Raw genomic sequence first — 144,179 nt, 5'->3', positions numbered from 1 at the left:
AAAAGGTATTTGCATTTAACATTGGGACAGATATTGTCAAATTACCCTTTGCAAAGGTTGTACCATTTTTACTTCTACTAACAGTGTATGAGAATGCTGTTTTCTATACCCTTATAAAAACTCAATATTATCAAACTTTTAAATTCTTGCTGATCTGATAGATAAAAAATGTCTCACTTTTAAAAATTCTATTTTCTTTATTCTTACTGATGTCAAGAATCTTTATATATATATATTAGAGGCCCGGTGCACGAATTTGTGCATGGGTGGGGTCCCTTAGCCTGGCCAGTGATCGGGGCTGATTGGGGCCATCTTGTCCAGTCCTGATCGGGGCCGGCTGGCTGCGGGAGGTTGGCTGTGGGAGCACACTGACCACCAGGGGGCAGTTCCTGTGTTGAGCGCCTGCACCCTGGTGGTCAGTGCACATCATAGCAACTGGTTGACCAGTCATTGCTGTCGCTTAGGCTTTTATATATATAGATTTGAAATTTGTATTGTTGAAATTATTACAGATGTTCCTCTTTTTTCCCCCTATAGCCCCCCTCCACCTGGGTCCCACCCTGCCCCAAGCCTTTGCCACCCTATTGTCTGTGTCCATAGGTAATGCATATATGCATATAAGATCTTTGTTTAATTTCTTCCCACCCCAACTCCCCCACTTCCCTCTGAGAATCGTTAGTTTGTTCCATTTCCATGCCTCTGATTCTATTTTATTTACCAGTTTATTCTGTTTATTAGATTTCTTAATCTTTTATTTAGATTTTTAGATTCAATTGTTGATAGATATGTTGCCATTTGTTGTTCATATTTTTGATCTTTTCTTTTTATTCTTCTTCCTCTTCTTAAAGAATACCCTTCAACATTTCATATAATACTGATTTGGTGGTGATGAGCTCCTTTAGCTTTTTCTTGTCTGTGAAGCTCTTTATCTGACCTTCAATTCTAAATGATAGTTTTGCTGGGTAATCTTGGTTGTAAGTCCTTGCTATTCATCACTTTGAATATTTCTTGCCACTCCCTTCTGGCCTGCATAGTTTCTGTTGAGAAATCAGCTGACAGTCATATGGGCACCCCCTTGTAGGTAACTAACTGCTTTTATCTTGCTGCTTCTAAGATTCTCTCTTTGTCTTTAGCTTTTGGCATTTTAATTATGTTGTATCTTGGTGTGGTCTTCTTTGGGTTCCTTTTGTTTTGGACTCTGTGCTTCCTAGACTTGTAAGTCTATTTCTTTCACCAGGTAGGGAAAGTTTTCTGTCATTATTTCTTCAAATAGGTTTTTAATATTTTGCTCTCTCTCTTCTTCTGGCACCCCCATAATTCAGATGTTGATACACTTGAAGTTGTCCCAGAGGCTCCTTACACTATCTTCATATTTTTGGATTCTTTTTTCTTTTTGCTCTTCTTGTTGGGTGTTTTTGCTTCCTCATATTTCAAATCGTTGATTTGATTCTCTGGATCCTCTATTCTACTGTTGAATCCCTGTATATTATTCTTTATTTCAGTCAGTGTATGCTTAATTTCTGACTGGTTCTTTTCCATTTTTTTTTTTTTTGGCATTCTCACTAAGGTCCTTGAAAGTCTCACTAAGTCCCTTTGAGATTTCTAGAAGATTTGTGAGTAATCTTATAACTGTGACTTTGAACTCTATATCCAGTAGTTTGTTTTCGTCCATTTCTTTCATTTGTGACATGTTTCTTTGTCTCAACATTTTGGCTGCTTCACTGTGTTTGTTTCTATGTATTGGGTAGAGCTGCTCTGTCTTCTTGAGTTGATAGAGTGGCCTTGTGTAGTAGGTGTTCTATAGGGCCCAATGGCTCAGCCTCCCCAGTCACCTGAGGTGGACACTTTAGGTGCACCCCTTTGTGGGCTATGTGCACAGTTCCACAGTCTTGTTGTAGCTGAGATTTGATTGCTGGTGTCACTGGGAGGAATTGACCTCCACGCCAATTGGCTGTGAGGACCACCTGCAAGTACAGTGGGAGAGCTGCTGTGCAGGAGATACCTCTATGGAGCAGGACTTGTTTCAGTGGGGCTTTCTTTGGTGCTCACTAAGTCTGCCCATTGAGTGTGTTGCTTATGGATGTGTAGAGTTGTAACCTGGTATGGTCTGACACTGACCACTGGGTATATTGGCTCTTGGGTCTCCAGGGAGAAGTAAAGTCAGCCACTGCCTAGAGCCACCCAGCAGCAGCTACAGAGAGATCTGCAGATTCCTACTCTTTGTATTGGGGTTGGAAGTGCCCAGATTAGGCCCAGCTATGAAGTAAGGCCAGCTGGTGCTTGTGCTGGGTCTTGGGCCTCTTATTGATAAGTTTGGGGCTCCCTGACCCAGCTGCAGCTTGTTTGACAGATTTTAGCCTGAGCAAGCACAGGCCATTCATATGCAAAATCTGCGTTACAAAGGTTGGGTGGGTTGGGTGGGACTGCAAATTGGATGGGGTGAGGTCTCAGGGAATCACCAGAGGGGAGCAAAGAGAAATGGCTGCCATTCAGCCCTGCAATCCCAGCCTAGGAACAATGACCCCTGCAAGCACCTCCATCTGGGAGAAAGCCGCCCCCAAGTTCCTGCTCTGATTGCAGACAATCCAGTTCCTCCTCATATGTGTCTGTGTTCCCCCGAGCTTCACCCTGGTGCTAGAGCTCAGAGGAAGTTGGACCTTGTAATTTTAGTTTGTGTGCCAGCATTTTAAGAGGAGCAGCTGGGTCTCCAGCAGCCTCTGTGTCACTGAGCTCCAGTTTGCACTGGTTTTTACAGCTTGTAGTTACAGGGACTTCTTTTCCCAGCTCTTGGACCCTGGGCTGGGCGTCTGGTGTGGGGCTAAGACCCCTTGCTCCTCTGGATAGCCTCCACCGAGATGATCTCCCTCCCGACTAAAAAAGTGGCACCCATGGGTGCCAGCCCAGCCCATTCTGTGCCTCTGCATCTCCTACCAGTCTCTGCGTGCTTTCTTCTTTACTTCACTAATTGTAGGACTTCCATTCAGCCAGATTTCCAATGGTTCTGGATGATGGTTGTTCTGTATTGTAGTTGTAATTTTGATGTGGTTGTGGGAGGCAGCGAGTACCAGCACTTGCCTACACTGCCATCTTGGTCTCCTCTAATTTTTTCATATATTTTTAAATATTTAAATATGTCTTTCTGTGAATTTCCTACTCATTATCCTTTTGTTCTTTTGTTATTAATTTGTAGGAGCTTTCCTTAATCGTTTCTCTGTTTTATGTGTTGCAAAATTTCCACCCAGTCTGTCACTTGTCTTTTATCTCTATTTAGAAATTTCATATTTTTATTTTAGACAAATTAAAAAGATTTTACTTTGTGTCTTCTGGGGGTGTTGTATCTTGCTTTGGATGCCTCCACTGGCAGATTAGAAGTATATCCTTTGTACATTTGATTAAATTCCTATCAGAATTTGACATAAGAAAAAAATGATTTCTCTCAAACAACATCTATGCCTTATCAGGAAACAGCTAAATCTATGGTTCAAATGTAGTAACTAGCATACTTTGTAGGCTATGCAGTAGTTCCTTTGAGCTGTTAGTGCTAAAATGGTAGGTATAAACCTGAAAACAAGGTCAGGGGATAAGCTGGGCAAGTATGAAAATCTAGTCCCTGAACTGGAATCGAAGACTTCAAAAGTCATTAGGAGGTAGCTCTGACAATTGGAACTTGTGGGATACATTTGATCAACAGTATGAGGGAGTTGCAAGGAATCGGGGATATATGCACATAATCTAGGGGAATCTATCCTGTGAATTTGCAAGAGGCTGACAATCCCTTCCCCACAATTCCAAAAGCCAAAAGTCTCTAAAGACTCAGACTTTAAAAAACGTCGTTGTTAAAGCCTGACCTAAATAGATAAGAGACTATATAAAGTCTTTATTCCACTCAGTTTGAAAATTCATAGATTTTGCTGCATATATAACAGTGTGGTTGATTTTGGGTTGTTGCTCACATAGCACCGGAGGGCATGTGTCATATCTGGTGTATGAACCTTCTTACCTTTCTAAAATAAAAAAATTAGGATTCTGAAACATATCTGGGTTTCTGCTAAGGCAGCGGTTCTCAACCTGTGGGTCGCGACCCCTTTGGCGGTCAAACGACCCTTTCACAGGAGTCGCCTAAGACCATCCTGCATATCAGATATTTACATTATGATTCATAACCGTAGCAACATTACAGTTATGAAGTAGCAACGAAAATAATTTTATGGTTGGGTCACAACATGAGGAACTGTATTTAAAGGGCCAGAAGGTTGAGAACCACTGTGGGATTGTGGACTTGTATTAAATATCTTACCCAAAGGCTTAAACAGAATTAGCTTCCTTTTTGCTTCTGTATGGGTTCTGGTTTCACTTTCTAACATTATTTTTCATAAACTTATTGCACATGTATTTTTAGTATAAGCTCTCATTTCTTTTGGCAATACGGTTGTGGATGCCAGCCTCCAAAAGAATTCATAATAATCCTTGCCTTTGTGTAATCTCCACCTATATTAAATCAGAGCTGCTTTGCTCTGTTGTTCTTTTAACCACTAAGCTTTTGGGTGATTTGGTATGCAGAAATAGATAACTAATGCAATGAGTGAAAGCTAATGAGTAATTAATTATATAAAAGCATTTACTGTTTGGAAACTTTTCTGCAGGGCCCAAATCAATAAATAGATTTAATGTAGTATTTGATCTCTGCTTTGCATTTCTTGCATAATTTCCATATTGACGAAATTTAGGATTTTATCACTTATAATACATAATATTTACATATTCTTCCTCTCTTCTTTCCCTTTCTCCCTCTGATAGAATTGCTGACATAATCTTATTTCCATGAATAATATGTTCATTCCAATTAGGAGTTTTATGAAGCTGTTTATTGTGTGACTATTCTGATTCTGGTCCGAAAATAATTTTCTATCAATTATATATTGCTGTGTAACAAGCCACCCCAAAACTCAGTGTTTTAAAACAATGACAATTGACTCTTTCTCATCATTCTATGGGTTGGCTGGGCAGTTCTGCTGGTCTTGCCTAGACTACTCATGGTAGGTCTGTTGCAACTGGAGAGTCGAGCTAATCTCATCCTCATGTTTCAGACCTTGGCAGAGATAGAAAGCTAGAATCTCTTTCTCCATATTGTCTCTCATCAGTATTCAAACCCAAGCTCTTTTACATGGTGGCAGAGTTCTAAGAGAGCAAAGGTGTAAGCCCCAAGAAAATCTTGAGGTCTAAGCTCTGGAACTTTCAAAATGTCACTTCTGTCACATTCTAAAGGTCAAGACAAGTCATGAGACCAGCCCGAATTCAAAAGGTGAAAAAAGAGCCCCCACCTTTATATTGGAGAAGCAACAATATCATATTGCAAAAGAGGCATAGGCAAAGGGAGAAGTGACTCCTTGAGGGGGAGGGCATTGTTATACTGATTTACCACATTAGGAGAAATTATGAATATTAATTTATAAGATTCCAGCATGTCCCTCCCTGGCCCCAATCATGCACTGGTGGGGTCCCTTAGCCTGGCCTGTGCCCTTTCACAATCTGGGACCCCTCAAGGGATGTTGGAGAGCCAGTTTCGTCCTGATCCCGCAGGCCAGGCCGAGGGACCTCACTGGTGCACAAATTTGTGCACCAGGCCTCTAGTTAATTTATAAGATTCCAGCAGCCTGCATTCCTAAACTACAGAACTAGATGATCCAGAATGAATTATTCATCAAACATACATATATTGAGAATCTACGTGCTGGCCCCAGGGAATCAAAACATATAATCCCTTATTGAAGCAAGAAACATACTTTATTATTTTTGTCTTCAGATTTAGTCCTTTAGGATTATGAAATGAATGTTCTACATAAGTAAACAAAGTAATAGATATTTCTTGACTGCCTTTTGTGCTAGGAATTCTGCTATTTATCCCTGAGGTGCTTTGGTAGGAGATAAATGTGATAGTCTCTGTTATTGATGTTCTCTGCAGATGTGCCTATGGATCCCACACTCTTGGCCATAACATCTGCTCTCAGAGTGTTTGATAGGGCATCTGAGTCCTGTTTGGCTCCACCTGCCTTTCCTGTTACACACTTTACCATATGGCAGAGATGCCAGGAGTGAACTCTTATGTCTTAAAATAATTGGATTAGGTGTCAGAGGGAATTTATGGAATTGTCTGTCTGTTCTTTATGTGCACAACAAAGTATTGAGTATTAGGTTACAGAAATCTGAATAAGATATGAGACATGGAATCATAGAGTAGGAAGGGAAAATACAAATCATCTGGCCATCCCTCTCATTTGAAAGATAAGAAAATTGAGACTCACTGATGTTAAGAGACATGCTCATGTTAAAATATCTAATTAGGAAAGAACTGCACCTACAATCTAGGAATTCTGACTTGTTGTCGCATGTTTTTTCCACTGGTGCCTGCCATTTTAACACCTTATATCCTTAAGGAAAGAAATAAAAATATCTAAATTTTATTGAGATTTAATTTAGTGTGTGCCAAGCAGTGTTTTAAATGTGGAATTTCCTCAATGAATCCCAATAACAACTAGTGGAATGGGTATTGTTAGGACTCCTGTTTACAGAGAATGAGAACTTAAATATCTTTCCCAAACTCCCAAAATTAAAAATTTCAGAGACAGTTTCTCACCCAGGAGTTTCTGCTCCAGAGAATGTGCTCTTAATCATTGTGCTAGTCCTACTCTGTGAATGAGGGTGACAGGGCTGAAACAGCAAGAGGAGGACCTGCTGAGGTTTCGTGGATAATCTTCAGGTCCTGAGTGAGGAACTATGCTGGAGACAGAGGATATGCGCCTCTTGGGGTAGAACAGAGAGCTTGGCTCATGGTAGAAGCCTAGGCTGTGTTTATTGAATTAATGTCCAAATATTCCATCTTGGTGAACAGACAAGTCAGTAGAGTCTACAGTATTATTAGACTTTTTCTCTTGCATTGCAGACATTGCTAATAACAGTCTGGCCATGAATGAATTAAATCTAGCCATTCTATGGCATGGGTAATAGATTCTCTTTTCACATACCACTTTAGAAATGATTAGATTTGTGGAACATTCATTCATTCATTCATTCATTCATTCATTCATTCATTGTTTCATTCAGGAAATTGAACATCAGCTATGGGCAAAAAAAGATATTGTATTAGGCACTGAGCCATTTCAGGGCTGCCTTTGAAGGTGGTCTCTACCTTCCTTTTAGCTATGATATGTCATCCTATTTATCATGGCTCATGGTGTTTCCTTTCCCTTCCCTTCCCTTCCCTTCCCTTCCCTTCCCTTCCCTTCCCTTCCCTTCCCTTCCCTTCCCTTCCCTTCCCTTCCCTTCCCTTCCCTTCCCTTCCCTTCCCTTCCTCTCTCTCTCTCTCTCTCTCTCTCTCTCTCTCTCTCTCTCTCTCTCTCTCTCTCTCTCATTAACAACCAAGGTTTGCACATTCTTCTTTAAGTTCACAGCACAAGTAAAATTAGAAAGTTATCTATCTCACATGATTTTTGATCTAGTATTTTTTAAGGGATCTCAAAAGAATAAACACCAATCTGATCCTGGTCAATTTGAATGAATTGTGTTAGGTAAATTATAGTGAAGTAGTAAAAAACTCAATGATATATAATAGCTAAACATGAAATAAGTTTTTTCCTTGATCACATAAAAGCCCAAATCAGTGTTTCTGGGAAACAAGTGGTTCTACTTTGAGTAGTAATTCAGACACTTAGTTCCTCTCAACATTGTCATGCATGTCCACATCAAGCTGGCAGAGGAGCATTGTTCACACACACTAATTTTTATAGGCTAGCAATGGAAGTGGCAGCCATCTTTCTGCTAACAGTCATTTGACTAGAACTCAGTTACGTAGTCAAAATCTATGTGGGAACCTGGAAAATGCATACTTCTGTATACCCAGAAAAAAGAGGAATAGTTGAAATCCTCTGACATATTTAACTTCCCTCTTAATTCACTAACCCTTTTTTAAATCTACTCATTTTCTTAAATTTCATGTGATTATTTATAAAGTTTTCCAGTTCATAAAAAGTTATATTGTTAAGTTTTTTTGAAATCATGTTCAACCCTTCTGTTTATAGATGAGAAATATGAGGTCCAGAGAGCTTAAATAACTTACCTAAGGTCTCATAGCTTGTTGGCAGTAGAGCTGAGCCAAGATCCCAGAGGTTTCTTGATTTTATCCTTTATTTTAATTAGAAATAATATCATTAATATCTGCCCATTATCATCCCATTATTATCTGTTTTGTATTTTAGCCTCACACAGAACAGTGTTGTTGAATTCATTTTGTAGAGAGCCTGATATGAATATTATTTATTAAATTTTTATTTTTTATTTTTTGGTCAAAGAGGTTCTCATTATAGCCTTTAGAGGGCACAAGTTAGCTAATCCAAGGCTGCTTTGTAGCTACAGTAATTATAGGAGGTTCAAGAAAAGTTTATGGAAAATGGGAGCATTGAATAATAATTTAAACAAAGTAGACATGTTATCAGCAAAGTCTCCCTGCATTTATAATCAGTCTTTTGAATGAGTCTTTATGAACAAGAGGCAAATGTTTGGAAGTTTTTCCAGGGGTTCTCTAATTTTGTTAATGTTAGGAGTCACTAGGTATAAATGACTCCTGGGATAGATTTTGGGTAAGAATTGGAATTGGAGAAGGTTTTCTGAAGTGGATAGACTATAAATCTGGGATATAGGAGTCCTAAAATATTTAGCATAAGTTTTCTCTTTATTAGCTTTGCTACTTGCTGTGGATCCTCATGGCTTTTGCTAATTATTTACCTTACCAGAGTGTCCTGAAGATCTGATGATGATGTCTAGAAAGCATTTTATCACCACTGTAGGATGGTACTACAAAAAGGTGCTATAGCACGATGCTTTTCCCTTGTTTGGTTTACAGCAATTGTTTGTGGAATTCAATTTTCCCTTTAGTTTTCTTTTCCTCATTCTTATTCCTGAAGAAGTTGTAAACTCTTTTCCTAAGGTGTCAAGGAAAAGTGGTCTTTACCCTGTGCTTCTTATGTTGACTAGTACTCCTGCAGCTAGTTGTGAGGCATCTAAGGCAAATCTGCTTTCTCCAGATCTCTAATTCAGTTCTGAAGACAATAGCTAAAAAAAAAAAAAAAATCATATACGGAAGAAGCAATATAAAACCAAAACACTGAGTGATTATGTGAGTAATTAGTACTCCCATTGTGAGCATGTACAAACAACTGTTATATATACAGAATAGATGAAAATGTGTTGAATTGAGGAAGGGGATGGTAAAAATGCCTCTCTGGCATTCACGTAGAGTATACTCTTTGGCTTCACAGTCTCTAATTTTCAAAATTCAATTATTTTGGAAAGAGTATTGGAATCTGAATTAGAGTTTGAATATGCTCACTTCATTTTTTTCTGACAATGTCAGTCTCCAGGCTTACATAGTAATATGATATTGTCAAGGCTAATCGTTGGTGTTCCTGGACTCAGCATGGCAGGTCCTTTTTCATTTTGGGTGGTATTTTCATCCTCAACTCACTCCCAGTAGCCAAAGTCTTCTTGTTCACTGACAAAACCTATTCTTTCAACCTTTACAATAAAGCACATGTGACTAATGCTGACCTCACAATGTTCCTGACCTCCACCAGGTTTTCTTCAAATAGTCTCAACCGCCTCCTAAGCCAAAGATACAAGTTAAAGAGATGCACTATCTTTGTAAAAATGTATACACAATCATTATAAAAATTCAAATGGTATAGATAAGTACATCCCCAATTCCATTTCCCAAAGATAACCACTACAAACACTTTGATGAAATTTCTTTCCTATGCACATCCTATATAATAAAGAGGTAATATGCAAATTAACCCTCACACCCTCACAAAGATGGCTGCCTATGACCAGGGAGGTTAGTGAGGGATGACCAAACGACTGAACAGCAGGCTGCATGGGGCGACCAGGCCGGCAGGGGAGGCAGTTAGGGGAAACCAGGTCAGCAGAGGGGGACATTTGGGAGCAACCAGGCCGGCGGGGGAGGGGGGCAGTTAGGAGCGACCAGGCCAGCAGGGAGGGGGCAGTTGGGGGTGACCAGGCAGGCAGGCAGGTAAGCAATTAGGAGCCAGTGGTCCAGGATATTGAGAGGGATGTCTGACTGCAGGTTTAGGCCCAATTCCTGGGATCGGGCTTAAACTGGCAGTTGGACACCCCCCAAGGGGTCCCTGATTGGAAAGGGTGCAGGCTGGGCTGAGGGGACCCCCCCAAGCCCCCGTACACAAATTTTGTGCACTGGGCCTCTAGTATACATATAAATATCTGTACAAAAATGGGATATGAGTTGTTTTAATGAAATTGAACCCCTCCACCAAGAAGCCTATTCCAACAACTTTGTAATTTGCTTTGCTTACCAGTAAAACACCTTGCATAACAGGTTCACTAACTTTAAATACTTTATGTCCAATAATCCTCTGTGATTTAATGATATATTTGTCTTATAAATATTTTGAAAAGCAAAGGGTTATTTCTGATAATTCTCATATAGGAAAATAATTTAAGATATAACCAGAAATCCATTTCTATTTTGCTACATCTTACTGCACCAATTTTGGTAGGAGAGAAAAGACACCTACGTTTTTGCCCTCAGTTCCCCATTAGGAGAGATAGTAAGTATGGTTCCTATTGACTACATGAAGGAAAAGGGTTAGAAAACATTGGTATGACTCAGTGAAGTGACTAGAAACTTCTATGATTCTAGTTTATTGGTTCAATCACTATTATGTCTCCTAAAACAGAGTTCCATAGCATGAAACTATATTATGGCTTCACCATCTCCTATTATATTTCAAAACTTTATTTAAAATTTTATATGAAAATGTCTCTTTGGAACATAGAATTCTGTACACCTGATCTCTTGAATACTTTTTTTCTCACTTGAAATAGCTGCCAGTCACTTTTTGTCTCTTAGGCTTAGATTCGTCTTCTCTCTTCTTATAATCTGGACCTACATTTCTTCTTCTTTTTATTCTGAATAATAGAGATTTTCATCCAAGCTAATGAATTAATTAAACAATTAAGCAAACTAATAATGTACATCACAGTACATTGCCGGGCACTGTGAGATTATGAGAAGAGGTAGTATAGCTTACTGGTCTAGCACTTGGATTTTGGACTTAGGATGCCTGAGTTTGTATACCTGAGTTACTAGCTGTGTGTACATGGGTAAGTTCACCTCTGTAAAGTAAAGATGACACTAAAAGTATTGTTAATATAATTAATTGAGATAATCTATGTAAACTACTAAGCATAGTGCTTGGTACACAATAAATAGTCAGTTATTATTTATTTATAATTCTTATTCTTCATTATTTTTTTAAAAATATATTTTATTGATTTTTTACAGAGAGGAAGGGAGAGAGATAGAGAGTTAGAAACATCGATGAGAGAGAAACATCGATCAGCTGCCTCCTGCACATCTCCTACTGGGGATGTGCCCGCAACCCAGGTACATGCCCCTGACCGGAATCGAACCCAGGACCTTTCAGTCTGCAGGCCGATGCTCTATCCACCGAGCCAAACTGGTTTTGGCATTCTTCATTATTATTTAAGAGTATTAAACATGTAGCCTGTCCCAAGGAAATTAACAATTCAGCTGAATCAATATTCATATACAAAACCACAAAGAACAGAATAACAAAATTGAATAATGTAGATTGTGATATTGGCAATGAAAGCTATAACTAAGGAGGAATTCATGGTGGATGGGTGAATTTAGCTGAATCTTGAAAGGTGGGTAAGTTTTAGGTCTGCAAAAAACAAAGAGGAACAAGATTCCCTTAACATATTGTGTTAAGGTTAGGTTTTTTGTTGTTGTTATTGTTTTTTGTTTTGTTTTTTAGTATCAAGAGACTTGGGATCCTTCCATCTTTTATGGATAAACTGCTTTTAGGGCTAGGTTCTGGCAAGGCCAGGAACACCCTGGCTTCAGGGTCTCAGGGTTTGATGAATTTGTTCTGTGGGGATTAATAGAGTCGATGAATGAGTAACAGAAATGGTAATTAAGCAATATGATAGGACAGACTGTGGCATAACAATGATTAATAGGATGCCTCAGGTGAGCACCAAGGCACAAGGCAGAACTGAGAGCTCTTGGTGTACCAGAGAAGTGTCATTAATCAGCATTACATCATGCTTGAGAGTAGTTTATTGAAATTATAAAATAGGTACTTAAAATAACATTAAAAGCACAATTTTAAACATGCACAACTGATTGTAGTGAAGTACTATGCCAGAAATAAATTCCAACCTTCCAGAGGACTTTACCTCAAGAAAAAGAAAGAAGTTGTGCTCCTCAAAGCTGAAAGTAGCCATTGACACAGTGTGGCCCTGCCAACTTTACCTTCTTAAAACTGTTCTTTTCATTGGAAACCACAGTAGAGACCAGCAAAAACAGAAATGAAATCTTGGCACTGCTTCTTCCTGCCTCATGTGCCTTGTAATGTCGACCAAACTGTCAGCCAAGGCTGGCTGTTTCTTCTACACTAGATTGCCAGGGAGTGTGTAAAGGAAGGGGTTCTGGACAATGCACAAGCATCTACTAAATTTGGGACGATCTATTGCAGCTTCATATCAAAGAGAAAAGATGGGTCGGGGGATTGATAGTCAGGGAGAGAGATCAGGTCTTTCATCTTGAGTTTCTATAGTGGGTTCATCAGTGGGAGTACAGTTCAGCATCAAGCACTGAACATCAAGTGGTCAACATCTAGAGCAGATTTTCATTGCTATTTGGGTATCTTAGGATCTAGAGCAAAGCTCATGGTTTGGAGAAGGCTTTTCCAAACTGTGTTTGAGAATATGAAGGCAGGAGAAGTAATGTAGTACAGAACTCATGCATCCAAGAGGCCTCAAAAAGCTGCCTAGAATACCTGGGAAGGCCTCCTCTGATACCTACCCACTTCCATGGAAGGCCTCCTCCCTATAACTTTGAATTTGATATTGATTCATCAGAATTAATGAAATATTTGGCACTTACTATTTTCTCTTTACTTTTTCTATTCAGAAAAAAAAAACTAGAGCTGTGACCTCATGCTAAAACAAAACAAAACAACTTTCCCTGCTTCCCCTAGGTACACAACTGTAATGCCAGTCCCCACGAAGTTTCAGACTAGTGAAGTCAGGAGAAGACTGGGAGGGAGCAAGGCTCAAACAAATAAATATATTTTTCCAATCTATGATAGATTTCTGTCATAAAGAGTAACAGGAGAGACCCACTTAAAGGGAAAGGAGTGAAAAGTATTACAGGTAGAGGAAGCTGCACCTGTATAGGCAAATATTTGTTGAATGGATTTTAAAAAAAGAAATGTACTAGTGAATGAACTCTAAACTTTTAATAAATCAATCCATTGCAAAGATTACATTGCTTAAATTGTTTTTCTATTAAACTGTATTGCTTTGTACATTCATTATTTTCCTATACTGTTGTAGGCCCACAAAGGGGAAAGTTTACTGGAGTTAGGGGATTCATTGCCTTCAGAAATACTTTTGTATTCCTTCCTAACACCAATATGCTGGTTAATAAATAGTAGATAGCTATCTAATCAATATGACTGGCTGTTGACTATGTGTACCACTAATACAATAGGAGATGCTGAGATCATTCTTCAACACATTCTAGTAAACAGTTCTCCAATTTGTTATGCAGTCTACCAGTGATCTTTACGCACTGAAGATTTCTGTTCCCAGATAGTTTCATCTTCCTTTCAGTATGGAAATTTTGGGTGCTCTTAGTGCTACTTGAGGGAGGACTTGCCCACAAAGCCAGTTCCTTCCAAGTCAAAGTTGGAAATAATCATTGCTTCAGTGTCCAATATGTGCCAGTGCTGGTGATTCAGAAATATCTGGCAAAGTCCCTGCCTCCTAGAAGGAGCCTAGCCTCAGGTGTCTTGGTGTCATAGCTCTACCCAAGCTATAGTTCAGCTCCATTATACATTAAGTAGGACTTTGTTGGCTGATCTGGAAACCTAATAACCCTTCATGACATTGTTTTAAAGGAGGAATGCAATCAGAATGCCAGATAATAAACCTTCAAGGAAAACTTCAGAACTTAATTCACCCACAACAAGATGGAACTTCACTTTTCTTTATTCTCTGGAGAGAATAGGAAAACAAGTTTTTGGAATTACTGGGCCAATTTCTAATACTTAGCTAAAAACATTTGATTTTTATATTTTCTGAATTTTTTATAATGAAAAAATTATTCTTAGAAGAAAGACATACAGGGAATACAATGGCATAAGTATAATAATTGACATAAGGCCCCATTGTGGTGAAGGTGAGGGTAGGGAATGTGCACACTGCTGGGAATCACCCACAGTGACTCTGGCAATCTTTGGAGGAGCTCTCAGCCTCAGCCTGAGGAGGAATGGACCTGAGTGGGCAGATTTAAAACCAGGGCTTGCAATGATGTGATCTCTTTACCCTCAACTTTGGTCTTTCCCTTTGGAAGATGGTTCTAACCCTTGAAAACATATTCTATTCTTAGTTGGACAGTGCAGAGGTTGGCCAGAGGATGCATTTGCAGCCAGGCTTGGAACCTTCAGATTGTTATGTAAAAACCAACCTTGACCCACTTTTTCTCTTTTCTATTCTGCCATTGGGGCTGCTGAAGTACAGATACTGCCATTTTGCATGAGGCTTCCCTTCTTTCCATAATTTTTTCTAGATATTCAGAAGAGGATTAAGTAAGTCACATAAAATCCTCTTCTGGGGAACCCACTGCTTTATACACAAAAAATAATTAAAAGCATCATTAATAGTTTGCATATATGTGGCACTTTATAATCTACCAAGTAATTTCATTTTTTAAAACTAAAAAATATTACACAGAACATAAGCCTTACCATCTTAATCATTTTAGGTGTATCGTTTAGTAATAATAAGAATATTTACATTGTTGTGCAACCAGCACCATAATCCATCTCTATAACTCTTCTCATTGTGCAACACTAAAACTCTGTACCCATTAACAATGATGTACTGTGCTTCTCATACATTATTTCATTATTCAGGCTCTTGTCTATAGTTCTAAAAGTGGGAGGAAAGGTACTAGAGCACAATAGTTAATGATGTAGGCTCTGGAATAAGGCTATCCGGTTTAAATTTTACTCATCAGGTATTAATTGTTAATAATAGAACCTTCTTTATGAAGTTGTTGTGAGGATTACATGAGGTCATTCATAAAGTGTTTAGAACACAAAATATTGGCTGTAATAATGCCCATTTTGCAGATAAGAAAAGTAAGACAGACAGAACTTAAGCCTCAAATCCAAGAATTCCTAAATGGCAAGTGCAAACCTGAGCTGCGGTTGACTCAGTGTTTTTTTACTTTAGACCAGTCAAGAATTAATCAAGTCTCAACTCATTACCAACACAGACAGAATGTAATAATCCCAATTTTAGGCTAACAAAAGAAGGTGACTTCACTTGAGCCTTATATTACACTAGAAGATTTGTGCAAGAATGGGCCTTCCTTCCCCTGGCTGCCGGCACCACCTTCGCTCTGGCTTGGAGCTGCCTTTCTGCCTTCCTATGCTGCCCAGAGGCCCTGAGTGGCTGGGGCGGTGCGGAATGCCTGCGGTGACCACGCAATCGTCCCACCCCACCCCTGGTCGCTTGGCACCTGCACATGCAAATTAACACACCATCTTTGTTGGGTTAATTTGCATACTAACTCCTGATTGGCTGGTGGGCGCCATGAAGGTATGGTCATTTGCATCTTTCTCTTTTATTAGTGTAGATTTTGACTTTAGAATCAAGGCCTTGCCACCTTCCTTATCAATCCTGGAATCCCATTGGAGGTGCCACAGAGCCTGACCTGAAGGCATGCTGGGAACCCAGGAGAGCAAGAGCTGGGATGAATAAGATAGAGGACAGGTGAATGAATGTGAATAGGAGTAAGGTAAATGTAGTCAAGTTCTATGCTGGTACTGGAGGCCCAAAGTAAGCTTCTTGTAGGGGGACTGGCATAGGAGATGACTTTAAATTGTAGAATAGCAGTAGGGAAGGAACCAGGCAAAGCAGTGTTATGCTAGGAAACCTGTCTCAAAATAAGGCAAGGAACGATACATTCCAGACCCAATTCACAAGTGTGTGTGTGTGTGTGTGTGTGTGTGTGTGTGTGTGTGCCTAAATAAGGTACCTGGGATATAAGGGAGGGTTCTCTCCTCACCTTTCTGCCCCATTCTTTTTACTAGTGCCCTTGGAATATGAGAAAAATAGAGGAACCTTTTGTTGAGCCCCAAGAGAGGGTAGGCAACAGGGGGTAGACCAGGCTAGGCAACATCTGGTCAATTTATAGTTTAGGGATTGGTGAGGATGGGCAAGGGGGTCTGCTATTGATGGCACCATGAAGTGCCTGAGTCTTTGGCTCTGAGGCATAAGAGCTCTACCAATTATTTCCAAATTTTACTGGTTTAGGGATTTAAATCTCTTGGTCAGTGATTCTAGAAGTGAAGTGGGGCAGTCTTTATATTACTGAATACTCCCTTCAGAGCTGACATGGGCTAGAGCAGGACAGGACTGGAATATGGTGAAGACTTGCAAAGATAGGCTCCATACTCCCTTATCCCGTTTCCCATTTTTCTCCCAGGAGTCAACTTCATCAACCCCTTTCCCATTTTTTCCTGTACTATTACCCTCTTCTTTTCCATGGCACACTCTTTTTGCATATAAGCATGTTCAAGTGTTCATATAATTTAAAACAAAACCAGAAATATGACTCCTCAACCTCAACTCTCTGTCCCTTTGGTTACTATTCTTTATTCTTATTTTTAAAAAAATCCTCACCCAAAGATGTGCTTACTGATTTTTAGAGAGGGGTGGGGGAGAGAGAGAGACAGAGAGAGAGAGAGAGAGAGAGAGAAAGAAAGAAAGAAAGAAAGAAAGAAAGAAAGAAAGAAAGAAGAAGAAGGAGAAGAAGAAGAAGAAGAAGAAGAAGAAGAAGAAGAAGAAGAAGAAGAAGAAGAAGAAGAAGAAGAAGAAGAAAAGAGGAAACATGGATGTGAGAGAGAAACCAGTTGCTTCCTGTATGTGCCCCGACCAGGGATCAAACACACAAACTTAAATATGTGTCCTGATCAGGTATCAAACCCTCAACCTTTCAGTGTAGGGGATGATGCTCCAACCAATTGAGCCACACTGGCCAGGGCATGTTCTTTATTCTTGCCTCTCTTCATGGTCATGCTAGTCTCCATTTGCCAGTTACACCTCCTCACCTCTCAGTCTCTCCTCAATGCACTATAACCCTGCTTTTCATCTCTCTCTCCACTGAAACTGCTGTTGCAAAATGATAGTTTTTTACAATCCCAAATCCCATGGCCACTTTTTCTCCTTTTCATGATAATGACTGAGTTGGTGTTTTTCACTGCTCTATCCTTATTACTCAGTAGTACATAGTAGATGCTCAATTGGTATTTATTGGATTAAATTGACCTCTCTGTAGCATCTGATACTTTATAATTCTCTTCTTTTTGTTTCTCCTCAGGCTTCTTTCTTGCTCTCCTTCCTAGTCTAATTCCCTAAATGTCAATAGGCCTCAGGGGCCTGTCCTTTGGCCCCTACTTTTTCCACCCCATAGACTTTCTCTGGATGATCTAATCTAAACCTGTGGCTTCAAGTGTCTGCTCTAAGATAATGACTTCCAAATCTATATCTGCAGCACAGACACTATATTCTAACTATCTACTAGAAATTTCTAAATAATTATCTGCCATATACCTCAAAACCAACATTTTCAGAACTGAATTCATTATCTCTTTCCTCAAATTGCCTTTTCTGTGTGCCTTTAGCTCAGTAAATGGTACCCACCATGCACTCAGTTGTCCAAGCCAGAAGCCTGGAGTGGTGTTTCATTCCTTGTTCCTCCTCCTCTCCCACCTCTAATAAGTCATGAAATCCTACCAATTCCACCTCATGAATAGCTCCAAGGTCCATCTCTTTTTCTCTGACTCCACTGTCATCACCCAAGTCCAGGCCACCATCATCTCGCCCTCCATTATGGCTGTGGCCTCCTCATTGCTGTCTTTGTCTGCTGGGCTTCCTCAGCCTTTTTGCCTCATCTTCATCCTGCTTGGCATGGATAACTTCTAGTCATCCCGCAAGTTCCACTCAATGTCACTTCCTTTAGGAAACTTTCCTGACTAAGCCCTCCCCACCCTTGAGCCCAAGGATATATTGCTTCTATTATATGTATTCCAAGCATTTAAACAATCCTATTATAATTGCTTATTTAATTGCTTAATTATCTAACTAATTCACTAGATTGTAAATTTTGTTTTGCACATAAGTAGCACATAGCACATAGTGAGTAGATACTAAAAAATTATTCATTGAATAAATCAGTGAAAAGATTCTATAAACTGAAGAAGCACCATTTTGTAGTTGATCTAAAAATAAACAAGATCAGTAGCTTAGCAAATAAATCTATGGTGTGTGTGTGTAAACCTCCCACTCTCAGTTCATGTGGTCGATGAACCTCAACTATGTAAGTGAAACCTTATTTTCCAAATACAAATATTCAGTGTGAATTGCAGTGTCATAACTTTTGGTGCTCATGGCAACAAGTAGCTGCAACAAACAAAATTAGCAAAGAAGCAAAGGTAACAAAACCTCATTTATCCATCCAAATCTTTTCTGTTTAACTCTGCTGTTTTAACAGTTCAGTAATTCAACTGCAAATTTGTTAAGATTCATTGCTTTCCAAGTTCATCACATGCTCAGGCCTATTTGCTTGTCTTTTTCTGCTGGGAAACTATTTGTTGAGTGGCCCGGAAAACAACTTCTTCAATGTTAATTACTCAAAGATTAAGAAAGGTAAAATGAGTTATGTAACAATGGTTTGTTTTGTTTCTGGATTACTGGGGAGTGTGCATGCATACTTACCCCTGGGAATGCTTATGATGATATTTTATGAATGATAGCTTTTCTTCTTGTATCCCTATGAATAAGATACTATACTAATTTTCACCCTCCTACCCTCATCAATTAAATAGCTTTGTTTAAACCCTCCTGTCCCTATAATTAAAATTTTGGTTTATTTACTATGTACACTGCAATGTGAGAATTGCCAAAGCAGTGGAAGATGTGTCCTAGGTCTTCAATCCCTTTGGGAACATGTGATTGAATCATATGAGATAGTATGAGAGGAAGTAATTGTAACCAAAGCCTCATTGACCAGGGTTTCTTCCTACTAACCATCAACCAGTGTTTTTGGACTTAATGTGACCACTTAGATTAAACTTGACCTTGAAAACCTTAACGATGGGGGTGAGTTTTTTTTATTAACTGAAAAGCTGGGAGCAGAGCAGTTGCTTTCTAGAGTTGCAGTACCTAGAACAGTTGCTGTATAAATATTTTTATAATATTACAGTATGTATATATATCTATTTTAAGTGTAATAACTTCATTCTTTTCTCTCTCTGTCCTATCTTTTGTTTTATAAAAAAATAATATTTTCCTTTTTTCATCAGAGTGATCTGAGTACACACCTTTAAAGTCAAGTAATGGTAAAAGGCTTAAACAAAAACCAGTATTCTCTTAATTTCTCCACCCTACAGTGCCTCTCATTCTTCTGGCTCCCCCTGACTTTCTGAGGTAACCATTTACAAAATCTTCAGCTGTTTATCCAGTATTGACTTCTCATCTCAAAATACTATGCATATGCTACTATTGTTTGATTCAACATTTTTAGACATTATTTATTTTGACTTACTTACAACTCCTTTCCCCACTCCATTCCTTCCAGAATAGTGGAATCACAATTTTTGGTTGAATCCTTATAAGTGATTTATTGTATTTGTTATGTAGTTATATATGTATATAATTTGCATATATATATGATATACACTAAGTGGCCAGATTATTATGACCACCTGACGTTTGTAGGCAAATTAGCCGCACACTGCATTGTATGGGATATGGAAGCCAAAGGCCTGTTCGAACACCTTTGCTGTCGTCTGCAGTTACCAAGATAAAATGTCTCCAGTTGGCACAGGAACACAAGGATTGGACAGTCGAGCATTGGAAAAAAGTTATGTGGTCTGATGAATCACGTTTCTAGTTGCATCATGCAGATGGCAGAGTGAGAATTTGGCAGAAACAGCATGAAAGCATGCACCCCACATGCATGAGTACAGCCCTTCAAGCTGGTGGGGGCAGTGTTATGGTTTGGAGCAAGTTTTCCTGGCATGATTTGGGCCCTTTAATTCGTGTGGAATAACGTCTGAATAGCACAACATACCTAAGTATCATTGCTGATCAAGTTCATCCTATCATGTTGGTGGCGTATTCCAATGGAGATGGCTTCTTCCAACAAGACAATGTGCCATGCCACAGTTCTTGTACTGTGTAGGAGTGGTTTCAAGAACATGAGGGAGACTTTACCTTCCTTATGTGGCCCCCACAATCACCAGATCTCAGTCCAATTGAGCATTTGTGGGACGAAGTTAAAAGAGCCATGAGGCAGCTGGTTCCACAACCATCAAATCTCACAGAACTGGACAGTGCTATTCGTCAGGCATGGTGTCAGATTCCTCGCATCACCTTTTAACATCTCGTGGAGTCAATGCCAAGAAGAATCGCCGCAGTATTGAAGGCAAAAGGTGGCCTAAAGAAGTACTGGTGGGGTGGTCATAATAATCTGGCCTCTCAGTATATATAGTTTATACTATGTATGTATAATCATAGAGGTACAGTATATGTGCTATGTATATATCTTATATTACATTCTAGTGGCCCAGAGCACAAAATTTGTGCATGAGGGGGGGTTCCCTCAGCCCAGCCTGCACCCTCGGGGGACCCCTTGGGGGATGTCCGACTGCCAGTTTAGGCTAACTGCCACTACCTGCCGGCCTGATCACCCTTCCCTTGCCTCTCTGCTGGCCTGATTGCCCCTAACCTGCCCCCCTGCCAGCCCGATCGACCCTAACTTGTTCCCCTGCCTGCCTGATCGCCCCTAACCACCTCTGCCTCCGCCCTTGGCCTAAGCTGTAGTCTGGCCTCCTTCTGTGGGAGGCGACCTGGCGGATCAGGGGAAGGCGTTGCCCCCATTACCCTGCTGCTGCTGCCACTGCCGGCCTGAACTTGGGCCCTTCGCAGCAACACCTCAGCCCTCACAGACGCTGTGGCTTTGTCTGGAAAGATGTCCACAAGGTCATCTGGAAGATGTCCACTCTAATTAACATGTTACCCTTTTTATTAGTATAGATGTTATATATATAGTTTATACTATATGTACTATATTATTTAGTCAAATACAAATATATAGTTTATACCATATAGATTATATATAAACTATATTATATGTAAAATATACAGTGTACATATACTATATAAAGTTTAAACATACTGAAGTGTGTCTATATGTAGTTTATACTATAATTTCATTTCTTACATATTTTCTAAGTATCTTTGGAGCTAGTAATTATTTTATATTTTAATTTGCTTTTTATATATTTAGAATTGTGACTGAGTCTTTTCTATGAAGTGGCTCTCAATACAGCATTCCACATGATATAATCTGCAATATTATATTATTTCTTTCTTAGAGAAATCTATCCTGTCACCTTTTATCTTCCCTTTCCATGTAGGACTGGTTGCTTAAAAAAGTGTTTTTATTGATTTCAGAGACAGGAAGGGAGAGGGAGAGGGAGAGGAATGGAAACATCAATGATGAGAGAGAATCATTGATCAACTGCCTCCTGCACACCCCCACTGGGGATTGAGCCTGCAACCTGAGCATGTGCCCTGATTGGGAATTGAACCATGACCTCTCGGTTCATTGGTCGATGCTCAACCACTGAGCAATACAGGCCAGACAATTTATGGAAAGTTTTAACTGAGCCTCACTGCAATATATAAAATATTCTAGAAAAATATTCATGTTCACTTAAGTTCCAAAAGGTCTTAAGAAAGGCTGTATTACTTGAGTTAAGGCCCAGAAAATTCATTTTCTTTTCAAAGAATTAGCTAAAATTTTGAAGTGTTATGAATTTAAGTGTTATGACAGGCCTTGGTTGCTTTTTATTTATTTATTAGAGGCCCGGTGCACGAATTTGTGCATGGGTGGGGTCCCTTGGCCTGGCTGGCGATCGGAGCTGATTGGGGCTGGCTGGCTGGGGGAGGGACCATAGGAGGTTGGCTATGGGAGCACACTGACCACCAGGGGGCAGCTCCCGCTTTGAGCATCTGCCCCCTGTTGGTCAGTGCACATCATAGCTACTGGCCGGTTGTCTGGTTGTCCAGTCTTAACAGTCGCTTAGGCTTTTATATATATACTAGTGGCCCAGTGCATGAAATTCGTGCACAGAGGAGGGCTTCCCTCAGCCCAGCCTGCACCTTCTCCAATTGGACATCCCTCTTGCAATCTGGGACCACTGGCTCCTAACCACTCACCTGCCTGCCTGCCTGCCTGATCGCCCCTAACTGCCTCTGCCTGCCTGCTTGATTGCTCCTAACCCAGGGGTGGGCAAACTTTTTGACTCGAGGGCCACAATGGGTTCTTAAACTGGACCGGAGGGCCGGAACAAAAGCATGGATGGAGTGTTTGTGTGAACTAATATAAATTCAAAGTAAACATCGTTACATAAAAGGGTACGGCCTTTTTTTTTTTTTAGTTTTATTCATTTCAAATGGGCCAGATCCGGCCCGCGGGCCATAGTTTGCCCACGGCTGTCCTAACCCCTCTGCTTGCCTGCCTGATCACCCCTAACTATCTCTGCCTGCCTGCCTGATTGCCCCTAACTGCTCTCCCCTGCCAGCCTGATCTTGCCCCCAACTGCCTCTGCCAGCCTGATCTCACCCTCAACTGCCCTCCCCTGCCGGCCTGATCTTGCCCCCAACTGCCCTCCTCTGCCGGCCAATATGGTTCTGATTGGTCGGTTTCTATGCCAGTCAGCATCAAAAGCTCCACCCCCTAGGCAGCCATTGACTCCTCACAGTTGACCCAGATTTGACTCTGATTGGTCAGTTTCTAAGCTAGTCAGTGTCAAAAGCTCTGCCTCCTAGGCAGCCATTGGTTCCTCACACTTCATTCAGATTTTGTTCTGATTGGTCGGTTTCTATGCCAGTCAGCGTCTCTGGGCCTATCAACAGGGCCTGATCAGAAAGGCAGGGCTGATCAGCAGCCCTGGTGGAGGCCTGGAGAGAAATGGAAGCATGGCTGCTAGCCACATAGAGAGAAAGAGAGAGGCAAATGCTGATCAAAAGCTGCCACAGAGGCAACGGATCAGTCCCTGCTTCTCTCTTCAGGCCTCTCTCTGGCCCTGATTCGCAGCCCCCTCAGCAGTCTGTGCTGGGGCACCACACCTGCAGGATTGACTTCCGGTTGGTTGAGCCTTGGTTGTGACAGGTTGTTATGACTCAGGGTTTCTATATATTAGGAGATATATATATATATTTAGGTCAATGCTCAATCACTGAGCAACACTGGCCAGGTCCTTGGTTGCTTTTTAAAGGCATTATACTGTTTGCTAGGATTAAATTTGACACCATCTTGAGAATTCCTGGAATTCTCTCTCAGTGGTGCTGAATCTTCCCTTTCCTTGGTTTGCATCAGCATTTTAGTGGAGCATATTCTTCAGTAGCTTCCAGAGAAAGGGTGCCTAGGAGTTTGCATGAGACTTTGTATGTCTGGAAATGACTTTATTTTACCCTCACATAGTTTGATATTGAAAATTATTTTTCCTCAGAATTTGTCTTGGTCTCTTTTTTATTAGAACTTTTCTTAAAATATCTGGCAATTTTTGGCTATCTATTATCTTTAAGAGTGAGGCATTAAAAAGAGTTCAGTATTTGTGGTACATTGTTTTGATTGGGTCAAGAGACAATGAGGCTGATGAGGTGACTGGAGAGGGATCAGGAAAGGCTGTTTTCAAGCAGCCAACTATTGGCCTTTTTAATTCTGTTCTTTTCCAATTTTGTTTAGTTGCATCTTTGAGATTTAAAAATTTTCATTTTAAAATTTATTTGTGTTTCTCCTCTAAATCTCTTGGAAGTACACAAACCTGAACTAATGTTTAATTTTCAAAAATGACTGATATCTCACATTTATTACCATTCCCTTGATCATTTATTTCTTAACTTTCTTTAAAAAATAATTTATGTGACTTTTCTGGTAGCTATGATTTTATTTCAATTTCTTCTTGTTCTTTTTGTGGTCAAAATGTCTTTCTTTTTATAAATTTAAATTTTTTTTTTTTATTTCAGAGAGGAGGGGAGAGGGAGATAGAAACATCAATAATGAGAATCATTGATTGGCTGCCTTCTGCACTCCCCCTATTAGGGATCAAGACTACAGCCCAGGCATGTGCCCTGATCAGGAATTGAAATGTGACCTCCTGGTTCATAGATTGGTGCTCAACCATTGAGCCACACTGGTCAGGCCAAAATTTTTTTCATGTATGCTTTTGCTATGCAGTGTTACTAGGTCTCACTGTTAGTCTATTTTTTCACTATATAGTAATCATATTTATTTCTACTAATAATGTGTACTAAGAAATCACCTTTATTAACTACCAGGGTAATAACCCATGTTTCTCTTACAGACATGACAGGCTTTGACCATTTGGTAAGTTATAGTTGAAAGGTTTTTATTCCAACCTAGAAGATATCTGGAATTGTATTCCAAATATTTCTGAGTATGCCTTAATGTATTTCCCACGTTAACTCAAAGGATCCTTAATCTAACTCCCAAATACATAAGGACCATAATGAATGTAACTTGGATGTGTTTTTCTTGTAGACAACATTACAAATAAAACAACAGAATTGATTAATTATGCCTGGGGAACTAGGAAAAGCTGAAGGAAGAGGAGGCACCTCAACTTAGCCTTGAAGGGTGGAGGTTGGGTGAGATTTTCATGGTTGGGATGGGAAGGGCCTTCCAGGCTGAGAAAGCAGCAAGCTAAGACTATGGGGAGGGCAGTTCACTATCTCAGAAGCTTTGGAGAAAGGTAGAGGCTAGAGATGTGGTTTCAGTAGTTCTCCGGGAAAGGATTATACTCTCCAGAGAAAGCAAAGCACAAGAATGGAGCTATGAAGTGTTCCACCTTGTAGAGCATCCTATCTAATAAAGAGGGAATATGCTAATTGACCCGCACACTGTTGCAAAGATGGCAGCACCCACAGCCAATAAGGAGGGAATATGCTAATTGACTGCCCTGCCCTCAAAGATGGTGGTGCCCACAGTCACAAGATGGCGATGCCCAGTCCCCTCAGCCCTGCTGGGGCGGCAGGCATGTGGCAAGGCCAGGCCCGCCCCACGCAGGCCTGGCCACTCCGCATGCCTGCCTCCGGAGTCCTCCAGTTCCCTCAGCCCCCCAGCCACCCAGGACTGGCCCAAGGCACAAGCAAGTCTCAGATGGTGGTTGCCCAGCTGCCTAGGGTCGGCCCGAGGCACAGGCAAGCCTCGGATGGCAGCTGCCCAGCCGCCCAGGGCCGCCTGAGGCTCAGGTAACCAGGCCAGCCAAGGCCTGCGTTGCCGGCAGTGGCAGCAACAGAGGTGTGATGGGGCATCGCCGTACCCTGATCACCAGGTCACCTCCTGCCCCTGAGGACTCCTGGACTGTGAGAGGGGGCAGGCTGGGATTAGGGACTCCCCGTCCAGTGCATGAATTTCCATGCACTGGGTCTCTAGTTAACTAAATAAAAACAAATACTTTATAGAAGAGATAAGACATTAGATGTTATTTAGCCATAAGTTTAAGAAATACTGGTTTAGATGATTTATAAAATTTAGGGTAGTCACTTTCTTTAGGTGAGTAATATTTCTAGCATTAGATAGCTCACATAGATCTTATCAGAGATTCATTTCGAAGCCTCCCTTTCAGTTTCCCCTAGACTCTCCAAAATTACAACTGACACTTTTTTTATTTGATAGAAAATAAAATACAGCAGCCTCCTTCATAGTTGCAGGTGTTTACTTTGGCACCTAAAACATGGCTCTTGCTTGAAGTATTTTCAATAGTACATTATTTATAAATTTTAATATCATTCCCCACCCTGTTTACTCAAGAGACTTCATAAATCAGTGAATAAAGAAAGGTGATTGAATTTGTAAGGCTAACATAATAAGCCTTCATTTTAACTTAGATTTCCCCCCAAAATGTTATTGAATAAAAACTATATTCTTAGCAAAGTCTTTTTAAGATGTGAGCATTTTAAAGTGATTCTCAGCAGGAACACACCATGGCATTGTGTGCTGAGAACTCTCATGTTGAGAAGCTGAACTAGATCAATTTTTTCATTCTTTCTGATTGGACTTCAAGTACTAATAAGCACTATAGCATGGAAACATGAAGATATTTTGGGTTTGGAGCTTGGTCTATAGTCTTGGTGAAAGGTAGTTTGCTTTGTTCTTTTATTTGTTACCAGAGGCCTGGTGCATGAAATTTGTGCATGGGGGTGGGGGGTTCCCTCAGCCAGACCTGCACCCTCTTCAATCTGGGATCCCTCGGGGGATGTCTGACTGCCAGTTTAGGCCCTCTTGCAATCCGGGACTGCTGGCTCCTAACCACTCGCCTGCCTGCCTGATCACCCCTAACTGCCTCTGCTTGTCTGCCTGATTGCCTCTAACCACCCCTGCTTGCTGGCCTGATGCCCCTAACTGCTCCCCTGCTGGCCTGATGCCCCTAATTGCTCCCCTGCCAGCCAGATCGCCCCTTAACTGCCCTCACCTGCTGGCCTGATCGCTCTCAAACTGCCCTCCCCTGCCAGCCTGATCACTCACTAACAGCCCTCCCCTGCTTGCCTGATTGCCCCCTAAATGCCTTCCCCTGCTGGCCTGGGTGCCCCCTAACTGCCCTCCCCTGTTGGCCTGGTCGCCCTCTAACTGCCCTCCCCTGCCAGCCTGATCGCCCCCTAGCTGCTCTCCCCTGCTGGCCTGATTGCCCCCTAGCTGCTCTCCCCTGCTGGCCTGATTGCCCCCTAACTGCTCTCCCCTGCTGGCCTGATCACCCCTAACTGCCTCGGCCCCCGCCACTGTGGCTTTGTCCGGAAGGACGTCCAGAAGATGTCTGGTCTAATTAGCATATTACCCTTTTATTAGTATAGATTATTTTTGTGCTTAGAGTTTGCACTAAGATACAAAAGGAAGGAGGAGAGTTGATGCTTTGCTCTGAAGTTTTAAAAAGAGAAAAGGGAGGATTTGTGTTTGCTCTGCACTTGCTGATTAGTGCATCTTAAACCCAAACCAGGCAGATGACTTCCAGACTTCCTGAAAAAAATGGAGTTGCTGTAACCTTCTCATAGTTTCCTATGCACATGGTCTTCAGAACACGAGAGCACATTATTTTTATTATTTAAATCAAATATTTATTGTCTACATAATTTGCTTGGTGTGGGTAATACAGAAAGTTATAGGATGTAGTGTTTACATTTAAGGGATGCATGCATTAAAACATTAACAGCTTTTCCAAATTAGAATCTGCTAACTGTAGAAAGAATGACACAGGCAGTTCCCTCTCCCTCTCCCTTCTCATGCAGCCAGCCCTATCTTGAACTAGCAATAAGGCAAAGTCGACTTTCCCAGGGATTTGCTTCTAGTATGCTGAGTCCAGCACATCTGGCTGTTGGATATCCAACATGGACACTGCATTTTCTGTCTGTGGGTAGGCCTCCTTGGCTTGGTGATTGACTCTCAGACAACCTTTTCTGTATTACTGACCTCAGTGCTCTGCAGCCTGTCTTGATTTTGCTCCTTAGCAGCTTCTGGGAGGTGACAGCTTGCACTGGCCCTCCAGCACTCCTACAGCGTTGAGCAGCTGTCACCTCCTGCCACTCCTTTCTCCCATCCTAGTCATGTTACCCTTCCTGCTGGGGAAGATATCAACTTCATGGAGGAAGTGGGACTTCAACTGAAACTTGGGCAAAACCGGGTTTTGAAAAGATTAATCTGAGGAGGACATGCATATGTACATCTTCATGGAAGTTTTACAGTAGTCCAGGAACAGGGGATAAAGTCCAAGCTTGTGGCAATAAAAAAAGAGGAGATTGATGATAGGGATGCTACGAACAAAGAATTATCTAGATTGCCTGGGCAGCAGGAATCTTTGAATTCTTGGAAATGCTAAATCTAAAAAGTTTTGTTTAGAAAATAAAGGTGACCATCTGGAGGAAAACATGAGAAACCATTGAGGGATCATCTCCCACTAGGGTGACCAAATGTCCCAATTTACATAGGATTGAGAAGGTTCCCTGGATGTGGAAGTTTGGGTTTCAAAACAAAGATGGTCCTCAGCAAACCGAAAAGTGCCAACCTCATGTAGTGTGGTGTTGAATAAGAGCTTTTATCTTCCTTGTTTTTTTTTTTTTTTAAATATATCTTTATTGATTTCAGAGAGGAAGGGAGAGGGAGAGAGCGATAGAACATCCACGATGAGAGAGAATCACTGGTCAGCTGCCTCCTGCACACCCCACACTGGGGATCTAGCCCACAACCCAGGCATGTGCCCTTGACCGGAATCAAACCCGGGACGCTTGCGGTCTGCAGGCTGACGCTTTATCCACTGAGCCAAACCAGCTAGGGCCTTCTATCTTCCTTGTTGGCGGGGGTTCTTTTAACACTCTGAATCAGTTTTGGTTGGGTCATCTTGGACAGGCATTTTAAATACTTTGTTGGAGGTTTTGTTAAAGAGGCTGAGATTTTATAACTGGGGGAGGTTGCTTCATATAACAGTGGCAGGTGCTTATATGAGTCTAGCCTAAGTTCATACTTCCATTTTGATGAGAGGCAAATTTAAAAAGTAAAATCTTTCATTTTGATGTATTTTTATTCTTCTCTCACCAACCCCTACCCTCTGCCCTCTGAAATCAGAGTTCAATTTGAATAGATTAAAAGACTTGTCAGGGGATCACTTCATAAGTTATATAAATGTCTAACCACTATGCTAAACTAATATAATATTGAATGTCAACTGTAATCAAAAAAGAAAAAAAGTCTTGCTCTTTCTGTTATGATTTCTTTCCTTATGGTGGATGATTTAATGCTTCCTGAAATGGCTTAAAGCAGGAATCAGAAGGATGAAGAAAGACAGGAACAAGAAGGAAAGAGAACTCTTAGAGTGAGCAAATTGATTGCTGATTGCTTTACTTCACTGTACAGCACCCAAGAACAAGTGTCTAGTAATCCCTTTTCTGTGAGAGATAAACAAAGAGCTGATGAAGAGCTCAAAGGGCTTTAAGCAACCAGAATAGGTGCCACACATTCATGTATGGATGCTTATGCATTCAGATCAGATGGGTAAGCTTTAGAACTGTTTTAGGTTTAATGTAGATGTTACAACAAACTTATTTGGATTTGTAGCCAGCTGAAAGCTGAAAGCAATAAACTTAAAGTTTGCTTCTAGGGGCTGACATGAAAATCAGTGCAAAGTGACCACTGATACTTTGATCATTTGGAAAGAGACAGAAATAAAATTTAAAGTTTGCCAAAGTAACTAAGAAAAGATAGTGGCCTATTTAATGTAGTGGCAAATAATCCCATGCATCTGTTATTGTTTTATACCCCAAACTGATAGTTTAAAGAGGATCCTAAATCATCAAGAAAAAGTCAAATACATTTAGCCAAATACAAAAGTCAAATATGTAATTTGTTTGAGACCCAAAAGAACTAATGAACATTTTAGAAAGTTTTTTTTTTTTTTAATCAAAACTCTGGCATTAAAAACTTTTCAGTTATCTGAAAGAAAAAAATGACTGCTATGGAATACTTTGTCCCAGGAATCAACAATTATGGAAATGTTCCAGCATATTTAAAACAAAAAAACGGAGGAACCCATGTGAGCTTCAGGCTTCTAGTTACAATACTAGGGACCCTGCATTTCTGAGAAAATGGCCTTGCAATTTCCCTATTCAGCTGGGGCTGCACAGTGGATGCTTACTGTAGGACAAAGCCTGATCTTGTAGACATTCTGTTGCCCTGACTGCCGGCAGAGAGCCATCACAAGCTTTCGTGCAGTCCCAAGGGGCGCATATATTAAAGAAAAAACAAGAGCCATGCTCCAAAATGGCTTATTTAAAATGCAAAGGGTAACAAGAGAGTTACATTTGGGGAAAGCCCAGCTCTCAGAAACAGGAAAGTAATACGGAATCTTGGTTAAAGTTGCTTGCTCTTGAACTAATTAGCTGGGGATTGAATTCAGCATGAGAAGTCAGAATGTGGGTTAAGAGTGAAGGAAAATGTTATTTTTCCTCTTAGGTACCAGCCTGGCCCTTCAGAATGTAGTAGCAGGCAGCGCATGAGAGTCAGCCAGTTTGGCGAAATCACAGAATTATGAAAAACACTACGGCTGATTATAAAGGGTTTCCAGAGATATAATTTGGGGCAGATGCATGATAAAAGGCATTTTTATCTTCTTAGGTGGTAGCCTCTTTGTAATAAGATATGGGAAGATTTGTCAGTAAAGAAAAGAAGAGGAATGAATAATACACAATTCAGTGGAACAGCAAATAATACATCCCCACTGCTTTTGAAATACTATTCCTACCTAGCATTGATCTGCTATTGTTTTCTTTCAAATCTCTTTTCTTGTTTTTCTAAGATGGGAGATTTGTGGGAAAAGCATACATAAAAGAAAAAAGCCAAGATCTTTTGCTTTTGTTTTACTTGTGAACCTTTAAAAACAGGGTAGAACTTAAAATAAAGTCATATGACCCATAAATGGCATCCCTGGCTGGATACATGCCCTTGACGGAACATGTCTGCATTTAATAAGATTTTCTTAACAGGCCTGTGCTAGAATCAAAATTTTCATGCCTAATTAACTGTGTAAACAAATTTGGAATTTAGGGAATTTTCTATGTCACAAGGGAGTGAAGGTTTAGTATCTATTTTGAAGATGGGTTCCCTTCCCCCACCCCCAATTTGTAGTGTCTCATTATCTGAAATTCATGCTATTCTCTGTGGGCTCCCTTTGATTCTTACATTGTGTATTCAATGCTAATTTGGTTGTGGCCTCTGCATTCAGAAGTGTTCAGAGCCAGAACCAAGGATAGACCACCTCAGGGAGAGTTAAACTGCCCACAAAGTGCAGGGCACATTTCAGTAGAGGGCACCCAGCCTTCAAGTCCTGCCCTGCCAAAGCCCAACAGTTATGTAAGGTTCCTGTGCCCAGATCTCTGCCAAAATTGGGGTTTCTGTGAATTTCTTGTTAGTCCATTGCAGGGTGAAAGGAGAGGCAGGTAGAAACTGTGCCAAATCAAGAGTTAGGAGAGAAGTGGACTAATTGGGTGTGGCCATCTATAGGCAGAGAGTACCCACCTTAGCATTGGCCAGTCAGGAATCCATTGTGAAGCCAGGGGGCATAGTACAGGTCACCTGCAGGTGGCTTTATCTTACATGACCGACATTTGAAGGTGTTCCAGGCTTGCTGCTGGGTGTTTCTAATCGTGTGTTTTAATTAATGTTTTTATTGTACATGGTCCCAGAGGCTGTTTCAACAGACCAGCATATATTTAGAAGTCTCTGAATAAATAAATTCAAAGTAAGGGTAAAATGATTCTGCTGGAATAATGAGAGTGATTCTCAAAAGATAGATTAAGGCTTCAGATTTTTTTTTTTGCTTGAGATTAACTCCTCTGCAGTGGTCTGTCACCTAAATACACATTTTGAGTGTAACAGAGCGTATCTTTGGGATTTTATCAGGATCTGGCTTTAGAAATGTATACTCTAGATCTTGAGGCAGTTAGGGACACTAGAATTTATTGTCAATTTTGACTTTAAGAAAAAATTAACAAAAAATATAGGGATGTTAGGTTGGCAGTAGCAAACCTGTGAAGCAACATTTACTGGGACCAGTGTAGACCACTTCCCACTGCTGGAGAGAAGAGGTAATTGGAATGGGCAAGTTCCTTTGTCTCCCATTACTGTTGTCTCGAATTTTTGCTCTTCCTTTTAAAAGATCCAGAGACAGAGAAGCATCAATCAGACCATCAAACCTCAGAGAGAAGGCAGGGAGGGTGAGGGGAAAGGGGAGAGATCAACCAAGGACTTGTATGCATGTATATAAGCATAACCAATGAACATAGACACTAGGGGAGTGAGGGCATGAGCGGGGGGTGGGGGGGTGAGGGGGGGTTGGCGGTGTAGGGTGGGCATTGGGGGGATAAGGACACATATGTAATACCTTAATCAATAAAGAAAAAAAAGAATATCTAAAAAAAAGGGGAAAAAATAAAAAAATAAAAGGGGCTTATTTTTTTCCCCTATACTTTTTAAGTTAGTAGTACTTTTAGGCAATGGGCTTAATTCAATTTAGCCAATATTTCCTGAGCACCTCTTCATTCAAGGCAGGAGCTAGACTTTATAGGGGAATGAGATGTTCATAAGTTAAAGGAAATGTATTTGTAAGATACATCTTTCTTGTAAATATGTGCTAAATTTTGGAGAAGATGAAAGCATCTTCTATTTCTTTTTGTCAGGATCCATTACTAGTTAAATTCTCTGGTTGTGATTTTCTTTGAGTCCCAGAGAGCTTGTGAAAGTTACTCAAGAACTATAATGCTGGAGTGTTAGCAAATTGTTTGGCAATAGTAATGAGGTCTGGTGCTGGGCAGAAGAGTGAGGTTTTGAAGTTTGTCTGGTTATCTGCCATCACTGTTTTGCATATCTATTCTAATAGTGACACTTCTTTTATCCCCTTTCCTCCATCTTCAGGGGTCCAAATTCTTAAAGGTGCCCTAAATTAGTAATTTTTGAAACTGGTACAAAGAGCATTAAAAATATTCATTTTAAAATTTTCTTTTATTTTTTTAGAAAGTGCTTCCAATTATTTCCACTTCCCATGTTCCTTTTCTTTCTAACTCTTTATTTATGGCTGAACTTGGCCTTCTGTGGTTTCCTTGGACCACAGAGGCACTTTTTATTTTGTCAGAAGATGTGGTGCCCAAATCAATGGAAAGCCCTGCGGTGATTCTGTTGTACAGTTAGGGTCGAGACTATGGTGCTCCCTACACACATCAGCCATTCTCCTCCATGTGCAGTTTGGTAAGTTTGCCCTCAGGAAAATACTTGCTTAAACTATCCTAGTTCCTTGATTGCAGATGATATCAGTTCTAAGATAGGCTATAGACTTAATAACAGATTTTTTATTAACAAACAAACAAACAAACAAACAAACAAACAAACAACAGTCCTAGCTGGTTTGGCTCAGTACACAGAGCGTTGGCCCGTGGACTGAAGTGTCCCAAGTTTGATTCTGGCCAAGGGCACATTTTGGATTGTGGGCTTGATCCCCAGTAGGGGGCGTGCAGGAGGTAGCTGATCAATGATTCTCATCATTGATGTTTCTATATCTCTCTCCCTCTCTAAAAGAAATAAAAATATATTTAAAACAAACAACAAAATAAAAACAACAAGAAAAACATCCCCACATGAAAAGTACACCTTAATTTTAGGTCATGACATGGTTTCAGAAATATTAAAATTATGTAAATCTTAGAATAAAGAGATATGGTTCTCAATGCAATATTGGCTGAGAGCAAAACTTTACCTGTATTTTTTGAGAAGTTTTTGCATTGTGAAAGAGCGTACTTTCTAAACCAAAATATTGCATGTTTAATGATAAATTTTCACATTGGATTCTGGGTTAGGGAAGGGTTTCTCAATCTTGGAATTATTGACATTTTGGAATAGATAGGTCTCTGTGGTAGTGGGGGGCTGTCCTGTGCATTATAGAATGTTTAACAGCATCTCTGACCTCTGTCCACTAAATGCTAGTAGTACCTCCCATTCCAGTGTGACAATCAAAAATGCCTCCAGACATTGCCATGTGTCTTCTGGGTGGAAGGCTGGGGGGATTATCCCCAGTTGAGAACCATTAGGCTAGTGAAATATATATATTTTGGGAGGCACAGCTTGTATCAGTTAGTGTTCAGTTGCAGAGAACAAACCCCATTTTTTATATTGAGTTTCTTAAGCTGAAATGTGTTAACGACAGGGTATTCACTGGTCTACAAAACTGGTTTGTGGCTGAAGAAGCAGACTCTAGGCTGGTGAGCTTCCAAAAATGAATCCTGAAGCCATACCACAACTGAGCCATCAAAGGAACTGTGTACTTGCCTTGATCTGTACACTGTCAAATGGAGAAGCTGTGGTCAGGAAGACACTTCTGCTGAACTGGGGAGTCAACACTCCATCTACAGCAGCAGCATGATGCCTCATGTCTAGCCTTCCTCCTTTTTTCACTCAGTCTGAATTCATGTTCTGAAAGGGAATGTGATGACGGAGCCTACATTGGAGCCTACATCATACCCGGAACCCCATTTAGAAAAAGCAATTTTTAGTTTTTAGTTTACCAGCCTCTGTAGTATACAGGCAGGCATTCCAGAAGGAGGTTGGAACAGGTGTTGAATAAGCTCATCTTTAGTATCTTCCACAGTTTCTTCCCAGAGATTCTTGACTCACATCCGCTGGGCAACCACCTATTCTAGGCAGCTGGGGTTGGTCCAAATGTCCTCTTTGCTCTCCGTTTACATTTTTATATCAAATTTCTTTGCTCCCATTTACATTTTTTATATTGAGTTTCTTTTACTCCACTCTGCTCCCTATTTCCTTATAGGTAACCATTATTTTCACACTTCTTCCCTTTCCCTGACACTAACTGTAGGTTTTCTGTGAGCTTGAAGGTTTTATATATCATACCTGGCCATGTCAATAGACATCACATGTGAAAAGTCTGTGTTGATGGGATGTGAGCTGAGGCCTAGGACACTCAACTAACACCACTTGTATCTCTAGCCACTCAAGATACTGTGGGAATAGATATTCTGGGGCAGAGAATTGCATTTTTGAATCATATTTTCTCCATCTAGAAAAATTGAACACTAATTCATATGAACAAACATATTGCCTGATTTAAAGTAAATGTTGATCAATAGCCTTAAGTCCAAGTAGGTAAGACTCAAGCTATGATTTCTGTCTCTGAGTTATAGTCTTTTAGAATTTTTTAAAAATTATTATCTATTGATTTTATGTTAGATAGTCTTTTGCAATTAAAAAAAGGGGGCCTGACTTGATTGCAGTGTCATCCTGTACAGCAAAAATAAAACTTGCAGGTTCAATTCTTGGTCAGGGCAACTTATACCTAAGTTGCTGGTTCTATCCCCAGTCAGGGTGCATTCAGGAAGCAACCAATTGATGTTTATCTCCCACAATGATGTTTCTCTCTCTCCCCCTCTCCCTCTCTCAAATCAATAAAAACATATCCTCTGGTACATAATAAGTGATTGCTTACTTGATATAATATATTTTTCTTCTAGTTTGTTACTAAAATTTCCTAATTATTAATTTGTGTTAAGCTATGGGGACTTTGATCCTAAGTTAAATACGTTAGGAGAGGTAAAAATATCACAAGTCGTTTACTCTTTACTATAGGATTGCCACATAAAATATAAGGCAAATGGTTAAATTTGAATTTCAAATAAAGAATTACTTATTTTAGTATTAGTATGTCCAAAATGTTGCACAGGACATATTTATACTAAAAAGTAACTTGTTGTTTATCTGAAATTCAAATTTAAGTGGATGTCCTGTATTTTTATTTGCTAAGTCTGGTGTGAATGAACTGATCAAGTTATTTCTTGAGAATCCATTTGTTGAGAGGGACAAGGGATTAAAAAATATGAGCGTAATGGACTCTTAAGAAAAATAAAGGTGAGCAAGTTGGGTTATCTACAGAAATGAAGAAGAAAACCTGAAAACAAACAGGCACCAAACTGGTCCTGGTTTTCATCGACCACTTCCTGGACATGCATGCAAATAAAGCCCTGATGTGAAGTTCAATCTCTGTTCCTTCTCTGCAAATGTAGCCACTTTCCTCAAATATTTGGATCTGTTCCCAATGCAGCATTCGGTTGCCCAGGCTGGACAAGCCAAGCTTCGAGGTAAGCGGAAGAGATGAGCAGTACAGGCACTGGATACCTTGGAGCCTTGTAATCTTGCTTGCACAACTTCCAGATTGCATGGTTCTTGGCTTCAGTGTAGCTGGGCACAATTTCAAAGCACATCTATGGAGACCATGTCACAACAACAAAACAAACCAACGTAGCTGCGAGTTACATTAACAGCTTGAAAAAAAAACAAGTCAACAGACTTGAAGACTGCTCTGGGAGCCCCTCCCAGAGAGTCAGACTTTGGCAGAAAGGGAGTTACTGTGCCTCCTATTTGACATTTTTAAAACTAAGATTATTCTATATGATCTGCAGTTTGTCCATTCCAAAGAGTTTTTGTTTGTTTGTTTGTTTGTTTGTTTGCAGAGAGCCCTTATTTTCTTTATTGTTGATCAGCACTACATTTGCCTGAGGTGTGAAGGGTCTTGTATGGCATGCACATTTCTTGTCCTGAGAGATGGTTTCTCTGGTACAGATGTCATATCCATACGATGGCGCATCCTTTCCTCAGCTCTTACATTGCTGTTGGTCACAAATACATGAGCCAGATTTCCTAAATCTGATACTTCAGTCACAATCTGGTGGCAAATTGGAAGTCAGGAAGAGTTTACACATTTTGCACAATATCTCATATGACAATTCTGAAGTAATTTGTTAGAGACATCTTGCTCCCTATAGAGAGTACATTAGCAATTGTAAATGTAGGTGGGTAGCAGCTTCCCCATTACTGAACTAAGAACAAACTGGCTTCTTAATGTTAGTGGATCAGCAGATGATGTATTATAGAATTGTATACCTGAAACCTATATAATTTTATTAACCAATGTCACCCCAGTAAATTCAATTTAAAAAAAGTGTTAGTGAATTAGGCCCAGTAGTATATGTGGATGGGAGTCTTGCCAATATCAGGAACCTCCTTTACTCACACATTTTTTATTTCTGATTTTTATGGAAGGTTGATTTATGAGCCACTAACATCAGGATGTGTGGGTAAGTTACACTGTGAGGAAGCTGGTGAAGAGAAGGAAAATTAAACATTTTGGAGGAGTTCTTCTTAGCTGCTGAATGTGATTTCTTTAAAAACAAATGTAAGGTATTATTTTGTATGTTGAATATTTTCATCTGATTTGCATATATCTTGGACTACCACATTTTATCTCAAAAGTTTCATTCCCTGAACATACAGTACATTATAACAATTCCAACTTTTGCCTTATTTAGTAACTGTAAGAGAATAACAATGACAAAAATAGCAAAGCTATCCTAATTTCCTAATTTTCCCATTTTTTCTTTGGTTGTCTTTAAATTATATATATATATATATATATATATATATATATATATATATATATAAAATTTATTTTTACTATGCCTCTTCTGACTCATATCCTGGGCTATCTCAATTTGTGCATGTTTTCAGATTTTTTGTTGTTTTTTTTGTTTTTTTGTTTTGTTTTTACTGTTCATCAGATTATTTATTCCCTTGATTTTTAGATTCACTTGTTGATAGATGTGTATTTGTTGTTCATAATTTGTATCTTTACCTTTTTCTTCTTCTTCCTCTTCTTAAAGGATACCTTTCAGCATTTCATATAATACTGGTTTGGTGGTGATGAACTCCTTTAGCTTTTTCTTATCTGTGAAGCTCTTTATCTGGCCTTCACTTCTGAATGATAGCTTTGCTGGATAAAGTAGTCTTGGTTGTAGGTTCTTGGTATTCATCACTTTGAATATTTCTTGCCACTCCCTTCTGGCCTGCAAAGTTTCTGTTGAGAAATCAGCTGACAGTCGTATGGGTATTCCCTTGTAGGTAACTGACTTTCTTTCTCTTGCTGCTTTTAAGATCCTCTCTTTGTCTTTTGCTCTTGGCATTTTAATTATGATGTGTCTTGGTGTGGTCCTCTTTGGATTCCTTTTGTTTGGGGTTCTCTGTGCTTCCTGGACTTGTAAATCTATTTCTTTCACCAGGTGGGGGAAGTTTTCTCTCATTATTTCTTCAAAGAGGTTTTCAATATTTTGCTCTCTCTCTTCTTCTGGCACCCCCATAATTTGATGTTGGTACGCTTGAAGCTGTCCCAGAGGCTCCTTACACTATCTTCGTATTTTTGGATTCTTTTTTCATTTTGCTTTTCTGGTTGGGTGTTTTTGCTTCTTCGTATTTCAAATCTTTGACTTGATTCTTGCGATCCTCTGGTCTGCTGTTGGGAGTCTGTATAATGTTCTTTATTTCAGTCAGTGTATGCTTAATTTCTAGTTGGTCCTTTATCACAACATCGAGGGTCTGACTAGATTTCTTGAAGATCTCACTACATTTATCAGCGGTCTCACCAGTCTTTTCGAGGGCCTTATTAAGTTTATCAGCGGCTTCTAGACAGTTCTTTAAAGACCTTAAAAGTGTGGTTTTGAACTCTATATCCAGCAGTTTGCTTTCCTCCCATTCGGTCGTTTGTGTCCTGTTTCTTTGTCTCGGCATTTTTTATGCTTCGCTGTGTCAATAGAGTGCCTTTCTGTGCTAAGTGTCCCAATTACCTGAGGTAGACACTCTTGGTGCACCCCCTTGTGGGCTTTGTACACAGTCTTGTTGTAATTAAGCCTTGATTGTTGTAGTTATCACTGTGAGGAATTTACCTCCAGGCCAATTGGCTGTGAGAATCAGCTGTGTCTGCAGTGGGAGAACTTCTGTGCTGGAGACACCCTCTGGGGGTAGACTTGCTTCAATGGGGCTTTGGTGCTCACTGCGTCTGCCCCCTGAGTGTGTCTTTTATGGTTCCACGGAGCTGCAAACTGGATGGTCCCACTCTGACCTTTGGGCTTCCTGGCTCCTGGATCTCTAGGGAGGTGCTAATCTAGCCTTTGCCTGAGGCTATCCAGCAAAAGTCTCCCTGCAGGGCTTGGGTGGGGTGGGTCCCACAGGATCAACAGGGCGGGGTTAGCAATTATGGCTGCTCTCAGTCTTGCCCTCAGAGGCTCTGCTTCTCAGTGTCCCAGTAATCGCTGCAAGCCCCATGGAGAGAAAGCTGCCCTAGGGTTCTGAGCGATGCCAGACAGTCCCGCTTCTCCCGTATGAGTCTGGGTCCCCAGAGACTCGCCCGGAGCTGGAGCTCAGAGCCGGAGACTCCCTCCTGATTGAAAACAACACCACACCCTCAGCTGCCAGCCCGCTCTGCATGCACTCCACAACTTAGTATTTTACTTCAGCACTGCGCCTCCTCTGAGTCTCGGTATGTTTTTCTCTTTCCTCCTAGTTGTAGAACTTCCACTCAGCCAGCCTTCCTGTGGTTCTGGATGATGTCCGTTCCGTCTTTTAGTTGTATTTTTGAAGTGGTTGTTCGAGGCAGCAAACTCCGGTGTTTACCTATGCCGCCATCTTGGTTTCTCCATGTTTTCAGATTTTTTGTTTATTTTCAGTATTTTACCTATTTCTTCTCTTTTCATGTTATTCATCTCCCAATTCCCGTTTCCATATATGCCCCCTTTTCTCCACCACCATTTCCTGTTTCTCTAGACCTTGGAGATATACAACCTTCTTTATCACAGAACTTCCATGAGGTTTTGTTCCAAGAACTATGTGGAACAAACTGCGCTAGCTCAAAGAAACACTCCATTGAGAAGGGAATGACTTGGAATAGTGGGTGGGGTGTGAAGAGAACGGGCTATGCTTTCTTAGGTCCATTCCACTCTAAGGATGTCATGATTCCATGAAAAGATACTCTTGGGATTGGTGGATCAGATAAACATTTTTGGGCATTAAGAGTTACCAACTCAAACATTATAGTTTGAAGTTAAGTTATGCTGAGCTGAAAAATACAAAGACAAAAACTTTCCAAGACATAAAAATTTTTGTTTTTTTTCTTTGGCCAAAAGATCAACATTGTCAGATAGACAGAAATCTTTATAATATCTCAGAGGAGATTTATTTTCAGAAAGGAGAGTAGCTATGGAGTGATTAATTCTTTTTTTTTTTTTAAGTGAGAGTGGAAGGGAAGGGGAGAGACAGAGAGAAACATCACTGTGAGAGACATCTATTGCTTGCCTCCTGGGAATCGAGCTTGCCACCGAGTTATGCCTTCATCAGAATCGAACCCATGACCCTTCAGTCTGCAGGCTGACACTCTATCCACTGAGTCAAAGCAACCAGGGCTGGAGTGATTAATTTTTAATGAAGGTAACAGGTGGGCTCTCCCTACCTGTGTGGTAACTTTAAATTTTCTCAGGGCAACTAGAAGTAATTGATATCTGTAGAATTCCATGCCCTCCTTTGTATTTCTGTGTTGATGGCTTTATTTGGTGTGAAAAAGCTTCTGCTTTTTGAAACTATCCCCAATCTAGGAGCCATTGAAAAGGAAGACTGCAAAGTTGTATGTCACAAGTGATAAGTATAAATTCAAATCTACTTATTTTGTTGGGGCAAAATCGTATTTGTTCATTTGTTTCATAGTGCACCTACCCTATTCCAGCACACTGTTAAACTGAATAATGGTTAGTAAAGCCAGATATAGGGCTCTTGCCATCATGGAGTATAGAGTCCAGTGGGGAGACAGACAGTAACCACATAATCACACAAATATATTTAAATGGTTTAGCAATAAGAGCTAAAAACGGGAAGTACATGGAGCTAGTAGAGTACAAAACGGGTGGGTTTGACATAGTTTTGAAGAAGAATATTTACTCAGTTGGTGAGTGCGGTGAGCAGTTCCCTAGAAAAGTTGCCAAGTGCCAAAGCTCCATGATAGGAAGGATGGAGAGAGAGGGCCAGTGCAGCTGGAATAAGGGAGAATGAGGCAGCATCAGGGGGCAACGTGAGGATGGACAGCAGGAGAAGATCATCCAGGGACTCAAAGGCTATGTTGTGGGCAATTTCCCATGTTGTGGAAGCCATCAAAAATATTTTATTTAGATATTATAATAAGCATCTTATGAATTATGAGTACTAAAACATTTTCAACTAAGATATATTTTCTTTTAAAACATTTATTGTGATTGGAACACACTATTAGATCTCCTCAACAAATTTTAAGTGTACAATATATTATTGTTGACCATAGGCACAATATTATAGACCAGAATTCTCAAGCTTATTCAGTTAACTGAAACTTTATGATTGCTGATCAATACCTTATTTTCCAGCAGCCTCTGGTAACCACAATTCAGTGTTTGATTTGATGAATTTGTCTATTTTAGTTACCTCATAGTAGAATCATGCAGTATTTGTCTTTCTGTGGCTAGCTTAGTTCACTTAGCATATATCCTCAAGGTCTATCCATGTTACTAAATATTACAGAATTTACAGAATTTCCTTTCTTAAAAAAAGACTGAAATGCATTCCATTGTATTTGTATACCACATATCCACCCCCACCATTCTTCTTCAATGGACATTTAGGCATTTTTCTACCTCTTAACTATTGCGAATAGTGCTGCAATAAGTATGGGAGTGCTAATAGCTCTTTGAGATTCTAATTTCAAAATTTTTGGCATATATACATGGAAGTGGAATTGGTGAATAATTTGGTAGTTTTATTTTTAATTTTTAAAAGAACCTCCATACTATTTTCTATAATGATTATACTATTTTGCATTCTCACAAATAGTGTTCAAGTGTTCCAGTTTCTCTATATCCTTACCAACACTTGCTGCCTTTAAAAAAAAAATAAAAGCTAGTCTGACAAGTATGAGATGACATCTCATTATGGTTTTGATTTACATTTGTCTGATTATTAGTGACAAGGAGCATTTCCCCCACATCTTTGTTGGCTACTTGTATGTTTTTAAAGAAATGTCTATTCAAGTCCTTAGCCCATTTTTGAAATCAGATTATTAGTTTTTTTTTATTATTCAATTGTAGGAGTTCCTTATATATTTTGGAGATGAAGTCTTTTCAGATATAGAGTTTGTAAATATTTTCTCCCATTCAATAGGTTGCCTTTTTACTCTGTTGATTGTTTCCTTTACTCTGCAGAAGTGTTCTTTTTTATGTAGTCCCAGTTGTTTATTTTTGGTTTTGTTGCCAGTGCCTTTTGTGTCATAGCCATAAAATCATTGCCAAGACCACTTACAGTTTCAAGTTTTATGTTTGAACTTACTTTTCTTTATGGTATAAGAGATAAAGGCCTGATTTCATTCTTTTGCATATAGATGTTCAGTTTTCCCAGCACCACTTATTGAAGACTATTTTTTCCACATGTGTATTCTTGGCAACTTTGTCAAAGATCAATTGACTGTACGTGTGTGGATTTATTTTGGGGCTCTATTCTCTTCCATTGGTCTACACCTGCCTTTATACTAGTATAATGATTATTGTAGCTTCATAATATATTTTGAAATCAGGAAATGTGAAGCCTTCAGCTTTGTTCTTTTTTTCAGGATTTGTTTGGATATTTGTGGTATTTTGTAATATACAACTCATATAAAATATGAGTTGTAGAATTGTTTTTCTAAAGAGATGTCTTTGGGATTCTTATAGGGATTGCATTGAATCTGTTGATCACTTTTACTAGTAACTAAATTTTAACAATATTATCTTCCAATTGATGAACATGGGATGTATTTCCATTTATTTGTGCCTTGTTTAATTTATTTTATCAATGTGTTGTAGTTTTCAGTATATACATTTTTCCTAATTTCCTTTCCAGATAGTTCATTGTTAGGATATAAAAATGCAACTGATTTTTGTATGTTGATATTGGATCCTGAAACTTTACTGAAATCCTTTATTAGTTCTAGTAGTTTTTAAAGGAATCTTCAGAGTTTTCTATATTATGTCATCTGCAAACAGGGATAATTGAATAATTTTACTTCTTCCTTTTCACTTTGTATGCCTTTTACTTTATATTTTTCCATTGTCTAATTGCTCTGGCTGGGACTTCCAGTACTATGTTTAAGATATGTGGTGAGAGTTGGTGTCCTTGCCTTGTTCTCAATTTTAGAGGAAACATTTTCAGTTTTTTATCATAGTACATGATATTAACCTTGGGATTTTCATATATGGTTTTTATTATGTTGAGTTATTTTTCTTCTATTCCTATTTCATTGAGAGTTTTTTGCAAGGGTGTTTAATTTTATCAATCCTTTTTATTCATTTATTAAGATATTCATGTGATTTTTATTTTTTATTCTGTTGATGTAGGGTATCAAATTAATTGATTTTCATATATTGAACCATCCTTGCATCCCAGAGATAAATTCCACTTGGATGTGTCGCATCATTTTTTTACTATGGTGTTGGATTTGGTTTGCTAGTATTTTATTGAAGATTTTTGAACCTATATTCATCAGGGATGTTGGCCTGTAGTTTTCTGTTCTTGTGATGTGTTTTTCTGGCTTTGGTATCCAAGTAATGCTTGAGATATATTTTCAAAGGGTTAATTTATAGTTCTGGCCCACCTTCTAGGTAGTTGTGTAGCTTGGACAAATCTTTTATTCTCTTGGTGGCCCAGTTATCATATCTGTATAATGCCCTAATAGACTTTCCAGAGTGGTTATGAGTCTTAATTGAAGCAATGGTTGTGAAAACATATTGAGAAGGGCAGATTGATAAGCCAGTTACCATAAATATTTTAATTTTTAGGAACAGTAGTTAGTCATTACAGCAAAAAAAAAAAAAGAAAAAGATATAAAGAGATAGCAGTTTTGTTATGAATTACATGGTGTTGTATTATATCTTTACCTAAATGAACTTAATATAGAGTTGTTCCTGAAATAGCAAATGGGTTGCTAAATTATAATAGAAAATGTAATAATAAAATTTCTTCTTTCTCTCTTTCAGGGTAAATGAGTTGATCCTATGTATAAATAAAACAAGGTATTTTGGTCTCATCTTTTGATCTTCCTATTTTGATCTTGTCATTTGACTTCATACTGACATCAGGCACGTTTTGACACTTCTAGCTACTCTTTTCTCTATCACTAAAAAGCAGTTTATGGTGGGTAGTCATGTCCTAGGCTGGTATCTTCCATGACAAAGGTCAATCTTTACCTTAGCTGACCTTTCTATTGTCTTTTTGCTTCTAACATAACATATTAGAATGTCAAAGTAATTTTCCTTTTTCTAGACCTCTCAAAGCACAAGCACCACTCTACAGAGACCACAAAATCCCTCATTGTTTTGAGTTACTTGTTGACCATTAATGATGCTATACCCACCTAAGTAAAAGAAGCATGTGTCTTTATTTCACTTTTTATCCAACCCCAGAAGGTCCCCACCCTCTTTGCTTTCTCCTGACTCCCTAATCTATCACCAATGGATTTCATGTAACCCACTATGTCTCCTCCTTTGATTGTAATGTTTAAAACAAGGTGCAAAACTGCCATTCTCCGGAGCATTATCTCAATCCGTTGAGATCTGTTTCCTGGCATTTGTTGACAGTTTGGCTCAAATAAACTCACAAAAATTCTTCACAGGTTTGAATGTTTCTTACATTAACAGCACTTATAACTATACTAGAGGCCTGATGCACAAATTCATGCAAAGGCCTTGGCCCCGGCCCCCGCCCACTGCCACTGTGGTCGGGGGGCCTTTGCTGCCTCTGCCATGGCCCCTGCCCACTGCGGCTTTGTCTGGAAGGAAGGATGTTCAGAAGGACATCCAGTCTAATTAGCATATTATGCTTTTATTATTATAGATGACCTTGATAAAGTATTTTCCCTCATGTCTCAACTTGTTTTAAAAGTTTTTTAAATCATATAAAATGTTGGCATTGAAATAAATCCCTAATTTTCTTTCTAAGCTTCAGATTTATTGTATTCTTCCTCCTGGCTGAAATGTTCTCCTTATATACAGCTGGTCTCAATTTAATGAGGCTGTGCATTCTTGGACACCTGTATGAGGATCAGTGTAAGGTGGATTATCTGTTTTTAATCCACTCAGGTTGTCAGTGGGAACCACAGTATAAGGGGTAAGGGCATCCAGGAGTGAAGTATGCAATACTCTATGCAATCCTATCTAATAAAAGAGAAACATGGTAATTAGTGTACGACTGCTACCCTTCCCATTGGCTAATCAGGGCAATATGCAAATTAACTGCCAGCCAAGATGGCGGCCGGCAGCCAGGCAGCTTGAAACTAATGTGAGGCTTGCTTGCTTCAGTGACGGAGGACTCCAACGTTCCCCGCCTGCTGCTGCAGGCCTCTGAGCTGCAACTCTAAGCAACTCTGTAACAAATATAGAAGCTAAACAAAACCCCAGAAACCTGCTTTAGTCCGCCGGGCTTCAGCCAGCAGGATCGCAACATTGTAAGCAAAGGCCGGAAGCCTACTTTCAGCAGTGGAGGCCTAAGAGCTGGAGCCTTAGGCTCCAAGCCTCAAAGCTAAAGCTGGCCCAGAATAAAAAAAGAAAAAAAAGAAAAAAAGGAGCGGTTGGGAGCTTCAGTCACCCCCAGCCTGAAAACAGCCCTCAGCCCCTCACCCAGACTGGCCAGGAACCCCAGTGGGAACCCCCACCCTGAAGGGTGTGTGACCAGCTGCAAACAGCCATCATCCCCTCACCCAGGCTGGCCAGGCACCCCAGTGGGGACTCCCACCCTGAAGGATGTGTGACCAGCTGCAAACAGCCATCATCCCCTCACCCAGGCTGGCCAGGCACCCCCATGGGGACCCCCACCCTGATCCAGGACACCCTTCAGGGCAAACCAGCTGGCACCCACCCGTGCACCAGGCCTCTACCCTATATAGTAAAAGGGTAATATGCCTCTCAGCACTGGGATCAGCGGAGCTGCGAGGCCTCCCGGCACCGGGATCAGCGTGACAGGGGGCAGCGCCCAAACCCCCTGATCGCCCTGCGGCTCTGTGTGTGACAGGGGGTGGGGCCACAACCTCCCTATCCACCCTGCTCTGTTTGTGACACCCCCCAACCCCCTGATCAGCCCTGCTCTGTGCCTGATAGGGGGGAGCTCCCCACCCCCCTGATTGCCCTGCGGTTCTGTGTGTGACAGGGTGCGGCGCCCCAACCCCCTGATCGGTCCTGCTCTGTGTGTGACAGGGTACAGAGCCCCAACCCCCCTGATGGGCCCTGCTCTGTGAGTGACAGGGGGTGGCGCCACAACCTCCCCATCGACCCTGCCTTGAGTGTGACAGGGGGCGGTGCCCCAACCCCCCAATCGGCCCTACCCTGAGCATTACTGAGGGTGGCATCACAACCTCCCGATCGCCCTGCTCTGTGCATGACAGGGGGCAGCGCCCCAACTCCCCAGTCGGCCCTGCTCTGAGCCCGACCAGGGGCTGCACCTAGGGATTGGGCCTGCCCTCTGCCACCCGGGAGCAGGACTAAGCCAGCAGGGCATTATCTCCCGAGGGGTCCCAGACTGCGAGAGAGCACAGGCTGGGCTGAGGGACCCCCCTCCCCCCCGAGTGCACAAATTTTTGTGCACCGGGCCTCTAGTCCTATATAATAAAAGGCTAATATGCAAATCGACCAAACGGAACAACCAGTTGCTATGACGTACACTGACCACCAGGGGGCACACGCTGAATGCAGGAGCTACCCCCTAGTAGTCAGTGCGCTCCCATAGGGGGAGCACCGCTCAGCCGGAAGCCAGGCTCATGGCTGGCGAGCATAGCAGTGGTGGCGGGAGCCTCTCCCACCTCCGCAGCAGTGCTAAGGATGTCCAACTACCAGCTTAGGAGGGGAGCGGGTCTAAGCCATCGGTTGGACATGCCCTGAGGGCTCCCGGACTGTGAGAGGGCACAGACCAGGCTGAGGGACCCCCCACCTCCCTGAGTGCACAAATTTCGTGCACCTGGCCTCTAGTATTTGTCAGTCTAGTCTAGTGCTGACTGACAAAATGACTTGATGAAAAGAAGGGTCACCTGCAGTGTTTAATGTTATAGGCACTTACTAACATCTTATTGAGCTGAAATTTCTTTAGGCAACATATTCCAGATAGAAGCTGCTGCAAAGTTTTATCTTTAACTTTCAACTTCATTATTCTGTCCTTTTATTGGTTATAAAAAGCTACCTCTTACAGGGCTATTTGTTACCAGTATTGAGTGTCACCATATCAAGGACCCACCGTTTTTAAGGTACTCTTCTGGGCATTGAGTAAATATTTGCAAATGTTCTAAATGCCAGGACCTCTTGAGAACTTAAGAGGAATGTTGCTTAGGGAGGGATAGGGGTAGGGCAGAATAATTTCTGGCTCTGCAGTTGTGCAGTGAATTTTGGAAGTCTGGGCTGAATGTCTCCAAAAAAATTTTACCACATTTCTACTGCTTTAACTGTTACTGTGTTGGTGGCTGCATCTCCCTCAAACTGCCTGGAAATATTCTTTCATGTTGACACTTTGGAGAGCAGGAATTTTCCTCTTCTCTTTTAAGTTTTGATCTGTGTTTGAAAAGGGAATTATGGAAATGTCGGTCTGCAAAGGCATGACAAGGCAAGCCATCAACCTCAGCAAGTTGCTTCATGTTTTCCATTTATAGCCACCTCTTCTCTGTCAGTTCTTTTGAAGCACCCATAAAACAAAATAGGCTCATTAAATATAAAGGGATAAGTGAAGTTGGCAGTTGCACCTATTCAAATAGGCTTTTTAAAAAAAGATGTTCACACTCTAGAAGAAAGAACAGTCAGAAGATGAATCCCTCTTCATCAGTGGCTGCTCATGACCTTCCTTTTGGGGTGAGTGAGATCAGTCAGGGTCCAGAACATGTGGGCATTTTGCTCTAGATCTAGCACTAAATTGGTCATTGAGGTTAATGTCACAGTGTAATGGCAGGATGATTTCATCACTGTTATTTCATTCACCAAATTTGTATATAATGTTGAGGACTAACTGTCTCAGTGTTCATTCCTAAACAATCAAGGGCATATTTTCATGACTCTTTCCCACAAAGACACGGGCTCGACTTAGTGTGGCATCTTGTTGATAGGCACAAATAATAGTTCTGGTCTATCCTACCTGTAGATTTTCTTCTCTTATGAATCATTTTCTGCAAACTTGGCTTCTTTTCTGAACCTACAGCATCCACATTTTAATGAGCTGGGGAGGATGCCAAGATACAAAAGAGATGTTTTTAACTCTCAAAATCTATAGTCAGTAAATGAGATGACATGTGATGGTGTTTAGTAAATCACTATGCAAATGTGAGGCAATTGAGTGGATCCTTGAAGATGGAAAAGTGTCTATGGTTTCTGGTTATAGAATAGTTTGCACAAAGGCATAACAGTGTTTATAATCAGTGGACACTCTTTTTGGTCTTTATTGTACTTGGTCTGGGCAATGTATTCCTCCTTTTTTTTTGAAAACTTTTTTTTTCTAATCTTATCCCCAGGTTTCTATGATCAGGTACATATTGATGATGCCTGGCCTGTTGCTCTCTAGCCAGGCTGCTCTCTTAAAGGTCAGACCTATATATCTAACTATCTGCTGTTCACACTCACGTACCCAATTCTAACTTAGGTACCTTAAGTCCAGCATGTCTGAAACTGAACTCATTATCGTTCCTCCCAGTTCTGCAGCTTCATCAGTGTTTCTTAAATATTTTTACATGTTTTTATTTATTTTTTAGAAAGAGAGGAAGGGAGAGGGGGAGAGAGAAAGAAACATCGAGGAGAGAGAAACATCAATCCAACATCAATGGGCTGCCTCCTGCACACCCCTGGCTGTAGATGGAGCCTGAAACCCAGGCATGTACCCGGACTTGGAATTGAACTGGTGACCTCCTGGTACATGGGTTTACCCTCAAGCACTGAGCCACTGCATCAGGGCCTTGGCTTTCTTATCTCAGTGAATAATGTACATCTGGTTATTCAAGTCAGAAATGTGGCATAATCTTTGATTCCTCCTTCTCTCCCTCCCTCCATATGAGAAATCATCATGCCCTTTATATTATAGTTTATTAATATCTCCTGAATCTGTCCAGGTCTCTCCATTATCATTACCACCTTCTTGGGCCATTACTCCATCATTTTTTGCTTGGATGATAGCAGTAGCCACCTACCTTAATTCTTTCCTCCAGCTAATTCTTTCTTTACATTGTAGTCAAATGAATCTAAAACACAAATATGAGCATTGTGTTGTTTCTTTCCTTAAAGCGCTCTAATAAATTTGCCTTTGCCCTAAGGATAGTATCCAGATCCATAATTAAGTCTATTTGCCTTTCTTGTTTTGGCCCTGCTGACCTCTCACATCTCATCTCTTGCCACCACCTCTCAAACGCCCTGAACTTCAGCCTTCTGAAGTGCATTTGCAGCCCACTGATTCACCAGGTGAGTTTTCAGATTTTTAGGACTTGGTGCATGCCATTACCTATCTAGCACACTCTTTTCCTTGCTCTTTTTGTGCAGCTGGGAAATCACAATTCATACTGTATTTGAATAGTCTGTTTAATTGTCTATATCTCTTTAGGCCAGTCAATACTTCTTATACAGTCAGGAACATTTTAGATATTCAGTAGATTTTTTTTTTGATGTATGAGTTAGTGGTAATGCATGAGGTCTCTTTAAGGAATGGCAGATAAACTAGTTTAACTGGAATTTAAGATATATGAAGAATGGGAGTGAAAGATATGAAAGAAAGATGGTTAGGTGTCAGGTTGGGTTCCTTGAACACAAATTCTGAGATAAAGATTCTAGTGCAGAAAGTTAATTGGGGAATGCTCTTGGGGTCCTCTCTTGTAAGGGATTTAGGAAGGCAAGATGTGGCAGACAGAGAAGTTGGACTGAAACAAAGCTGCAGTGGAGCTCTCAGCTAATCCCACATTGCATACAGAAGCTAGCATAACCCTACAAAGTTGTCCTGAATCAAGATAATGGGGCTGGGCCATTATATACCCATAGCAATTAGTTATTGGATGAGGGCTGCCTCTGGAGAGGGAGCAAAATTTGGGCCAAATAGCTCCTGTTAGCCAGAGCAATTTCTGGGGAGGAATTTAACGATGACCTGTTGGAAGCTAACTGTGGCATTTGGTGAATGAATACCCAAGGGGGATCTGGGTGGCACACCACAGTATCCATGATAGTAGGCATACTTCATGTCAGATTGAGGAATTTATGATATAATTAACTGAAGGTGTTTATATAGAGAAGTATTGGGATTCAGAGATGTATTTAGGAAGATTAATCTGGCTGAGGTGTTTAGTTTGAATTGGAGGTAGAAAAACTGGAGATAGAGAGGACTGTGGGAAACTTGAAATATTTCAGGTAAGGACATAAAGACCTGAGCAAAGGCATTGGTAGTGGAAATGGAAAGGACAGGTGGTAGGTTTCAAGAGATATGACAATTCTAGAATTCACAGGCCCTAGGCACTGATCAAATATGGGGGAATATGAAAGAGGAAGGAGACTCAAAGGTGATCTCAGGGTTTTGAGCCTGGCTGAAATATAAGAATGGCAGTGTTGATAATAGAATTTTTAAAAGAATATAGGTTTGTTGGTAGATGTTAAATTTGCAGGATGGCAGCCACTCAAGTAGAAGTGACCTATAGATGGCTGGAAAGTTTTTCAGGAGGGAAAATACACATAAATAAAGTTATATAATGATACTAGAGGTCCGGTGCACAAAAATTTGTGCACTCTGGGAGGGGGGGGTGGTCCCTCAGCCCGGCCTGTGCCCTCTCGCGGTCTGGGACCCCTCGGGGGATGACCACCTGCTGGCTTAGGCCTGCTTCCCGGAGGATTGGGCCTAAGATGGCAATCAGACATCTCTCTGGCAGCCCGGCAGCCCTCGGGGATGTCCATTTGCCAGCGGGGAGCAGACCTAAGCTGCAGTTGGACATCCTTAGTGCTGCTGAGGAGGCAGGAGAGGCTCCCACCACCACCACTGTACTGGCAGCCATCAGCCTGGCTTGTGACTGAGCAGAGCTCCTCCCATGTGAGAGCGCCCTGACCACCAGAGGGCAGCTTCTGCATTGAGCGTCTGCCCCTTGGTGGTCAGTGTGCGTCATAGTGACCAGTCATTCCCAGTCTTTCTGCTGTTAGGGTCAGTTTGCATATTACCCTTTTACTATATAGGATAGAGGCCTGGTGCACGGGTGGGAGCTGGCTGGTTTTCCTTGAAGGGTGTCCTGGATCAGGGTGGGGGTCCTGCTTGAGTGCCTGGCCAGCCTGGGTGAGGGGGTGATGGCTGTTTGCAGCTGGTCACACCCCCTTCAGGGTGGGGGTCCCCACTGGGGTGCCTGGCCAGTCTGGGTGAGGGGCTGAGGGCCGTTTTCAGGCTGGCCGGCGACTGAAGCTCCCAGCCTCTCCTTTTTATCTTATTTTTTTTTTTTTAATTCTGGGATTTATTTACCTTCTATAATTTAAACTTTGTTGCTGTCACTGGAGCTGAGAGCTGCTTGCTCCAGCTCTGAGGCCACGGCCTGCTGAAAGCAGGTATCTGGGGTTTGTTTAGCTTCTATAATTGAAACTTTGTTGCTTTCGGAGCTGTTGCTTTTGGAGCTCAGAGCCAGGCCGCGGCAGGCAGGGAACCTTGGCTTCCTCCATCACTGGAGCAAGCAAGCCTCCTGCTTGCTTCAGCTGCGTGGCTGCTGGCCGCCATCTTGGTTGGTGGTTAATTTGCATATCGCCCTGATTAGCCAATGGGAAGTGTAGCGAAGGTACGGTCAATTACCCCTTTTTATCTTTTATTAGATAGGATGAAGTTGGTCCTGCAGCAGTATAAGTATTAAGTGGATATACAAACAGTTAATGCTAAGAGAGGTCATAGGAGAGAGAAATCACTGTGCCAAGAAGTCTTTATTTAAGAAGGGGCTTTTGAGTGGGATCTATGTTTAGATGGAGGTGAGGGATCTATGTTTGGGAAGGAGAGATAGGGAGGAAGGAATGATGACTTTCTAAGGGGCAATACTTTGAGCAGAGGCAGGGAAATAGGAATACATACTATATGTTTAGGGGACCACGAGAAGAACAATTTGGCTAGGAGAGAGGATTCATTGAAGGATTTTGGTTTTAAAAGTTGGAAAATTGATTGTGGAGGGATTTGAATGACAGGGTGAATGACAGGAAGGTTAGAAGAATTCAAGAGATTTCTGGTCACTGTTTCTGAAGTTTGATTCTATCTACTGCCTGAATGTGTGTCTATGGCTCTGATGTAGAAGACCACTGGTCATTGGAATTCTTTTTCATAGAGATTATATGAAGACATTAAAGGAAAGTTCAGTCTGCATGTGTTTCTGAGGCTTTTATATTCACAGTTTTTGCTTAGGTTTCATGAGGCATGAGAAATCTGCAGCCTAATTGGTCAGCTGGTTTATAGGCTCACCCTGAAAAGCAAATATTGTGTATCTGTAAGTGGAAAGTCACTATGTGCAATCTAGCTGCCTAGTCACACCTGCCCCAATGCTGTTGAAACCTTTGACCAAAGGCTATAAAACTGTCAAGAGCTGGGGCCCAAGCAAGCTTCCACATTAAATACTAGTAGCTCATTATTGAAGCTATTGGGAAGATAACAGGGTATGCATTTGACTTGCTGGGATCCCTGTTTCCTACAGAAGCATCTGGCAGAGCTAAATAGCTTTGTATTACATCATCTTTCATGTCTTGTTTTTTATTAATACTCTATTTAGATTTATTTGATATCAAAGCTTGCCCACCCTCTTCTAAATACTACACTCATAGGATAGAGAGGGTATCTTGCTATCAATGAAATAACTTGAAAATGGAATCTTCAGATTGGTACTCAGACTGTTTAAAAACAAACAAACAAACAAACAAACAAAACACACACACACACAAATTACTGTTGTGTCTTTGAGCAGATGTTTCATTTCACCCTCCTTTAAAGTGATCATGGGTTGTTTTGAGACTAACCCACTGCCAATTTTTAACATTCACAGCATCAGTTACTTTCTATTTTTTTTACATAATAATTACATCACAGAGGGTTTGAAACATCTCATGGGAAAGGATTAGAACTCCTGCTGAAGTGACTTAAAAACAAAACAAAACAGGAGGAGGTGAATGATATGTGCTGAAGCTCCATAGTTACTTTTGGAATTGCCTGCTAGATTTAGGACCAGTGATGGAGTATGCAATTGATGACCTGTGACTAGTTACTTCTGTCAAGGTAAAGTGACCTAAATGTGTCTGTAGCTTTCCACACAGCTAATTGCATGAGCTTTCACTGAACAGAAGAAAACATGTCAATTCTTGAACCATTAAAAAAAAGCACCTGAGCCCTAACTGATTTGGCTCAATGGACAGAGCGTTGGCCTGCAGACTCAAGGGTCCCGGGTTCGATTCTGGTCAAGGGCATGTACCTTGGTTGCAGGCACATACCCAGTAGGGAGTGTGCAGGAGGCAGCTGATCGATGTGTCTCTCTCATCAATGTTTCTAACTCTCTATTCCTCTCCCTTCTTCTCTGTAAGAAATCAATAAAATATATTTTAAAAAAAAAAAGCACCTGAGCATGTGATTAAGTTGCAACTGATATTCAATAGTTTCACATTAATCTCTAAAAAAGCAAACAAAGGAGTAATTACTCTTTTTAGCCATTGTTCAAATTTGCACAATTGATTTTATGTTTTAGTCCATAAACATGTTTCCAGCACTATAACTTAAAGTGTCCTTTAGATGTTTGGCCCAAAGTGGATATGTTTCAGTGATCCAAAGAAGATCACAAGGGTTGTAATTTGTGTTTTCAGTGTTAATTAGAAATATTAATTGCTTAATGCATTACTTACTCCACTTGGATCCTCCCTGAATTTAGTCTAATTTTTGCTGCTGCCTTAAACATTCCTACTATAAACTTTTCATTTTCAACATCATTATTTTCGCTAGAGAGGAAGAAGAGTCAGATCCAGACCCCATGGTGTGATGTTAAGGGTGCTGAGAAGACCTCATTTTTTCCAAATTAACTCTCATAAATAGTTTTTTATATTGAAGTATAATTGACATATAACGTTATATTAGTTTCAGGTATGTAGCACAAGGATTCCATGTTTGTACATATTGTAAAATGATCACCATAATAGGTCTAGTTAACATCCATCACTACACATAGTTACAAATTTTTTTTCTTGTGATGAGAACTTTTAAGATCTATTCTCTTAGCAACTTTCAAATATGCAATAATGTTTTATTAGTAATACTGGAAGCCTGGTGCATGAATTTGTGCATGTGATGGGACCTGATAGGGGCCAGCCTGCCAGGGGGAGGGACTGCAGGAGGTTGGCTGGCCACAGGAGGTTGGCTGTGGGAGCACACTGACCATCAGGGGGCAGCTCCTGTATTGAGTGTCTGACCCCTGGTGGACAGTGCACATCATTGCGACCACTCAACTGGTTGTAATGGTCACTTAGGCTTTTATATATATAGATTTCTTTAACAGACATCAAAGATATTAATGTGATTTACTTACCCTTGGTAACCAATAGCCTTACCCTGTAGATTGTTTTTGTTTTTTTAATGACATGCTTTTAAAAAGAAGCACAGATAAAATCAATGGACACAGAATTAGTCACTGATGAGAAATGAGGTGATTAGGATATGGACTTTGGAGTCAAACTGACCTGGGTTACAGACCTGGATCCACCACTTCCAATCTGTGTGACTAAGGCAGTATATTTCTGAGTCTCGGTCTCTTCATCTTTCAGATGGAATGAAAATGCCTATGCCATAAAGTGAAATAATCTTTGTAAAGCTCATCAAGTGTTCAGCACAGTATGAGGCCACCGAGCATGGAATATAATAAGGGCTTAGTAAATGTTAGCTCTCATTATTATTATTTAAATACCTAGGCATTAAAAATGCCTTTCTTGGAAAAGGCTACCATAAGCTATACTTTTAAGATGCTTGAAAGCATACCTTAGATTTTCAACAGAGGCAATAGTCTAAATTCTACTTCAGGAGATTAATGTGAACTGCCCAACATGTGAATTCTTGCTCTAGAACCTCACTTAATACATCCGAACCCAACATCCTCTTGCAGCTTTTGCCTCTTGCATCTACTGTTTGATGTCTGGTGCCTCTTGCTTCTGCTGCTGTGGCAGCCAAAATCTGGCCTCTCCCCCTGATTCTCTATCACTAGGAAGTTTGGCTTTGTTATGCTACCTCATCTACTCACGTTGACCCTATGGATCCAGTTCTGTGTTTTGGCTTGGCTCTACTAGGTCAGCGATGATAGACCCATTCTATGGGCTGCATATAGGACACCAAGGTGTTAAAATTCTTAGTTAATGGATTTATACCAAAACACTACTGAACAAGCATTCACATGGAAGATTTGGTGACTCACTCCCAGATTTTGGACTCAGCCTCCAATTTTAGTTTAATGCCCGTTTTGCTTAGGAAGCTTTAATATGGCCTGGCTATGATTACCTATCATGTTTCCAAATCTCCTATGGATTCCTTGAATTTGTTTTGAAATTTTTAAAGAAAGAACTTCTTAATCTGATATGAAACTCATTGTAGAAAAAAGTAAATGATAAATATAGGAAAATATAGAAAGAAGAGAATACACTGTTGTTGTTTTTTAATTGTATCCTAGAAATAACTACATTTAATATTTGGAGTACTCTTTTGTTTCTGTGCATGTATTTATGTAATTGATATAGCACCTCCTGCATTTTCTGCTTAACACATAAACAGTCCCTAATCCATAGAAAATTCTCTTTATAAACATTTTAATCACTGCACAATATTCTATTATATAGATGTACCATAGTTTAAGTTATTGTATATTTCAACTGTTTTTATTTGTTTGGTTATTAGAAATAATACTAAAGTAATCATAGTTGTGCATAAATATTTTTCTTATAAATTTAAAACCAAGTTCTAATACCCTTTTATTTTGAGTAAAACAATAAGTTTTTTCCCTTTCTGCCATCCTTGGACAAGGAGTAAACAATAGGCTGAGGCAGCTGTAGACACTTAAATATCTATTGGATGAATAAATAAGTGTTTTAAAAAAGATGTGCCCTCATTAAAAGTGAATACATGGAAGTGAAACAGTAAGGATCCTACTTTAAAGAGAAGGAATATAGAAAAACATAAGTGAAACTAAAAATAAATTTAGGAATTTGAAAACTGTTATCTGCTGTAGTGGAGTACTTCCATTCCCACAATAAAGAATATACTAATTTCCTAGCTTCCCCCATGGAGTCAGAGACTGCTGGATAGTGACCAAACCTGTTTGCTCTTCTTCCTGGACACACAGCTAGACTGTTTCTGAGCCTTCCTCACAACAGTGGCCAATGGAAGATGAGAGAGTGATGTAAACCACTCCAGGCTTGCCCCATAAAAAGTTCTCATGTTCTATCTGCCAATTATCCACTTCTTAATGTAGTTGAGCACAGTGACCTTGGAAGCCATCTGTTGAAGATAGTAGAGCCCCTGAATGTTAGGAGCTTGGATTCCTGAATCTGTGCTTAGAAACAGTTGCCTATTGGGTTATGGGAGACAGAAACCAGGGTAATTTCTGACATGTCCTCCCTCACTCTCTACATCCAATCCATCCTTAAGTTCTTTATTTTTGTCCTCCATATATATATTGAATTTGTTCCTTTCTCTTCATACTTTCCACCAACACTTTTGTCCAAATTGACATATCATCTTTCCCTGGACTGCTGGCATAGCCTTCGAACATGCATCCATTCTGTACCCCTCCTCCCCATTCCTTTCTAGTCTATAAAAACTTGTTTTTCCTCTACTATGTACTCTAATTATGGATGCAGTAGGACATATTATATTGTGATAAGACCCCTGGCCTTGAACCTTTGTTGTGCATGCTGTCAGGTAAGGCAACGCTAAGGGTGGTAGGAATATTTGTAGAAGCTGTTTCTATACCAGGCAGGAACTAAAATTAACTATAAGTAGAAGTGACTGTGAATTGCATAGATATATCCCATTAAACCCAAACTAAATGTACCTTCTTAAGTCAACGTCCCTGGGCTGGATTTCCAAAAGTACTGTGATCACTCCAGTGCTACCCAGTGTAAGTGTGATATGACAAAGGGTTAGGGGCAAGGAGGGACCTAAGAGGAAAGACTGATTTTAAACAATTATGCAAATTTTACAAAAATACTATGACCATGTGACACATTGTGAGGGTCTCTTCAGGGCCTTGGAAGTAACTGATACAAAGGAAGGGCCTTGAAGCTTGAGCTTCAATAGCTTCTCTGAAAATTCACCTTTGAAGGGCAACCAATTTTATATAAGACTCTCTAGATGGATTTGTGATGTGGTTTAGAATTAAATAGGCTCATAGTATTAACTATAAGATGCTACTTTACATATTATCTAATGTGTCTTTGTATTTAATTCAAAATCATGTGTCTTGGACATGGTTGGTACCTGATTTGCTAAGTGAGTGAAACTCAGAGGAGAAACTAGACTAGAAAAAAGGGAAAGATAGAGGATGAGAGAGAAAAAGGTGGAGAACCAATAGGAAAAAGGTGAAGGAAGAGGCTCAGTGTGGTATGAAGCCATCAGGCCAGTTACTCCAGATTCAGGTGTCAGACTCATCAAAAAGTGCACTAACCTCAGTCAGCAGATGTTGATCCCTGCCACTTGAGTTTATCAGCCTCTTGAGTTTATTGGGGGCTGCAGTAGAAACTTCTAGCTCATTGACAGCATACCACCGTAAGCCTCTATCTCTCTTCCCCTATGCCTGAGGACTTTCTTTAGTGCCAGAGAGCTTGCCCCCCTGCAGGCAGTTACAAAGGGGGTGTAGCATTAGTGTCCCTGGGGCAACCATCACCACAAGGATGGAAGTTGGTAGATAAATGGATCAGCCTAGGCAGCTTCTAGTGGGATGCTGTTGAGGTGGGTTGCACACGATTTCCCAGAGGATTCCCAGAGAAACTGAGTGCTATTTGCCCATAGAAGTGACCAGTTCATTATCTCACTCATTTATTGGCATCTCTCCCTTTCCTGACTCATTTTCCTCACTTCCTCTCCTGTGCTTCCTAAGTTAACCTCTCAAACTACCCACACTCAATTCTTGTGTCAGGGTCTGCTTTGGGGGCAACAAAAACCAAGACACTTGGTTTAAGTAAGTAATTTGCCATTTAAAGTAACATAATCTAAATATTAAAATACAAAAACATGGACTACAGTTTTTAAAGAAAATAAAGAATTTGGAGACACCCCAAAAATGCAACAAAATATTTTTTGTGCTATATGCATCTGTTTAAAAATAATGTTGAGGTTCTGAAAAAAAGTAATTTAGTTTCTATGTCTATGGGAAGATAAAAAAGAATGAATTATTGCATTCAGCTCTTTTACATTCTCTTGCGTTTATATTCCAACTCTGGCTTATTAAATGGCTCTGTGCTCCATTAACATATACATGTGCTTACAATATAAACAGCTTAACTAGACATCTGTGTTGACGGCATATAAGAAGTAGTTAACTTTTTGCCTTGTTTCTGTGCAATGACCCTGATATTTTAATCTGCTGGCCAGATTGGGTTTTTGGTACCAGATGTGTCATAGTTTGGGTTTGTATTTTGCAGGTGCTCCCCCCAGCTGGGAAGATGGAAACTTGCCATCTTTTTGAGATGATGATTCAGGATAGAAATATAAGTGTGCTAAAAAAATAATTCAACATATCAATGAAGGGCTTTGTCCCTTGTGGGCTTCTTATGCATAACATATGAGCAGACTAGCAGCTGGCCTATATTTTAAAAGAAGACTTAGAAAGTTAAAAACTTTCATGGATATTCAAAACATAAGCAACTGCTTAGCATTATGGAAACAAGATACAACAATAAACTTTTATTTGTGAAGCTTCCCCCAAATAATAATCCCACTGGGCAATGTTCAGGTGGTATTTCCGTCATTTGGATTCACTAAAACATCTTGTAGAGGCAGAGTAGGAGAGATGACTACATTTATTAGATACGGGGACTGGTTTCTATCTGATTTCTAAATCATATTAAAAATATCCCTACCTATTTTTGCTATTTTCACTTAAACATATTGTGAAAGAACTAAAAGCGCCATTGAGAACTGAGGTGTTAATAAAATATATCTTATCTTATTCCAGGCCTGTAAAGCAAGATTTCTTTAGGGGTTGCAACCTCTTTGGCGGTCGAACGACCCTTTCACAGGGGTCGCCTAAGACCATCCTGCATATCAGATACTTACATAACGATTCATAACAGTAGCAACATTACAGTTATGAAGTAGCAACGAAAATAATTTTATGGTTGGGTCACAACATGAGGAACTGTATTTAAAGGGCCAGACAGTTGAGAACCATTGCTTTAGGTGGTGATGTTCATTGGTTGCCCCTTCAAAAATCACCTGATGAATATTAACCAATGTCAAGGAATGTCAGTAATCATTACATTAATCCCTTAGCTTACACTAATACTGGAAGGAAGGACTCTGTAAGCCCTTTGGTCCAGCTTTTGAACCAGGAGTTAGCCCCACTCCATCTTCACCACGGTGACTCTCATGTTTTCCCCATGCCAACAGCTCCATTTGGATCTTTAGTGACAGCTTTTTTTTTCCTTTTGGAAATTGCTGTCCTCTCAAGTATAGTAAGGTCTATACGACTGGTTCTTTTATTTTTATTTTTTAAATCTTGTTTTATTGCTTAATATATTACAAAGAGTATTACATATATGACTGGTTCTTGAGTTTCAGTTTCTACAGTTCAGGAGTATTTTGTGTAACACAATTACGTCTGTGCTCTGGAGTTTTTAAAGAGAACAAATTAGCTAACGTTTAAGAGAGTAAATAAGAATCAGGTTGGTATCTGTGTTATTTCAACCTCGCTGCATGTTAAGTAACAGCAGCGGTGACAACTGGTCATGGCAACCGGCAAGGGTGATCTATGATTTGGGGTGGAAACTGTGCAGGAAGAAGCTTGGAAGGAAAGGATGGCTTGTTGATATAGAAATTTGGAGTATGGACGATGAAGAGCCCTAATCTAAGTTAGAAGACCTGTATTCTAGACACAGTGTTTGTGCTCAACAAACTGTACTCTTGAGCAAGTCTTAAAAATAAGATGGTTTTGGAATCCTGTTATTATTTTTTTAAAAGTGTATGTAGTAAGAGATTTTATGCTTGGAGGGAATAGAGGTTGCAAGTGGTCAAATGACCTAGTTGGGAGGGAAATTTGGCAGTGGAAGGAAAGTTTTCTCTGTGTGAGAAGTTCTGACAACCAAGAAAGATTTCCTAATCATTGTCAGAAAATAACTTTGTCCAGTCAGAAAGCATGGAAGTCTCAGAGCCCAGGAGTTATAGATAAAATCCAGGCTTCTTGATTAAGAGTAAAAAATCTTAAGAAGGCTTTAGGCTTAAAAACAAAACTTTTACCATTCCTAACTCTGACTTGAGAAACGTGTCTATATGTAGAAAAATTACTATATTGATTAAAAATGGAAGAATTTAGATGAAGCCTTAATTTATCTGGACTGCAGGTAATCATGTGAACAGGGTGACAGGAACATCCTCAATAGTCCTGCTGTGTTGTGGCTGGTTGTTAACTCTACTTCCTTGTCTCAGCCTTGTTTAGACCTGTTCTCACCATTGTTTCTATGCCCCTTCAACCTTTAAAAGCCCATCCCCTGCTCTACTTACACAAGAAGTTTGTTTTGTGCCTTGGTCTCTTGGTGATTTCTTTTTGACAATTACTGCACACTTAGTCAACTTTTAAGAAATGTTTGTTTCAATGTCAAGGTTACCTGGTTTCAGAGTTTATTCACATGTATTTTGAAATTGGATGTAAGAGAAAATTGGCTGCACATCTTTTTGTGGCATGATTTTAATGGTCCTTTTGTTTCTTCATCTCCTAGATTATTAATTTTAAAAAAATAAAATGGTTGTTTTTGCTCTGACAGCTTAAACTAATTTTCCCCCAGGCATATAATTTATATTGGATGTTATTGGTTACATTAAAAAAAAAAACAACCTCCAAAGATTGGGTGATCCTCTAAAAGAATATTTGTTTTTATTTAAAACTATGGTACATCAAAGTAAAGCAGTTACATTTTAAACAAATAAGACATAAAAATTTTTCACAGAACTGGGAGGGAGGGTAATTTGCTTTAGTTTACTGTCATTCTGGAGGCCAACAATAAGAACATCACCATTTTCTTTGTGAGCATCAAATATAAACTTGAAAAATTTAGTGATAAGTTAGTAAAGTTTAAGGGTTTACATTTTATTCAGAAATTAAAACTTCTTCAGTAAAATAACTTTTCTTCATTTTGCTCCACATCTTGAGGAATTCCTGAATTCAGGAATGTTATTATATTTTCTGCATGTTATGGAATAAATGTTTGTGTCCTCTCAAAATTCATATGTTGAAATTCCAACGCCCAATGTAATGGTATTAGGAGGTGGGGTATTTGGGAGGTCATTAGGTCATGAGGGTGAAAGCTTCATTAATGGAATTAGTGCTCTTATAAAAAGGACCCCAGAGAGCTCTCCCTCTCTCTTTCTACCAGGATAGGTTATGAGTCTTCAGCCTAGAAGAGGCATTTCACCAGAACCTGAACATGCAGGCACCCTAATCTTGGGCTGCCAGCCTCTAGACTGTGAAAAATAAATGCTGTTGTTTACCAGCCACCCAGTCTATAATTTGTACTAGCAGCTCAAACTAAGATACTCTATTTGCGTCTTCAGGTCAACTCCAATGTGATTTAGAAAGAATTTGTTTTCTTATCTCCTCCCTGTAGATTTCTCAATATAATAATTTCTTAGGAGATACCTTATTTATTTTTGGATTTTTGCTTACTGTTTTTTTTACATTCATAATCAAAAGTTTCTGACAAAATTAAAAATATCCTACAATAATGATTTATTATTATGTAATAAATAACCATAATAAGACTGATCATGAAAATAAACACAAATGTGGTAGATCCTCATTTTCTAAAGAAATATATCTTTATTGACTTTTTCCATTTTCTTACAAAGCAGTTATAAAAACCTCATTCATGCTATTCAATGTTATGATGGCTGCCTCCTTGTGAGACTGTCAGTGGAGCTGTAGTAAGTTTCCTTAAGCACCACAGAAGATGATCTTTGCTTGGTCCCATTTTTTACAGAAAAGAATCCAAGTTTCACTGAATACAGTATGCTTAGCTCTCTTGCAGAAGACCACGTTAGTGGATTAATGTCTAATTTACATACAGTAATAAAGACAAACTTTGAATCTTTACAGATTAAATGCCCACTTCATACCATGGTGTAATTGTTTGTATTATTGGTGAGTGTACAATGTATAGGTGTAGATGTACTAGATATATCTATAAATAAAATAGTGCTTTAAGGTAACAATATTCTCTGGCTGATTTAAATGCCTCAGTGAACTCTTTCAAAAGATTAAAATGAAAATGGCCCCACTATTATTGTCAATCTTAACACTGAGCTTGTGCGGAAGGTTCCTATACTGCTGACTGTCAGCATCTCCAGGTCCACGATATATTCTCTTGGTCCTGATAGTGACTTCACCAGCACAAGCATTGCACTTACAGGACTTGTTTGCTAAAATAAAAGAAAAAAGAGGAAGGGAGAAAATAAATGTTTTTGAATTGAAGTTTTTATTCTTTTGGGAGTATACTCCCTAAAAGAATTAGGGGAAGCATTTTAAGGGTGGATAAAAGTCATTCCTTAGTCTTTCCTTGGTTCCAACTCTTCTTGGGCTTTATCCTTTGTCTATACATAGTCATCAATTCCAAGGAAGGAGCCTGCTTTTTTCTATGTTTTCTATTTGCATTCTACGTTAATGTTCTCTTCACTTTTTTTGAGTATTTCAGCCTTTATAGAGACTGGAGTTCAGGTGAGAATCCAATAATTTCGGAGAAAGATAAATCATATATATATATATATATATATATATATATATATATATATATAATCACTCATATGTGGGATATAATGATCAACATAATCTGATGAACAAGAATAGATCCAGAGACAAATGGCAGGGGAGGGGAGGGGGTTAGAGAGCAACCAAAGGACTTGTATGCATGCATATTAGCATAACCAATGGACACAGACACTGGGGTGGTGGGGGCTTGCCCAGGGTGGAAATGACTGGGGGAGGGGGTCAAATGGGGAAAAAGGAGACATATGTAAAACTTTAGACAATAAATAAATAATACAATAATAAATAATAAAAACATATATTTTTTATTGATTTCAGAGAGGAAGGAAGAGGGAGAGATAGAAACATCAATGATGAGAATCATTGATCGGCTACCTCCTGTATACTCCACACAGGGGCTTGAGCCCGCAACCTGGGCATGTGCCCTTACCGGGAATTGAACTGTGACCTCCTGGTTCATAGGTCAATGCTCAACCACTGAACCACGCTGGCTGGGTGAGAATCTGATAATTTTTGAACTGGTGGAAAAGTTGTCATCTTTCATTTCTCAAAATTTACATTCCAGTAGATGAAGAGATATGTAAATAGTAATTTCAATAAAATGTGGAAAATGCTAATTTATATGCAGAAATGCAAGGCATGTATGAAGAGGGAACCTCAAGAGCTAAGGGAAGACTTTTGAATGACTGAGGAGAGTCACCCAGAATAAATGGAAATTTTGTAAAGAAGTATATTCATTAAGCAATAAAACAATTTAAAATAAAATAAAATAAAATAAAATGGGTGCAGGCACTGCCATGGGAAAAAAGAAAAGAAAAAGAAGTATATTCAGAAGAAGATGCAATTTCATTCAGAAGAAGAATGTGACGGGTGCTGAAGAGTAGAGGGAGATGAGGCTGGAGGGGCAGGTAAATAAATGTGTGAATTTGAACACCAAGAGGAGGTCAGGGATAGAGACAGTGGATTAAGATTTAGCAGTCACTTCACTGAGTGTATTAAACCAAGGGAGAGAATATATCTGTGATAAAACTGGGTCTGACAGAGGCCAACATTTAGGGAGTGGGCAGAGGAGAAGCATTGAAGAAAGCTGCGAAAAAATAGATGATTGAGTGGAAAACAAATGAGTGGCCAGCAGTGTCTAATTGAGCAGGAGAGGCTGAGGGTGACTGAAACTGAAAAATGTAGCCCTGGAGTTAGCAGTATGGATGTTGGTGTTGGTTTTTTCCCAGAGAAATTTCAGCAGAGTAGTGGAACAGACAATAGAGATGTCAGGATAGGAAGTGAGAAAGCAGAGACTGTAACTGCAGACTGTGCTTTAAGAACCTTGGCCAGGAAGGAGGAAGAGAGAGAGGCAACTGAAAAGGATGGGTATAAGGATTTAAAGAGTGTGGGAAATTTGAAATCAAGAGCTGAAAAGAAGAAATAAAAGAAAATAATAGGATTGTTGAGGACCCATCTGAAGTTGAAGACTTATGGTATTACTAATCTGTGTTGACAAGTTGGGTATGAAAATAGATATGGATTATGGGATTGATCCAGGTTGCTGGTCAGGAAGTTGAGGTGTTGGTGACAGAGTACTGCAAGGGTCCATCAAATAGTTGATAGACTGGAAGAAAGTGGAGGGTGAGAGGTCAGGGGATTAGCATCACTTTGGGTATGAAGAGAAGATAGGGTGGGAATGAGGGCATGAGAGAGAAGGAGAGTCAGTCATTAAATGTGTCACTGGAGACTACGATCTGATATGAAACTGTTCTGAATGATAACTAAGTCCAGCGTGTGACCGTGGGATTGGTGGCAGAGTGGCATGAAGCCAAACATCATGGGGGATGAGATAGACTCACTGCTACAAACCTAGTCTCCCATCTCTTGAACTACTTACTGGTTTCTCCATTTCCATTCTTGCTTTACTATAATCTAGGTTCGACAGTATAGCCACAACCTTTTAAACATGAAAACTTGATAGTGATGCCTTTTCTTAAAACCCTTACTATGGTCTGTAAAGAATTGTGTGGTTTAGGCCTTGTTCATCTCTCCAGGCTCCTCTCAAGCCACTCTGCCTATAGTACTTGGAATTCCAGACCAACTGGTTTTTTTTTTTATTCCTTCCATTTGCTGATCTCTAATTTCTAGTCTTCAGTTTATCCATTTGCTGGTCTCTAATTTCTAGTCTTCAGTTTAAATCAACTTCTGCTAAGAGGCTCACAGACCACTCCTGTCTTGGGTAGGGGTTGACTTGTTATGCATTTATGAGCAACTTGCAATGCTTAGTTGTAACATTCAGCAAACTTGTTTTACATCTTGACTACAAGCTCCACTGGAGCAGGAATTGGCTTAGTTTTATTCACTGTTGTGTCTCTGGACCTAACATGGTGCTTGCCCCTTGTAGGTAACAGTATATCTTGAAAGCATTGATTGAATTAAACTCACTTAAAATATTTTTTGAGCACCTGTAATTGTGCTAGGTACCATTCTATGTGCTGTGCATAGAAGAGTGAACAGACAGCTAAAGTCTTGCTCTCATTATACTCACAGACTAGTGGGTTACACAGACAAATGAATACTATGCAAGTGTTGATAAGGCTATGAAGAAAAATGAAGCTTAGAAAAGGAGGATAGATATTGGGTGGGATGAGAGGAGGATGGTACTCTACCTCCAATTCATGTAGTACTTCTTTACAATATGTCCCCTTTTCTAGGGAAGAAGATTTTTTCAGTATTCTCCCCAAAGGAATATAAATAAAATCTTGTTTACTACAGTCCCTTTCAAGATTCAGGTCCAGTCTTGTGACTATCAAGAAACATTATTTGACTATTCCAGCCCACATTAATTCTTTGATGTATTGGACCACAGATTTAAATTCATACTTTCCCCTTCCTTTTTTTTTTTAATAGATGTTAACTTTTACCACATGTTTAAAGCTTTTTGAAATAAGGAGCTATGTATTACATGCACTAGCTTGGAGCTGAGCAAAAAGTAGAGGCTTAATTAAAGTCTGCTAATTGATTATTTTGCATTAAATGCACTCCTCACAAGTGGAATTTCAGTGGAGAAATTTTGTAGGATTTTGATCCAAATACTTTTTGAATTATGTGATAAGAAATAATCTTGAAATGTCTTTTTATTTTCAATAGTTTTTTGTTTTAAATAATTTAATACTATTTAACTCTAGGATTATAAAAATTGATATGCTGTAGATCATTCATAAGAAAAAAGGATTTTACTTGGAAAAAACACAAAGTATATTTGAAAACATCAAGTCGATAAATGCACTGATATGAATCATAAAACTTTTAAAGGACCATGTTTATTGCAAGGAAAAAACATGCTGAAACTTTACTTCACTGTTTGTTGATTCTGCTAGGAAATTTTATTTTCTTAAATTATAGCTAAAGAGTTCAAAATGGGAAATTATTTTTAAAGAAGATTTTTAGATGAATCTATTTTATTACCATGGGTTACAAATAATGTCATTTGTTTGGCTAGAATTATCAAATTGGTATTATCTAAACTGTATGAAATTCATTTAGAATAAACTTACATTATCTACTCTATCTCAAATTTAAAACATCAAATGCTACAGAAATTTATTCTTAGCTATGAGAAAAAAGAATAGTAATAGATTGTATTTTGGGTTTGTTTTTTCTCTTCAGAAGTTGGTCATGAGAAATTAATCATTTCTAATTTACTGGCAAAGAAACAGAATCACATAATTCTGGAACTGGAAGGGAACTTAATATAGCGAAGAACAGCATAAGCGTGTGAACATTAAAAATCTGTAAACTTTTACCACAAGGATGAATTTCCCAATTTACTTTTCATATTCTCAGACTGAAATATTGACTTTAAAGTTTGATTAAAAATGAAGAGTGCCCAAAGGAGTTTTGAGAAAATTGTAACTGGATGAATAACATCCTTAGTGTGAAACAGTTACCGTAACCCTGTAAACTGCCTGGTGGGGTGCCATCATTTTCACATGCAGTGGCGAGCTATATTTAAAGTAGGGCAGACTTTTAACCTAAAATGAACTTGCTGAGATTTTGCAGGGGTGGGTGGGGAGGTGTTGGAAGGCTGGAGTCGGAGATCTACTTGGAATCTGTTGGAGGGATTGAGGAGGTGCTAAGAGCAAGTTCAAAGGAAGAGAGGCAGGGGCATGGGAAGCAAAAATATCCCGGGAGACACTGAAGAAAGCAATGGCAAAACTCAGAGAAAGATTTCAGACAGGCAACGAAAAAAAAGGGAAAACACAATGGTGACCTCAAATTGTCTCCCTGGAGGTTTGCAAAAGTGGTACAACTATTGCCCTAGCTGATTTGGCTCAGTGGATAGCACGTTGGCCTGCGGACTGAAGGGTCCTGGGTTCAATTCTCTTTCATCATTGACGTTTCTATCTCTCTCTCTCCCTCTCCTTCCTCTCTGAAAGAAAAAAATATATATTAAAAAAAAGAGGGGTACAACTATTGACACATATGTTGCAAGGGGTTGGAATCACTTCTTTGAGATTCCAGGTTTTAGTTCTATAAAAATGTAAATACTCCTGTGACTGTAACAATAAGAAATTCATGGTTTTTGAAAAGCCCTCCAGGAATTATTTTTTATAGGTACAATTAAAAACTATCACTAATTTTTGGTATCTTTTTGGAGCGCATGTGTGTGTGTGTGTAGGCTTGTGTTTTGGTGGTCACACACAACTCCATTAGAGTCTACAACTTGTTATCTGAATGATTTTAGAGAAGCTACTTAATCTCTCCGAGTCTCACTTTTCTGTAAAAAAAATGGAGGTACATATTTAATATCTAACAATGTTAACAAGAGGATTGAATGAGTTAATGCACACAGGAAGGCTTTCAGTGGTTCTCAACCTTCCTAATGCCGTGACCCTTTAATACAGTTCCTCATGTTGTGGTGACCCCCAACCACAAAATTATTTTCGTTGCTACTTCATCACTGTAATTTTGCTACTGTTATGAATCGTAATGTAAATATCTGATATGCTATATGTGTTTTCCGATGGTCGCAACCCACAGGCTGAGAACCGCTGCCTTAGATAATATCTGCACATAAAGACATTTTAAATGTTAGCTTTTCTTCCATATGAATACTCCCAAACAACAACAACAATAACAACAACAAGCCTGAAACTTTCTCAACAGCGAAGGCTGCCCTCAGGATACTTACTCTTAGGTAGAACTCTCCATTTTCATTTCCAGCTTTAATCTGAAAAGTATTGATAGTGTTGGCATAGATAGTTGTGGCCTGTATCTGGAAGATATCTGATGGCACAGACCTATCAGATCGAATGCTCATATATTTGTAGACTATGGACTGGGGGAGTTCTCGGCATACCGCATTTGAGACTGGGCAAACACATCGGCTGCAAAGGCAAACAAACATATTCAACATTTTGGCTTGGTAAGACCAGAAAATTCTTACTTTCTGAAATTTTTATTTTTCTTACTTCTCTGATGTTAGAACATATGGATCTTGACAAGGATTTCGTGGGTAACAACGGAAGCCGCCATGATAATTCCAACACATTTCATCTTCCCGACATTCATTTGTGGTCTCACACTCATTTATATCTGTAGAGACATAGGGTCAAAGAGTTTACTGATCTAAGTAAATTGTTTAAGTGGCAGGTTCAGGTTTTTAAGGAAGGAATCTGGACAGTGTTTAATTTGTTTTTAGATAAGAGACTGCATTTATTTTAGTTTATTGCATTTAATTCAGCATAGATGCAGCTGAGCCACTGTAGAAAAATTGATATGTGTCATTTCATGATACTTTATCAAGCACCTATTGTTAATGTGTTGAATTCAAAGCCAAATGCTGGTCATTGATCCTGCTTATGTTAAAAGGAAAAACACCACTTCTTGCCCTCAGGGAGGTTATAATTTAGTTAGGAATATAGATATGGCAAATAGTAATTTATATATATAAAAACCTAATATGCACAGTGTCCCCTTGGGAGTTTGATCACTCGCTATGATGTGTGCTGACCACCAGGGGGCGGCGCTGAATGAAGGGAACCCTTGCTGGCAGCCAGCAGCCTCTAGGGACCCTACCTGTGCACAAATTTCCTGCACTGGGCCTCTAGTTATAAAATAAAATTGAATTAAATAAGAGATTGAAAAGTGCACTAGAAGATTAGAAGCAGAATTGAATAATTATGCCTGGGGAACTAGGGAAAGCTGAAGGAAGAGGAGGCACCTCAACTTAGCCTTGAAGGGTGGTGGTTGGGTGGGATTTTCATGGTTGGGATGGGAGGGGCCTTCCAGGCTGAGAAAGCAGCAAGCTAAGACTATGGGGAGGGAAGTTCACTGTCTCAGAAGCTTTGGAGAAAGGTAGAGGCTAGAGATGTGGTTTCAGTAAGTTCTCCAGAAAAGGATTATACTCTCCAGAGAAAGCAAAGCACAAGAATGGAGCTATGAAGTGTTCCACCTTGTAGAGCATCCTATCTAATAAAGAGGGAATATGCTAATTGACCCACACACCGTCGCAAAGATGGTGGTGCCCACAGCCAATAAGGAGGGAATATGCTAATTGACTGCCCCACCCTCAAAGATGGCAGCACCCACAGCCAATAAGGAGGGAATATACTAATTGACTGTCACACCCTCAAAGATGGCAGCACCCACAGCCACAAGATGGTGGAGCCCAGTCCCCTCAGCTCTGCCAGAGCACCCAGGGCTGGCCCGAGGTGCAGGCAAGCCTCAGATCACGGCTGCCCACCTGCCTAGGGCCAGCTGAGGCTCTGGTAACCAGGGCTGGCTGAGGCTTGCACTGCCAGCAGTGGCAGCAGCAGAGGTGTGATGGGGGTGTCACCTTCCCCTGATCGCCGGGTCGCCTCCTGCCCCTGAGGGCTCCCAGATGTGAGAGGGGGCAGTCCGGGCTGAGGGATCCCCCCTCTCCAGTGCATGAATTTTCATGTACCGGGCCTCTAGCAGCTATATAAAAACAGAAGAGGAATTAAGGAAGGGGCTGTCAGTAGTGAGAGGCAACACCGGAAAAGGCAGGTGGGGAGAGAGTAGTGGGAAGGAGGGTTGTGGACAGGCCACACTGCACAAAGACTGGTTTTAGATTTAGGAATTAGGAGCTCCCAGATAACATCTGAGAGAACAGTTTCACTACAGAGCTATTACTTAACAACAGCAACAATTATATTAATATCTACATTCCTATTAATGTCTATTGCCCTTTGCATTTGAATAGTGATTTAGATTTTTATCCAATATAAGTCTTTTTCTGAATCATTCTTCACCCACAACTGGATATTTTCATTTGTTAATATACTCATCCCACAAGTAATTTATTGAATCCTTACTGCAAGCCAGGCATGGGCTAATTGATGGGATATGATTTCTTTCTCCTCTCTGAATTCTCATACCTCATGTTTTTCTTTTTGGACCTTTATTGCTTTCTGCTTTACATTATTGAAATATGCATATTTGTCTTCACCCTTCTACTAGCTTATAAACTCCCCAAGTTCAAGTGCTATCAAATGCATCTTTATATCTCTTCATCACCTAGAATTAATGCACTGGGGGCACCTGAATTTTTAAGAAACATTAAATTGAACTAAGTTGCTCCTCACACAAATCCCATGGAGAAAAGTGAGAAAGGTATTATCTCTACTTGACATGGAGGAAAGACAAATAAGGGTTAAGTAGCTGACCCAAGTTCATAGTTAGTGAAAGGCAACTTTCCACTGCAAGGTACTGCATCCTTTCCACTGTAAGGTAATTCCATGCCTTGTCTTTTAGGGAGAGAGAGAGAGAGAAAAAAAAGACCATGCAACAACTTTCTTTTAGTTTCCAAACTGGCTAAAGCTATCTGGAATCCAAAAGAAGACTGGAAAAGCTCTGAGGTTTCCAAGAGTCAGTTATAAGAAGTGTCTTCTTTTGGACTTACTATGCTAACGAAATAACTTAAATTCCTCAGAAGAAATCACAATTATGTTGTCTTTTCATTATTTTTCACTTAAAAAAATAAAGATGCTGTTTAGCTACAGGGAAAACTAAGACTGGTTTGTTATATGGAGTCTAACAGCAGCAAAAATAAATTTTATGTAATAATTTAATGTATTTTAATTTAATTAATGTTATTGAATTTAGAGCCTAGCATAATTTACACCTTAATCATTCTGGAAGGTTTTCCAGAAATTATTAATAGTATTAAAAAATTTTATAAGTGTGTCTATGTTTATGTATATTCTCTTCGTGTCTCTATTTTTCTGTCTTCCTCTCTCACTCTCGTATTTTCCACTCCCCACTCCCCACTGCCAACCCATTTGTATTTTTGCAAGACCATGGAAATGAGAAAAGTTATCTCACCCTCAAAATAAGCCTTGTGGAGAAATGTAAGAATTCTAACTCTTTCAGTTTTACTTCAATATGTGGATGAGGTGGGGAAGAAATGGTTTTGGTGGGGAAAACCAATTGCTTTGAACTTTAAAAGAATCTCTCTCTCTCTCTCTCTCTCTCTCTCTCTCTCTCTCTCTCTCTCTCTTTCACACACACACACACACACACACACACACACACACACACACACACACACACACACGTTTTGGCTTAGCCAAACATTCTGAAGCTGTATATCTTCAAGACACAACATCATTCATCTAGCTCTGGCTGGGTAGCTCAGTTCGTTAGAGTGTCGTCCTAATACGCCAAGGTTGCAGGTTCAATCTCTGGTCACGGTACATATAAGAAGCAACCAATGAATGCATAAATAAGTGGAACAACAAATCAATGTTTCTCTTTCTCTCTTTTATTTTCTCTAAAATTAATAAATAAAAAAATAAAAAAGATATAACATTCATGAATCTATTTAAAATTTCAGTGCATTTTCCCCTTTAATGATAACAGATATAAATGTTTTCAGGTATACAGACTAGACAGGTAAGATTCTGCTGTACATTAATTTGCTTCTGTCTTTTGCTGACTATCAAATCCATTTATGATAAGAAACACATAGATATTTGTTTGAAAGACTCCAGGGAAAATTAAGATGTCCCAGTGGCTAACATTTTTCAGCATATAATATTCATGTTAAAAGTCTCAATTAGGGTTCGGAGAGTAAAACCATTGGAATGCAATGTTTTTCCACAATTAACATTACAGAGTCTTTAGTATCTTGGAAAGGGGTATAAAGATGTTCATTGTGAGGTGAATGACATTCTAATTGTGCTCATATTTGGTGGTTGGAACCTAGTTGAATGATCATATGCATACTAATAAATTGCATATCAATAGATATTCCTCTGATACAGACTGAGAATCCCATGTCTCCTTTCCTTAATCTTCTCCTTTGTTAACAAGATTTGATTACTGTGTGCCCCCTCTCTATTTTGATTAAAAAGGACTCCCTAGAGAAGATTTGCTACTGGTCATTTACGTTGCTAGGTAACTTTCATAAAAATTTGTTGAATTATGTAGTGTTTATACTTTCAAGTAATTTTTATTCTGTTTCCTCCCTCAATTTCTTTTCCAAATAGGAAAGCTGAGACTCAGAGTCTAAGTTTGATAATTTGTTCAAGATTATATCGATAGAATGTAGTACAGCTAGGAATCAAACATATTTCCTGTCTTCAAATTCAGTCATTTTTTTCATTGTCTCATTGCTTTATGTGAATGTGTTTGTACTATCTTTTCCAGGATTATCTACATTTTTTTTTGTTTTATCTGAGCAGTATTTTCCCTGTCAAGCTACATGCAGCATTGATGGTAGGAGAAGAGGGTGCATATTTTCAGATCTTCTGGAGAGACTCTGACTGAAATCATACCATGTAGAGAGCTGCTTCTTCCACCTGTGTGTATGTGTGAAGATCACCTGAATGTTTATTTTAAAACTAGTCCCAAGAACATTAACTATTTTTGAATCAATAGTTTTTTGCCAAAGAATTCAAGCACATTTTAATATATACATGAGGCTGATTTTTTCAGTATCTAAACTACTTCTCAATTTATAATCTTGGTGTTTTAGAGACCCAAGACTGGTTTAAGGTATGCCTAAGCCACATATTATGTTTATGTTCTGGACTCAAATTCATGATGAAATATTTTAACAATCAAATCTTTTCTGGTGGATGCTTAGGAGACATATCATATAGATTATGTAGGCTACATAGAAGGGATATCAGTATTTTATGAAAATTATTTATATTTTAAGAAAGAAAAACAATTACTTTAAATTTCAAGGAAAGTAGGTATTTATAGTAAACTAGAGGCCTGGTGCACGAAATTTGTGCACGGGGGTGGGGGTTGTTGTCCCTCAGCCTGGCCTGCACCCTCTCCAATCTGGGACCCCTCGGGGGAAGTCTGATAGGCACACAGGGATTGGCCCCAACTGCCTCTGTCTCAGCCCCTGCCACCATGGCTTTGTCCAGAAGGAAATCGAATGTCCGGAAGATGTCTGGTCAACCCGGTCTAATTAGCATATTACCCTTTTATTAGTATAGATACCCTCTATTTTTTAGTGAATACTCTATGAGATGTGCATATCTCATAATGAACAGGAGGGGGGCAATAGTTCAAATTGTATTTTCAGGGTGGAAAAAATGAAAAGTCTAGGGTAGAGAATCCTATAATTCCTCCCTGCTCTTCCTGGTTAAACTGAACATAGCAGATACAAAAATAAACTTACCCTGACATGTTCTACCTCTCACCACTTGGTATCCCTGGGGGCACATACACGAGAATTTCCCAGGTTCATTGACACACTGATACTGACACAGGTAGCTTGAGGTTCTGCATTCATCAATGTCTGTTGAATCAGAGAAGAGCAGGGACACAGAATTGAAAAACTACTTTGGTAATATATTTTTTAGAAGTAATAGAGTAAAAACACTGCAAACTCTGAAACAGAAATACAATATTTGTAAGAATCTCAAGGGCAAATTCTAACAATATCAGCTCATTTCCTCTAGAACAGTAATTTTCAACATTTTTCATCTCATGACATACATAAATGAATCACTAAAATTCTTTAGCACACCAAAAAAATATATTTTTTACTGATCTGACAAAAATAGGTATAACGTTGATTCATTTGTACTGAACAGTTATTGTTATGTTGGCTTTTGTGATTTTTAAATTTGATAATTTAAGGGAACAGAGGTCAGTGCTCCTCACTAAATAGTGAAGTATTGCACGTTTTAAAACTTCTTATGGCACATCAGTGTGCTGTGGCATACCATTGAAAATCACTGCCTAGAACTTCATAGCACAAAGAGTTTGTCTTACTATTAGTTTTACTCAATCTTGCTGACAGTTTGTCAAATCCTGGACCTAACCATATGAACTAAACAGAATGAATGAACTGGCTTATGATTGCTGCTTTTCATATCTGCAGAACCACCCATGATGCAGATTCACAATTGCATTCTCAGAAATTGGGTATCTTTGCTCCCAAGTTCAGCTGAGCTTTGAACTTCAAGTCCCATCACTGTGCTAGCTTCTAGAGATGACATCCTGACAGGGTCTGGCCTTCAGGGAAAGAATGCTTTGCATTTCTCAATGGTGATGCCCTTATTGTTTACTTAGAAGGGTAGAGGCAGGTGTCCAGATTCAGGCCCTTTTGGTTTTGAGCACAGCAGCATGATGCAAGGCCTCTCTGGGTGAGGTATGACCTCTGTGGCCCCAAGTAAAATAGGGAGGGTCCACAAAGAAGTCAGGGACATCAACTGAGGATGGCATTCCCCCAGGATGTCTTATGCCTTTTAAATTACACTGTAACATGCATGTGCAATGGACTCTGAAGGTCATCCCTTCAGTTAAATGGGCCTATATGCTTATGTGGAAAGTGACTTAAGATATGTGCCCAAGTTGCACACTGGCAGGAATAAGACTAGGGGCCAGGCCTCTTGGTTTCTATTCTAATGCTTCTGATAGGCAACCAGCATTTTCCTAACTTAAATGTGTGTGCCAGTCACCCAGAATTAGATGCAAAATTTGACTCAGTGGGTCTGGGTTGGGGCCTGAGATTCTGCATTTCTCACAAGCTCCCAGGAGGTGCTGATGCTGTTTGCTGTTGGGTCAGACTTTGAGAAGCAAGACACCAGCACACCCTTCTGATTATTAGACCCCCCTTGCATTTAATATTTCAGTCATTTTTTCTTCTCCTTTTTCTTGATTACATACTAAAAAGTCAATGTGGCAATTGAATTAACTGGATTTTAGAATAGAATTTTCACGAATAAAAATTTGTTTTCATAAACAGGTACATCTATATATATCAAAGCCTAAGCAACCATCCAACCACTCAACTGGTAGCTATGATGAGCACTGACCACCTGGGGGTAGACGCACAGGCATGGAAATATGGAACAAACTGATGAATCTCAGAGGGAAGGGGGAGGGGGGAAGGTGGGAAGAGATTAACCAAAGATCTTATATGCATGCTAGAGGCCCAGTGCAGGGAGGGGAGGGTGTGGGGGAGGAGGAGCAAAACTGGCAGTCCGACATCCCCCAAGGGGTCCCGGATTGTGAGAGGGTACAAGCCAGGCAGAAGGACCCCACTGGTGCACGAATCCGTGCACTGGGCCTCTATTAATCAAATAAAAGAACAGCAATAAAGAGTCTTATTAAAAATTATTTGGAAAATATTTTACCTTCACAGTTGAGCCTGTCACTACTTAGCTCATATCCTTGATTACACTGACAGATGAATGAACCAAGAATGTTGTAACATTGCTGAGCACATTGATTGCTGGCATCACATTCATTTATGTCTGAAAGGAAAAGTTATATGAATTTATATATCTGTGTCTTTAAACATATCCTTGCTCTTTGGTACCCATGTCATTTGATGATAAGTGAATAATTCCCCAGGTGGATTCTTTGCCCTGCAGAAGCTCATTGGAGAACATCCATTCAGGTTTCATATTTGTTGGAACAACTTCGAGCATCTGTTGTATACTTCTTTTAGAAATAACAATTTTTTTTTTTCTGGGAATGACAGTTATTTTGGGGTTTGATGAATCTTTCCAAAAGAATTTAATGATTCTAATAAATATACATTCCAGTATCTATTTTCTTTTATTGTTGTTCAGATGCAAAATGCCAAGTCTATAAATAATTGATATACTAGTAAGACATTCGTACTGATATGGTCTCTCAGCATGCTGTAGTGAAGATTTATCTGTGCTATTTATTATTTTTTAAATGGGTTCTGTTAAATTCCATTACAATTATAACATAAGCCTTTGAGACTCATATAGAGTTTTGCAATGCTCTAAAGCACTGAAAATATTGTGAAAAAGGCATTTTTTCTGCACTAGATTCTTTCCATGTCATGTCAATCTTAAAATTGTGTGCCATGACATTGCATTCTGAAGGGGGAGAAGAAGCATATAAAAATCAAATGCGCTTTCAGTGGAAAGTTTATGTACTCAAACTTGCAGTAACCCCGTTGGCACCTTCAGCTTTTATATCACACATTGTTGACTAATTGGTGTGTGCATATCAATGGATCTGTATTTTCTTTTTATACACCCACGGTGGAGAACTAAAACCAAGGTTAACAAAGTTTTCCATTCACATCTTGATGTATTTTAAGAAGCAGATTGATTACTGTCTTTTCAGCTTTATTCAGGGAAGTTGATGGAAACCAGTTCACTCAATAACATAGAAAACTAGAAATACTGCAATGTGGCATGAGGTTTTTTTTTTTTTTTTTTTTTTTTTTGAAGACAGAAGTTAGTCAGGATGGGGGGTTCTCAAAAGGCTTACCCACGCAGGTATAGTTGTTGGCTGCCAGCTGAAACCCAGGACTGCACTGGCAATAAAATGATCCTGGAGTGTTCACACATCTTTGGTGGCAATATGGAGGCATGGTGCATTCATCTATATCTAGGTTACCAGACACACACGAAGAAAACTATATTATTGAATATCCACAGCTGTTTGCTCTCAAGTTCTCAGAAAAACATTACCTAGAAAAACTACCTAGAGAAGACATTTTAAAAGTGATTATTATTATTATTATTATTATTATTATTATTTTTAATTAGGGTAATATACTTTGGTCTGCAATCTGCAGTTAAATGAGATGTTCAGAACAAAGACTTCATAAACCTGGCTGGCTGGTTTGAGAGTAAAAGAGAGAAAAGTAAGACTATTTCATATATATATATGTATATATCAGTTTGAGGATCTAAAGCTTATTTCTAATGACAGAACTAAAAAAGAACTATCGAAGACTCGAGTGATGCACATAAAACAATGGGAAAGAAGGGGTAGACTGCTGTTTAGTTGGTGACTTTGGTGAAGTAATTTAAAGGTTCAGTATCTTGGTTTTTCTTTTGTAAAATGTGGATAGTAATGCTTACTATGTGTATCTTATGATGTTTCTGTGAGAATCAAATGAAAGAACATGGTGGAAGGAATATGGTGCTAACCAAAAGTGCCCTTCTGACACATTGATGAAGCGTTCCAGCCCGTGTCCTTCTCATATAAATATTTCCAACTATAAAGTGCTCAATTGAGAACTTGCAGAGTAGGATTAGTATCTTAGAAGCATAATAAAATTTCATTGACTCATGGCTCTACACTTTGTGACAACTCCAACATGGCATATGTAATTTAAAATAACAATTATGAATGCACAATTTAAGACTATGTAGTGATACTATCTTATGGTAAGAAAAAAGCAAAACCAAAACTTTATGCTGAGCTCTTCTGGTACTTTAATAACAAATAGTGTGGAAGGCATTGTGCTCAAGTGGCCTCAGAGTAATCTGAGTTTGAGTCTTCTGGCAATTACTAGCTTGGTGTTAATCTCTTGGAGTTCCAATTTCCTCCTCTGTAAGAAATAGTATAACATTGTGGTAGAACTGTTGGAAGGATTACATGACACAATGTAGGCAAAACTTCCTTACACAAAACAGGTATAAACAAATGGAGCTATTATTGATAAGTTGCAAAATCTATTTGATTTAGTTTGAGTATTGAAACAAATGATAATGATATGCACATGTTTTCCCCCATCATTATTTTTTTAAATTAAATCTTTATTGTTCAGATTATTACATCTGTTCCTCTTTTTTCCCCCCATAACTCCCCTCCTCCCAGTTCCCGCCCCACCCTCCGCCCTCACTCCCCACCCACTGTCCTCATCCATAGGTGCATGATTTTTGTCCAGTCTCTTCCCGCATCTCCCACACCCCTTTCCCCCCCAAGAATACTCAGTCCATTCCCTTTCTATGTCCCTGATTCTATTATGATTACCAGATTATTTATTCACTTGATTCTTAGATTCACTTGTTGATAGATGCATGTTTGTTGTTCATAATTTGTATCTTTACCTTTTTCTTCTTCTTCCTCTTCTTAAAGGATACCTTTCAGCATTTCATATAATACTGGTTTGGTGGTGATGAACTCCTTTAGCTTTTCCTTATCTGTGAAGTTCTTTATCTGACCTTCAGTTCTGAATGATAGCTTTGCTGGATAAAGTAATCTTGGTTGTAGGTTCTTGGTATTCATCACTTTGAATATTTCTTGCCACTCCCTTCTGGCCTGCAAAGTTTCTGTTGAGAAATCAGCTGACAGTTGTATGGGTAGTCCCTTGTAGGTAACTGAGTTTCTTTCTCTTGCTGCTTTTAAGATTCTCTCTTTGTCTTTTGCTCTTGGCATTTTAATTATGATGTGTCTTGGTGTGGTCCTCTTTGGATTGCTTTTGTTTGGGGTTCTCCGTGCTCCCTGGACTTGTAAGTCTATTTCTTTCACCAGGTGGGGGAAGTTTTCTGTCATTATTTCTTCAAATAGGTTTTCAATATCTTGCTGTCTCTCATCTTCTGGCACCCCTATAATTCTGATGTTGGTACCCTTGAAGCTGTCCCAGAGGCTCCTTACACTATCTTCGTATTTTCGGATTCTTTTTTCATTTTGCTTTTCCAGTTGGGTGTTTTTTGCTTCTTCGCATTTCGAATCTTTGACTTGATTCTTGCGCTCCTCTGGTCTGCTGTTGTGTGTCTGTATAATATTCTTTATTTCAGTCAGTGTATGCTTAATTTCTAGTTGGTTCTTTATCACAACATCGAGGGTCTCATTAGATTTCTTGAGGATCTCACTACATTTATCGGCGGCTTCTTGACAGTTCTTGAGAGACCTTAAAAGTGTGGTTTTGAGGTCTATATCTTCCATTTCTGACACTTGCGTCCTGTTTCTTTGTCTCCGCATTTTTTTATCTTTTCTTGGTGCATCCCCTAGTGGTCTTTGTGCGCAGTCTTGTTGTAGTTAAGCCTTGATTGTTGTCGGCAATACCGGGGGTGATTTGACCTCCAGGCTAACTGGCTATGAGAGTCCGCTGTGTCTGCAGTGGGAGAGCTTCTGTGCTGGATCTCTAGGGCGGTGCTAATCTAGTGTTTGCCTGAGGCTATCCGGCAAATGGCTCTGCGCAGGGCTTGGGCAGGGCGGGTCCCCGGGGATCTACAGGGCTGGCGGAGCAAGCAGTTATGGCTGCTCTCAGTTCCGTTCCTAGGGGCTCTGCCTTACAGAGTCCCAGCAACCGCTGTAAACCTCGGAGAGAAAGCTGCCTTCAAGTTCCGACCGAAGCCAGACAGTCCCGCTTCTCCCGTTTGAGTCTGGGTCCCTAGAGACTCGCCCGGATCTGGAGCTCAGAGTCTGAAACTCCCTCCCGATTGAAAACAACAACCACGCCCTCTGCTGCCAGCCCGCTCTGCGCACACTCTGCACCTTAGTATTTCACTTCAGCACTGCGCCTCCTCTGAGTCTGGGTATGATATTCTCTTTCCTCCTAGTTGTAGAATTTCCACTCAGCCAGCCTTCCTGTGGTTCTGGATGATGTCCGTTCCGTCTTTTAGTTGTTTTTTGAAGTGGTTGTTTGAGGCAGCAATCTCCGGCGTTAACCTATGCCGCCATCTTGGTTTTTCCCCCCATCATTATTTAGGTGTCTCAAATGTCACCTCAGGAAGACCATCTATGACCATCCATATAAAATAGCTTCTTCTGCATTATCTATTGTATTTCTTTGCAGCCTTTGACATGCCTTGATATTGTGTTATGTGTTTATTTGCCTCTTATCTGTCTCCGTCACTATAATACATGGTAGATAAGACCTGTCTCTTTCTCTTGAGGTGGCGATAAAGTATTTTTGTCTGTTCACTGCTATATGCTTAATACCTGGGCCTGGCAATAGTAGGCACTTAATAAACATTAGTTGAATGAATGGAAACATCATACCAACTCAGAGCAATTTTATCATAGTTCTTCCTAGTACCCAGTATTATACTCAGGTGCTAGTCTCAATAGCTATTTGTATAAATGGTACTTTCTAATAGCTCCACAAGGGCTGTGATTCTGTACAATATGTTTGTTCACCATGATGTACCAGCACCAAGTACAGTTCCTGGCACACAATCAGCCCTCAAAAAATATTTGATGAATAAATGATGTGTGTCTTTACAACCAGTAAACACTCATCAAACCATTGTTATTTGCTAGCATTGTGTTTAATGCTGCAGGTTTATAATGATGATCAACATACATATGTTCTATCCCTATTTACTATGGAAGGTGGGCATGAAAACAGATTACTGCATGAATAAAATAAAAAATAGAAAGTTGCATAAGGGACAGAAGGAACACTGGGCTACTCAAAGTGTGGCCTGCTGACCACTGCTGGTCCATGGACTATTTGGACCAGACTGTAACAGATAAGTATAGAAAATGAGAGTAGTTGTTTAGGAATAGCAATTTGATGTTACCACATCATTACTGTAGTTTGTAGAAAAATTAATCTGCAACAGATAGAAAATTTACAAAATGGATCCATCAAAATTTGAGAAATAATAGTATAAAGGAGGGAGTGACTAATTATATTGGGGTAGATCATGGACAATTTCCCAGAGGAAATTACTGAGCTGGGATTTGAGAGTTAAACAGGAGTTTTCCAGGAGTGCATGTTCCTGGTGCTGAAAGAGCTTATGTAAAGGCACCAAAATGTGACTCTATGTGATGTATTGTATTGTGGGGAATTATAAGTAGTAGGGTAAAGTTGGAGTGGTTTTGTTTTTTTTTGGTGGCAGAGAGGTGTTCAGAGCTGGGCAAGGATCAGGTTAAGGAAGACCTTATATGCTCTGTTTAGGAATGTAGAATTTGTTCTATGGGTGGGAGAAATGCCACATGATTAGATTGAATTCTTATCATCTCATAAGAGCTATAACCATATGTTCCATTCTCTTTGGTTCTTCCCACAGTAGTTTGGGTTAGTTCTTTTTCTGTACTTTTTATACTATTAATTGTTTATTTTCCTGACTAAAACAGTGGGCAAAACTTTGGTGTCTGTCAAGTTTTCCACACAATCTTCTCCTAAATCACAGCTTCAGTCACTGCAAACCCTGGGCCTTCCTCGGAGGCTGGCAGTAACTCCAGCGTCTAGGAGCAGCCCATGGCAGGCAGAACTCCACTGGGGCCCATGAGGAGCTCAGTGTTGACATCTTGACATCAACAGCTCACATTTTTTGGAGAAAATGGATACTGGTTGTCAGTCCCCACGTCCCGATCCTCTGTTTCTAAGAGAAAATAAGGACTCTTCACTTTTCTGGGAAGAGATGGTACGTAAATCAATGGACAGAGGTGGTCAATTAATGAGTTTCATGCCTCACATACAAGCCCAGACACTAGTTTATCTCTTATTTGCCAGTCAGCTTCCCCATACTGTGTTTTCAAAAAAGGTGTCTAGGGCATCTCCGTGGTGAGCACTCTTCAGGGACTAAGAAGACAGCAGTAACACAAACCAGACCTGCCCCTGCCTGGAGGGAGCTCAAGTAGAACTCTCAAGTAGAGGTACATGCTGCACTTGGCTTTGCATTCCTAGCACTGCACCTGCAGCATGAAGAATGTTTAGTATGTGAACTCATTGAATAATGATAGCACACAGCTATTCAGTCCAAGACCAGGCACTATTCTAAGCATCCCCACACATGAGCTTCTGAAACAGGGACTAGTATTATCTCTATAGTACACAGTGAAAAAGTGAGATAGAGAATGTCAGCAACTCACCCAAGTCCTCAATGTGAGTTAAGGGTGATGACGGGGTTTGAACCTCGCCATCTGCCTTATAAACTATGAAACCAGTGAATGAAGCCTGTATCATTAGTGTTTAAGTGCTATGGTCCCCAAATAGATAATTTAAAATTATTTCTCAGTTGCTTTTATGGTCTCATTCACACTCCAAATTTCTGCTTTTGCTTAGTCTAACATATAACCAACACTTTGATAGCCAGAATATGCTAAACTTGCAAGGCTAGTTCGTTCTTGAATGTGGAAAATGGATTGGCATTCAATGAAAGAATAAACAGTTGTTGGCTATCATTCTCCAAATAAATACAAGTGCTTTGTTTTGAATGCCTGAGGTTTAACAATTATGATGCTCAAGACAGGATTTTGCTTACTGCACTGTTGTACTTACCCACACACTGCTCTCCTCGCTTCTGATAGCCTGGAGGGCACTGACAGGCGAAAGAGCCACGTAAATTGATGCACACTTGGTCGGCTCTACAGTTGTGCGTCCCTGCAGTGCACTCATCTATATCTGTTAAAGACACGCAACATAGAAAGGGTTTGAGTAGATTGTGACGATGTTAATATTTCCTCCACGTTGTTATAATACTTTTCCTAAATAAACTGAGTTTTTACTTTATTCTTAAAATATTACTCTGCAATATTGTTATATTGGAAATGTTTAAAATGATAAAGTATTTTTAGTGTTCAGAAAATAATGTGGGCCCTGGCCGGGTGGCTCACTTGCTTGGAGAGTTGTCCGGTACACCAGAAGGTGGCAGGTTTTGATTCCTGGTCAGGGCACATACCAAGGTTGCAGGTTCAATTCCTGGGGAGTCTATGGGAGGCAACTGATTTCTCTCTTACATCAATGTTCTTCTCTCTCCCTTCCTCTCTCTAAACTCAATAGAATAAAAAAATAATTTCATAGATGCCAATGTGTACCATTCAGATATAAGAAATGTTAACGTTTTGCTCTGCTTGCCTTAGCTCACTTTATTTTGTTAAGAAATGAAACAGCCCTAGCAGGTTTGGCTTGGTGAATAGAGCGTCGGCCTACAGACTGAAGGGTCCCAAGTTCGATTGGGGTCAAGGGCACATGCCTGGGTTGCGGGCTCCATGCCTAGTAGGGGGTGCGCAGGAGGCAGCCGATCAATGATTCTCTCTCATCATTGATGTTTCTATCTCTTTCTCCCTCTTCCTTCCTCTCTGAAATCAATAAAATTATATTTTTTAAAAAAAGAAATGAAATATATCAGATATATCTAAAGCCTTACTCCATCCTCATACCTTTACCCACCCACCTACCACTGTCTTGGAGTAGGCGTGAATCCTTCCCCAAGATGTTTTTATACTTTTAGTATACAGTTATGCACCCATTAGAATATATAGTATTGTTTTGTGTTTTAAAATGTAAGTAAATTATATGATACTGTTTTTCCACCCAACATACTGCCTTTGAAATAATTTCTATTGACAAATCTCTAAAAATCTGCCAAATAAAAGGGTATAAATCAAACTTTAATATTGTGCATTCCCTGTTGCTGTTTGTGTGTGTGTGTTCAAACTTTAGAAAGAAAGGATTTAATTTGGTCATATTTCTTTAGGAGAGATTGGCTGGTGTAGTGTAAAATACATATTTTCCCAAAACAGTTCAGTTCTGGAACAATATAGTAAAGGTGACTTAAGTAATAGGTAGGTTAAAGTTTTAGAAAAGTAAAAAATGCTCAGTCATAGTATAATAAACATGTTACAATAAATTTCTGTGGGATCAAAATATGATGTGAATCTGTGTGTGTACATAATATAAAAGTGATTTTGGCATCTTTTAACAAGTTAAGACTCTAAGTATCTTTTGTTAAGACTGTAAGTATCATTCCAAAAAATATAGCCTTATAATTCCTTGATGACAAATTTAGTATAAAAACTGCAACAAGCTTGGGTCTTAGAACATCACTGTGGTAGACCCAGGGTGGTGCTTTGGGCTAAGAATCAATAATAAAAAAAAATGAGCCATCAGTTAGAATTTATTCTTCAATTCCTGCCCTTCCCTTTAAGAAGCTCAGAATATTGCCAATTCATCTTTCTAATATTTCCAAGGAGATTTACTGCACTTACAGTACCCAGTGTAATAATGTAGGAAGTTCTGGTTATAAGAGGGTGGGTTGTCCTCAGATATGGGCTTAAATTAGCTGGGTGTGGAAATGATGATACGGGAGATTCCAAAAGAATGAGGGAGGGGAGATGAAAAATACTCAAGGGATATATGGCGGTTATTGGATAATAATCTACTAAAGCATCTACTTACATAGTTCTTTGTACCTGGTTTTAAAATTTTGGTGAATTTATTTTTGTTATTATTTTTTATTTTTATTTTGAAATGTATTATTATTATTTTCAAATCACTATCCTTTTTGGGTACTATGCAAAAGTGCAGCAATCTTGCTTTGAAATTATCTGTTCTTTTTTGTGTATTTTATTATTTTCTCATATGCACGTGATGAAAACATTTCTACTGAGGTTTCTTCAGAGCTTTATGACTTGCTAATGCAGTAATGACAACAGAATTCCTATTGTTTTATGTCAAGAACATTTGACAGCATTTGCAGTGATAACAGCCCTGAGAGATACTGCAATGTGATATTCAGTTGTGGCAGGTTTCCTCAGTACATGCTGGCAGAAGATCAAGGACTGGCTGGCTGCTGCATTTTCTAAAGGAGGCCTCACCAGTGACCAAGTCTTCTCTCTGCAAACTGCCTCCACACCATTATACTTCTGATGTCCTACAATTTCTTTCCTACTTTCTTGTCATTCAGTTCTGTCTCTTCGATAAATAGGGTAACATTTCTAGTGGAATTAATATATCATTAAGTAGATTTTAAACATAAGAACTGTGCCCCATGGACCTACTTTTTCTTAAGGACAGGCCCATTTACATCTGAGAAGGATCTATATTATAAAAGGCCAGTGGCCATAACGCTGTAATGACCAAACGACCGGTCACCAGGAGGTGCATTGATGGGTCTTGCAGTGCGGCGGGGGTCTGGGTCCTGCCGGCACAGCAGGTCTGGGTCTCGTGCAATTTCATGCACTGAGCCTCTAGTTATTTAAAAAAAATTGGGTGCATTAAAGTAATTTAATAAAAACAAACAAACAAAAAACAAGTAAAATACCACTGCCTCCTCTCCATTTTTTTCCTTTCTCTATCAAACAAACAAAACAGCAGTAGGACTCAGCTCACCTAGCATTGACTACTAATATTTTTAATACATATTTACATGGATTCACTTTTAATTTAATTCTTTCAGAGGAGAAACTTTCTGAAATTTGATAAAATGCAGCTGTATGAGATTCCCTTTGTGACATTATTCCCAAAGAGTTGAATGCACGCTTCATCATACACCTTGAGCTGCATCTGCTAGTACATGATCTGACTACATTTTCATTTATGGCTTCTCTGACTCGAGTTTAGAATATTTATCCTCTCCTTTGCTCTTAGCAGGTTATCTAATACTGAGAGAGAGAGAGAGAGAGAGAGAGAGAGAGAGAGAGACTGGATTTCTTTGAATTATCTTCAATTGTACTGCCAATTTATTGGTTTATTTAAATAAAACAATTTTATTATTTTTAAAATTGTACTTGGAAATATTGTTATGATATTCACAAACCATATAAGCCACATTAGAAAGTTATATAAGAAAATACAAAGTCATATAAGAATTTCTATACATTGTTAAGCTCTTTTATGCTTCTCTTTTCTACCTGTCTGCATTTCTATTTGTCTTAGATGTCAGAAAGTTCAATGTATAAGAAAATCACTAAAATATACATCTGTGTCAGAAACCCAAAGCAGAATATCCATCCTTGTGCAGATGTTCCAGAAGATCTGCCTCCCCCAGGTGTGATTATGAAAGCCCTCTGTGGTGAGGATGTCTGTAGTGGCAAAAGCAATATTGTATTCATAAGGAAAACTAGTAGCCCAGTGCACAAAATTCGTGCACATTAAAAGGGAATTAATTGCCCTAACTGGTTTGGCTCAGTGGATAGAGCATCAGCGTGCGGACTCAAGGGTCCCAGGTTCGATTCTGGTCAAGGGCATGTACCTTGGTTGCGGGCACATCCCCAGTGGGGAGTGTGCAGGAGGCAGCTGATCGATGTTTCTCTCTCATCGATGTTTCTAACTCTCCATCCCCCTCCCTTCCTCTCTGTAAAAAATCAATAATATATATATATATATATATATATATTTAAAAAGGGAATTAATTAGTGGAGATATTTTAATATTGCTATTTGCCCTTTCTCTATAATAGAAGTGTGAGAGATGAAAGGAAATTAGTAAAATGTATATGAAAATAATATATAAATTTATTAATAAATAAACAGTAACAAAAGGATATAACAACAGAGGCATGATATAAAAATGACAAAAACATGATATAAAAATAACAGTGGTGCAAACAATGACTGATAAAGTGATTAAACTTATTCTAATATCTCCCTGTACACTACATTAAAAGTGAAAACACTTTCAGAGTGCTTAACTAATTTCCCTTGTGATGAAGTACTTAGAACTTTACCTGTAACATCACATGTCTGCAAACTCGAGAGAAAGCAACATATAACTGGCCATGTGCAAAAACGGGTTCAGGTAGGAATATGCCTACTTTGTCTAGAGTTTGTCCTTGTGATTTATTAATAGTCATCACAAATGCTGGCACCACGGGAAACTGTCGTCGAATCAATTTAAATGGGAGGCCAGTGTCAGATGGGGACAAATTAATTCTTGGAATCATTACAACCTCTCCCTCTGCAGATCCTGTTAATACTTCAGCTTCGATAGTGTTAGGTCGTAATCTTTTGATAATAAATCTGGTACCATTACAAAGATCCCGTTTACTATTGAGATTTCTTAATAGCATGATGATTGCACCCACTTTCAATTTTAATTTATGACATGGCATTCCCGAAGGAGTAATACTATTAAGAAATTCAATGGGAAAATTTTCCTTTTCAGCATCATCTGTGGAATCAATGGAATCATCACTCAAATATGTGTGAAAATCTCCATTGAGTATACCCAAATTTTCTTCATTTAATTTTTGAACATGCTCATGTTTTGGACAAAGAATTGCATGTTTAGATATATTTTTAATATTATCTATAGCAGTGGTTCTCAACCTTGGCTAAACATTAGAATCACCTGGGAATCTTTTTAAAATCCTGATTCCTGGGCCTTATCCTCCAGAAATTGTTTCTTTGTTATGGGGTGGGGCCACAACATTAGTAACAAAGAAACAGAATTTCTGGAGGATGAGGCCTAGAAATCAGGATTTTAAAAAGATTCCCAGGTGATTCTAATGTGTAGCCAAGGTTGAGAACCACTGATCTATAAATATAGTATTTCCAAAGGTAGCTTCAATAATAGATCCATTACAAATCATTTCACTTCCACACTCTGCTCCGAGGGCAGGTTCCTGCCTGAAACTTTGCCCTGAGGGCCGGTTCCTGCCTGAAACCTCGCCTTGAGGGCTGGTTCCTGCCTGAAACCTCACCCTCCAGGAAACAGCTGGGGGAGGGCGCAGCCATTTCCAAGACGACCCTGGCAGGACTGACTTCCTTCTGGTTGGTCGCGGTTCTGGCTGTGATGTTACACCAGGGTTTTTATATAAGTAGATTACTCAGGTCAGCCATGATTTTCCTGATAACTTAAGAAGTATTCTGGGGAGAGGAGTTTTTGCTTTGTTTTTAAACTATAATTTATCCTTGACAGTTAAGCTCACTAAGTTCTTAGGCCATCAGTTAACACATTCCCTGGACCCAGGCCCTTTGAGGATAGGGTCTATGTGTTTCTTTCTCTCTGTATTTCTAGTGCCTAGTGGAATGCATGAAGAATGGTGGGTTTTCAATAAATATTTGTTTAAACATGGATGAATGAATCATGATTGCTGAAAACTGAGGTCTAGAGTTTAAGGAAAGTAGGACCAGTATTTTATCTCATGGAACTAAACATTACAAGATAGGTTAACAGGCAAGTTGTGAGAAAAACAACAGAACCAGCATGATGTCAGCAAATGGAAAAGGATGTAGAGCAAGGGGATTGAGAAGTGCAGAAGCTATGAGGAATAAGGCAGCATCAGATGAGGATGGCTACGGAAGGTTTGCCAGAAGAGATGAGTTTTGAGCAGCATTTTGAAGAAGGTGAGGTACATGGAATTGACAGAAATAGGAGGCTATTTCTAGGCAGAAGGCAGGTCACATTAGAAAACACTGACAAGACAAAAGCCATTCTCAGCATGAGAATGGCTGAGAGCTGGAGTCAGCATGGCTGGAGGGGCTGCCTGTGGGGAGTCTGGTGAAGTGCCTAGTTGAAGGTACTCATAAAATGGTAGTTCAAGAGCTCTTTCTTTCTTTACAGCAGTGTAGTATTCCATTGTGTAGATGTACCAATAGGGGAAAAAGGATTCATATGTAATACTTTAAGCCAAGCATGTTATACTCGCAGCTGAAAGGCCGCATGTTTGACATGCTTGCTTTAAACAACAAAGAATCTAAAAAAGAAAAAAAAATGGTAGTTCAAGTCGTGAGCAAAATTCAGGACCTTAAAGGTGGGATTAGAGTTTGAATTGAACACCACAAGGAACAGCTCATGTAGACATAGCCTAATGTAAACATTACCAAAGAACAAAATAATAGTGTGCTTCCTAAAATATCACAACACATAAATCAACTCACATTTCATCATCCTAATGCATTAGGAATAGCTAATGGCAATATTTGATGATTCCCTCATTTTTCAAAAATGTGCCCACGTTCTCCCTCCTAGTGATTTATAGTATTGCAGGTCCTTCTCTTGCTGATTTTGGCACCATCATTGCTTTAAATAATAGTCTGATCTTTGCTCAGCTCACACTCCTAGCCTCTTTACCATACTGACCCCCAGTCTATGCAATTGCATATTTAGTTTTCTCTCAAAGTTAATGGAGGTAACTATGTCCATGTCATTGTGGTGTCCATGAAGTCCCTGCTTAGGCCCTCATTCTCTATGTTTTTGGCTCTTTTCCTTTAGTCTGATTCATATTTCCCAAACCCCTGACTCATGCTGCTTTTTTTTCTCTTATGTAACATTTTAATTTCTGCAATGTTCTTTCCACAATTTGATAACTTACCACGACATGAAGTCACTTAGTGTGTTTCATGGACAAAACTTTTCTGTATCTTAAATGCTGTAGATTACCAATTAGACTTCTAATTTTTGCTGCTTTAGGTTTAAGGAATAATTCAGAACTACTTTGGAATAAGCTACTATCACCCAGTAATGAGAATGCACTAAAATAGGAGGAAGGGGATTGAAATTATTTTGACTCTGTCACTGCTTATGTGATCCAGGGCCATGGTATCAATATCAATTCTTTTTCTTTCTTCTTCTCCATCTGTAAAAAAGGCTGTCTATCCCTAATGATAGTTCACAGATTTTTAAAAAAATGTTCAGAATATTCAAAAAATATGTATTTTTATCCAGACTGTAAACCTGAGAGTAAAATAACCATATCTTTACTAATTCTGTGTGGGCACTGTGCAAGCTTTGGAAATATTTATTTGTTGGTGCTGTCCCTTGAACTTCTGTGGTTAAAGAAAAGTTAATGGTTACATTCAAGTTGCTGCTAATTCTTGACCTGTGATTTAAAACTTTGTTATATTTTCCACAATCATGCTGATCTAATCTCATAATAGAAGTAAAGTAGGGGGGGAAAGGTCAAGCATTCATGCTTGCTGTAAGGCGGAGTTACTTCTGCCTCCTTTCTTTTCTTTCTATTTTCTTCTCTTTTTTCTTCACATTTTTAATGATTTAGATAGATACCTATCTGCTCAGAATCCTTTCAAATGACAGGTCAATAAATTAGTTCCCAGGAAAGTACTCTTTCTACATACTTTATGAAACCTTTAAGTAAAAGGGATTCATTGGGTGAAGATCTTATAGTTATTTGGGGTATTCATCCTATTTTTCAATATAGTCCTTGAAGGTAGGAACTATCTCAATAAGAGCTGAGGGCATTGCTGTTTTACTGCTGCCTCATTCATTAATGGCTATTGATAACAAAAACTTGAGAATATTATGTTGATTGAAATATGATTAAGAAGATGTCTAATATTTTATATAACTTCCTATACAAACTTGTTAAAATTCTAAAATTAAATGGTATAAAAATTGATAAATGTTTAGCAATATCTAAACACCTATTATTTGATTAGGAAATCAGATCTACAGACCTCTGACTTAATCCTAATAAGAGCCCTGTGGAATAAGTGGTTACCTCATCCACAATTTATGGGTGAGGCAGGAGGATGTCACTGAAATGTAGATTGGTGAGGTAACCTGCCCAAGGTCACACAGAGCAGGAATTCAAACCCAAAATTTCCATTTTGCCTCTGTATTTTAGGTCTCCAGAAAAACTTATTTCTAAGAGTTTTAAATAGAAGTTTTATTGTAGTTATACATATTTACTTTTTCTTAGAATTAAAGAGAGGGTTGTTAATCTGTAGCACATTGGTTCCTCCCTTGCGTCTTTCTTCTATGTTAGAATAACATTCATAGCTCTCCAAGTCTTCTGTTTCCCTCCCCACTCTTTAGCCAATTATCAACAATTTCTGTCAAAGACTTTCTATTTCTCTTGCTGCTTCTTTCATAGTACTGGAATCAGATTTATCTGGGCCAAATGCCCAGTTCTAGTTAGCTTTTCACCCTTCTGAAATTATCAACCAGAATTCACCCAAGCTAAGCAGTTCTAGTGGAGAAAATAAATACTGATATTAAGTAACAAGAGAAGACTGTCTTCATCCATAGCCAGCAGTAGATTTATAGTTCTAGATTCTTATCTGTTCTGGCAAAAAAGATTGTTAATGATTTGGTGTGCTTTAAATGATAAACAAAAATATCACCAAAATCAACAAATATCAGCCTCCCTGATAGTTCATGTTTTTGTTTTAGAAAGTGAGTCAAGTGTCCTTGGCATTGCACTGTGTTCTATCAGGACTTTGAAATATGCTGTTCTCATATGGAAAAATGTTACATGTACTTGGAGTTGCTTTTCCCAGTAATGGTGATGGATTTGCACTACAAATCAACCCTCTCCTACCTGGTATCCTCTATAGCTAGTGGTGTTCATGTACAGAATGATTGAGGGTAGATATAGGGTTTGTGATTGTGGAGGAGAAAACCAACCGATGCATATGAACACTCAACTCATGACTCATCTATATTCTACGTCACACAAATGAACCAATCAATCACAGACAAAACAGGAGAACGAGCAAGGAAAAAAAGACCTTAATTTTTATTCTTCAGGTCTTTTGCATACTGCAAAATGAAGCTCATTGCTTTCAGAATCTTAAAGAAAAGACATTTTCTACTAATAAACAATTGTTAATTGTCAGTGATGTTCTCTGGCATCTCTGTAAATGTCATACCCAGCTAACCTTCCTTTTTTATTCTTAAACTTAATTATCCATCAAGCAAATGTATGGGAAAAGATCGTTTTAGTATTTGGAGGTAAAACTGTATTTTGTAACAAATAGCACCATCAGTCTTTGTTCCAGGGTGGCTTAGTACCAGGAATTAAAAACCTCTGTGTGAAAGTATGAGCCCATCTCATACAAGCTGTGGACCTGGCCTTTGGAGGAATTAGGACCCCAACTTATTAAGGGATGCCTATGTACTGACATTTTAATTGTCTTTTCCTGGTGCTCCACCACTTCACATTGACCCTCCCACCCCTTCCCATCCCCAGCTCCATCTCAAATCCCTGAAAAGTGATGAACTGAATGAAGACTGACTACATTCAACTGAGTCCACCATGCCCGCCTAAGTGCTGTGATTTGATTCCTGGCCCCCTTTCCTGAGTCCTTACAGCCAGATTAGTCAGTCTCTCTAGCCCAAAGTACACACATTCCTGGCGTACTCCTTCAGGCAAATCATCACTTGAGGTCACATAAGCCCCTGGCTATGGCAGTGCCAATTACAACAATCATGGCTTGGTGACCTCCTAAATGTATGAGACCAATTACATTACAGTTGTTGTTCGTTCAACAATAAACAGCTTTTGTGCTCACTAAATTGAGTCATACTACTAAATTTGCTGAGTGTAACTTGGCAATAATTCTCTAAATCATTAACTGCCTAAGGCTTTGAAATAAAGTATATCTTTGTGCCTCTTACTCTTAGAGCATGTTACTTTTCTTGTGTATATTTTTCTTCCCATTTCATTACATCTTACCTATGATGTTTCTGTACAATGTTTTCCCATATGCCTCAGGGAATTATGTTTTTCTGAATTCCAAATGGAGCAGAGAGGTGGAAAGAAGGGGGAAGAGAGTGACTCACCAAATTTCCACTAAATACCTTTTACTTTTCTCTTTTTGATTTAAAATTTCAGCACAATGAAAAGCAATGAGAGCATAAATATGTAGATAAATTTAAATGAATACTGAATACATAAAACAATAATAGTAGGGTCTCTGGGAATTTATCAAATGTATAGAATGAAAATACAGAGAATAAGAGCATATAGATTGGCAGGAGGGTAAATGTAGTTTAAGCAGTTTAAGGTCCTTCCACCTCTAGAAAGAGCTAAAACTAGTAATTTATTTTAGACTTTGATAAGTTAAGGATGCAAGTGAAAGTAACCCCCAGGAAAACACTAAAGAAGTAATAATAATAAAAAGTATGAAACTACAAAGCTAATACAAGGGAAAATAGAATAATGCAAAATATTCTATCATTTTAGAGAGAAGGCAAGAAAGGAAAAAAAAAAGAAACTAAAATGTGCTGAATGCATAGAAGGCAAATACTAAAATGGTAGTTTAAACCTAACTATATCACTAGTTACATTATATGTACTAGTATGTGGATTAAAAGCTCTTACTAAACCCCCCAAATTCTCAGGTTGATTAAAAACATAGAACCTACATAAACTGTTTCAAGAGACAAAATTTAAATATAATAACAGAGATAGGTTAAAGAAAAAAGATAAAAAACATACCATGCAAACATTAACCAAAAGAAAGTTGGCTTTGCAGTAGTAATATGAGACAAAGTTGACTTTAAGAGATATATTATTAGAGAATAAAAAGTAACACTATGTAATGATAAAAGTTTTAGTTCACCAGGAAAATATGGAAATTATAAATTTAACTAAATTTAATCACCTGGATCCAATATAGATAAAATAAAAGTGGATGAAACTAAAGGGAATAATGGATACACACAATCGCAGTAAGAGATGCAACATACTTCTTTCAGTAACTAAAAGAATAAGCATACATTTTCAGAAATGACTAGAAAATATAAATAACATGATTAAAAATTTTGAAATAATTGACACATAGAACACTGTACAGCATACATAACCTTTTCAAGTATTGAGAAAACAAACAAAAAGGCTATATGCTGGCCTTAAGACAAGTTTAAATAATTTCAAAAATTGCAACATACAGTTTTTATTCTCTAACTACAATGTGAATTAGATAGGAACAACAACATGGAAAGATGGTGCACCCAGAGAGGTCATAAGAGTCCTTCAGCCAGGCCTGGATACCTTGCCCTATGCAACCCTTCCAGCTGGATGTTCATTTGTATCCTTCGTCATATTCTTTTATCATAAACTGGTAAATGGTAAGTTTAAAAAAAGGTAGGAACAACAGTAGCAACAACAAAACTAGAAAAATACCCTTATTTTGGAAAAGAAGACATACACTTCAAAACCACTTATGGCTTAAAGGAAGTGAAAATTTGAGACTTCTTCTTAGACATGTGGTACATACACACATGTATTTCTTTGTACAGTTGTAGAGATTATTTTTACAATTTATCCTCTAACATCTGAAAAACTTACTTGATGATAAAGTGTAGCAAGGAAAGATCTCATCTTAAGTGATTTTTTTTTATTCTTTCCCTCTTCCTTGAACAAGGAAGCAATTAAGAAATCCTAGCCTTGGCTGGGTAGCTCAGTTGGAGTGTTGTCCCATATACCAAAATGTTGTGGGTTCGATTCCTGGTCAGTGCACATACATAGGCTGTGGGCTTGATCCTCAATCAGGGCATGTACAGGAGGCAACAGATCAATGTTTTTTTCTCACATTGATGTCTCTCCCTCTCTTTCTAAAAAAAAACACAAAAAACCTAAACTTGGTGGATCCAAGATGGCAGTGGAGTTGATGGATGTTACTTACACTCACCTCTTCCCAGGACCAAACTGGAATTACAATTAAAATGTAGAACAATCACTGAATAACCAATTGAAGATTAGCGAAAGAGAACTCTTATAACCAAGGATTTACAGAAGAAGCCACATTGAGGTTGATAGGAAGTGTGGAGATGTGAAAAGGGCTGGCCCTGTTCCCATGGGCAGTGGCTGAGGTTCTAGAGCGATATCTCAGCTGCAAAGTTCCCCCTTAGAAGCGTGGGGTCTCACCCCCAAGCTGAGCTCCCCAGACAGAGCACCAGAGTTGGGAAAAGGCACTCACATAATATCCGGCTGTGAAAATCAATGGGGATTCTGTCTGCCAGGGAGAGACAGGGGTCTGTTAGGGCCAATGCACAAAATCTCGTTTGCAGCCAGTCAGCCTGGGCTCTGGTGGAGGGAGGGTGGAGCAGACTAGAGGTGCATGAGAGACTAGGGTTTGTGGCTCTGGGGAGACATCTGAAGGGAAAGTGAACAGGATAGTCATTTTCCTATGCTGCAGACATCTTTCCTGGGTGGAGCACTCCCCTCCATTGGGCATCTACCTGGGGAATGCAATAGCCCCACTCTCTGGATCACCTGTTGCCCCACCTATGGAACTTACACCCTGCTGAGGAATCAGCTGCCTGGGCCAAGGCATAGAGGTCTGGGCAGACTCAGGAAGTGTCAGTGACTGAATTGTGTGGCTCTGAGTGAGGGCCACTTCCTTCATCTTCCCCCAAGCCTGACCAGCACCTCCCCGTCAAGAGAGATACACAAGCCCCACCCTCCTGATTCATGGTGACCTTGCCTTGCTGAGATCAAGCTTTGGGCAGAATCTGGGATAGAGTGAATTGTGTGGCTCTAGAACGGGGGACATTTTTCCCCTCACATGCCTGACTGGTGCAAAGCCCTTCCTCCACATAGCCAAATTTTGGTCTTTTGGGGCTTGATAAAGTCTGCTGGCCTCACCCTAACAACTCCCTGAGACCCCACCCCACCATAAAGGTGTGTGAGCACCCAGAGGGTGGCAGCTAGACTTGGTATACCCTGTGACACTTGCTGGGTGGCCTCAAACCCAGCACTGGCACCAAGTTTGAACCTGTATAAATCTGGTGAACACAACTTACCCTTACCTGGGACTCACTGAAAACCTACCTCATGCAACTTGCCAGAGGCGAGGCAGCCAGTAGGCAGAGGTGGATCTCAAGGTACCTCGGGACTTTTGCTGACCTGCCCCTGGGCCCGATGCTGGTAAAAGGCAGCCTTGATTCTCCAGCACTCAGGTCCAGCAGAGGCAGCCACAGTGGATTACTTTGTAGCTCCAAACAGTTTGCTGAGGGTCAGTCACAAGCAGCGACTGACAATAGCCTGCACTGAAGTCCCTCCCAAGAGGCCCAGTACCAACACACCCAGTGGCCATCTTCAGACAACATGAGAGCAGGTTCCAATTAGCTTCACAAGTGGCATATCCAAAGGCTGATCTTGGCAACACCAGAACCTGCTGAGTTGAATTTCACTTTGTGTGGTCAGCAGCAGCTCATACACTGTGTGCAAGCACCCAGCTAAACTTGGCTGACTGTGAGCATTGACCCTCACAGTCAGCCAGCCTGAGGGTGGACTCCATGCATGAATGGGCCAATAACAATTAAGACTCAATTATGACAAGAAGGCTTACATAACCCCCACAAAGAACCCAGCTCAGGAGATGAAGGAAACTGCTCCAATGGGTCCCACAGGACAACTATTACATAATGCTACCCTACCAAGATGAGTGGATAAAAGAGCTGTGGAATGCTACTCAAGTGTGAAAAGAAGGAAATCTTACCCTTTGTGACATCATGGATGGACCTGGCTAGTATTATGCTAAGTGAGATAAGCTAGTCAGAGGAAGACAGATACCATATGATTTCACTTATATGTGGAATCTCATGAGCAAAATAAACTAACAAAAAAAATAGAAACAGCCTCATAGATACAGAGAACAGACTGACAGCTGTCAGAGGGAAGGGGGATTGGGAGGCCGGGCGAAAGGTGAGAAGATTAAGCAAAAACAAAACAAAAATCCATAGACGCATGCCCTGGCCAGTGTGGCTCAGTTGGTTGGGCACCAAAAGGTTGCTGGTTCAATTCCTGGTCAGGGCACATGCCTGGGTTTTGGGCTCAATTTATGGTAAAGGTTGTGCAGGAGGCAGCCGATCAGTATTTTGCTCTCACAACAATGTTTCTCTCTCTCCCCTCCCCCCTCTCTAAAAATCAACAAGAATAAAAAAAACCCCAACATCATAGACACAGACAATAGTATGGTGATTACCAGAGGGAAAGGGGGTGGAGGAGGCAGAAGAGGGTAAGGAGGGCATAAATGGAGATTTGACTTGGGGTGGTAAACACACAATATAGCATACAGATGATATATTATAGAGCTGTACACCTGAAAACTATATAATTTTATTAACTAATGTTACCCCATAAATTCAATTAAAAATTTGATTAGCAACCTTCAATTGATTAGCAACCTTAAAAAATTAAACAAAAATCCTAGACTTTTTATTCCTTGTTCTGTTTTAAGAAAATTTCATGAAGACTCTGCAGCCTTTAATATATTAAGACTTAAGATTATTCAATGATCAAAATATCAAATGTGAGCAACTATCAACTTGTGCCCAAATCTTTACTATAACATTAAACCAAGTAAGGTTTTATTCCAAATTGATACTATAGTAACCATTTTCCCCAAGTTATTCATGGATTGTCATGCATACTTGAATTTAATTTGCTGATAAATTGTGTTTGAAACACATAAGCTGTAAGGTCCCCTCCACCCCCTTTCTGTGTTAAAACACTTTCAGCCAGAGCATTCAAAAAAATACCTAAGTATTAGTTCAAGTACCTAAAGGCAATAGGGGACAAAATAAGATTCTGTTTAGTAAAATTATGGGCCCTATGAGCGTTTCAATTCTAAAGATTTCTTAAGCTAGCATATAAAATGGTCTTTGGACTTTTAAATGAGTTTGTGGGCATTTTACCTTACATTTTCATTGGAGGCAAAAACACATTTGAACTATATATACTCAAAGATTTCCCTTAGCTTTAAGAATCTGAAATTAAAACTCACTCTGCTGAATTCCTGGTTGCTGTTGTAGAAACTATTCATTCTTTGCCTCTTCTCTCTTCCCCTAACTTAAAATGTTAAATCTGAAGAAACATGAATACATGCTCTTGCTTTCGTGGGGACCATGATCATAGGTCTCTGTATCTTCTTCTCTTTTTCATTTTTCAGCAGTGACTTGTCCCTCTAATCTATAGACTCAATAAAGGGCCTAAAATGGACTCATTTTTCTGGACAGGATTAAATGGCTCCGTTAGCAGAGTGAGATGAACAGAAAGTTCTCCTGAATGTTTAAATGCACTACTGTGTACCTGTAAGGTTACATACTTGTCAGGAATTTAGAGTAGCTTAATGCCTGTTTGGCAGCGTAAACTCTGAAAAAAATGTCTCATGGGGAAAGATGCCCTGCACATGGTTTCAATGTCTGTAAAGTACAAAAGGAAATGGACCCCCACCAGTTATGTAGCTGGCATGCTAAAGGTAAATGCCAAACTAAGGCAGTCTTTAAGAGAATTTCGTGGCATTACTAAACACAGATAACAAAAAAAATCTATGTCCTTAGATCTGTTTTATATGCTTAAAATGGTTACTGTAGGAAGCATATCCGTGGAGTCTATCATATTCCAAGTTTTCATTTTAGAAGAAAATGGAAAAATTGAGCAATTCACATTGTTCATTTCACAATTAGCCTAGAATTATTTTTCCTTAGAAATGCAATAATTTGTTAGTGGAAACCTTAAAGTGAAAACCTTGGCTTCAGGCATATATGTAGTTGATGTGGATGGATAACTGTGAGGCTTCCAGATAGGTGTAAGGAAGTCCTTTGTCAGTGACCTTCAACTGTGGATCTCTTTCTATCGCATTCAGAATTAGAATAATCATTCTATTTTCTCACTGCATAGTCTTTTGAAGGTCTAAGTTGCTTTATTTGAGATTGTATCTTTCTTTAGTTGCTTATGCTAGGTTTCTGTTAGCCTTATGCCAAGAATTATTATACCAGGAATTAGAATTTATGGGAGGATTTGTTGATCTTTTGAGAAAGTCTGAGAACCACAGAATACAATTTTTTTTTTATGCAGCTCACTAACAGGAAGATATAAAGTATGACTGAGACAGATGAGTGGGTAAGAACATGGGTTTTAGTGTCAAATAGGTCTCAGTTCAAATTCAGGCAATACCACGTTTTAGTTATGTGACCGGAAAAGTTAATTATTTAACTTTTCCAAGTTTCACCACCATATCTGTCAAGAACTTTTCACATATGGTCATTATCTTTTGAACAGTGATAAAATTATAAATCTGAACCAGAGAACAGATGGGGAATATTTTCAAATGTAGTGGCGATATAACTGCATGGAAAGTCAGGACAACTACTTCTGGTTGTTTGTTCATAAGGACAAGGCTCAGAGTTAGACTTTAAGATGACAAAACTGGATGCCTGACTTCTCAAATGAACAAGTCCAAGGAGTTTCTACATCATTTGTAGCTAGTGAAGCATTTATTCAATGTTATCATATAGGAGCATTTGATTTAGAGTCAACTTTTGTTTTTTAAATGCTATGCTAGTAATAGAGTAAAACCATGGCATATTAGGGAAATATTCTTTTGGTTCCTTTGAACACTAAATGACTTCCTCCAAATGCTTTCCTTATAGCCATAGGTAAATTATATATGTGTATATGATAGTCTCTTGTTCCTATATTAAGAAGATAACAGAGAGAATTAACAAGAAAATGGAATAATTTAAAGCCCAGGAAAAACACTGTGCTTATGGTGACAATATGACAAATCAGCAGGTGGTTGACTTACCTGTCTCCATTCTGCATTTCTGACTCTTTCCTATTTAAATATTTGATTTTGCATTTGCCCTTTCTCAATTTCACCATAATCAAACAGACAATTCTTTTTAACTTGAGAGCTCTGCTCTGACTGCTGCCATATCCAAGGTAGTGTTAGGACCATCTCCTGGTCTGTAGGCCTTGAGTGCTTCAGCAGTGGTTTGTGAGTACTGTTTCATGCTCAACACTGTGGCTCTTCAGTGCACCCCCCACCATTGGGAGCTCAGCAAGGCTGCCCCGCCATCTTCATCTCCTCAGTGAGGCTGGGCTGCTGTCCAGGCCCTCAGGACTCCAACACCTGCCAGCTAATCTTGTGATTATGCACATAGATATCAATAAAATGCAGGAGGTCCTGTATGATTGGTTTGAACCTCACTGCAACAAAGGAAGTGGTTTCATGTAAAAGCTAGTCTCTTCCTTAGATTCCAACTTATCAATGCCATCTTATATGATCCCACGCATCAGCCAGGCTACATACTGCCTTATGCAACATACATGTTGCCACTAATCTACCTTTGCCTCTGAGCCTCTCTCCAACCCCTTTAACAGAATGGATTCCCCCCGTTCAAGGTCCAGTCCATATCCACCTTCTTTATGCTTCTTTTTTCAGGTTCCTTTGACCAATGCAAGATCACAACATAAAATAGCTGTCCAGCTGATCTTTGGGAGAGCTGTATCCACAAATTAACTTTGTTATTAACGAGTGTAGCAGCAAACTTGCCAGCTCTGGAAAGTCAACTGCCTTGGAGAGGTCTTGGATGACTGTTGCCCACCTCACCTTAACTAGAACCATCTTAATGATGAAGGAGTGCCCTTGGCACTTTGTTTGGCTCAGGGTCCTAAACAAGTTTTTGCCCAGACTACTGAATTCTCATTTTCCCTATTAGGAAACCAGCAGCTGGATAATCCTAGGCACACATCAGTGGCTTACATACTTTTATAGCATAGGTTTGTTGAAAGTACCAGTTGAGCTCTCCATTAGGTTTGATGTGTAAATTCTATCACTGTTATATTATAAACTGGCAAAACACTCAGTGCTTCCATAGTATTTATAGAATTACATTGTCACTACAACAAAAATTTTACAACACGATGGGATGCTGTGCCAAACAAAGAGTATATGCACAACTTCTTGTAGCTTCTGCAAAGGCTGAGTTACAATTTTACTTTCAAACTAGTCTCCCAATAAGCTTTAGTACAAACTTTAAGGTGGAACAAACCCCAAGCAGTAAAAATCATTTGAGTTAGAGTTATATTCTGTGTGGGTAAAATCATAATGGCCTGGACCGATGCACTATATGCTGAGTAGACTTTTAAGACTGGATTTGACTTTTTTTGCACTATATGCTGAGTAGACTTTTAAGACTGGATTTGACTTTTTTACAGCTTTTCATGAGCTAAGACATTTTCTCCATGGCATTAATTTGATAAAAACTTAAGCTTACAAACAGAGCTGTGCTATTTGTAGAATGAAATCCATACTTAATATGCATTGGAAGCACTGTTATAAATGGAGAATAAAAACAGTCTTAATTAGTTACAATAAAATTACCTAACTGGGTCAACAAATTTAGAATTCAGAAGTAAGTTTTAAAAGCAAATGATGTGTTTACTTCTTTTGTGAACAACGAGGGTGGACTTCATTTGCATTTACATAAATATATTTCTAATTGGTATAGGGCATCTTTCACTTGATGCATAGGAAATCTGATTATGTCCTTCCTAGTATCTTCAAGATGAAATCCAAACTTTTATTTATTTTTATTTTTTTATTAATCCTCATCCTAGGATATTTTTCCATTGACTTTTAGGGAGAGTGGAAGAGAGAGGGAAACACAGAAACATTGATGTGAGAGAAACACATGGATTGGTTACCTCCTCCAGGGCCCTGGACAAGTAGGAGCCTGCAACCGTGGTACATGCCCTTGACCAGAATCAAACCTGTGACCCTTTGGTCTGCACGCTGATGCTCTATCCACTGAGCCAAACTGACTAGGGCAAAATCCAAACTTTTTAAGCTGTCATGCAGGGGCCCTTCATGATTTGAGTCTTGCATACCCTCACATGGTGCATACTGAATCATATAGATTCTATATTATAGAACACTCATTCCCTTCTTCTCTGTCTTCTACTTATAACCTTAGCAAATGTTGTTCCCTCTGCATGGAACATTCTCCCAACTCTCTTTGCCTTCCCCCAGTTTGTTAAGACTAATTCCCACAACTTTCTAAAACAGGCCTGGTTTCACCTTCTCTGGGAAGTCTCTAAAATGGAATTCAAAATGCCACATTGTAATTACTGTCCACTTCTTAAACTGGGAACTCTCTAAGGGCAGGCACTATACACTTTTATCTTGTATTCTCAGCATCTGCTGTTACTCAAATCAGGTTTATTGAATAATCTCTCACTTTGAAATTATGTTTAGGGCTCCAGCTCTAGCATACCTAATCTGTGGTTTTATGCCATCTCCCAAACTGTAAATAACAAAGCAAACGTTAAAATTTTCTTCCTCCATCTCATTATTCCCAAATCCAATCTACACTAATAAAAGAGAAACATGCAAATTGGTGTCACTCCGCTATGCCCACCAGCCAATCAGAGCGACTATGCAAATTAACCCAACAAAGAGGGCAGTTAATTTGCATACACAGGTGCAGAGCGAAGACTGAAGGCTCTGGCTGGACTGAAGACTGAAGACTGAAGATTGAAGACTGAAGACAGAAGAGGCTTGGCTGTTCCACTGCGGCCGGAGGGGAGAGGCCAAGCCTCGCTGCAGCCGCAGTGAAGAAGCCAAGCCTTGCTGCTGCAGCCCAAGCCAAAGGCCTGGGTTCCAGGTGCTGGTGGAAAACCGGTGCCGACAGGCAGGGAAAGGAAGGCCTATTGCTCGAATCTTCGTGCAACGGGCCTCTAGTATAAAATAAGAAAGTAAATCCAGACAACTGACAAGTCATCTCCTCAGACCCCAAGTATGACATGTGTTTTTTTTTTAAAAAAAATATTATTATTAATATATTTTTATTGTTTTCAGAGAGGAAGGGAGAGGGAGAGAGAGACAGAAACATCAATGATGAGGGGGAATCATTGATTGGCTGCCTTCTGCACACCCCATACTGGGGATCGAGCCTGCAACCTGGGCATGTGCCCTTGACTGGAATGGAACCAGGGACCCCTTCAGTCTGCAGGCCGACTCTATCCACTGAGCCAAATCGGCTAGGGCTAGGCATGACTTTGTTTATGAAGTGTTCCAGAGTGGAAACTTAAATAGATCAAAAAATGGACAAACCAGATGCTCAACCTTTGCAAAATTCTAGCTGTGGGCAAGTCTTCAAAAACAAACAAGCAAACAACAAAACAAAAACCAGTATTGTGGCTTAGTGAGGTGAGATCTAAATCCAGTTAAAATTCCTTTGAATTATTCTATAAACTAAATTATATATTCTTATGTTCTTAAGTTCTCAGTCTATTAGCTTAGCTGTCCAGCCTCACCCCTACTCTCAAACAGCCTTTTCTATTTTTGTTTAAATTCTTATTGTTAAACAAATACAATTTTAACTGGAAGATTCATTTCCCCTAAGTAGGTCAGGAGAACTTGTTGTTCTCCAGTACATACAACCAGATCATTGCTTAGTTCATGCTTACATGATGTTAGATTGTAAGGGACTCATAGGGGAGAGTGGGCCTATGGACAATTGCCTTCTACTATAATTTCCTATAATTACAAAAACCTTGTTATAATCAGAGCATGATTCTGCTCAGGTTGTGTTCATTATATTTTGCAGTGTCATATCCTTAACCATATCCTTGCTCCATATTTCTTCAGTCATATTATGACTAATGAACATTCTACAGTTTAATGGGTACGGGTGCAAGTCAGAAAGGCTGATTGTTCAGAAGATCATTTAAGTACTTATTTTACTCCTAATTGGTTATTTCAGGGGTACAGGCCCTGAAATTACATAATTTCTTTTTAATTTATAAATTGGTGCTCACCTTTGTAATACCTATAAAGGAATATATTGCTAAACAATATTATGTAGAGTTTACCCTACCTCAAGTGGAACTTATATAGAGTCATCATTTGACTCAGGAGAAGCACTTGCATTCAAAAATAATAAATGTGCCTGTTAGAAATAGTTTTAAACAAATTATTAAGTCCTGAACATAGTCCTTGTGGATCAAACTCTATTTTTATGCCTCTTATTAGCAATGTTATTATATGTACAGTACTTGAACATTAACCCAATTCTTTCTTAAGAAACTTACTTGCCTTTCAATACATCAGACTAACAAATGCCCTCTCCATCCCCGTTCCGCACCCCAATCTGTTAGGATGACTTAACAAATTTAACTATATGTATAATACTCTGGTTTCTCTTCAGATCGCATAAATCTTTCGCCTTTTCACTATATGTATATACTTATTTTTCTTCCTCATCCTACAACTATCCAGAAGCAGCATTTTCATTATGCCACTCCTTGCTCAAAATCTTTTACTAATTATGTCAGTAGTAAATCGAAATGGCTTAACCAAGAATTCAGTGTTTACATAACTGTACTCCAATGACTTACCCTAACTTGTTTCCTGCTTCCTCACAGTAGCCCTCCTTTCCCCCACTCCAAACAAGGATACAATACTGTCACCATTATTCTGTATACAGAGTGTCCACCCAGCAAAGCCTGCCTTCTTCTCCTCAGGATTATTCACATCCAATTCATCCTTCATGACCCAGGGGATCACTTCCACTCTCTCCACAAAGTCCTAACTGGCCTCTGCTGCAGCAACCAATCCTTCCCCTGGACTCATCCAGGGCTTTTCAGTAACCACCATTGACCATCGGTTACACTGGAATGAGGTTCTGAACTAGGGCTTTGTTCACTTGAATTGTTGAACTGAATTATTTGTAACATTAAATTTTTAAATTCTGACCTTAATCTACCTCTTCAGATAGATTGAAAAGTCCTTGCAAGATAGGTGGTTTGTAGGCATCTAGTACAATTTGAACATACATTAACTGAATGCATCGATGTATGAACTGATGAATAAGTGACTAAAAATTTAACAAATGAATGCATGAATGGTACAGATTTAAGAGCACACATGGAACAATATATCCTAAATTTATATTCACAATCTGGGTTTAGTGAGGGAAAGAAAGGCAGAGTTCTTTTTTAAAAAATTAAATATATTTTTATTAATTTCAGAGAGGAAGGGAGAGGGAGAGAGAGATAGAAACATCAATGATGAGAGAGAATTATTGATTGGCTGCCTCCTGCATGCCCCACACTGGGAATTGAGCCCAAAACGCAGACATGTGCCCTGACCAGGAATCAAACCATGATCTTCTGGTTCTAGGTCAATGCTCAACCACTGAGCCACGCCAGCTGGGCAAAAGGCAGAGTTATGAAAAGCCAATGCTCTAGTCTAGATACTTAAATTATCTTTTAATGCCTACATGGCAAAAAGTTGTTGGTCCAACCAGAATGGCTGGAAACAGGCTATTTTGGTTCCATAATCCCTCTATTGAGTACTGTGTGTATGGGAATTTAAGATCAGCACAAAGTTATGGCGAGAACCTGGTCACATAGTGTTTCCCTTCCACTTAAGGAGGGTTTGTGACTTCATTCTTTGGGAAGTGGACTCTCCTCCAAAGCAAATGCAAAATCGGGGTAAATCAGACCCAGTCTTCCTCAGAGAGCATGCACCAGTTCTGGGGGGGGGGGGGAGTCATTGCTGATATATATATATATATCTATATTCATTCTTCTGAACCATTTAAAAGATCAACCTGGTTTCAGTTTAAATTTTTTTTTCTTCAAAATAAACCTACATGGCCACTTCTTCAAATTTGTTCCAGATGGATTTAGTCATAGAATGATTGATTATCCACTCAGTTGTGAGCTATGTGGTTAAGCTCAGAAACCTACAGCAAACTGGTTTGGAGCCGTGTTTCATGGTAAGTGGCAGAAAAGATAATCCCTAAACTGTCATTTTAGAGTTAGTGATGAAGAAAGAGGAATTTAGTGGGGCTACTTATGTCAAGAGAATGTATTAGTAAATAGATGACTGGATATGAGGAAATCTTATGAGCATAATGCTTTTTCTCCCTCTGGACTTCCCAGTGAAGGGAACCAGATATGACTGGGAGCCCCCCCCCCCCCCCCCCCCGAAGGCTGCCCTAGCTCTCACTGCCTGCATCATGGACCAGACCAGCCTCCTCAGGATGCTCCGGGCCAGAGGCCAGAGGATGGCTTCTACCTGGCGGTCGAGCCACCCATTTATCCTACTACCCACTCCACAGGTCTACAGAGGTTTTATTATTAGTATCAGAGACACCTGTGCAAATCTGGAAAATATTTCTTGGGGAGGGTGAACCAAGGAGAACATAGACATAATGTTACATTATGTACTTTAAAAAGCAATTTAAGAACATTTGGTCCTCTTCCATGTTTTTAAAGGAATAAAAAAAACCTTTCTTTGGGTTTTACTTATTCCTTCTAATAGTTATATTAGCCGTTATTCTTTCCCTTTGGTCAATTCACAATCTGACTACTAGAATATTCTTGAACGGGAAATTGAGTGTGGCTGGTGGCCTTCCCTCCATGTCACCATTTTACAGGTCTTCCTCTACATGATTCAATTTCTTGGTTTCTACCTTCTCTAATTTCCCCATTTTGGCTAATTTATCGTCCCCTTTCTCTTAGCATGCTAGTGTACATCCTTATTGCCTTCTGGTTGAAAAACAAGCCCCCATCAAGATACCTACTCAAAATGCCAAGAGAGTTCATGTTGGATTTTCTGGCTTCTGAATTTGTAACTATTACACAACCTATTTATTATAAACTTAGGTTGTGTTCAGCATGTGTCTTCTAGTAGACTTCTGAGGCAAAAAAAAAAAAAGTAAACACTATTAAACATAAAAAATGATGATTGTAGGAGCAGGCTTCTGAGTAGACTGTAGGAGGAAAAATGTGACCAAAACAGAACATAGATTTCTATGGGAGAGATGGAGAACATTTTCCATGATTTCCTAACAAACAAAATATCACAGATGTCTAGGACAAAAGTTAACATGAAGCAAGAACAGTTTAAATTTCTTTTATGTAACAGGCATGTGGGTACATGCTAATCTGCAAAATAAAGAGAGTTTTGTGTTTGCTCATAAAGTTTTTGTTTCCTGGATATTGTTTATTTGTAGAGTAGAATAAAGGAGGATTTTAATAAAAATAAGTTTTAAAATCAAAGGATATAGTCATAATTATTTAGGAGTGGTTTTGGAAAAGATTGATAGCATTTTAGAAGTCCTAGTCCATGAAGAAGAAAAGGGTAAATTCATATAAAAGGAACTGTGAGAAGCAGGAAGGTTCTTCTTTTGGACAGTAGTTTGCCTGTTTCAACCACACCCATCAGGCTGTATGTATATCTGAATGAGTCATCCAGTCTCCTACACTCTTGGGGAGGTGGGTGCATTTTGCTTTTTAACTTAAATTTTGCTTTTTGAAACTATTTAAAATTCTAGATTTAACTCTAAAGATTTGGTTGGAATCAATTCAGGGGGAATTTTAGTTATGGATGTGGTAGGCAGCTTTTGACATGGCTCTCAATGATCCCATTCTTCTGGCATCCTTGCCCTTGAATGTGGGCTGGATATAGTAACTGGTTCCTAATGAACAGAATATGGCAAAAGTGATCATTTGTCACTTCATTAAGTTACAAAAGACTGTGACTTCAGTCTCATTAGTACTTTCTCTCTTGCTGACATCTTCTCCGGCCCTTCACTTGCTTACTCTAATGAAGAAGACTGCCATGTTGTAAGATGCTCTTTGGAGAGGTGTATGTGGCAAGGTACTGAAGGAGGAAAAGAGGCAGGAAGTGAATCCTGCCAACAACTATTAGTGAGTGAGCTAGGAAGTGGATCCTTCAGGTCAAGCCTGAATACAGCTGCAGCCTTGGGAAAGACCCAAAGCCCAAGGACTCAGCTCAGCCATACCTGGATTCCTTACCTAGAGAAACTGTGAGGTAATAAATGTCTGTTGTTTTAAGCCCCTACATTTTAGGGTAATTTTTTAGATGGCAACAGATAGCTGGCTCATAGATCTCCTTATGTGATAGGTAATGATGCATAAGCTCAGAAAAGACTGATTGCTTTGACTGTAAGCATAGTTTGAGACTGAGGCTGAAAAAAATCCCAAAATGTGATATGAACAAACTCCTAAACTTTAAACAGATTGTTCTTTGCTGAAAGGTACTCATGTTCCCCAATGACAGTAGGAAATCATTTGAAATCAAGGAATTAATAATAATGAGCCTATAACATTTAGTGTTATCACCTTTACATTTTAAAGGAGTTTAATGCATGCAAAAAGTATATTTACATACCAAAATAAAAATAACTCCTTTCTAAGCTAGGATTGAAATGGAGTCCTGGGCTGTAGCATGAATCATAATAATTACCCAAGTCATTGCCCAGGGAAAGGACTCCAGTGATTTAGTCCAGACTTCTTTTAGCAAACAACCAGCACAAGGTGTGAACTGTTTTGTCAATAAAGATTCAGGTTCTTAGAACTGTCTGCTTTTTGTTTATGAGTCATTAATACTATTATAATCACAGAATTCACCTGCATTTTCCCCAGTGCAGATTTTAACTTGTTCTGGCATGCTTTCCCCATAAACCATTTGAAAGACAAAGAACTACTATCAACAAAAACAGCTGAAATTCTAGGCATGTATCAATCAAGAACCATATAGGCTTGTAATCTAGACAAAGTGCTCTCTCTCTCTTTCTAAAATTATGTTGAATAAGAGGTGGAAAGGACAACTCATTTTTCACAGCTGAGAAACCAGAGGCTCAGGGAGATTAACTGGCTTCATATCGTCAGAATCACTTAGGGGATGACGTAGATAGGAACCTTTGTCTCTTGCTGAGTTTCATGGGGTTTCTGCCACTCTTTGCTGCCAAGGACTACTTTCTGGGATCCTCAAGCACTCAAGCACTAAAAACATTCCACTACATGAGAAAATTCTATTAATTAAGAAGGAAGGGAAATATCTATGTGTTACAGCTGTAGTTATTACAATGGAATTTATATCAGAGAAACTGAGTATGTAACCAGAGGAGAAAAATATATTTTTGGGGAAAATACTACATGCAAATCTAATTCTATCCAAATTATACCACATTTTGCTAAATGCAGAAAATAGAGAATGAGGAATCACTAGACCTATCAGCTTCTTGTCAGGAAGAACAAACTGTGAGCTACTAGGAGATGGGCTCTGTATGTATCAACAAACTCTGGGAGATTGTTAGAAATGTGGAATCTTGGGCCTCTCTCAGACCTACTGATTCAGAATCTTCATTTTAATAGGACCCCCAGAATATATGCATGTTCATTAAAGTTAGAAAAGCACTGGTTTATCACACAGAATATATAGGAGATTCTCCAAAACATATTAGTCAAATGAATCGCAATGTAAAAAACTCCCATAGTCAATTTTGTAAAAACAGAAAAACTGATTTATTCAGGTGTCATTTTTTCTTTTTCCTTCATCAGTTTTCTTAGGGAAAAATGCATTTATGTGTACATACATAGGTGGAAAGTGGTATCTCATACCATTTTATGAGATACTGCAGTAGAACCTATTTTTGATTAGTATAGTCTTATGCTTGCTCAATGTGCTTTACTCTCCTATCTTCTCATTTTTTATCTTCCAGTCCCACTCTACATATTTTTTCCCCCTGCCTCTCATTCCTCTTACAGCTTGCTGTTCCCATCTCTCAGGGTAAGAATTAGTTCCTAGATGAGAAAGATAGTGCTCAGCTGTTTGCTCTACTTTGCGTTTTCCTCCACAAATGTGTGAATACATTCTTGGCCTCTACCCTAACAGGTATTCAATGCAATTTTGTTTTTCCTTAGATGATTGATCTTTATACCGAGTGATGTGTAGTGATGGTAGGTGGTGTTGAGGAGAGAGTGTCACTGTTACTTGAGTCACTCAGCAGAGGAGCTAGGGAAGTCCCACAGCTGGCTTCACAGTTTCATCCTAATAACATGTGGTATATATACTTAAAATCAATCAATGGGCAAGCAGTATTTAGATAGTGAATTTTTAGTGATGGCAGTTTCCCAGTTGTGATCTTTGTGGTTGAAAGGTTCACCTAAGTATAATGGAGAAGAGGGAAAGTGGTATTGCCTTTCTGCTGAGTTAGTTGACATAACAGTGATGTGTCATCTATTAGAATAATGTTTAAATGCAGCTCTCCAAATCAATTGCAAAGACTAGGTCTGAATTTGAATGTACACTGATTCTTCTTTTTCTAATTCGAGATCTACACTGAGAAATAGGCAGACCCATTGCTTTCAGTTACTTTTGTTCACTTCTCAAGACCGTTCTTGATTTTTTTAAGTTCATGAGAAAATTGAAAAAATATTCATATTTAATCAAATAATTCATGTAATCTTCCTTTTTGTAGACTTTCTTATTTTCTCTTGTCACTCTAAACTATTCCCTAAAGATGAGACCAGGGAACTGTGTATTTTACAATACACAGTTAAAACCACTTTGTAATAGATTCATAATACTTTTGGTAATTTGTAATTCTGCCTACTCCTGACTTTGATATTATGGTCATATTTTCCAACAATTCTTTAAAACTCTTCATCAGAACCCCAATACTGCTAGTGGCCAGGTTTTTACAATGACAACTAAATAGCCCAAGCTCTTTTTCTAATAGAGTGATATTCTGATAGTCTATTTGGGGTATTAACCACATGTGATAGCTTGTTTTATTGGAAACTATTGTTCTGGCATGTTTATACAATCAATTTTTCTGATTTAAACTGAAAAATCAATGAGAAGATTTTTTAGTTTACTTAGAGTTGATTTCTAATTTACAATGGTTTTGCTATTTAACATTTTTTTTTGAATAAGCTATTTCACCAAATAATCTTTCCTGGTTTTTCAGAACAATCATTACCTGCTTGAATTGCACCACAATTAAATTTATATTTTTTACTTAGCTTCTATTTTATCATTAGCTTTCCCCCCCTCCCCCCCATTCGCTAAATAAGGGAGGTCACGCAGCTGAAGTTCAGAACAAAGCCTTGCATCTTTGTCAGACTGTTTGGGAGGATTCTTTTCTCTGGTTACCTCCCTGGATTAGGGTTCTTCTGATAAGCTAGGTTGTGAACTATTTTTACAAAAAGGGCCCACAGTTTTTACTGGGAAAGTTTAATTATTCATGAATGACTAGAAATTTCTGCTTTGCTTGTTCAGTGGCATTTTATTCTGGGCTATCTCCTGACTAATATAATTTACTGAACTCTGAGAATGAAAGAGCTTGGGGATTCAATATCAGCCCCAAATAAGTTATTTTCTAATCCAATCTATGATGGTGTACCTAAAAAGTTTTGTTAAAAATTCAGTTGCTCATTATAGATTACAAAGGTGGGTCAGGATGGAATCCAGATAAATCTTTAAGAAGGATTAGATTAGTAAAAAAAAAAAAAAAAATGACCAGGATGTTGCAGAAGTGTTAAGGCAAGATAGCCTTAGAGATTATGCCTTAATACCTGCACTTCTATTTAGTGGACCCTTTCTAAATTCTATCTAACAAAGTTTTGTTGATTTAATTCTGTAGTAGCTGTCCAAGGTGCCCTATTCTCTTGTGATAGGTAGAATTTAGAAAGCAGTTTCTAGTGTGGAGTTTATGAGAATAATGAGAGGGGAACTGTGTTCTGAACCATTTTAGAAGCTTTATCGGCTTCGATTAATTTAATTTTGGTACTTGTTACTTTCCTACCAAAAATAATGGCACGCTCTGTGATTGTGCACCTCTGTATATATGAGCATGAACTTGAGTGGGTATACTGGTATGTGTGTGTGTGTGAGTATTAATAGCTGGAATAAACTATATCTAGGCAAGAATGGGTATATTTAGCTTGCATAGACAGGTATCTTTTAACAACTTCCTTTGGAATCTCCTTTCCTATTTTAGATGAGGTATATCTGATATCACAAACTGCTCAGGTGAGAACATGGATAAGGAGAGAAAAGAATCTTACACAACAGTGTCTCCTTAGACCTTAGTTACAGAAAATAGTGATTAGAAAAAAGTTCACTGGTGGGTTTTGCAAAGTCAAATGATGCTGATATCTAAATTGCTCACATATTTTAGAATGATTAAAGTTGATCTAATAATTCTCTAAGAAGGCTCTTGAAATCAACAACAATTTGAAAGATTCAACAGCAGACTCTGAAAAACAGACATATACTGCTCTTTCTAATTTTGGTGTATTAAAAGATATTGAAATATTTAAGTTTTTTCAGTGAATACAACAACAATGTAATGGCAGGCTTGTTTTGTGAGTGCACGTATGAGAGGAGGACTTGCTACAAAGTATTTCACAAGTGAAACCTAACCAATCACTGTTAAATAAAATTTGTGCCCTAATATGGATTGTGATAGACCTGGTCTCCAGGGTGGACACTGAAGAGGACCCCTGGAGTTGTTTCCCATTTTGGATTGTGTTTCACACCTGAACTCAAAGAAGTAGGATTAGATTCCTTGCAGCACACACAGATCCTTAGAGTGCAAAACTTATTTCACTACAGTCCCTGGAGCTTTTTGAGATTTAACTATATATGCACAAAGGTAGTTCCAATTCCCGTCATGATTCTCACTTTAGCTGGGCATACATAAAGCTATACACATAGCTCTTAATGGTTTTCTCTAGTTCCATTCCCTACAGTTCAAGTATAAGCTAGTTACCAGCTCTCAAGGGGTCTTCAGTAAGCTGATTTCTTTTTCCCGGGCCCCTGGGGTCTAAGGATTTCATTCTCCCTTCTCTAGCAATTCAGCTCTTCCTACTTTGGGACTAGCTAAGAACTGAGCTTCTTTAAGTCACCTACATCCAACTAAGTGACTTTCCTGGATTCTACCCTTTAGCATTTGAAAGTAGATTTTGAAAGGATAATTTCTGTCCTGCAATAGAGGGAAATGCCCAATATAGATTGTTCTGATCCCTTCTTCCTTTCTTACTCTTATCGTGTAGAGCTTTAAGTGTCCTGCATTTCTTCATAATATCAGACAGCTCACATAACTATTTACCAGTCTTATGATTATTCGCTTCAAATATCATAAATATTAACATTTCCCCAATTCAACTGTATCATCATTATTCACCATTAGATTTTAGGAAGGATATATTTGACACAGAGATTCATTAAATGGCTTGCCAGAGAGTTAACAGATTTTAAGTATTTCCAATTACTAGTCTTGCTCTAGGAATAACAGCAACCTGTTTATTCACCAATGTTTATAAAAAACCTAACAATTTAAGACATAAAAAATAGACTTTATAGCTTCTTCTTTCAAGTGGATTAAGCTTCAAGTGGGAACAATATCTAAGCCTTCCAAAATTAATGAGAAATTTGAAAACATATAGTTGGGAAATATACTTTATATCCGTATGGTACTCTATGGCTGATTTTCAAGGGTAGTTTTAGAACTCACAGTGAACTCTAAGCCTGCATTCTCTGATGATTAAAAATCATTCATTTATTCATGTTCTGGCTGAGTGGCTCAGTTGGTTGCAGTATCACCAAAAGGTCTTGGGAGGTTTTGATTCCCAATCAAAGCACATACCTAGGTCAGAGTACATACCGGTCAGAGCATGTGATAGGCAACCAATTTATGTCTCTCTCTCTTCCTTCCTCTCTCTCTCAAATCCATAAACATATCCTTGGCTGAAGAATAAAAAATGAATAAAAACCATTCATTTATTCAAACACACATACATATACATATACACACCAAACATTTGCTTAGTGCCTATTCATTAATAAGTAAAATGGGACACAATTTGAGAAAATATTTAGACAGAGCTGGTGGAACACCCTAGTGTTTTGTTGGGGAGTTACTGAAGATGGAACTCGTAATAGATGTTTTCTGTGTAGTGGCTCCGTATCATGTGTACTTTCTGATTCGATCTCTCTCGCCTACCCCACCCTTGCTTTGTTAGCATTCCTATGAGCAGCACACTGCTTCTGGGGGACTTTCCTGGGAAACCACTATTAAGACATACGGAACTTGGACACAATGCTGCTTTGTGTTGTTCTGCTTGGCTACACGATGGTTACTTCCTCTGCTATTTGGACCTCAGTTTCCTCATCAGACCTTCCAATTTCCCCTTATCATCCTCTCCTAAATGGGCCATTCTAGGGAGGAACCAGACTTTTGCTCTTGACCACATTTCTGGGGACATATGTGGTTTTTTTTTTTCTGTCCAAATATGGATTGTAGTAAATTGTAAGGCAACCTATGTCACACACTATTTTACTTCTATTTTTTGGCAATTTATCATGTACTTCTTGTGATGTACCATGTCTTTACTTTATTGAACTGTTCATTTCTTTTATTGTTATTTGCTAACTCATGGGTCAATGATGCAAAGTTCCATAAGGATTATGACTACTCCTTCTTTCTACTGTGATTCTATCAAAGTGCCTTGCAACAGGAAGTGGTTCTCAAACTTGATCAAATTTATTGAACACTAACTGAATGGTTTTGTATTCTGTTTGATCAACTTCACTTGCAGTATTGCCTGGTTACCCTTGACTAGTACAGATGTACAATTATTTTAAAGGTAGTTCAAGTTTTAGAATTTGAATTAGCCCCAATCTCAAATTTTTACCCTATTTAGTACACATTTACATAACATTGATGCACTATGTCTCCCTTCTTTTAATCTGTGGTCATATGAAATTGATGGCAATAAGCCATCCATGCTGCTGCCAGTATCCTAGCACTCAGCCTTCCTTTCATGTAATTTCTTCATTTCTTTATTAAATGTTTACAAATCATTTAGGTTCAAGCTGAAAGCCTGCAATTGTGGGTAAATGCTTGCAATGATAGCTGTTTTCTTGTGCCAATATTTGAATGCAGTTTTCTTGATCAGTTTTATTTTTGAGTGCGCAATTTGCAGTTACCTCCTGGAAAATGAAGAAGGCTAATGAATTTCAGATGTGGCGTGAATTACTTATTTGTACATTCATGCAAAATCAAATGCATTTGTGGCAAATTTTGTTTACTCTGGTTTCAAAGAATAAAATTGTGCCAGTAATTCAACAAGTGCAAAGGCAATCTTTACAAATGGGGCAACTTGTTGATTTCAGAGAAGAGAGTCGGAGACTTTCTGGTGGAGAAAGAAAGAATGAGCTAGTACCAGTGCACATTCCTGAAGTCACCCAGGCTTACAATTCTACTCTAATCTGCTTCTTTTTGTTTCTATGAGGAGGGGGAATTCATTTCATAGATTAAGTGTTAACTGATTTTAACAAGAATCTTTTTGTCTTTGGTGGGAAGTAAATCTTTGATTAAGTTTAAGTTGAAAAGATACTTATGTGAATATTCTTCTAGTATCTGATGATATTCATAGAGTCTAAATAGAATGGGATATCAGCTGTGCAGATGGTATTTTGATAACCAAAAAATGCTTTAAACACAGTCAAAGTCAACCTCTTCTTTTGTTACTCATGAGCTGAACCTCCAAACAGCATTGCCTCATCTCACAAGTTTATGCCATGAGCATAAACAGTCTGCCTATGGAGGGGATGGGTATCTCTTTACACCAATCATATTACCATACCCATAACATAGCTTAGAATTTTACCTACTGACAATTTAAGGGCAGTTATAGTATTTCACATTTGCAGGTTTTATAGAGAGGTGTAAGATCTTGTTTTCCTTCTTTGCCTTTTCCTCTAGATTGCACTTACTATGTCCTTGGTTTAGGGATAGAGTCCTAACCAGATTCAGTAGGTCTGATGTGGCCCAGGAGTTTTTGCATTTATAAGTTACTGGATGATGCTTCTAGTTTGAGACCACACTTAGGGAATCATTGAGTTAGGTGGTTATATGGAATAATCTTTTGTGGAAGAGTAATCACATTGATCTCTTCCATTCTTCCATCTCAAATAACTGTCATTCATTTTTTTATGAAGGAATTTTAAGGATACCTTCTGACTTGCATGAATCAGATTCCTGTACATAGTGTTCACAAATGTAGATTAAAAATGAGTCTTAAGTTAATTAAAAATTCAATGACTACAATATTTGGTAAGTTATGAAACATTGCTAGATTTTTCAGGAGGAAATCAATCATTTCTATTACACTGCATCAGCTTATTTAAAAAGGAATCAAGCTTTCCCTATAAACTTAACTCCTATCTGTTGATGGGCTTTAGAGAATTTTCAGGTACTCAAAGGTAATTAACAACTAAAAACAACAAAGAACTGTAAGCAGGCTAAATACCCATTTTACTTTCTGCTTGAAGTATTTATTTTCTGTTAATATCATAATTGACTTGATTATAGTGTTCCTTTTGCAAAATATCTATTTTCTGAGATCAAAGCTCTTTGGGAGGAGACTGCATAATTATATGTAACAGAAATTAAACATTTCCTCACAAACTAACAAAAGCAACCAGAGATTCTAATGACATTAGTGAGGATCAACAAAAGGGTAGCATTTGGAAGTTGTTTGGCAATGACAATGCAAGGTATGCTGAGCCAATTGGTTGCACTATAATTTACAAATCCTCTTCTGGATATGAGATCATTGAAGTTTCAAATGAAAGAAGTATAAAAAAGATGTTCCTAGCATCTGAGAATCTGTATATGTTAGTTCAAGTTTCTCTTTTTTAAAGTGGATATATAGAGAATAACTTTTTTTTCAAAATAGTATTTTAGTTATCCTTATGTTTTATGAAGAAATGTGTGGAAGATAATAGATGGTTCCCAAGAGGTAGTTTTTTAACCATGAGTATAATTTTTGTTCCAAAAGGCATTTTTTTCCTTTTTAGGTTTTTAATTGCTTCTGTGTCTTAGATGATAAAGATAAAAACAAAATAAAATAATTGAAAACATTGTTAAAATTTTTAAAAGTAAACATGTGGGGGAAAATTAATTGAAGCATGGTATTTAATTGTGTGATTAAATTTTTCCCTGCAGTAATGTGGTAAAATGAGCTAACTGCTGTATGACATGTATCTAAGTATGTAGGTACTGATGTCTAGGTATCCTACACATGTGATCTAGAACAGCTCATGGATAGATTGGCAAGTGGGAAAAGAAAGGCTCTGTCCAGCGTAAAAATAAATGAGGTTTATTTTTTGAAAGTTTAAAACAAACTTAAAAAAACAGTCCCATTGGACAAACAATAACTTAACCTAAACAAAAAAGGCTGTAATATTGGGACTTTCTCACTCTGTCTGAGAAGTATAGGAGATTTGATTCTTGGGGGTGTGCTGGGGTGATCAGCTATCCATTTGCCCAGGACTGAGGCATTTCCAAGGTTGTGGGGCTCTCTGTTTTCAAAACAGAACAGTTTCGGGTAGACAGGGATGGTTGGAAACTCTACGGTATGTTTCCGCCTTATATAATACAAGCCGGGAACTGCATTCTGGATTTGGTTCATAATCAGCTTCATTAAGCATTTGTAGTGAGTTCTTTTTTTAAAAAAAATATTTTTATTGATTTCAGAGAAGAAGGAAGAGGAAACATCAGTGATGAAAGAGAATCATTGATCAGCTGCCTCCTGCACACCACCCACTGGGGGTCAAGACTGCAACCCAGTCATGTTGCCCTGACTGGGAATCAAACCGTGACCTCCTGGTTCATAGGTTGACGCTCAACCACTGAGTGACACTGGCTGGGCAAGTTCAGTTTTTGATGGAGCAGTTTCTTTAGCAGGTTAGTAATGATACCTATAAATCCTCAATAAGTTTAGTAGTCGATTAATTACTAGTTATACAAAATAGCCTATGTTTAATTTTTCAAAAGTTCAATTATGTAAACAAATTCCTTCAAATTGGGCAATCGATGTCTTCTCTTGTCAGTTCCCAAATGCTTTTTTTTTCCCCTACAAGAATGGGACTCTTAGAAAGTTGTATGTGATTAAAAATCCTTAACTTGAACTAGTGATTTCTAACTTCATCTCCTTTGAGGAAGATTACATAGAGACTATGCACTTAAGATGTACAAAAATAAAGTGAGTCATCAAAGGTCCAACTCTCTTTTGGAGGAGATGAATATCTGTTGTTTTTGAGGCAGATGATAGCACATGGAGAAATTATTAATTTATAAAACTTTACTTATCCAAGATTCCAGGTATGTAACAATGACATGATCTTCATGTAATTATAGAGCTTCCACCTGTCATTTGAAATTGGAATAGTTGCCCCAGCATTATCATTAATTGACAAAAATTACATGAAAAAAACCTGTTCATGTGAATTGATATTTGGATGTTATGTTGCATTTTAAACCCCTTGTTTTTGCACAAAATTTAAAAACTCTGGGAAATTTTAAGAAAAGGAATAAAAGGAACGTGTTTTCACGAAATATTAAAACATAGACAGCTGGTTAAATATATATTTATAAAATAGAATGTATTTAAAAATATCTGGTGCTATTTAAATTATTAGGTGTCACCTATGATTGGTAATAGTGCATTCAAAGGCACAATTGACTTTAACGCTGAAACAGTACAGATTTCAGCCATTACATAAAGATGTCCTCAGCTTTAAGTTATGTAATGATAAATTGTACCTGTTGAAAAAAATATGTGGAAAAAAGAAATAATTTTAATACAAATATGACTCATCTGGAGGCATTCATTTATTCTAATATAGTGACCATGGTAAATGCATTTGGATTACTGGACATAAGTATGCATCATTTATAAGGGAGTGGAGATCTTTATTAAAACAGAAGGCTCCTCAAACTCCACAATGATGTCAGTAATAGAGGTCCACATTATTGTTTTAAGCAGAGATCCCCACTATTTCACATCGGTTATAAAACATTATTTTGTGTTGCTGGCCTGAAATGAGAATGTCGTACATCTGTAGGCAATTAGAAGAAGCTGGACTGCATGTTTGATTAGCTCAATAATAAACGAGCATAAGTGTGACTCGACTTGTTAGTCAGATTCCCTAGACAGATTATCCTGTTGTTATCATATGAAATAACCCCCTTTTATCAACAATTAAGTAAATCCACATTTGTGGGCACTTTTTAAAATCTGTGAGGTTGGAAAATCCAACTTAAGTCGTAAGTCAGCCAAAAACCTTTTAACCCTGCTTCTAATTATACAGATCTTCCCCACCCCCTCAATCCCAAGTTGTAGAAATTGGTTGAATTATGCAGAATAGTTTAGGAAATACCCTGTGTACAATCAATAAGTATATAGCATCTACCATAAGAAAGGCATTTACTAATTTTAGCTTATCACTATACAAATTTCCCAAAGAAGTAAGAATTATAACTGTTTTAATATGTGAAAAGTAACTTCTTTGTAAGATAGCCTAAATCTTTTTTAAAAAATATGTTTTCATTAATTTCAGAGAGGAAGGGAGAGGGAAAGAGAGATAGAAACATCAATGATGAGAGAGAATCATTGAATGGCTGCCTCCTGCGTGCCCCACAGGATTGAGCCTGCAACCTGGGCATGTGCCCTGACACAGAATCGAACCGTGACCTCCTGGTTCATGGGTTGATGCTCAACCACTGAGCCACACTGGTTGGATCAGGCTCGATTTTTTTAAAGAAAAGATCTCATTTTTATTATTCACATATTACTATACAGTTTCTACTGTAACCAATGAATGTTGTAAGTTCTGAATATATTTTATTCTAGAACTTATTCATTTGGTTATAGGTATCATTTTTGAATTCAACCACAATTGTCAATGATGGACTATAAACTACTTTAGGAAATAACCCTTCAGTGAAATATACATCTGAAGTATAAAAAATAAATCAGCATATAAAAGTCATACTTAAAACATTTCAGAAAAACATTTCAGTTTTAGGAAAAATATCACCAAACCTTCTAATATAATTATATATTTCAATAACAAGTAAAATTGGTATCTTAAATAGATGCAGGTATTTTTTAAATCAATATTCACTAACACACACACACACACACACACACACACACACACACATAACCTCATGAGGTTATCTCCTTGACAAAATCCTAAACTAAATATCAGAATACTAAGCAGATGCTGAGGCATTCATCATCAATATTGGAATTCTGACTCATGACAGTAACACAAAACAGATGTTCATATGATGGGCTCTCTGGAAAGTGACACCATCACAGATCTTGTTGTGGGGTACTTAAAACTTGAACACAAAATATCTCTCTATATAAAACCCTAATATGCAAATAGAACGAATGGTGGAACAATCGAACAACCGAACAACTGGTTGCTATGATGTGCGCTGACCACCAGGGGGGAGTGTGGAACATGACGGGCGTCAGCAGCAGGTGGCAGAGCGCGGAACATGGCAGGCATCAGCTGCAGTAGGATGGTGGAGCAGGTGAGCGAGGGCTCCAGACCAAGGCAGGGTGCTGGTCACTGTCATTGGGGCAAGCCTCTGGTGGTTACTGAAAATTCTTTGTTACTGCGTGCTGCGGTCCCGCCTGGCACTCGCACCTGCTGCCAGCGCCAGCCCCACTTGCACCCGCTGCCAGCGCCTGGCGCTGGCCCTGATTGCTCAGCGCAATCAGCAGGTGCGAGCAGCAGCTACACCCCCGATCACCCCTCAAGGCTTTTCCACCTCCCCCTGCTCCTGAGGGGCAATAGGGGCCAGCAGCCACTGCTCGCACCTGCTGCCGGTGACAGCCCCACTTGCACCTGCTTCCAGTGCTGGAACCGCTGCTCGCACCCACTGCTGGTGCTGGCCCCAATTGCTCTGCACCCTCAGCAGGTGCGAGCAGGGCCAGCACTGTCAGCATGTGGGAGCGAAGGCGGTGGGAATGGGGCTGTCGGCAGACAGGGGATTGGGGGCTGGGAGGGGCTGGGCAGGGGCGCAGAGGATGGGCCGAGACCTGCCCCTGTGCCCACTGCAGCCTCAAGGCCCACAGTTCCTTTCAAGGTGCACAAATTTGTGCACTGGGCCCCTAGTAAAATAATAAAAGTCAGAACATGATAGATTTCCATTTAAAATCTACTACTTCTTATATAAGAGATGAAACTCAACACTGGTGAATGAGGGACAGCATCACAGGAGACCAAAAGATGCTTTTTTCACTTAATGCAGCAGCTAGGTGATCCCAATTGAACTCCTCAGTGTTGAGGGAGGAAGGTGCTCTCTTCCTCACTCGTGAGTAGGTAGAAGGTAAGAACTCCTGGCCCTTTCCATTGACCAATGTGTCCCTGGCATTTATGGTGTAATAGGAGGTCTACTCAGTTAGCCCTGCAATGAAAAAGGAGTCTGGGACTCCTGTGGCCTAGCTCAGTAACACAATCTCCACATCAAGCAGATCTGAAAGGGTTTGTCAGGTAGGAAGAGGGAAACAATCCCTTAGCATAGTCCAGTTAGTTACTATCCTATGTGTCTTCAAAGCCCACGATTCTTATTGCTTTGCTAGCATGAGTCTACAGCTATTTCTAGAATACACAGTGATGTGTACTCTTTGTGACAATAAACAGAAAAAACCAGATAGATGGTGCCATTTCATATGCAAAATGTGTTCAAATGAGAGCTTTAAAAGACATGTGAGTATGAGTGGGGGAAATGGTACTGAGAAGCAGGAGCCCCATTTCTTTATTCCATAATATGGAAAAAATGTCAGTGGTAAGTTCAATGAAAAGAAAACTTGAGAACCCAAAGGGGGATATTTACTAGTATGGAGTAGCTTGGCAGAACAATGTCAAATTCCCATGGATAACCTGACTGCTCCTTCTGACAGCTGTAACTCTGGCCCTGTCTGCCGGGTCTTAAGGCTGGCTCTGCATTCACCATCTGTGTGACCCTGGGTTTTCAAACTTGACTGCATGCTGGAACCACGTGAGGAGCTTTAAAAAATGCTGATGCCTGAGATTGTTATTGAATTGGGCTGGGGTATGACTTGAACGTAGAGGAGTTTTAAAGGCTCCCAAGTGACTCTAAATATGTGCAGCTAAAGTTGAGAACCACTGGTGACCTCTCTGAATCCTCATTTGTAAAATGACGACTATGCAGGAAGCAACTACCTTTTAGGATTATCGCAGGCAAAGCATTTAGCACAATGTCTGGCACATGTGAGAAGCTGTCAAAAATGTGTGAGTTGTTATTTTCACCACGTGGGGCACTTGGGCAAGAACCTATTTGTTAGTAAAAGAAGTCAGGCTTACCTTGGCAGATGTTATGCTCACTCTGCTCATAGCCTGTTGCACACTGGATCCTGTGAGAAGGGTTGGAGGGAATGCGCTGAGGGTCAGCTGGGTTCCGTCGGATAACAAAGTTATTTCGGCCAGTCTGCACTTCTGGACCTGCAACTGCAGCAGCACTGGCGACATAACCAGTCCCAGGCACCACTCCACTGGATGCCATGCCACTGGCTCCTACACCCCCAGCTGCACCCGAGGTTGCAACTGCATTTGCAGCTGCACCCACAGTTTCGGCTGCTGGTGTTTCTTGCTGAGGCTGTTCATTATTGACAATAATCTGGGCTGTTTTAGGAAGGCAGAGGTATCCTCCATAGTGGTTGACGCATTTCATTCCACCTTTGCAAGCATCTGGGACAATGTCACATTCATCAATATCTGTGGTGAATAAAAAAATAAGTCAGGAATCTTCGTAGGGGGAAAACTGAACATGTACATATATGCTCATCTATTGTTTGGTATAATACAAACAGTACAGGAAGAGTGGCATAAGATGAAGAGTGACACAGAAAGCTATGTTCAGATGGGAAGTCTTTGAAGTTGGCTCACCTTTGCATTGCTGTCTTACAGGATCCCACTCATATCCATCTGTACATTGCTGTGAAGAAAACATCAAGATGGGGCCAGGAGACAGTTAGTTGGTGTATCCAGTCCCTAGGAAGTCACTCTAAAAGTGTTATTCTTATGGCAACAATCTTTGCACTAACTTCCTAGATAGATGATGAGATGGGTAGTTTAACATTCTCTAGCTTTTCTTTTCTTTCTTTCTTTCTTTTTTTTTTAAAGACAAATCTATGCATTGTCCTGCTTGAGGCCTCCCTTCCCAATCATTAGCTGCCTCAACTCTACTGTTGTGTTTGATATAATCACCCATGACCATCTTGGAATTCTTCCCTGTCTTGATACTAATTTCCAATCTCTCTGACTGCTCTGGTCTTTTTTGCTTTATTTGCTTCTTCTTCCACATTGTAAATTTTATCCAACCCCCCCCCCCCAAAAAAAAAAAATCCAACTGAGTTCTTTTTTTTCAACCCTTGACTCTTCTCTTCTTTCTCTCTCCAAAGCATTCCAGCACCTGGCTTTCCTTATCATTCCCATTCAGCTGGGTTCAGAGCCTCCCTCTCACACCCTGGCCTGCCTCCTAGTTTCAATTCCCACGGGTCCTCTGGTTCACTTACTGAACCATCTATCAAGTACCTTCTCACACCATTCTAGTCCCTGGGAATGCAAAGATCATGAAGCCCTTTTCCCTGACCTCAAGCAGTTCATGGGCCAGAAGAGGAGACAGACAGGTAGACAAATTGGAACAAGATGTTAGGTGCCATGACACAAGTATACATGTAGGTAGGAGTTGTGGACTCTGCCCAGGGATATGGTGGGCAAAATAGGATGGAAGGAAAGGCTCTGTGAGGGAGGCCACAAGTGAATGGGGACTTAGAAGAGTAAAATTGTTAAAGAGGGGATGGAGCTGCAAGTAGTCTTGGGTGGGTGGGTATAAGGTTAGAGTGGTAGACAGGGCCAAATCTGGGAAACCTTTCTTTGGGACAGACAGGAACTGAATTCTTACTGAAGGTCAGTGAATCTCACATTGTGTTATGGTTAAGAATCACCAAGGTGCTGGTTCTACCCAAAAGATCGGATTCTGGTAGGAGGCCTGGAATGTGAGTTCCTAACAAGCATCCCATATGATTCTGATATAGATAATCTAGGTGCACTTCTATTTTATTTTACTTTTTATTGAATTTATTGGGAGTGATATTAGTTAAAAATTATATCAGTTTTATGTGTACAATTCTATAACAAATCATCTATACATTGTATATTGTACTGTGTGTTCACCACCTCAAGTCAAGTCTCCTTCTAACATGGTTTATTCCTCCTTTACCCTCTATTACCTCCCTCTACCTCCGTTTTCCTCAGGTAGTCACCATACTGTTGTCTGTCTATGAGTTTTTTTGCTTTGTGTTTTTTGCTTAATCCCTTCACCTTTTCCCCCCTCTCCTCAACCTCCTCCCCTCTAACAGCTGTCAGTCTGTTCTATGTATCTCTGAATTTGTTTCTATTTTGTTTGTTAGTTTATTTTGTTCATCAGATTCCACATATAAGTGAAATCATATGGTATCTATCTTTCTCTGACCGGCTTATTTCACTTAGCAGAGGCTATTTCTTGAGAAAAGAAATATGCGTCAGGAAATACTGAGAAAAAGTATAGTAAACAAAAAAAAATTATTTTAATAGAGCTGAGAGTTCCTTATGCACACAACAGATGCTTGGCAAGTAAATAGCTGAATGGAGACAGAGAGGTCAGATATTTTACTGATATCTGAAACTCAGCGGGGAACAACTAAATTTACTTTATCTCCCAAACTAATTTTTCCAAGTTTCCCAAACATTGTTCAAGAAAGGCACTACCACCATTCTCGGGAGTCAGGATTACAATTTTGACATCAGTATTGACTTTTCAAATTATTTTCCTTCAAGTTCTGTTGACTTTGTGTCCATTTCTATATCTACCAATTAGTATAAGCCTTCCTGGCCTCATGAGCAGGCAAGGCTCCTTAACAGGTCTCCATATCACTACATGGTGCACAACAGCCTCACTGGCAATCTTTCTTGTTCTCTTGGTTATGTTGTTACTCCATCTAAGATAAGGTTCTCAACTTGTGGGTTGCGACCCCTTTGGGGGTCGAACGACCCTTTCACAGGGGTCGCCTAAGACCACTGGAAGACACATATATAATTACATATTGTTTTTGTGATTAATCACTATGCTTTAATTATGTTCAATTTGTAACAATGAAAATACATCCTGCATATCAGATATTTACATTATGATTCATAACAGTAGCAAAATTACAGTTATGAAGTAGCAACGAAAATAATTTTATGGTTGGGGGTCACCACAACATGAGGAACTGTATTAAAGGGTCGCAGCATTAGCAAGGTTGAGAACCACTGATCTAAGAGATCACAGTGGCCTGCAGATCTCTCATCTCTCATTATTATCATCTCCAGTTTCTCCCTACTACCCAGCTCTAGCCCATCTGACCTTGTCACCTCTTGGAATTGTCTCGGTTGTTTACACTTCTAGACTTTGATTATGACAATTTCTTTTCTTCCTGATTCAAGTGCCTCTTCAGCCTTTTTGGATTAATCCAAAGTCATTACCTCCTTCAAAAACCAGCACAGAGTTCTATCTCCTCCAATATTCCACCACTGAAATTAATTACCTCCTTGCTTTTCTATTGCTTTAGCAACTTGTATAACCTGTATAAAAATATTTGTACTTGCTTAGGAACTTTGTGGTTTTTAACAGTATCTTCCCAGGGTAAAATCCCTGAGGTTAAGGTCTGATTTTCTTAGTAAACAAATAAACTTAAATTCTTTTGATAGTAATGAGAACTGCTTATGCACATAGCAGACACTTGGTGAGTAACTAACCGAATGCACCCTATCTTTAATATGGTGGGGGAATGCTATCTTATGGATATGCACCCATCCTTCTGAAAAGTACCTCTTTCAAGCCACGAAAAATGGCAGTTCACTTAAATAATCTGCATGTTAATAGAAAAACTTCAGTTTGCTATAGGTATTTAGTTCCAGTACCTTTAATACGGATCTACTATTATACAAGCCTAGAGTAAATTGAGCTAACCACGTGCTGGCTTTGTAGCCTTAAGCAAGTGAGATACTCTCCCAGACCTTCAGTTCTACTCCCAGCAGAGGGAAGATGATGCCACTTACCTTATACTTTGCTGTGAGAATGAAACGAGATAATGTCTCCACTGTGGGATACTTAAAAATAGTTACATCTTATTCTTCAACCACTAATCATTAGGCATACACAAGTCAAAAAAGAGAATAGATCTAATCTTAGCACAAAAAGGATGACATATCTGGGAAATCTGTTGTCATAATAGTGAACCTTAGTGTGTAATCTTGAAACAATTGTATTTAATCCACAGGGAACTTTCTCTGATAAAGATGAATAAGATTTAGTGATTAGCAAAGGGGAGGGAGTATAAAACAAGAAATTATAAAAGCTATAAAATCTTTTATTAGATGAATATGAAAGTGGGTAGCTAATTTAACATTAGATCCCTAACTTAAACTAAGGTTTAATTTAGCCTGCATAACAAAACATTTTCAGTAGAAGATAAACAACACATGTATTCATTTCTCTTGCTTTATTTATCTTCAGCAGAGGAAGCAATTACATTTACCATTAGGTTAACAAAATATTTATATTAAAGTCTATTTTGATTGATAGTTGATTTGAACAACAACAAGGAACATTTGCCAGATGAATACTATCATTCTAGTGATAATATGGTACCAAAAAAGTGATATAATGTTTATTATCAGTAATTGAGATTAGCTCACTTTTAAGAATTTTATTTTTTAAAAATTTCACATTTTTTAAAAAAATATATATTTTATTGATTTTTTAGAGAGAGGAAGGGAGAGGGATAGAGAGTTAGAAACATCGATGAGAGAAAAACTTCTATCAGCTGCCTCCTGCACACTCCCCACTGGGGGCGTGTCTGCAGCCAAGGTACATGCCCTTGACCGGTATTGAACCTGGGACCCTTGAGTCCGCAGGCTGACGCTCTACCCACTGAGCCAAACCAGTCAGGGCGAATTTCACATTTTTCTAAGTAGGATTACTTAATTTTAAATTGGAAACAAGTAAAAAAAAAAAAGTGTTTTTCATATTCTGATTCAGGACAAATGTCATTTGCCTCACAACACTGATTAAAGAGTAAAGAACACAAAACAGAGGTGCAAACTCACCAGAAGTGAGGTAAGTACCACCCTCTGTCCTCACCACATCCACTCCTGGCAGTGGGAGAGGTCAGATGATATTTTCAATATTTTAGTAAACATTAGTTATGCATACCCATGCACTTAACTAATTAATCAGATATTATCTGGAAATATCAGATATGCTAATTAGAAAATGCAAAATCAAATTTCACACAATGCATTTCAAAACCACTTGAGCAAATTCCACATCCTGGTAACACATATAGTTTATCACAAGGGCATTTATATGAGTTATCAGTTATACTATAAATGAATATTAGCCTTTATAAAGTCAAAAAAGGCCACTTGCCTGAGAACATAAGTCACATGTATAAATGAGGCAAAGTGCTTTTCTGATGTTTACTGATTTTGACTAAAGTCTTTCTCTGCCAGTTTTGGTTTCATCTGCATGTATGTAGGAATCCTGGTTTTCCAATTCCTGACACCCATTAATTTATTGAATGTGTTGGAAACATGTAGCTTACTTTGGTTTTCATTTTAAAATGGTTCTCTCTCTCTCTCTCTCTCTCTCTCACTCACTCTCTCTCTCTCTCTTGCCTTACACAGATCATTAATTACATTTTAGTCCCTATCTCAATTGGTAATCTAAATGAACTTTAGAAAGGACCACCTGCAATTTACAAGGAATCAAACGTGCACCATGCTAAGGTATTGTTTATTACCCTCTTCGAGTGCAGCCCACATACACTGGCAAGAGTGGATAAAGTCTCCCTTGTGTCACAGAATCCCGCTGAACAGCACTTATCTCAAATTCCATCACCCCTTACCGTGTATGTGATGGTTTCCTCAGTGTCCTGTGACTTGACCAGCGCCAGAGTCAGCATAGTCAGGAAAAGGGCTTTCAACATCGTGAATCTCAAAGAAAACACAGGACAAAGGGATGCTTAGTATCAGTTCGGGGCAAATAACAAAACTTTAGCTGTGAGGTAACAAGGAAGGAGGGCGGGGAAAAGCAGAGGCTCCATGATACCCAACTTCAATCTACTTTCTCAACTCCCCACCCCCTCCTCAACCTTCCAGTGGCCAAAGGAGGCACCAAAGTCTGTAACAGGGCTGCAGAGTTACATTTCACTTCACTCCATCCAGCTGTGCTAAACATATACAAAGGACACACAGCGTACCTTTCATACTGCACCTACACAACAGGCTCCAGAATGAGGCAGAAGGAAAAGAATTGAGGTAATTAATTTCAGAAGAGGTGGTATTTATTTATTTAATTACTTATTAGCAAGAGTGAAGGTGGGACAGCAAATCTCCTATCCCCTTGCACGTTAAGGCTTTTCCTTATAAGTTCACCTCCAGCTAGTGAAGTTCTTTGCACAGCTCAGGAGAAATACCTGCGAACCAATATGAATTACCTTGGCCTCACACTTAAAACTAAACAAAACACCACAACAAAACCTGGCAATCTCTTCCCAGTGCCAGAATACCTGCCCCTCAAGAGCTCCTTCTCTCGTCCCCCAGCACCAACTCTCAAAGTGATATTTCCACGCCGTTCTCTGCGCGCGGCTTTGTTTAAAAGCGCCAGGTTGTATGGAGGAGCGTCTGCTCCCCTTGTGCCTCGCTAGTTTCTCGGTCCCCGACACGCTACCTTCAGGACTGGGGCTGCCTAAGGCCTGAACCGGGGGACCACACCGAAGCCTGAGTTTCGGGGTGGCGGGCCTGGCGCCCCCAGTGAAGTGAGGTCCCTTTTCTCAACGGTAGGCTAACAGGCGGCAATCCCTGGAGCTGCTCAGCGCTCCAGTTTTTACCAGCGCCTGTGGAATCCAGGTGCGTCTTAAATCTCGCACATTAGCCCCTGAAAATCTCAAAATCTCGTTTAGGGGCAAAGCCCTGTCTGATGACTGTTGGCGCGCACACACATGCCCATGCAAACAGATGTCACCCTGCTACTGGCACATGCTGACAAATCGCATTCCCAGACCGCACACCTCCACCTCCCTTTCTGCCTGAGAGATCCTGCAAAGTCTGGGTCAGTTCTCGGGTACACTGCACCCCTCAGGTTACCCCACTTACTCGCCGGCGCGCAGCCCTGCGGGCACTAGGCGCAATGGTGTGACCCCCGCGTCGGGGGGGGGGCTCCTACCTGCGCGGCAGCGCAGCGCTCCGGACCCGGGCAGCGAGGGGAGAGTGCAGGGGAGGGCAGCCCCGTGGGTCTGAACTGGCGAGTTCTGGCAGTGGCTGCAGCCGCAGGAGGAGGAGGAGAAAGGGAGGGAAAGGGGGAGGGCGAAGGAGGGCGGAGGAGAGAGCTGAGGGAGGCGCTTGGGCTGAGCCTAGCACTGCAAGCCGAGCGGGAGAGCGCGCTGCGGGGCTGGGTCCGCACCCCCTGGCCCAGGGCTCTCTCCAGCACCCCGCCTATCCCTCCTCCCCAGTTCTCATGGGCCGGAACCCCAGGTCGAAGATGGCACGATTGGCATATGGGGTTTGCATCAGCCTTTGTGATGCTCCAGCTTCGGGGTAATTTCTGGTGCCTGTGGAGGGGGATACTCTCTGGAGGAGAGCTTCTGAGGGTCCTGGAAAATTGCTTAATTCCCCCCCCCCCCCCCCAATTCCCCAGTGAATTCTAGGAGAGTAAATTAATCCCATTCATAGAACTGATTCTTTTGTCGTTTCTTTCAGATGCTTTTTTTTGTTTGTTTGTTTTTGGGAGTGGGGGAGGGTCTGCTTCCTCAAACCTAGGAAAGAGTTAATTCATTCATTCAACAAATATTTGTGACCTGTTATGTTCCAGGTGTTGGGAATAGGCCAAGTAGAACTCACGCTAACAAAAATGTGAAGGTGGAGTTTGATTTTGTTTTCTCAAACCTTTTTTTATGGGCCCCTTTTCTCACCTACTGCCTTTCTTCTCTCCACTGGTTCATTTGTGGGAGAGTCCCCAGTCCTGGTCATTCCAAGTTGGGCATTGCACTCTCACCTTTCATTCTAATGTGGAATTTCAGGAATCTGGAGGGGAAACCATTTTTTTTTTTTCCTGGCTTCTTCAAATCATACCACACAGATTGCAGTTATCTCTGAAGTCTACACTCTAAAATCAGATTAATAGTTTGCTTCCAAGGCAGTCATGTCCTCTAAAAAGCAAACAGCCAAATACATTTTCATGAATGAGACAATGTATAAACTGGAGGTATTAAGAACTTTGACCCAGAGCTGGAGGCAGAGGGTGGGAGGGAGAGGAACAGCTCCTTTTCCTTCCCTGCCGTGGGAAAGATGGTAGACCCAGGCTATTAGGTGGAAGCCTCTCTCCTTATCTTTGGAGTATGCAGTGGGTTGCCCAGACATCGTCAATTTGGTTGCAAGCCACACGATACATGGCAAACTCAGAGGAGCTTCATGCCTGAACCTTATACTTGACTATATGCAATTTTGCTAATAGTACTGAAGATTTTTACTAACAAAATATGAATGTTTGTTTTCCTAGTCATTAATGATCTCCAAAATTTTTAAAAATTAGATATTTGATTTTGTACAGTAAAAAGATCTGTCCAGAGAGATTTTCTTTTATTTCCTTTTCTAAAAATTGTTTAAAGTATTACATATGTCTCCCTTTTCCCTGATTGACCTCCCTCCCAGCCACTCCCACCCCCTAGGACAAGCCCCCACCTCCCCGGTGTCTGTGTCCATTAGTTATGCTAATATCCATGCATACAAGTCCTTTGGTTGACCTCCAACCCCCCCTCCCCCCACCTTCTCTCTGAGGTCAGACGGTCTGTCCAGTGTTACCTTGTCTCTGGATCTATTTTTGTTCATCAGTTTATGTTGTTCATTAGATCCCACTTATGAGTGAGATCATATGATATTTATCTTTCTTCGACTGGCTTATTCCACTTAGCATAATGCTTTTCAGTTCCATCCATGCTGTTGCAAATGGTAAAAGTTCCTTCTTTTTTATAGCAGTGTAGTATTCCATTGTGTAGATGTGCAACTGTTTTTGAATCCACTCATCTGTTGATGGGCACTTAGGATGTTTCCAAATCTTAGCTATTGTAAATTGTGCTGCTATGAACATAGGGGTGCATACATCCTTTCTGATTGGTGTTTCTGGTTTCTTGGGATATATTCTTAGAAGTGGGATTATTGGGCCAAATGGGAGTTCCATTTTTAACTCTCTGAGGAAACCCCATACTGTTTTCCACAGTGGCTGCGCCAGTCTGCATTCCCACCAGCAATGCAAGAGGGTTCCTTTTTCTCCACATCCTCTCTAGCACTTGTCGTTTGTTGATGATAGCCATTCTGACAGGTGTGAGATGGTACCTCATTGTTATTTTGATTTGCATCTTTCAGATGATTAGTGACTTTGAGCATGTTTTCATATGTCTCTCGGCCTTCTGCATGTCCTCTTTCGAAAAGTGTTTATTTAGGTCCTTTGCCCATTTTGATTGGAGTATTTATCTTCCTTTTGTTAAGTACTATGAGTTCCCTGTAAATTTTGGAGATTAAACCCTTATCTGAGATAGCATTGGCAAATATGTTCTCCCATGCAGTGGGCTTTCTTGTTTTGTTGATGGTTTCTTTTGCTATGCAGAAGCTTTTTATTTTGATGTAATACCATTTGTTTATTTTCTCCTTAGTTTCCATTGCCCTAGGGCAGTGATGGCGAACCTATGACACGTGTGTTAGAGGTGACACGCGAACTCATTTTTTTGGTTGATTTTTCTTTGTTAAATGGCATTTAAATATATAAAATAAATATCAAAAATATAAATCTTTGTTTTACTATGGTTGCAAATATCAAAAAATTTCTATATGTGACACGGCATCAGAGTTAGGTTAGGGTTTTTCAAAATGCTGACACGCTGAGCTCAAAAGGTTCACCGTCACTGCCCTAGGGCCTAGGAGCTGTATCAGTAAGGATATTGCTATGACATATGTCTGATATTTTGCTGCCTATGAAGTCTTCTAAGATTTTTATGATTTTCCCGTCTTACATTTAAGTCCTTTAACAGTTTTGAGTTTATTTTTGTATATGGTGCAAGTTGGTGATCTAGTTTCATTTTTTTACATGTATCTGACCAATTTCCCCAGCACCATTTATTGAAGAGACTATCTTGACTCCATTGTATGCTCTTGCCTCCTTTGTCAAATATTAATTGAGCATAGTGGCTTGGGTCTAGTTCTGGGTTCTCTGGTCTGTTCCTCTGTTCTTATGCCAGTACCAGGCAGTTTTGAGAACAGTGGCTTTGTAATATAGCTTGATACCTGGTATTGTGATCCCTCCAACTTTGTACTTCTTTCTCAGGATTGCTGTGGTTATTCGGGGTCTTTTTTTATTCGAGATGAATTTTTGGAGAATTTGTTCTAGGTCTGTGAAATATAATGTTGGTATTTTAATGGGGATTGCATTGAATCTATAAGTTGCTTTGGACAGTATGGACATTTTAATGATGTTGATTCTACCAATCCATGAACATGGTATGTTCTTCCATTTGTTCATGTCTTCCTCTATTTCTTTTTTCAATGTCCTATAGTTTTCCAAGTATAAGTCTTTTACTTCCTTGGTTAAGTTTATTCCTAGGTATCTTAATTTTTTTGGTGCAATGGTAAATGGGATTTTTTGTTTGTTTGTTTCTCTTTCTTTGAGTTCATTATTGGTGTATAAAAAAGCCATAGATTTCTGGGTTTTAATCTTGTATCCTGCTACATTGCCAAATTCATTTATTAAGTCTAGTAGTTTTTTGATGGAATCTTTGGGGTTTTCTATGTACAATATCATGTCATCGGTGAATAACGACTCTTTTATTTCTTTTGAATTATTTCTACCTTTCCTCAACCCTTTCTTCAGAAATAGTGGATTAAGACTCCCAAATTTCTATCTCTAGCCTGGAACTCTTCCTGTGTACCCAACCGCTGACTTGTTATCTTCATCTGTATACCTACTAGACATTTCAAATTGTACAGGTCTGCTGATTCTCACCCTCTCTCCCAGCTTACTCTTCCCAGCTGCTTCATCACCTCAATTAAAAGCAATTTCATCTTTCCATTTGCTCAGGTCCGATAACATGGAGTCATCCCTTGATTTCTTTTTATCACACACCCTGCATTCAATTCTTCAGAAAACTCCGTTGGTTTCATCTTCAAAATATATCCAGAATTGGACCGTTTCTTATCAATTCTTTTTTAAAAAAATATTTTGATTCATTTCAGAGAGGAAAGGAGAGGAAGAGAGAGATAGAAACATCAATGATGAGAGAGAATCATTGATCAGCGGCCTCCTGCATGCCCCACACTGGGGATTGAGCGCACAACCCAGGCATATGCCCTGACCAGGAATCAAACCATGACCTCCTGATTCATAGGTTGATGCTCAACTATCAGTTCTTTAGTGAGCACCACGGTTTAAGCCACCACCATCTTCCACTTGGATTATTGCAATGGCCTCCTAATAGGCCTCCTTGCTTGTTCCCTGCTCCTCTGCAATCTTTTCTCGGCATAAGTTATTTAAGTGGAATACTAGAGTGTGTACTCTTCTGTGTTGGCTTCCTTCACTTAGCGTGTTTTGAAATGCATCCTTGCTGTTAGGTGATCAGAAGCTCATTTTTGTTGTTGTTGTTGCTGAGTAGTATTCCATTGTGTGGACATACCAGTACACTGATTTGTTTAACTGTTCACCAGTTGATGGATATTTGGATTGTGTGTAAATAAGGCTGTCATGGATATTCACATAGAACTCTTTGTGTGGACATGTTTTACAATTTTTTAGGTAAATACTTAGAAGTAGAACTGCTGGGTCATACGGTAGGGGTTATGTTTAACCTTATAAGGAAGTATCAAACTGTTTCTCAAAGAGATTACTATTTTATTTTCCTGTCAGCAATGTATGAGATTCCATTTGCTCCACTTTCTTGCCAACACCTAGTATTGTCAGTCATTTATAATGTTAGCTATTATTAGGGGTGTGTAAGTGGCATCTAATTGTGATTTTATTTTATGCTAGAGGCCTGGTGCAGCAATTCATGCACCGGTGGAATCCCTCAGCCTGCTCTGCACCCTCTCACAATCCAGGACCCCTTGGGGGATGTCGGACTGCTGGGGAGGAGCCCATGCCCAGGCCGAGCACCGCTCTGGCTCATCCCAGCCCTGCTGCACCTGCCACTACTGCTGCTTGGTATTGCTGCTGTGGAGGCGTGAGAGGCTCATGCTGCTGCAGCTGCACTTGCCAGCCATGAGCCTGGAGTCTGGTCCCCCTCAGTTAGCTGAGCGGTGCTCCCATTGTGGGAGCGCCCTGACCAATAGGGGGCAGCTCCTGCATTGAGCGTCTGCCCCCTGGTGGTCAGTGAACATCATAGTGACCAGTCATTGCATCGTTCGGTCGCTTAGGCTTTTATATATATAGACTAGAGGCCTGGTGCGTGAAATCTGTGCAAGAGAGGGTGTCCCTCAGCCCTGCCTGCACCCTCTCCAATCTGGGACCCCTTGGGGGACATCCCTCTCACAATCCGGAACTGCTGGCTCCTGATTGCTTGCCTGCCTGCCTGCCTGCCTGATCACCCCCTAACCGATCCCCTACTGGACTGATTGACTCCTAACTGCTCCCCTGCTGGCCCAATCGCCCCCAACTCCCCTCCCCTGCTGGCCTGGTTGCCCCCAACTGCTCTCCCCTGCAGGCCTGGTCCCCCCCAACTGCCCTCCCCTGCAGGCCTGGTTGCACCCAACTGCCCTCCACTGCAGGCCCGGTTGCCCCCAACTGCCCTCCCCTGCCAGCCATCTTGTGACGGCCATCTTGTGATGACATCACAGTGGCCATCTTGTGACGACATCATGCGACGTCACCTAGGCTTTTATTATATAGGATTTCTCTCAGGGGTAGTGACGTTGAGCATTTTTAATATGCTTATTGACTATCAATATATCCTCTTTTGTGAAGAGCCCATTCAAATCTTTAAATCAATTCTTTATTGTTTTTTGTCTTATTATTAGTTGTAATGGTCTTTTTAAAAATATAGTCTTCCTGCAAGACCTTTGTCAGATATATATTTTGTGAATATTTTCTCTCATGCTTTATCTTGTCTTTTTCTTTTCTTAATGTCTTTTAGAGCAAGCATTTTTAATTTTATTAATTTTTTTATGTTTTGTCCTTTTTATGTACCATTTAAAAAAAAATCTTATCTTGGGCAAATCTTTTATGCTTCCTAAAATTCAGTTTCTGTTTCTGTAAATGGGGAGAATAACACTCTGTTTTTAAAAGTTGTGAGGACTGAGTGAGAAACTCATGGCAAATATCCAATACATGTGAATAATTGTTCTTAGATATTAGAATGATTGTTCTTAGATATGCATGGTATGAGGGCCTATAGTAGACCATTCCTCCATCGTAACATGACCCAGTATTATTTAGGTATCATTCCTATTCCTAACAATAGGGTATCTCCTGATTAGTCTAAAGGTAATAAAATCAATAATGCATTTTCGAGCGATTGTTTTGGGATAAGCTATTGTCCCACTTCATACCGATCAGAACTGAGTGGAAGATTTATTTTCCATAGTTAGGGGAAAGGCTTTCTAAGCTCACTGTGGAGGGGGAACAATGGAGCCCTTTGCTTCAGTTGCTACTGGCAGTCATGTTAAAACCCAGAGGTAAGCCAACCTGAGCAGGAAAGGGATACATGCTGTCCATGGCCAACACATGGAGAGAACGTGGATCCATGGTGGGTTGTTCCCAGGCCCAACTAACCTTGGACCCATGATACTTTTAGAATTTCTCCACAATGTTTCAATTTCTTTTAAAGTCAGAAGGAAAAAGTAGGTATCATTCAGCTTAAATTATATTTGTATTTATACTATTGTAGTTGGAAAATATATTTATTTATTTATTTATTTATTTATTTATTTATTTATTTATTTATTTATTTATTTAATGGAGGAAGGGGACCATGAAGGCAAAAGTGACTAGGGACCATGAATGTCATAATGTGGTCCTGATTTTTGAGGATGTTTCCAGTTTTTCAATGAAAGTTCTGTGTCCTGGGAAACCGTTCAGTCCTAGGCGAACTTAAAGGAAAGTAATTTAGAAAGAAAATAGGACAGGTAGCCAGGAGTTCTTACCTGGACTTTGCTGTGCTCTAGCTGGGTAACCACAGCAGTCACTAAACTTCTTTCAGTTCTTCAAAAACGTTGACTAGGATAACAACATTTAGCTGTAGTTATATTGTACTTATCTGTTATCACATTGTAACTTACCCTTAGCTTATCACATCATTTTTGCCTGTTTCTCATTTATTCTCTCTTCTACTAATAAGTATCCTGGTTTTCCTTTGGTAACCAACCCTTATAGTGGTAGGTCATGGCCAGGTTTACCTACAGAATGCCCCTAAGTTTCCCAACTCCTAGGTCTTACAAATAAGGAAATTTGTAAAAATGACCCAGTGCCTATACAACTAAAATGTCAAGGCCCAGAACTTGGCAAATAGGCCTGGTGATGTGGCAGAATTATTGTCTTCTGTAGTGGTTTAAGTTGTTTCGGTGTGCTGATGAGACTGGGCATATAAAGAGTACTGGGTCCACAATTCCAGGCTCCTCTGGCTGGAAGACAGCCTATTCTATACACGCTGTCAAGTCTTCCAGGATTTAGGCCTGCCTCTGTGAGCTACAAGATAGGCCAAGAGCTGGGGCTTCCACCCCGAGCCCTTATTTCATGTATATTCTTTGCCCTGGTTCTTACTTTCCTTGAATTCAGACACTGCATTTTGATTTAGAGCATATCAGTCCTTACTATTTGTATGGAGCTTTGTTTTCCTCTGACATTTTTTGGGTGAGTATGTGGCCCAGGCTCTTCCAATAATATCACATCTCCTATATCCAGAGTGTTTAGTTCAGAAATGATAGCTACATCCTAAGATAACCCCCAGTGAGGGGGCAATATGGTATAGGGCCGGGATCCAGAGAGCCTAGGTTCAGGTCTTGACGGTGCCACTCACAGGCTGTGTGAACTTGGGACAGTTACTTAACCTCTTTGGGCCTCCGTTTCCTCATGCATAAAATTTGGATAATAATAATTCTTGTCTTGTAGAGGTTTTAAATAGGAGAATGCTCATAAAGCCCTTAGTACATTCCAGTTCCTTGCATGTAGCTATTGCCACTTGTTGATATTATCAATCACAGTGACCTATTACTCAGTTTATACTGTGAGCTTAGTAAATCAGATTCATTGTATGATAGAAAAGAAGAAGCTATTAAGGTTGAAAATTTTCTTCATATTTTGTTTGTAACTATCTCTAGTTTATGGGATATTTAGAAGAAGCAGAGTTTGGATATTCAATTCGCTGCAGTTTGATGACTTGGGTCATAGAAATGTGTGGCACCATACTGACCAACATCCCGAGATGATAGTATTTTTGGAATAAATGGCTCTGAGATACTAAGTTTTTGAATTTCAAGTGACATAAAAATTATACTTCCTTACTGATAATAAATAGTACTAACTAACACTTAGGTAGTGCTTACACCATTTCAGAAACTAAGTACTCATATGGGACAACTCACCAGGACTATTGTTCATGCCTATTTTACTAAAAAATAAATTGAGGCACAGAGGAGTTTAGTAACTTGCCCTGGTCACACAGCTGGTGAGCAGCAAAGTGTGGTTCAATTGCAGGCTGCCTGATGCTCTAAATGTTACTCTCTCCCCACCACCAACCGAATTTGTGACTTCAGGGACAGAAAAGAGGCATGGATGATTTCTTCAGTGTACTATAACTCTAGAGATTCAAACTGGATGCATAGATTGAGCAAATTCCAGTTAAAGATTGTAATAAATTCATCTTGCTGAATAGCTGTAAGCTCAGGGGAACCTTAGATTGTAAAGATTTGAAGTTCTGTTTGGTGGTGGTGGTGGTGGTGGGGGTGGGGGGAATCACATTTTCAGAAGAGATTCAGAGATGTTGATGACCAGAGTGGCTGATTCAGTTGTAAGCTAACTTAGCCCAGTGGGTATCCCTGGCATTCTAGAGACCAAGACAAATCTCAGAATTAGCCTACAGTTTCTGGCCATATAGCCAAACCAGGCAATATTTGGGTCTTTGTAAAGTATATTCCCTTATGAAGCTGTTGGAGGAGAAGCTAGTGCTGGAGCCAGAATTGGCTGTGTAAGCCCTTGCCTTTCATAGAAAGAGTTCATTTGTTAAATAGTAGCATTCTTAGTAACATGATGAAAAATGACAACTGACTATTGTAGCTCTGTAACATACTCTTGTAACAATAATGTTGATTAAATTATTTTACTGGGCTGTTTTTCCTGTTGATGCTTGAAAATTTAATACTTTTAAAAAGCTAAGTTTACCATTATTATCCATGAAAATACTCTTCTGGTGACTTGACATGGATTTCTGGTTTACTTGCCATTATTGAAACAAGTCCTCAGAAGAAATAGCTTCTAATCTTCTTTTTAGTGCTAAAATTTTGATTCTATCTTGTCTTTGTCACTGAATTGGAGTCAGCATATGGCTAAGAGATAAGATGCATTTAAGTGGGTTTTCAGCAGATGCTAAGTCTTTTCTAATGCACATACATACACACACTTGCACACATACATCATTATAAACCTGTACACAAAAGATAATACATATTTTTAAAAATAATTTCTAAAATACCCCAAACATTAACCCATGTAACTGGTGGCCTATGCCTTACAAGCAGGCTCATTGAAGTACATGGAAATTGGATTGTAGCTCTGGCCTCAAAGAATATTGGCAAATTTGCATTTATGTGACATTCATTTGCCTCAAGTATGTCATTGGTGAGTTCTTTGTTTTAGTGAGTGCCAGATGTATTCTTCTTCTGAATATATTTGGTGAAACTCTATTCCTGAATGCCAAATGGACATGAGAAAACTTTCAGTCATCTGGAGCTTGTAAATTGTTCTGAAATTTTTGGAATTTTATTGAAGGCTTGATTTCATCATAGAGCAGAGAATACCTTGGATGAATAAAAAGCAAATCAATCAAAAATATTTGGAATCAGTAATTAGAATTTCCTTGGAGAGATAAAATGTATGATGTAAATCCACTTGCAAAAAAGATTGCTTTCTAATAAGTTATCAGATCTTACAGGGCAACTTCAGATGCAGACACAGATGTGAAGTTTTATTTTTGTTTTTGGTTACAAGTTTCTCCCTCTCTCCTTTCAAACTTAGCTTTTCTGGAAACTTTATTTGGCTAATCAAGACTGATGGGGTTTCAAGATGCTTGTTATATAAAGCATAAAATTAGAAATAATACCCTCTGAAAATTGTTAATTTTATTTTAATGTGTAATTTAAATAAACGGATTATCACTCTCCTACTTTTGCCAGTTTGGAATCTTTCCATGTTTTGCTGACTTTTAGAATTTTTGATGTCCTACTTTCCAACTTTATTTTACCATACTTGAGTTATTTTTTCCTTCACTTTGTGGATTATTATTAGAATAGAAAGTTATCCTCATCTGTCTTTTTGTGAATACTTAATCTTGCACCTTGAAACTGATTACAGATACTCCAATTGGTTTTTAAATGTCTTAAAAAATTAATTTTGTAAGGAATAGGGATTCAAACAAAATCAAAGACATTGTGTATTTTGAAATTTAGAATTTTAAAAAGTGTGTAATAGCGTCAGGAATACCGATTTATAATTTTTTTTCTTAGTATGTTATATCCTATAGCAATGGAACTGCTTAGACGAAAGCCTAAAATGGAATGAAAGCTATTTTCTCTCTGCTCTTAGAGGAATTTTAAGGCATAAATTATTTTGATAAACTAGCATTAACTTCTTTCTCACTGTAGAATGTAAAAAGGCAAAAAAAGAAAAAACCCACACCTCAAACCCTTTCTACTTGGAATTATAGCATGCTGCTAACGGAAAAATATAAGAAATGACATATCTGACTTTTATTGTTGATTGAATAGGGCAAATGTGGAAACTCTATTCAAGGTAAGAGGTTAAAAGTTTACATGTCCACAAGGGAGATATTGCAAGGATATTGCTTAGATTTAAGTGTGTTTTTTTTTTTTTTTTTAAATAACTCTGTTCAAGCAGATGCTTCAATTGTAATTAATGTTTAAAAGGGCCAAGAGTTATAAAACACTTGCATTTGTTCAATTTAGTTGGAAGGATGGCAGGATCAGAAAGGATTTTCCAATCTGATTTAATATAAATGAATTCATTTTATGGTGAAAAGGAAAAATAAGAAAAAGGGAATATTAGCAACCATCTACTCCAACTCCATCACAGGGCTTGGAGGTCAGACGACTTGTCCAAGTTAACTCCAGTTAATGGCAGAGCCAAGGACTAGAACCATGTGTCTGACTTCTCATCTTTGGGGCATTCCACTTCCCTGCCCTATCTCTTTATCTACAACCTCCTTTGTGTATTTGACATCATTTTCATTATCTTTATCCATCCATATAACATGAATTTGGCTGAGGCATTTTTCCAGGCTTAGGGAGCTTTTGGGTGGAGCTGACATGTACTTGTGCAGAATTAAATGGGTGTTACCTGGTATCTTTCTTCTGCTAAGCTGTGATCTTCTTGAAGGCAGGGACTGTGTTTGTCCACCTCCCTTCCAGCCCACATTGCAGAACATGCTCTATGAAGCTTTATGCAGAATCCAATCTGCCTCAGGAATTCCACCTGCCCTTTTTTTTTAACTTCTATCCCATTGCCTCCTCCTAGGAGTCCTCCTCTGAGCCTATACCTCCTTTAGACTGACAATTCACCTGGCCAGCCTGATTTTTATTTTTGTATCTTTCCTAGAAATTATCTTTTATATTATTTCTGCTAGCCACTATTCTCTGCAGACCTTGGGCAAGTGACCCCCATATCTGCCTATGTTTTAAGCTTACAGAGCACTGCCCAGACTATACTAATGCCCAGGTCCCACCTGTCTGGGAGCTGTAATTGATAGTTTTATATGTGTATTCCTGAAGAAATGAGGATAACCTGGCACTTGTTAGATATTCAACATATGTTTGTGGAATGAACATCAAAAACACTTCATAGTGTCTTCTTTGTCCTTATCCTTTTCATCTTTTCATTGACTAATTAGCTTGGAGAGACAATGTTAAGACCATGTGTGATGTAAAATGACTCATGATTCAATTGATCACACTTAGATACATAAATAAAACTTACTCATCACATAGCTGCTTTAAATACCTGGAAAATTCTATGAATAACATGATTTTTATCCTTCTTTGTGTATTGTGAAGACTTAATTTGGATATGATTTTGCACTATTAATGGGTAATTTTAACTATCTAGTCAGTGAAGTAAACAGAGTTGTACTATATACACATGCTGAATTTCTATCATGTAGTCTTCTTTCAAACATTCAGAAATTTTGGGCCGAAGCTAACTAATAAATAGCAATTAAAAAATAATGTGTGAGTCAGCTATATTTTAGACAAACTGGTACTTATTTTTCTTCTGCAGAAGTATATAAAAGAAGTATAACAATAGGTTTAAAAGTAATTGTCTTGATTAGCAGCTTTTTCCCCCTAGTGATTTACTAACATTTACAAATGAATTTACTATTTTTCTAAACATTCTGTAGTTTCCTTCTTCCTAATGACTCTTTTACACAATAGTATTTGTTTTATTCAGATTAAAAATAATATATGCTCAATGTAGACATTTAATAAAATATAGGGAAAATAAAGATGTAAATTAAAATAATCCGTAATGAAAATGACTTCAATATTATCACCCTAAGAGACAACCACTATTAACATTTGGTTGTATTTCTTTCTATATTTGTCTATATGTTCATTCACTCTCTCTCCCCATACTTATTCTCAGTGTACATGCAAATATCAACAATGTTATTTTGAAGTACATATATTATATATACATACAAGATTTTATGTATTGTTTTTTGTTTCTCAACATTGTATTTTAAACATTTCCTCATATCATGTAGTGTTCTGTAAAACTTATCTTTGGTTTTCTTTACTCATAATCTTTAGTCATAGGTTCTGGTCATTACTGAATTGGATGGACAACCATTATTTCCTGGATAATAATTATGCTCCACTTTAGTTGGTTGAAAATCCAGCTTTAAGAGGAAAATTATTGCTTCCATTTTATGATACTTACAGATTGGGTTAAGTACTTGTCTACACTATAACAGCACCACATGTATTTCTGTTTTCATGACACTGACCTACTGTCTATGATTCTCATGTGTATGGGTATCTGTATGTCTGTCTCCCCTATAGGACCAAAAGCTCCTTGAGGGGCCAGGTCATATTAATCTTGATATGCTCAGCTCTCAGCTGAGTGGCTCTAGTTTGTGCTTCATATGTGTTTATTAAAGAAAAATGGAGAAATGGAGCCCCAGGGACATTAAGTTGTCCCAAAGTGTAGGATTTGTCTATACTTCTTTGCTGGAGGGCAGGGCTGGTCTGTTGCTTTGTTACTGAAGTTACTCCAGGCCACAGCATGCCTACATTGATAATAATAATCTGTTTTCTGGTCTTTGTGTCTGTTTTTTACTGAAGGACCTCAATCCCAAATTCTCCTTGTGGGCAGGACAGCCTGGGGTAAGGTGTTGGGGTGTTACATGGGTTTATGAATGCATTCTTCTCACTTCTGACAACTGAGAGCTACTGGACCTGCAAAATGGCATAATTCTCTTGAGGATGAAGTCGGAGGTATTCCATTGGGCACTGCAGCTCCCACAGCTGGGCTAGAGCCCTCAAGGTTCCAAAATGAGCTGTTTTCTGGAGCCTCTAATGCTCTGAAACTTCCCTGGACCCATGCAAAAGTGAGGGAAATGTCTCTTGCTCCCTCTTGAACTACATTTTGCCACATGGGCACCAAAGTGGCATTGCATTGAGCATCAATACTCACACATTCAATAGCAGAAATAGTTTCTCTCATCAGTGCCTTTCCATAGGAATCAATGTCCGAGGCTTTAGCAAAGGGGACAAATCTGAGTCATCATGATACCTTAGGACATACTGCTACCCTCCTTTCTTCCTCTCCAACTACTGTGTCTTTGTTATTGAATCAAGCCTCGATTTTCCCTAGAAGGCTTCTGTTTCCCAATGCAAATCACCTTCCACCAGGCCCACCCTCCCTGTTCACCAAACTCAATGTCTGAATTTCAGTGGAAAACATGACATATGTATCTCTATGTCAAACTGTACATTAGTTGCCTAGCTGGTGTGGCTCAGTGGTTGAGCATTGACCTATGAACCAGGAGGTCACAGTTTAATTCCCGGTCAGGGCACATGCCCAGGTTGCAGGCTGGATCTCCAGTGTGGGCGTGCAGGAGATAGCTAATTAATGATTCTCTCTCATATTAATGTTTCTATCTCTCTCTCCCTCTCCCTCTCTGAAATCAATAAAAATATATTTTAAAAATTTTACATTAGTCTGCAAGGATGATCTGCTGGTTGGACATGAAGCTAGAAAAGATTTTGAACTTCCACCACAGAGTCAAGAATCTTTGAAAAATTGCTATTCTTGCTACATGCTGGCTCTTATTGGTATGTCTAATCACTATCACTTTTCTTCTCTTCTGCAGAAGTATCTACTGTTTGTCTTTTCTCTCTACCATCTTTTAGCTCCTCATTTATTTTTCTTCTAGCTTCTGAGGAAAGCCAGACATCTTAAACCAACATCACTGCATTTACAGGGGATAGGTAAAAACAGGGTAAAAAAAATAAGGGTATTCTTGTCCCTATCAGTCTTACTCACTTTTCTGAAAGATCCTTAAACTGAGGTTGAACAAGTTAAGAATTAGTTTAAATGGAATACATTATTTAGGAGTCACATAAAAGGAACTGGATTCCTGTCTTCTATATTTCAGCCTGATGATCATTTTTCAGACCCATCTTATTTCTAGAGACCCAGTGCATGAATTCATGCACAGGTGGGGTCCTTCGGCCTGGCTGGTGATCAGGGCAGTCTCACACAGTCCCGACTGGGGGGTGGGGGGTGTGCGCAGCTAGAGGGAGGGACCACGAGAGGTTGGCTGGCCACAAGAGGTTGGCTGTGGTAGCACACTGATCACCAGGGGGAAGCTCCTGCATTGAACATCTGCCCCCTGGTGGTCAGTGTGTGTCATAGTGACCAGTCGTTCGGTCATTTGGCCAACTGGTCATAAAGGTCACTTAGGCTTTTATATATATAGACTAGAGGCCTGGTGCACAAAAATTTGTGCACCGGTGGGGGCGGGGTGGTGTCCCTCAGCCTGACCTGTGCCCTCTCACAGTCTGGGACTCCTCAGGAGATAAGCACTTGCTGGCTTAGGCCCGCTCCCCGGGTGGCAGATGGCAGGCCCGATCCCACGGTGCCTGCCCCGCCTCCCTGGGTTGCAGATGGCAGGCCTGGATGGTGGTGGGGTGGGCAGCTGATCATGCTTCACTGCCACGCCGCCCCGGGTCGCACACAGCAGGCCCGATGGCGGCGGGTAGGTGGCAGATTGCGCTGCCCGCCCCACCTGCAGTATGCAAATTTAACAGCTATCTTTGTTGAGTTAATTTGCATACTCTTCTGATTGGCTGATGGGCGTAGCAAAGGTATGCTCAATTAGCATATTTGTCTTTTATTAGTGTAGATTCTCATATTTATCAAAGGTCCTGCACATTAAACAGGCCCTAAATCTTTAATTCTTTGACTTTCTCTGCCATTCATGTTTTTCTTATGATTACACTTCAGAGCTAGAGGTTTGACCCATTCCTTTATTATATAGATGAAGAAATTTACTTGAAAACAGACACATACACACACATACACTTAATAACAGAGCTCAGTCTGGAATCCCGTTTTCTTGATAATATACTAGCTCCCAATATGTGGAAATAACATTTATATGAGGAAGCTCTTAGTCATGTATCTGAAACTGATTGATAGAGGTTCCTAAATTATAAAGTCACTATAAAGCCAGTGACTGTATGCTTTTCAAGTAGCCTGCTAAGTTAGTAAATTCTATAGAAAGTAAACTTAATAGCCAAACCATTTATGGATAGTAATGTAGACTAAATTATTGGTTTTATTTCCATACAGAGATACAAGTGTTGATTAGTTTTAATTAGGTGATTATGTGCTGATTACCTGGTAATGCATTTTATTTGAAATGATTAAATGCATTTTGTTGCTGTAATTGAACTTTATGAATAGGAAGTAAAACTTATCCAAATGTCTATGTAAAATCATCTGGTTGGTTTGTGTATATTGATGTGTGTTATTTATTTATCTTTTAAAATAGTTTGTTTTTTAAATTTTTATTGGTCTCTCAGCCTTTCTACAAATATTTGTAGAACACATGCTATGTATTAAGCATTAAGTTTACCGCCATTGTTCGGAAGGATATTATAGTCCAGAGGGTTGTCAAACACGTA

General features: G+C 39.3%; 1 protein-coding gene, 1 long non-coding RNA gene and 1 pseudogene across 5 annotated transcripts; 2 read left to right on the top strand and 1 right to left on the bottom strand.

The window, feature by feature from the left end:
* Positions 1-19,502: 19,502 nt before the first annotated feature.
* LOC118669361 lies at positions 19,503-36,996 on the top strand. Of its 2 annotated transcripts, none has more exons than XR_004971972.1 (3): positions 19,503-19,620; positions 35,830-35,904; positions 36,866-36,996. It is a non-coding gene; the product is annotated as an uncharacterized LOC118669361 (long non-coding RNA). The 2 variants fall into 2 exon arrangements; XR_004971973.1 differs by lacking the exon at positions 19,503-19,620 and adding an exon at positions 32,878-33,007.
* A 23,722-nt stretch (positions 36,997-60,718) lies between these two features.
* Positions 60,719-128,098, bottom strand: EFEMP1 (EGF containing fibulin extracellular matrix protein 1). Of its 3 annotated transcripts, none has more exons than XM_036334505.1 (11): positions 127,951-128,098; positions 126,632-126,719; positions 121,587-121,635; positions 121,005-121,415; positions 82,060-82,182; positions 76,359-76,478; positions 75,239-75,358; positions 73,273-73,392; positions 68,084-68,207; positions 67,804-67,999; positions 60,719-62,284 (listed from the first exon to the last, which is right to left on the bottom strand). In XM_036334505.1, exons 2-11 carry the CDS (start codon positions 126,710-126,712, stop codon positions 62,123-62,125), a joined length of 1,506 nt encoding a protein of 501 aa, XP_036190398.1. In that variant the 5' UTR covers positions 126,713-126,719; positions 127,951-128,098; the 3' UTR covers positions 60,719-62,122. The 3 variants fall into 3 exon arrangements, with proteins under 3 accessions (XP_036190398.1, XP_036190399.1, XP_036190400.1); XM_036334506.1 differs by having other exon boundaries at positions 127,881-128,036; XM_036334507.1 differs by lacking the exons at positions 121,587-121,635; positions 127,951-128,098.
* A 15,140-nt stretch (positions 128,099-143,238) lies between these two features.
* LOC118669426 overlaps positions 143,239-144,179 on the top strand; it is a 12,503-nt pseudogene continuing 11,562 nt past the window's right edge.

Source organism: Myotis myotis, unplaced genomic scaffold, assembly GCF_014108235.1.
Source record: "Myotis myotis isolate mMyoMyo1 unplaced genomic scaffold, mMyoMyo1.p scaffold_m19_p_14, whole genome shotgun sequence".
NCBI classification, from domain to species: Eukaryota; Metazoa; Chordata; class Mammalia; order Chiroptera; family Vespertilionidae; genus Myotis; species Myotis myotis.
This window is presented reverse-complemented; position numbering and strand designations above follow the sequence as displayed.

Excerpts from the sequence above, each read along its gene's own strand:
- EFEMP1 (XM_036334505.1), bottom strand. The coding sequence starts at position 126,712 with ATGTTGAAAGCCCTTTTCCTGACTATGCTGACTCTGGCGCTGGTCAAG. Across the intron at positions 82,183-121,004 it reads TGAGCATAACATCTGCCAAG|ATATAGATGAGTGCACTGCA; the intron begins GTAAGCCTGACT and ends TGTCTTTAACAG. Across the intron at positions 62,285-67,803 it reads ATGGAGAGTTCTACCTAAGA|CAAACAAGTCCTGTAAGTGC; the intron begins GTAAGTATCCTG and ends CTTTTATTTTAG.